This window comes from Aotus nancymaae, unplaced genomic scaffold, assembly GCF_030222135.1.
Source record: "Aotus nancymaae isolate 86718 unplaced genomic scaffold, 86718_ANA_hifiasm-v0.15.2.pri h1tg000040l, whole genome shotgun sequence".
In the NCBI taxonomy this organism is placed as follows: Eukaryota; Metazoa; Chordata; class Mammalia; order Primates; family Aotidae; genus Aotus; species Aotus nancymaae.
The window spans coordinates 87,225,672-87,337,893 of NW_026988454.1; the positions used below are offsets into that span (position 1 = coordinate 87,225,672).

The 112,222-nt window shown below is 38.4% G+C and overlaps 1 protein-coding gene, 1 long non-coding RNA gene and 1 pseudogene across 6 annotated transcripts; 2 read left to right on the forward strand and 1 right to left on the reverse strand.

Annotated features, from left to right (window-relative positions):
* The first annotated feature begins 7,566 nt into the window (after positions 1-7,566).
* On the forward strand, positions 7,567-7,684 carry LOC135268482 (5S ribosomal RNA; annotated as a pseudogene).
* A 26,872-nt stretch (positions 7,685-34,556) lies between these two features.
* On the reverse strand, positions 34,557-43,494 carry LOC105730528 (uncharacterized). Its single transcript, XR_001110499.3, has 3 exons — positions 43,409-43,494; positions 41,500-41,609; positions 34,557-34,913 (listed from the first exon to the last, which is right to left on the reverse strand). It is a non-coding gene; the product is annotated as an uncharacterized LOC105730528 (long non-coding RNA).
* Positions 43,495-43,742: 248 nt separating this feature from the next.
* HMGN3 (high mobility group nucleosomal binding domain 3) lies at positions 43,743-72,550 on the forward strand. 5 transcript variants are annotated; one of them, XM_012471794.2, is made up of 7 exons: positions 43,753-43,889; positions 58,829-58,879; positions 65,163-65,192; positions 70,158-70,208; positions 71,404-71,517; positions 71,638-71,737; positions 72,069-72,550. In XM_012471794.2, the coding sequence occupies exons 1-7, from the start codon at positions 43,875-43,877 to the stop codon at positions 72,080-72,082; spliced, it is 375 nt and encodes a 124-aa protein (XP_012327217.1). In that variant the 5' UTR covers positions 43,753-43,874; the 3' UTR covers positions 72,083-72,550. The 5 variants fall into 5 exon arrangements, with proteins under 5 accessions (XP_012327221.1, XP_012327219.1, XP_012327217.1 ...); XM_012471795.3 differs by having other exon boundaries at positions 71,638-71,680; XM_012471798.2 differs by having other exon boundaries at positions 43,743-43,889; positions 71,638-72,550.
* The last annotated feature ends 39,672 nt before the right edge of the window (positions 72,551-112,222 follow it).

The window sequence follows — 112,222 nt, forward strand, 5'->3', positions numbered from 1 at the left end:
CCTCTCACCTGAATCTAGTCTGGCTGACTGCCTTTAACAAGTGTTTTGAATTTTTTTAATGTAACAGTCTAAATTCTATTCACTTGTTCTCAAATTTGGCAGCACATCGGAATCACCTGGAGAGTTTTAAAACAGTAAATGATGCATAGGTCCCACCCCTACAGAGATACTGATTTAATTTGCACTAGTGCAAATTAAAGAGAGTGACTAGTGCAGAAAGAGTAAAAATTCCCTAGGTGATTATATTGTATAGTTAAGTCCGAGAACCACTGTTCTGGATACTATGCTTCAATTACTCCAAATTCATCTTATCTCTTTTTGGCAACCACTTCATGCTGTTGACTCATATTAAGTTAATTATCAACAAATTCCTTTAAGTTTTTCTTTCTACAGTCAATGCCTAAGTCACATTACCTCCAACCTGTACTTGTGCCACTGAAAATTTCATCTTTTAAAACTTTTAATAGACAGAGTCTATGGCTCTAGCCAGTTAAGATCTAGCAAGTCAAGACCTCATCATATCTAATTCTTTTATCTAGTGTATTTTCGAATCCTCTCAGCTTCACTTCATCCAAGCTTTTAAAGAGCCTTTTACCTATGGCATTGATTGAAATGGCAGATACAATAAAGGTTCTTTCTTCTCTCCTGTAGGGTCCTCCATGCAGGATGACACTAGGCATTTAGATATGCTTACTCAACTAGCTCCAATTTATCTAATTACCCTTTAATCCAGACCATATTTATTTATTTTTTCATAAGCAATTTATGGGGAATGAGCCCTCTTCCTGACAGTTCCTTCTTCGTCTCCTTAGTAGTTTACTCCTCCTCTGCTCGTTGCTGGAAAATTTTGGTCTCTTGATGGTTCCACTTGGATCCGTGCTTTTTTATTTATTTTAACCACTACTTGTATACTGTTGGCTCTTGGGTCCCATTTTCCCCCTAAGTTTCAGGATCATGTATGACTTCTTACTAGAAATCTCCAGATAGATAACCTACAGGTTCCACATATCACCATGTTCTGAACTGCATTCTTCATCTTTACCATGCCTAAACCTGGTTCTCCTTCTGCCTTTCCCATATCAGCAATTAATGACATCACTTCTCTAGGCCAGAAATCTGTGGGTTACTCTGGATTTATTATATTATTGCATCACTAAATCTAATCAGTTACTAAATTATGCCTATCTTACATCCTATATTTCTCAAATGTGCTCCTCTTCTCAACCCATACCATCATTGCCCCAGTCCAGGCACTAACTTCTTTTTGATTGGATTCTATCAGTAACCCCTGAGCCAGGCTCCCTGTTTCATTTTTTGTCACACACCATTGCCACATCTGCTCATTTAATTTGTAAATCTGACAGTTTTACTCTAGCAATTAAAATGCTTCAGTGGTTCTCCTTTGCTTCTATAATAAAGTTCAAATTCATCAGCATGACAAAAACATTCCTTCTTTGAATCCAGCCTCAACCTGCAGCACCTGCCATTTTTAACTTTGCACTTTATAATAATATTACACTGAATCTTATTCTCCCACTAAACATACCACCTTGTGCCATGAGCCACTGCTGAAGTGGATCTCTCTGCTTGGAATCTTGCTTCATCTCAGATCTAATTCTTCCTTATTCTTTAGTCTTTAGTGCTCAACTTGCACCTTGTCTTCTTCATTTTCAACCCCATCAAGTTAGTTTGGCCAGAAACCCGCTGGCCATCTATCCTTGATGTTTCCTCTTCATAATTTTCTACCCACTGCTTCCACCATGTTCCTTCGCTATAAATCCCAGATTTGGTAAACTGCCCCCTCAGAGCTCTCGCACCATTCTGCACACATTCATCTCATAACAAGTACTATTTTATTTGGAGTTATCCCCTTATGTATGTGGCTCCTGTTCCACACAATTTTTCATCTTTATATTCCCAGTGCTTGTTATATAGTAAATACTCAAGAAATTGTGGTTTTTAGTGATGACCAGATGCTCAGTATGAATAACATTTCCCTGTTCTGTCTGGAAAGTCTGACCAAAAAGAAATTCTTGTTTCATTGGACATAACTGTTCCTAGCAAACTCAAGTCCTAGTGCCCAGTGCTTTTTCTACCTAGGATCAGAGTTTCCTATAAAGCAATACATAATAAGTAAATATTTAGAATTTTGTAGGCCATATGATCATCTTCTCAACTCTGCTGTTGTAGCACAAAAGGAGACATAGACAATGCATAAATAAATTGACATGGCTTCCTTGGAATATAACTTCATTTACAAGGATAAGCATTGGGCTGCATTTAGCCTGTGGGCCATAGTTTGCCCACTCCTAATCTAGAAGTTTCCAAACAAACTTTAAAAAAATCCAGTAGTTCTCTCCCATAGGAAGTCTACATGCTACTGCCATATCTCTCATAATCTCTGATATATTCCAGCAATTTTTGCAGGTACAGTCAGTACTCTCTGACTGTAGAGAGTAACCACGGCTCCACATCTGAGGATTCAACCAATCTTACATTTAAAATGCTTGAAAAAAATGGATGGTTGTGTCTACTGAACATGCACAGACAGTTTTTTCTTGTCATTATTCCCTAAATAATAAGAGTATAACATATTTGCATAGCATTTATTTTGTATTAGGTATTATAAGTATCAGGAGATGATTTAAAGTATATAAGAAGATGTGCATAGCTTATATGCAAATATTACACCATTTTATATAAGGGACTTGAGCATCCAAGGATTTTGGTATCTGTTGGGAGTTCTCAAACCAATACACTGTGCATACCAAGAGACAACTACACTCAACACCAACATCATCTCAGACCCACTTCTAAAAATTGGGTTTAGCCATCAATGGATGGCAGAAAATAGCCTTGTCATCAGTACCATTAAGAGTGTGAGGTGAAAACTCCCCCAAAAATGCTGGGATTACAGGCATGATCCTCCCACCTCACTCTGCTGAGTAGCTGGGACTACAAGTGTGTGCCATCATGCTTGCCTGAAAATGTCATCTCAGACCCACTTCTAAAAATTGGATTTGGTCATCAATGGATAGCAGAAAATAGCCTTGTCATCACTACCATTAAGAGTATGAGGTGAAAATATGCTCATGTGGTGTTAGGGAAAATAGAGATTGACCTCATCAAGAGGTTAGAGGTTTCACTGAGCATGAAGTAATATGTGTGATCACCATCTTGCCAAACCCAGGACAGTAAAAGATCCCAGATTGGTTCTTAAACAGACAGAAGGATGTGAAGGATGGCAGTTACAGTTGAGTCCTGTCCAAAGGCCTGGACAACAATCTCTGTGAAGATCTGCAGCAATTGAAGATTCTTGGCCACCAGAGGCCATGCCTGCCCCTCCCTCCCTCCCTCCCTCTCTCTCTCTCTCTCTTTCTTCTTCTTTCTTTTTTTTTTTTTTGAGACATAGGATCTCACTATTGTCCAGGCTATACTGCAGTGGTACGATCATAGCTTTGCTACAGCCTAGATCTCCTAGGACTCAAATGATCCTCCCACCTCACCGTGCTGAGTAGCTGAGACTACAAGTGTGTGCCATCATGCCTGGCTAATTTTTAAATTTTTTTGAGAAACAGGTTTTTACTGTGTGCCCAGGCTGCTCTTGAACTCCTGGGTTCAAATGATCCTCCCGCCTTAGCCCCCCAAAATGCTGGTATTACAGGCATGAGTGACTGCCCCCACCCAAGATCTGCTAATTAGATTTCATGTCCAAGACTAAGCATACTGAGGTCACTGGCCTCCATGGCCAAAACATGTTTGTGTCCCAGAAGAAATAAATCTATAAGTCTTGTCTATCAATAAATAGTTTATATACCTTTAAATATCCAACATCTAGTCACTGATGTTTATTATGCAAAATCTCCCACTTCTTGAAAATGGGAACATTCCTGGCACTTCTACCACCCTTTACAGTTCTACATGCTTTCCAGATTAGATCAGCAATGCAATTTGAACATCTTCCACAGAACATTGGGATGCAGGTTACCAGAGTTGGGAAACTACTTTGAATATAATTATATTCTCCCACTTTGGGCTTCTCTTTCTCTTGCTAAGGAGTCTCTCCTTCCCTCTGACTCCTCTCCCTACTCTCCTTGGTAAAAAGACAGAAGTAAAACTGAGGTTGAAGAGCTTGGTTTTTCCTAAGTAATCTTTCAGTAATAGATTACTGCTGACTTAACTACACCCAGTAGCCTGCTGCAACCTTGTTTCTCATTGTTAAATACAGTTTAAAAGTTGTATTTATTGTTTCTTGGATTTTTGCAAACCTGAACACATTTCTGTCTCTAAGTTTATGCCACTCCTGTGTACTTGCTCTTGGTCCTGTTTCCTTTCTTCATGTAACACTCTTTTTCCCATAAGAGGAGAGTTTCTTTCACTGCAGTGGGACCAGAGACTGTAGAGAATTAGGACCTGGAAATAGACTGTTCGGTTATAGGGAAAACTATCCAGCTGTGGCTGATGAGGAAGCAGTTCACCAGGCTTCACTATCTATTAGAATGTGAAGCTTCATGAAGGCAAGAGTGTTTTTTGTTGTTATTGCTGTTGCTTTTGTCTATTTTATTCACTGTTATATTTCTGGGTCTCAGAACAATGCCTGACATGTAATAAATATTTGTTGAATGAATGAAAAATGGTTATCATTAGGCAGAGCAACATCCAGGTGAAAGGTGAGCCAAAAAAGAGTATTCACCACTACATGACCAAGTAGGCAGAGCCCAAGATGTGCTATGTCAACTTTCATGTCTAAGACTAAACATACTAAGAACACGCTACAAACAGACAGCACTAGGAAAGTCTGCCAACAGGTAGTAAGGCTTCAGTATTGCCGACATGTTTGGAAAAATGATAAAGACTGAGGTTAAAAAGTGTCCAGGCCCAGAGGCCATGGCCAAACCCAATTTTTAGATGTGGGTCTTATTCCTGAGGATAGCAGCAAGGCTGTCTTGATGCTGATTTCCAGGTAGGCAAAAGCCTCCTAAATTATTCCTGTCTAACCAGTCTTCTGATTTTAACCTAAAGATTTGAAATACTATTTCCCAAAAATCTATTAGTCATAGTTTTTCTTTAGAATCAAAAGAAGAACTAAAGGCTTTTTGAGAAATTTCCCTGTAATCCTTCCTTTGTGTCCAAGCAGAGCCCCCGCACAGTAAGGCACTAAACTGGATTCAAAGATTTAGCTAGCAGCCATGGTAACTCGGGTCCCTGTAGAGTGACCCATGGGTAGTGATGTTTCAGAGGCCTGGGGAGCAGACCAAGTAGGACCTTGTTATTTTTTAGAATGAAATTCTAATTGTCCTATACTTTCTAAGTTTTGCATTTGCTAAGTAAGTTTTTAGAGGATGTGGGTATGTAGAATATAAATATTAAAAACAGAGAATAAAAGAGTTTTTACAGGTAAAGTAACTAGTCAGGTGTCACATTTTCTTGCAACTGACAAATACCATTTCTTGCTTTGAAGACTGCATCTCTAGTTCCTAACTCAATGCCTCATAGGAGACAATAAAATTTATTGAATGGGTGAATAAACAAATGAAATAGCTAGTCAATTAAGTTAATTTCACCATGTTTTGTTTATTCCAATTTTTTGTGTCAGAATTGATAATCTGAATGTAACTCAGAGTCTTGAGAGGTGCCTCATTGCTCATTTGACTCAAGGGATCACTCAATTGTAGGGTCCTTGCTTAAGGAACAATAGAATGCGGCTAAAAGATCAGGTGCAAATATGATGTTCCGTTGACTTACAAAGTCATTTTTCTCTACTATATATTTTTAAAGGCTTTGAGTAAAATTCTTGAAAGAGCTCTGAAAAAAGACTGTATCATGTACCAATTATATGACAGTTGAGGTACTTTCAGTATAAAAAAATAGTGAAAAAAAGATTTAAAAATCTATAAATTATATAATACTTTTACATCTATAACTTCTAAATCAAAACACAGAAACATTTTTTAAAAAGTAATACCCATACGTAAGAGACACATTCATGTCATGACTAAGACTGTAGACTTGAGATTAAATGACCTGGATCAGTTTATCCATTTCCTAGTCTCATGATCTTCACCATTTGCTTAACCTCTCTGAGACTGAGTTGCCTTACCTGTAAAATGGGGTCACAATTACACTTACCTCATAGCATTTTTTGAGGATTAAATGAGATAATGTCTGCAAAGGGCTTGGTATGGTACAGAATATATAGTATAGTAATTATTAATACTTATTCAGCTTATTAACATACATACTTTATGTAAACATTGATTTACTGGTTCTTGCAGTAATTCAGTGACTTCTCAGGCATTTGAAACACATAGCTTGAAAAGCTGGGACATGGGGTATCTTTAGAAAGAGTAACAGAGAGCTGTCTTGTCGCTGAAGGAGATGGAGCTTGGCTTTGGAAGACTGGCAGAGCTGCTTTTCCTTAGGAGCTCTAGCTGCTACTGCAGCAGCTCCAGGAAGGCTCTGTCACTAGGAACAAGAGCTACCACTAACTGAATTAGTCCCCAGGAGCCTGGCACTGCTGCTGACAAGTACTGCCAAGATGTTCAGCAGTGGTATGCCCCTGGGACCCTGTTGACTACACACAACAATGGAGGCTTACAAAGAGGGAACTAAGAAAATCCAAAGATTTGGAAGTGTCTGACCCTTTCTTCCCTTTATGGCTTCATTTGCAAAGAAGAGTTTCAGGCCAAATCTCCATGCAATATCCAGGAGGGGACAAAAAACTGTGCTCTATCAATACACTCCCATTGAGGAGGGCCAATAATCATTTCTCACCAAGAAAGTAGGAGGTCAGAAAATGGATGAGGAATCAAGCCAGTTTAGAGGATGGATCTAGAATCTGTTCTTCAGGCTTCTAGGGAATTATCTGAATCTTTTATCTGAAACAAATGCAAGAGTTTTCTTTCCAAATGCTTGGTAAAAATAGTGATGATGATGTTCATTTGTATGCATTTACATGCAACCGAAGCATCGCTTTTATTATAATACCTTCGCAATAACTAATGAGAACATGTTAGGTGATGCTAAATAAAATAAATTTTCCCCAAGACTGGGAACAGAATTTCTGGTTCAAATCTCAGGTATATCACCAAGTAGCTTTTCTCTGAGGCTCAATTTTGTTTTCTAAAATTAAAGCGGTAGAAGCAGAGGTTCTCAAGGTCACTCCCAGCTCTAGCATTATCTGACTAGACCACCCAACAATAAGGTCACAGATAAGAAAGCCAAGGTTTTCTCTCTTTGTTATTCCTTTTATGCCTTTGGAATCTTTGCTTATTTCCCCTGGGTATATTTCCTCCATGACAACCTTCAACTAACAGTGTCCAACACTAAGGCTTCCCCTGCTCTCAATTTTGGCAACTTACTAAGGTTTTTAAATTCTGGCACAAAGTTCCATTCCAAAACTATTACAGAGGCCATATTCTCTGAGAGGTTGAAACCCATCAGGCTTCACTTAGCCCAACTACTTTCCAGACTAAAACTAGATACATACACTTTCACAATTCAGTCCTTGAAATAATTGTCAGTTTTCCTATAAAACTATTGGCCTGTCTACAGCCATACCACCCTGAAGATGACCATACCACCTGAAGACGCCTGATCTCGACTGATCTCAGAAGCTAAGCAAGGTCAGGCCTGGTTAGTACTTGGATGGGAGACCGCCTGGGAATACCGGGTGCTGTAGGCTTTAAAATAAATAAATAAATACACAAAATGAAATAAAATAAAAACTATTGGCCCATACACAACTATTTCCTTCTTCTGATGGAGAAGGTTTGTCTTATTTCCAAAAAGTGACCGTTTCCCCAGCCAGTCATACATTCCTTTTTGTAGTTCATTTTTTTCTGACTTTCTTAATAAAAAAATTTACTTAAAACCTCTACTCGGAATTTTTTGCAGACATTTCAATCCTTTCATTTCTTTCTATAATCAATACCAATGTGTAGAAAAATGAGAATGGTAAGATATTCCTTGTTCCCCACCTCACCCCAAAATAGCCCTACATATCAAAATCACAATAAAGCTAACCTTAGGATGATATATAAGTTTCCCTTAAAAAATAAAAAGAATTGTCAGTTAGAAGTGAATTAAATATGTTTATAAGGGAGTCAAAGGTTATGGTTAAGACAAACGGATTGAAGGTAAAGTCAGATTTTTTAAGTATAAGGAATATTTACGTTAATTATTATACCTTTTCATTATACCTGAGGAGCTGTTTTATAGGCTCTTTGAGCATAAAGAGATTGAATTTGAATTCAATGACCTTCCAAACTGAGGTTTTTTTAATGCTACTCCAGAATCATTTAAAAGTGGTGTTAGCTTTCTGTTCGTGTTTGGTGAACTTTTTAAATCCAATAGCTTGATTTTAGAGTGTAACATAGAATACGCTTTCTGCTCTAAGAGTCTAAGCCTCTAGGAAATAAGATAGTATTTAAATGAACTTTTAAACCAAATAAAAAGTAGGCATTTAGGCTATGTGATTTAATCTTAATATTATATGTCAACATGAATACACAGCTTGTGATATTTAAAGTAAATATGGTTTTGTTCACATGTTGCCTGAGAAATTGAAATGAGTTGAGGTTTAGCCCAGATGTGATTTTGTATAAGGTACATTGTTCAGCAACACACAGACCTGATTAAACTGCCTGGAGCTGTCCACATGTAGGCTAAGAGGATCAGTTCTTGAGAGTTTCTTATTTCAAAAACAATGCTATAAAAGCTCAGATTCTCAGCAATGTGCCCTTAAAATGACAGATTGTTTTAAAAAGTTTGTTCAGTTAATCTATACCACTTTGGGTCCTGTTTATAAAAGTAATACATCCCCTAGACGGCGCGTGCCTGTAATCTCAGCTACTCAGGAGGCTGAGGCAGGAGAATTGCCTGAACCCAGGAGGCGGAGGTTGCGGTGAGCCGAGATCGCGCCATTGCACTCCAGCCTGGGTAACAAGAGCGAGACTCCATCTCAAAAAAAAAAAAAAAAAAAAATAGTACACTGACCTTACTAATATATAAATCATATAAATTTAAAGATATAACTAAAATACACAAAAACTACATAAACATTAAATCAAAGAAAAGCATCAAGTCCATATTCCCATCACATCCTCCATGAAGCTGATGTTAGGCTGCTATTAAAAAGTGTCATAGAATGGATGGCCTATAAACAACAGAAACTTATTTTTCACAGTTATGGAGGCTGGAGGTCTGAGAGCAGGATGCCAGCATGGTCAGGCCTTGGTGCAGGACCTTGTCCAAGATGCAGACTGCGTTTCTTGTTTTATGCTCACATAGTAAAAACAGAGAGGGGAGCCAGGCTCTCTCATGACCCTGATAAGGGTACTATCTCTTTCATGGGGTCCCTACCCTTGTAACCTCATCTAATCCTAATTACCTCCCAAAGGCCCCAATTCCTAATACCATCATATCTGGGAAGCAGGGTGTTAACATATGAATTTTGGGGGAACACAAATATCCAGTGCGTAATAAAGATCAACCAGTCACCCAAAGCCTTCATGGAATTGCTAGCACTCAATTTTTCTGAAATTGGTGAACTTTTAAAATCCAATAGCTTGATTTTAGAGTATAACATAGAATAGTCTTTCTGATTTAAGAGTCTAAGCCTCCAGGAAACAAGATAGTATCTAAATGAACTTTTAAAAGTCACCCAAAGCCTTCATGGAATTGCTCTCAATTTTTCTGAAATTTGTAAATAACAGTTTGTATGAAATAGGAATATGAGTGGCAGGTGAATAATTTAAATTAGTTGCTGAGAGTACATTTTTCCAGTTGGAAGAAAATCATCATAGGATTGGATATAGGTTTTAGATAGACCTGACGTGATCTTTTCTGTTTATGACCAAAAGAAAAAAAAAAAGATACTCAAGTTTGAAGATCCCCTAAGAGTTGCAGAAGGGGGATCAGCTAAGTGATGAGCCAGGAGTGCCCACACAGGTAGCTCTGATGCGGGTGATGCTCCTGTGACGCAACTGGCAAGAGAAAGTGGGAGTGAGCCTAAAAGAAGTATTCTGGTAGGTCATAGATAGCCAATGGCCCAAGGCTTTTCAAAACCTGGAAAACTCATAAGCAAAATAAATGAAAGGTCTTCCTGCGGCTTTAAAATCAAAACAAAGCGGTAACAGTTGAGGTTACTAGGCAATGCTACTAACTTATACCTCACTTTTATAATTCCTTTGAATCTTAAACTAAAACATGATAACTTCTTTAAATGGTTTTGTGGGTATTAAATGAAATCATGTATGTAAAAGACCTGGACCTGATGACTACTCAAGTGCCAGTTCACTTCATAGTCTCTTTCCTGCCTTCTCAGGGCTTGAAAGTAGATCTCATTTAAATGATGAAAAGGTGTTTAAAGAATTAAAATAGAGCCTACTAGACTAGCTGCCTGAAGCTTGTGTCAAAGTGTGCTATTCAAATGGAAAACTTGCTGGATTTTCCTTTACAATACCACGAACGTATTTACATTTGCTCTCTCTACTTCCTTGATTTTCGTGTCTTCCTCCTAGAAGTGCTCTAAGCTGGCTAACGAATGTCACCAGTGATCTCCTCCTTTCCAAATTCAACATATATTTTGGAGTGCTGTGCAGCATTGGACACTTGGTGCTCCCTCCTGCTTCCATTTCTGTTGTTTTCAGGTTTGCTTCTACCTCCTTCCATCTTCCTCTTCTTGGTTTCTCCTTTAAATGTCAATGCTCCCCAGAGCTCTGCAGTCATTTTCTTATACCCTCATGACTCTCTCCAAACCCTCAACTTCAACTACAATCTATCCTTTTTTTTTTTGAGATGGAGTCTCACTCTGTCGCCCAGCCTGGAATGCAGTGGCACAATCTTGGCTCACGGCAACCTCTGCCTTTAGGGTTCAAGTGATTCTCCTGCCTCAGCCTCCCAAGTAGCTGGGATTACAGGCATGCACCAACCATGCCTGGCTAATTTTTTTGTATTTTTAGTGGAGATGGGGTTTCACCATGTTGATCAGGCTGGTCTCGAACTTCTGACCTCAAATGATCTGCCCACCTCGGCCTCCCAAAGTGCTGGGGTTACAGGAGTGAGCCACTGTACCTGGCCTACAATCTACAGATATTCTTATCATATATCACCATTCATACTGTCTGTTCCAAGCTATAGCTTATAAATCCAACTGCCGAATGAAGTCTGAGATCAGGTCAGTTGCAACTGAATGTCCCAAACACATCTCAAAGTAAACATATCCCCAAACATCCCAAATCTCCTTTTCTCCCATAGTACATTGCTGATGCCTCATCCTAACATTTGTCACACTGTACTGCTGGGGTTATTTCATTGAAGACACGGACTATTTCTTATTCAATTTAAAATTCCTAGCCCCTGGCAAAGCACTGCCACACAGTAGGCATCTGCTAAACATGAGTGAGGAAGTAAAAGTCTTGTGACACTGTTGGACTGAACCTGACACAGAGCATATCTGCTCTGCCTGGAGTGTTTTCTTCTTTCCTTGGCTCTATAGTTTGTCTGGGTTATGTTTTGGTTGCTGGGTTGCTGTGTTTTTAACTTTCTGATTGTTGCTAGGTAATTCCCTTGGGACTCTCCTGGTTGCTATGCTTTACATGCTGTGAGATTTCCATTTGTAACTAAATGGTCACAGTTTTTTTATCAGCCTCTGGCATGGAAGAGGGCCTCAGAGAAGCTCAAGTGCAACCACACACATATTTGTGGACAGTAACAAGCAGGAAGGGAGTTTGGCAGGAGTTCCCTTATCTCTGCCCAGAGCTATCCCTCGTGTCTCATTTCACCGTCTGCTTCCTCAAAAAAGATCTCACTTTCTCACAATTCAACACACCCGTGTGAATGTTTATTCTACTAGTAATGGATCTATAAACTTATAAAATAAGGTTTATTAACCTCAAAATAAAAATGAGAGGGTTGAAGCTTTTTTCTCTAGCTTTTGTGGGATAAAGTCTTTTGGTAATTTTTCTGTTAACTTTAAAACATTTTATAGCTAAAACATTTTATAGCTAAAATATTTTAACTATAAAAAATTTTTATAGCTGACCTTTTCTAAAAAAATTGAAGATTTCTATTGAAATCAGATTTGGAAGGAGATGTCTAGTTTATTTGCCTTTTATAAACATGTTACAGTAAACTTCCTTTATCTAGAAGTGTTGGGAACTGAAGTATTCAGATTAATCAAATACCCTAATTAATCCAAGAACATTTCCTAAGTATTTCTCAACACTATCCTGGACATTGAGATGAAATTAGAAGAAGAATTTTACAATACTGTTGGGAGTGAGGCGAAATCTAAGACATGTGTAGTAATTTGTGGACAACTTAAGACAATAGTAGCAAATCAAATAAATCCTTAAATGAGCCCTTGAGGCTGACAAAAATATGACGATGTTCCTCTAGGCAACTTGATCTCCTGTTCTCCAAAATGATGACTCAAGCCTTCTTCACTCTCCTCAAGCTGCTGATTCTCTACTGTGGTGTCACTGCCACAGCCACTGACTTCACCTACTTTTCTACCCCCTCACCCACTCTCAGAGGGTGACCTTAACTCCTACTTCACATGAAAGAATAAAACACAGAAGCCCTCAGAAATGTCCTCAACTTCTTAAAACCAAATATATCAGCTTACACCCATCCCTTTCGATCCATTCAGATATAATAAAGGAACTGTCCCTTTCCTGTGTAAGGCCAATCCTTCCAGTGTTGTAGATCCTCCTTCTCCTTTCCTTCTCAGAATTCTTAAACAGGACTAAATATTCTTTCTCACTTTTATAGACTCATCCCCCTCTATCAGAACTTCCCACAGTTTTTAAACATCTTCAAGACTTTCACTGAAAAACTACTCAACTCAACTCTCATTCTCCTGCTGATATGATGCTATCTTTATTTCCCTCTTCAAAGATATGTTTTCTGGAAAACTTCTGTCTACACTTGCATCTCCACTTTGTCAACCCTGATTCACTCATCAACCCAATCTGGCTTCTTCCCCATCACTCCACCAAAAAAGCTCTTGCAAATGTGACTGATGTGTTCTATGTTACCAACAGGCGTTTCTCAGACAGCTTCAATTATAACCTACATGATAATTCACAGATCTATTTATTTGTGAGAAGTGACCCAACTCTGAAGCCAGATTCCCCACATTTGAGTCATAGCTCTACCTACTACTTAATACCTGTATGTCTCAAGGAAGGAAGTTATTGAACCCCTCTATGCCTTGATAATAAAAATGTAAATAATAAGTAATAACCTCAAATGCCTGTAGATATCCAGTGGATTAATTCTCTCATACATATATATAAATATATTGAAATAGCACCTAGAAATTGCTATTATATATCTAGCTGAAATCTCTCTTATGAACCTCAGACTCACATATGAAATTTCATACTGGACATTTCCACTTAGACATGTCAAAGGTACTATATTAGTTTTCTACTGCTGCTAAAACAAATTACCACAAACTTGAGGTTTAGAACAACCTCAAGTTATTATCTTATAGTTCTGTAGGTTAAAAGTTTGACAAAGGTCTCACTGGACTAAAATCAAGGTCCAAGGTGCTAGTAGAGCTGTTTTCCTTTCTGGAGGCTCAAAGGGAAAATCTGTTTTCTTGCTTTTGCCAGCTTCTACAGGTCACCTGCATGCCTTGAGTTATGGTCCCCTTTGTCCATCTTCCATGGCATCTCTTTTTCTGACTCCCTTCTTCTGTCTCCCTCTTTGCTTAAAAATTGAGGTATAACTCACATACCATAAAATTCATCATTTTAAAATTTAAAGTTCAGTGGTTGTTAGTATATTTACAAAGTTGTACAAGCATCACCACTATCTAATTCCAGAACATTTTTATCATCCCCAAAGGGCACCCCATGCTCCTTAGCAGTAACTCCCCATTCCTGTCTCCTCCGGCCCCTGGCAACTAGGAATCTATGTTCTGTCACTATGGATTTTCTCATTTGGGACCTTTTATAGATATGAAATAATAAGTGGTCTTTTGTGACTGGCTTTTTTGACTTAGCATAATGTTTTCAAGGTTCATCCATGTGGTAGTATTTATTAATACTACATTCTTTTTTATGGCTGAATTATATTTTATTGTGTAGATACACTATTTTTTATTTATCTGCTCATCAGTTGATGAACTTAAGGACTGTTTCCACTTTTTGGTTATTATGAATAATGCTACTATTAACATTCAGGTACAGGTTTTTGTGTGAATATATTTTTTCAGTTCTCGTGGGTATGGGTCTAGGGTAGAATCACAAATAACTATGTTTAGTTCTCTTCAGGAACTGTCAAATTATTTGTCAAAGTGGTTATATCATTTTACATTCCCACCAGCAGTGTATGAGGATTCCATTTTCTCCACATCCTCACCAACATTTGTTATTTTCTTTCTTTCTTCCTTTAAAAACTCTATATAACCATCCTAATAGCTGTGAAGTGTTATTATCTCATTGTTTTGATTTGCATTTTCCTGATAACTGATGATGTTGAACATATTTTCAGTTGCTTATTGGCCATTTATGTATCTTTTTTGGAGAAACATATATTCAAATCCTTTGCTCATTTTTTAGTTTCTTGTCTTTTTTAATGTTGATTTGTAAAAGTTATTTTTATATTCTGGACAGTTAACTCTTCTCAGATATTTAATGGGCAAATATTTTCTCCCATAGTGTGGGTAGTCTATTCACTTTTTTTGAGAGTGTCTTTTAACACAAAAACTTTTTTTAAATTTTGGTAAAGCCCAATTTATTTATTTTTTCTTTGGTTGTTTGTGCTTTTGGTGTCATCTAAGAAGCCATTGCCTTGATCAAAGATCATAAAGATTCACACCCATGTTTTCTTCTAAAAATCTTAGAGTTTTGCTCTTATATTTAAGTCTTTGATCCATTTTGAGTTAATTTTTGCATATGGCATGAGAAAGGCAGTCCAAGTTCATTATTTTGCATGTGGATATCAAGTTGTCCCAGAACCCTTTGTTGAAAAGGCCATTTCTTTCTCATTGAATGGTCTTACCACCCTTGTCAAAAATTAGGTGACCATACATGTATGAACTTATTTGCCTAACTTTATATCAATATGATACTGTTTGGAGTACTATTTCTTTGAAGTAGGGTTTGAAATCAGAAAGTATGCATCTTTCAACTTTGTTCTTATTTTTGAAGATTATTTTTATTATTCTGGGTTCCTTGTAATTCCACATAAATTTTAGGATCAGCTTGTCTATTTCTGAAAAAAAAAGGAAAGTTGAAATTTTGTTAGAGATTGCATTATATCTGTAATTAATTTGGGGGATCTTGACAATATTAAACTTCCAGTGCAACAATACCAGATGTCTTTCCATTTATTTGGGTCTTCTTTAATTTCTTTCAGCAATATCTGGTAGCTTTAAGTGTAAATGTCTTATGCCTCTTTGGTTAAATTTACTCTTAAGTATTTTATTCTTATTTATGCTATTGTTAAGTGGAATTGTTTTCTTGATTTTATTTTTTGGTTACTCGTTGCTGATATATGTGATTGCTCATTGCTGGTAAGTATAATTATACCTCACTTTTGTATATTGATCTTGTATCCTGTGAACTTGCTGAGCTTGTTAGCTCTAATAGCTTTTTGGTGGATTCATTATGGTTTTCCACATATAAGATCATGCCGTCTGCAAATGGAGATACATTTACATCTTCCTTTCCAATCTGGATGCCTTTTTATTCTCTTGAATGTAAGTGGTAAGATCAGGCATCCTTGGCTTTCCTGATCTTAGCTTTCATCATTTACCATAAGTATGATGTTCATTGTGGGATTTTTCAAAGATGCCTTTTACTAGTTTGAGGAAGCTTCCACCCCTAGTTTGTTGAGCATTTTTCTTATGAAAGGGTACTGCATATAGTCAAATGCTTCTTCTTCATCTAGTGAAATGATCATTTGGAGTTTCTTCCTTTATTCTATAATATGCTATATTACATTGATTCAGTTTTGCGTGTTGAACCAATCTGGAATTGCTGGAATAAATTTCATTTGGCCATGGTATATACTGCTTTCTGTATGTTACTGGATTATGTTTACTACCACGTTGTTGAAGATTCATAAGGGATATTGGCCTATAGTTTTCTTTTCCTATGATGCTTTTGTCTGGCTTTTGTATCAGGGTAATGGTGGCCTCATAGAATGAGTTAGGAAATGTTCCCTTCTCTTCTAGTTATTAGAAGAGTTTGTGAAGGATTGGTGCTAATTCTTTTTTGGGTGTTTGGTAGAACTCACCAGTGAAACCATCTGGTCCTAGGCTTTTCTTTAATGAAAAGTTTTTGATAACTGATTTCAATCTCCTTACTTGTCATAGGTAAATTCAGATTTAATATTTCTTCTTGTGTCAGTGTTGGTAGTTTGTGTTTTCCAAGGATTTGTCATTTTATCTTGGTAATCTAATTTATCAGCATACCATTATTTACCATATTTCATTAAAATCCTTTTTACTAAGGAGAACATTGCTACCAGTGTCCCCACTTTCTTTCCTGAGTTTAGTAATTTCAGTCTTCTCTCTCTCTCTCTCTCTCTCTTTTCACGTAGTTATCAGTCTAATTAAATGTTAATAATTTTGTTGATATCCTTTTTTTTTTTTTTTTTTTTTGAGACGGAGTTTCGCTCTTGATACCCAGGCTGGAGCGCAATGGCGCGATCTCGGCTCACCGCAATCTCCACCTCCTGGGTTCAGGCAATTCTCCTGCCTCAGCCTCCTGAGTAGCTGGGATTACAGGCACGCGCCACCGTGCCCAGCTAATTTTTTGTATTAGTAGAGACGGGGTTTCACCATGTTGACCAGGATGGTCTCGATCTCTTGACCTCGTGATCCACCCGCCTCGGCCTCCCAAAGTGCTGGGTTGATATCCTTAAAGAAACAACATTTAGTTTCATTGATGTTCTGTATGATTTTTCTATTCTCTGTTGTTTATTTTAGCTCTAATATTTATTATTTCCTTCTTTCTCCTTGCTTTTGATTCAGTTTTCTCTTCTTTTTCTTTTTTCTTAATGTGAAAATGTAGGTTATTTCTTCTTTTTAAAGTGCAGGTGTCTACAGTTAGAAATTCTCTCTGGTCACTGCTTTCATTGTATCCCATTAGTTTTGGTTTGCTGTGTTTCACTTACATTCATCTAGAAGTATTTTCTAATTTCCCCAGTGGCTTCTCCTTTGAATAACTGGTCCTTTAGATGTATGTTATTTAATTTCCACATGTGAATTTTGAAAATTTTCTTCTGTTTTTGATTTCAGTTTCATTTTACTGTGGGCAAAAGACACACTGTGTATGATTTCAATCATTCCAAATTTACAGAATTTGTTTAATGGCCTAACATATGGTCTATTTTGGTGAATATTCCATGAGCTCTTGAGAAGAGTATGTATCCTACTGTTACTGGGTGGAGTATCCTGTAGATGTCTGTTAGGTCTAATTGATTGGTAGTGTTGCTCAAGTTTACTTCCTTACTGATCTATCTACTTGTCTATTGATTATGGCAAGTGGGGTACTGAAGTCTCCAATTATTGTTGAATTGTCTATCTTTGCTCAATTTGTCAGCTTTTGCTTCATATATATTGAGTCTCTGTTAAGTATATATACATCTATATTTATTGTATTTTCCTGGTGGATTGATCTTTTATCATTATAAAATGTCCATCTTTGACTCAAGAGATAATTTTTGTCTTAAAGTACATTTTGTCTAATATTAATATAGCCACTAGAGCTTTCTTTTGGTTACTTTTGCAGGTATCTATTTCCTATCCTTTTACTTTCAACCTATTTGTACCTTTGTATCTAGAGTGAGTCTCTTGTAAGTAGCATATAATTGGATCATATTTTAGAATCCATCTGCCAATCTGTTAACTGGAGAATTTAATCTGTTTACACATTTAATGTATTTATTGTTAAAATGGAATTACATCTGTTACTTTGCTATTTGGTTTTTATTTGTTATGTCTTTTTTATTCCTGAATTCCTCCATTACTGCCATCTTTTCTGTTAAATAGATATTTCTAGTGTACCATTTTAATTCCTTTGTATAGTTATCTTTTACTATATATTTCTGAATTACTTTCCTGGTGGCTTTCCTGGTGATTACCATTAATATCTTAAGGTCAAGTGATTAAAACCTTAATTCTATCTGTAATCTTAATTCCTCTTTGCAATGTAAAATAATTTATTCACAGCTTCCAGGAATTAGGTTGTGAACATTTTGAGAGGGCTATTCTTCTGCCTGCTACAGACACCTAAAAGCTAATACACCAAAGATCCTTTCCTTTCATTAAATATGTGCACACAAATACACAATTGTGCACACACTAACAGACTTCACAAAATAAACCATCAAATGACAAATAAACTCTTGGTAATCTTCTAATACTTTCTTATTTCATGGCTGATAGAATAATCTATGGTGTTGCTTAAGCCAGACCTAGGAGTCATATTTGACATCTTCCTCTCTGTCACCCTTCAAATCAGATTCATTACTGAGTCCTAATCATTTACCTCCAAAAAAATTCTTTGTAATTGACCCATTGTTCTGCAGTCCTACTTCCATTGCTCTCATCTAAACCAGTGTTTATCAACCTTTTGTTTCTTGTTACTTTGTATTGGTTTCCTATTTGTACCCACGAATTGTTAATACCATGAGTATGCTGTACAGCTGTGATTGATACATAAAATAATAAGCATGGCTGGTCTGCTATGGAGTAGTCATTATTTTATTCCTTTACTTTCTTAATAAACTTGCTTTCACTTTATTATATGGACTTGTTCTGAATTCCTTTTTGTGTGAGATCCAAGAACCCTTTCTTGGGGTCTGGATTTGGACCCTTGTCCAGTAACATCTTGCTGGCAAAGCACAAAGGGAAAATATTGAAGAGTCCCCTGACCCAAAGGAGATAGACTGCAGCACCAATTGGCTGAATTGGGTAAATGCTAGGATTCAGGTAAAAAGGATGGGATTGGGTTAGATGTCTAACTTAGGAGGGCTGAAGTCCCTCCTAAGACAGAGTGGGTTAAAGGCCCCTCTTAATAAAAGGCAAGGATGTTTGAATCAACTTGGGTTCAAGGCCCAACTTATGAAGGTTTAGAGTCCTTCCTAAGATTTAGGGATTAGAGTTCCCTCACCTCAGTAGAGTCCTGCTTGGTTAAAATGGATTTGGTACTATGGGATGTTAGTCACTGTTCTCTTTGGATTAATCTGCCTTGCACTCTTTGCTGATGGCTATGGGTGACAGGATTAGGCATGTGCAGGATCATGGAAGATGATCTGTTTTTTCCCCAAAGGGGCACACTTGAGAGCTGATGGGACTGCTGGAAAAGATTCCTTCACTACTGACAAGCCTGAACTTTTGATTCAGTGTTGCTGCAATGGGTGGGTCTTTCTCTAGCCTCCCTGAGCTCTTTGCCTTCTCTGCCACACTGCAGGCAATGCTTTTCTCGCTCTCTTTCTCTCCTTTTTTTTTTTCTATCTTTTCTGTTACTCAAGGCGACCATCTTGCCCAGAGATCGTATGTTGAAACTCCTTTAATCCACTTTGGGTGGATTAAAGATGACAAGTCCCATCCAGGGGAAACTTTGAGCCTTGCTAGTTCAATATTGGATGCTAAGCAGAGTGGCTAATATCTATGTTTTGTCACATGTATTTTGCACCGGCCAGAATGGAAATGTTAATTTGGGTCCCCCATGCAGTTGGTTGGGTGGCATCTTACAAAATTGAGAGGCTTTACCTGTGGTTCCATGAAACAGGGAAGAAGAAAAAAAGATTTTCTTTTGTGTTAGAGCTTGACCCCCAGCGTTACGGTGTGTCAAGAAGGGTTGCTAGGTCCCCTGGGAACCCAGAAGCCTGGTACGCCGGCAAAATGTTAGGAATTTCTTACTAGTCAGGCTTCTGGTTTCTCTCACTCGTGCACACTGATTGAATGAATGGTGAAAATCACTGTTTATCTCCACTATAACGTTTTGATTAATGGGAAAAAAGATTTGGGAGGCTAGCCTGAAGCTGCAGTGAATTTGCTGTACTTTGTGCTATGAATTTGTCTGTCTGTGTCACTCTGTCATAAAGAGGAGTAGTACCTTAGGATAGAACATGGGCTTAGGACCACATAAACCTGCTGTTCAACCCAGTCCAACGATCTAGTTAGTTATGTCCTTGTGGGCTTGACCTTGTAGTCACATGGCAGTACTTTCTCTTAATCTCTGCCTTCCAGAAATTTTGTAATTTATGTCATAGTTAGCTCTAAACTTTATCTTGGGCAGCTAAAAGCCTTTGAAAGCTCAAAATTGACCGCTGTAGGCTCCTCTGGGAAGGGCAATGGAAACCACCAAATGCTGTAGCTCAGCAGCTAAGGTTTTGCCATTTTACGGTGGTGGCTTGGGTTCATGTTCAATTCCTGGCTTAGGGAGTGCGCCCTTTCTGGTTTGATATCTGTGTGATCTTTTCTGTTTGTTGATTCTCTTCCCCTACATGAGCCATCTTGAATTTTCCTTTCTCTGAGCACCTAGGAGACTACCTTTGATAAAGTTTAAAAGCTAGAAATATTGGCCATTTGATGTGGCTAAAGTCAAGTAATAAGAGAGTTAAAAGGATTTTTTTTAAGAATGCTATGGTTAAAAATCAGCTTAATTAAAAGTAGCTATTCAAGCTCTAACAACCTGGGATTCCTTGGGGAAAAGGGAGGTGCCACAGACTCTGTTTTCCTCATGAACTCTCAGGAATCCAAAGTGGATGGACCCCTCTCAAAATATAAGCTCTGTTCTGTTTTACATGGCATTATCTGACATTTTTTACTTTGGGGGGTATAAGAAATTACTTCATGTTATGTGAGAGTTTTGGTATGTAATAACTAGGTAGGAAATATACTTTTGGGGATGGCTAATGTCATTTATGGAGAGATACTAAGTTCCTTGCACTTTTGAATTTAAAAAGCATGTTCTTGGTCTCCTGGTGGAAGGTATGGCAAGATCCCCACCTTTCTGTTGAGAAATAAGACTTCCATGGGAAATGGACTGATTCCCTCTTTTTGAAATCCAGAATCTGGTATAAAAATAGGACCTGTAGGGCCAAGATGGCCGACTAGAAGCAGCAGTGTTTGGAGGCTCCCATTGAAAAAAATTGTAAGTGTGAATCCTTTGCCAGAAACCAAAGCATCCAGGTTCTCTCATCAAAATTGACTAGAAGTCTGGTGTAACTCACGGAGAGAAGGAAGAACAGTGTGCTGTGACAGCCCACCTGAGAGTCGTAGGGGCAGGGGAATCCTCTCCCCTCAACCAAGGGAGGCAGTGAGTAAGCATGCTACTTAGCCGGCGAAATTGTGCTATTTCCAAGGAACTGTGCAACCCATGGATCAGAAAATCCCACTCAGGAAACCATGCCACCAAGGCCTAGCATCCCAAACCCGGAATGTGCAGATTCTTACAGCCTCTCAGCTGGAATCTGCTTAAGCCTACCGAACTCCTGGGGAAAAGGCTAGGGCTGCCTGCTGTCTAAGCCATTTGAGCGCCTTGGGGGAGAGGCAGCAACCAGCACTGGGACTCACAACTGCCTAACACACTAAGCTCCCTGGGCAGGGGAAGGGTGGCATCCATTTTTATAGCTCCAGACTGTGCTTTTCTCCTGCTGAGGGCATGGAGGCTGGACGGTTTGGTCCCAAGACTTGTCCCCACAGCCCAACACACTGGCTGTGGCAGTCTGCAGCCAGAGTGCCTCTTCAGGCATAACCCTGACCATCCTTCCTCACTGGATGTCATTTATGGAGAGATACTAAGTTCCTTGCACTTTTGAATTTAAAAAGCATGTTCTTGGTCTCCTGGTGGAAGGTATGGCAAGATCCCCACCTTTCTGTTGAGAAATAAGACTTCCATGGGAAATGGACTGTGACAGCCCACCTGAGAGTCGTAGGGGCAGGGGAATCCTCTCCCCTCAACCAAGGGAGGCAGTGAGTAAGCATGCTACTTAGCCGGCGAAATTGTGCTATTTCCAAGGAACTGTGCAACCCATGGATCAGAAAATCCCACTCAGGAAACCATGCCACCAAGGCCTAGCATCCCAAACCCGGAATGTGCAGATTCTTACAGCCTCTCAGCTGGAATCTGCTTAAGCCTACCGAACTCCTGGGGAAAAGGCTAGGGCTGCCTGCTGTCTAAGCCATTTGAGCGCCTTGGGGGAGAGGCAGCAACCAGCACTGGGACTCACAACTGCCTAACACACTAAGCTCCCTGGGCAGGGGAAGGGTGGCATCCATTTTTATAGCTCCAGACTGTGCTTTTCCTTCCCTGCAGGAACTCCAATAACTCCAGCCAGAGGCTCAGGGACAGAATTCAAATCTCTCTGTGAACCAGCAGACTTAGCCTCTCCTCCTGGTAGTTCTGAGGAATCTGGACAGCCTAGACGAATGGGTTTCCCCCCAGCGAAACACACCCCCTCCACCAAGGGAAAAAGTGCTTCATTAAATGGGCCCTGCTCCTTGTACCACCTAACTAGCTGAGACCCTCCAACAGGGGTTGTCAGACATCCTATACAGGAGCAATCCTACTGGCATCAGGTGGGTGCCACTTGAGGTCAGAGGTCCCAGAAGAAGGAGCAGGCACCATCTTTGCTGTTCTCCAGCCTCCTTGAGTGACATCTTCAAGCACAGGAGTGAATCAGATGAATACGGCCAGAAGTAAACCTCCAGCAAATTTCAGCAGCCCTACAGAAAAGGACCTGACTATTGAAAGAAAAACAAACAAGCAGAAAGTGACAACAGCATCATCAACAACAATAAAAAGGATCCCACAAAAACTCCATCCAAGGATCAGCAGCCTGAAAGATAGAAACTAGACAAACTCATGAAGATGAAAAAGAAAGAAAAAAATGCTAAAAACCCAAAAGGCCACAGTACCTCTTCTCCAAATGATCTCAATGTCTCTCCACTAAGGGCACAGAACTGGACAGAAGATGAGATGGGTGAATTGACAGAGGTAGGCTTCAGAAGGTGGGTAATAAAAAACTATGCTGAGCTAAAGGAGGATGCTCTAACCCAATGCAAAGAAGTTAAGAACCTTGATAAAAGGTTAGAGGAATTGCTAACTAGGATAACCAGTTTAGAGAGAAACATAAATGATCTGATGGAGCTGAAAAACACAGCGCAAGAACTTCATGAAGCATACACAAGTATCAACAGTTGAATCAACCAAGCAGAAGAAACAATATCTGAGTTGAAGACCACCTTACTGAAATAAGACATGCAGACAAGAATAGACAAAAATGAAAAGGAATGAATAAAGCCTCCAAGAAATACAGGACTTCATAAAGAGACTGAACCTACAATTGATTGGAGTACCAGAAGAAGGCAGGGAGAATGGAAACAAGCTGGAAAACACACTTCATGATATTATCCAGGAGAACTTCCCCAACCTAGCAAGGCAGGCCAATATTGAAATTCAGGAAACACAGAGAATGACATTAAGATACTCCACAAGAAGATCAACCTCAAGACACATAATCATCAGATTCTCCAAGGTCGAAATGAAGGAAAAGCTATTAAGGGCAGCCAGAGAGAAAGGCCAGGTAACCTACAGAGGGAAGCCCATCAGACTAACAGTGGACCTCTCAGCAGAAACTCTACAAGCCAGAAGAGATTGGGAGCCAATATTCAACATTCTTAAAGAAAAGAATTTTCAACCCAGAATTTCACATCCAGCCAAACTAAGCTTCATAAGTGAAGGAGAAATAAAATCCTTTCCAGACAAGCAAATGCTGAGGGATTTTGTTACCAGCAGGCCTGCTCTGCAAGAGCGCCTGAAAGAAGCAGTAAATATGGAAAGGAAAAACTGGTACCAGCCAATGCAAAAACACAGCAATATATAAAGACCAATCATACTATAAAAAAAACTGCATAAACTAGTGTGCAAAATTACCAAATAGCATCATAATAACAGGATCAAATTCACACATAACAAAACTAACCTTAAATGTAAATGGGCTAAATGCCCTAATTAAAAGACACAGACTGGCAAATTGGATAAGGAGTCAAGACTCACTGCTGTGCTGTATTTAGGAGACACATCTTATGTGCAAAGATACACTCAAGCTCAAAATAAAGGAATGGAGCAAATGGGAAGCAAATAAAAACAAGGGTTTCAATCCTAGTCTCTGACAAAACAGACTTTAAACCAGCAAAGGTAAAAAAACACAAAGTGGCAAAGGATATGAAAGATCCAGAGATGGATCTTTGCCCCTCTATAACCCTTAGGATTAAGAGTTCTTTTATAAAAGGGAAGGGAAAAATATGTCAGAGGCATTCAAACCAGAGCTACTCTGTCTTGACTAGGGGCTGGATAAAATAAGGCTGAGACTTATTGGGCTGCATTGCCAAGAGGTTAAGTCATTTTTAGTCACAGGATGAGACAGGAGGTCAGTACAAGATAAAGGTTACAAAGACCTTGCTGATAAAACAGCATATGGTAAAGAAGCCAGCCAAATCCCACCAAAACAAAGATGGCAATGAAAGTGACCTCTGGTCATCCTCCTCACTGTTCATTACATGCTAATTATAATGTATTAGCATGCTAAAAGACATGCCCACCAGTGCCATGACAGTTTGCAAATGCCATGGCAATGTCAGGAAGTTACACTATATGATCTACAAAGATGAGGAACCCTCAGTTCTGGGAATTGCCCTCCCCTTTCCTGGAAAACTCAGAAATAATCTGCCCCTTGCTTAGCATATAATCAAGAAATAACCATAAAAATGAGCAGCCGAGCAGCCCACACCCATGCTCTGCCTATGGAGTAGCAATTCTTTTATTCCTTTACTTTCTTAATAAACATACTTTCACTTTAAAAAAAAATAGACATCCAAATCATGAGTGAACTCCCATTCACAACTGCTACAAAGAGAATAAAATACCTAGGAATACAACTTACAAGGAATGTGAAGGACCTCTTCAAGGAGAACTGTAAGCCACTGCTCAAGGAAATAAGAGAGAACACAAGCAGATGGAAAAACATTCCATGCTCATGATAAGGAAGAATCAATATCATGAAAACGGCCATACTGCCCAAAGTAGTTCACAGATTCAATGCTATCCCCATTAAGCTACCATTGACTTTTTTCAAAGAATTAGAAAAAACTACTTTAAATTTCATATGGAACCAAAAAAGAGCCCATATAGCCAAGACAATCCTAAGCAAAAAATAACAAAGCTGGAGGCATCATGCTACCTGACTTCAAACTATACTACAAGACTACAGCAACCAAAACAGCATAGCACTGGTAGCAAAACAGATATATAGACCAATGGACAAGAACAGAGACCTCAGAAATAACACCACACATCTACAACCATCTGATCTTTGACAAACCTGACAAAAACAAGCAATGGGGAAAGGATTCCCTCTTTAATAAATGGTGTTGGGAAAACTCGCTTGCCATATGCAGAAAACTGAAACTGGACCTCTTCCTTATACCTTATACAAAAATTAACTTAAGATGGATTAAAGACGTAAATGTAAGACCTAAAACCATAAAACTCTAGAAGAAAACCTGGAATGGTATGTCCTAATACCATTCAGGACATAGCCATGGGCAAAAAAAACTTCATGACTAAAACACCAAAAGCAATGGCAACAAAAGCCAAAATTGACAAATGGGATCTAATTAAACTAAAGAGCTTTGCACAGCAAAAGAAACTATCATCAGAGTGAACAGGCAACTTACAGAATAGGAGAACAGAATTTTTGCAATCTATTCATCTGACAAAGGGCTAATATCCAGAATCTACAAAGAACTTAAACAAATTTACAAGAAAAAAACAACCTCATCAAAAAGTGGGCAAAGGATATGAACACACACCTCTCAAAAGAAGACATTTATGCGACCAGCAAACATATGAAAAAAAGCTCATCATCACTGGTCATTAGAGAAATGCAAATCAAAACTACAATGAGATACCATCTCACACCAGTTAGAATGGCAATCATTAAAAAGTCAGGAAACAACAGATGCTGGAGAGGATGTGGAGAAGTAGGAACACTTTTACACTGTTGATGGGACTATAAATTAATTAAACAATTGTGGAAGACGTGTGGAGATTCCTTGAGGATCTAGAACCAGCAATGCCATTTGACCCAGCAATCACATTATTGGGTATATACCCAAAGGATTATAAAACATCTTACTATAAAGACACATGCACATATATGTTTACTGCAGCATTATTCACAATAGCAAAGACCTGGACCAACCCAAACGCCATCAGTGATAGACTGGATAAAGAAAATGTGGCACGTATATACCATGGAATACTATGCAGCCATAAAAAAGAGATGAGTTCATGTCCTTTGTAGGGACATGGATGAAGCTGGAAACCATCATTCAGAGCAAGCTAACACAGGAACAGAAAACCAAACACTGCATGTTCTCACTCATAAGTGGGAGTTGAGCAATGAGGACACATGGACACAGGGAGGGGAACATCACACACTGGGCCCTGTTGGGGGATGCGGGGCTAGGAGAGAGATAGCATTAGGAGAAATACCTAATGTAGATGATGGGTTGATAGGTGCAGCAAACCACCATGGCACGTGTATAACTATTTAACAAACCTGCACGTTCTGCACATGTATCTCATAATTAAAAGCATAATAAAAAAGTAAGCTTTTTGTATATAATGAAGAATGAAGAATAAGTAAAGTTTTCAAGTTCAAGTAAATTAAACATTTTAAAGGTATTAACATTTAACTTTAAAACTGAATATGCTGAGTAACTTCAAATATAATTTACATGCTTAAATAAATTATAATACATCAAACTACAGATGCAAATGATTAATATATAAAATTATACAATAATAATAGCAATAGAATCAATTTCTTTCAAAAAAATTCAAATCATATTTTCCAGCAGAAGTAAAACTTAACATTAATTTCTTAAAAATTATTTTTAGTAAACTTTTGACTTTTGCTTAATATGAGAACATCTTTTTGCTTATTTAGCTGCTAGATATCCATTCTGATATTGTTGGCATTATTTCTTTTTAACATTGGACAAAATGAATGATTAGTTGTTTAACTTTTGTCAAATTAAATAATGCAATGTGAACAATTTTAGTTTAATTCTGAAAGCCTAGTGCACACACAAAAGCATGAGGATCAAATATAAACAACATTCACAAGGTGGCCAATAGCAGCCCATAGCCATGCTTCGGCCATCTCTTGCAATATGACTTTAAGGTGGAATAATCGTGCCTCAGAAAGTCCTTGAATCACAGCCATCTATTCCACATAGTTTTGTAACACTGATCTATCCTCCACACATTTTGCATATTTTCCATTAATTCAATTTCTGTTCTCCTAATGTGATACCCCAAAATAACAGCAAAACCCAGTAATAGAAATTAACTACTAAGGATTATGATTTTATTAGGGTTGAACTTTATAGGGCTACAAATCATTGTAATAGCTAAGATTTTTTTCCCCCTCCATTAACCAATTTTAGCCCTGTTGGTGTGATATCACCCCTGTTGAGAGGGCATGGTCTAAGTAAGTATCATTTGTCACTCCTGTTTCTAAAATAATCTCCTAATAGGCCTTAATACATCCTTTCTTCTTCTCTGCTCTGTTCTGCACAATAATGTCACATGATTTCTCAAAACATAAATCTAATCACCCCACCTCCTTCAACGATTTCAGTGCTTTCAGAATGTAGCCACAATGCCCAGCACTGCCTACAAATCATGCATAACTTGGTCCTAACTCTGGTTTCATCTCATACAACATTCTCCAACCCTCTCTGCACTCCAGCAGCACTAGCCTTCATTTCATTGAACCAACTCATGCCACAGGGACTTCATACATGCTGTTCTGCCTGGAAGTCCCTTCTCTGCCTTTTTTGTTTACTTAAAGGCTACTTCTTCAGAGTGTTGCTTAATCATTCCTTCCTCAAGGAATCCTTTATTATTATCTTCAATTTCATCAAATCTGCCTTTAATAAACATACCTTCCTTTCAGTAGTACTTATCACAGTTATTTTCTTTTTATTGTGCTATACATGTTATAGTTGCTATACTTTATAGTTTTTTTTTCCCATCAGTATCTCCCCAGTATCTAGCACAAGTCTGGTACATGGCAGATGCACAATGAATTTATCAAATAAATACACAATTGATGAATTGATTGTGTTTTAATGGAGTTGAATAATTCAAAAAGATAAAAAGTGAATGAGCTTCATACCGTAATAGTTAGCAAAGGCTTGATGAGGCAAAAGTAAAACTATTACAACAAGTATAAACTAAAATAAGTAATATGACTCTATACCTTGAGTCTTCTACTAAATTATATTCCAGGAATCTTCTTTTAAAGTCCAATTAAATAAATTGTGTGGCTTGCCATATTGTAACCTTAGAATGCCATCATGTGTAGTGAATGCTAAAACTATTCTAAATATAACTACTTTTTGATACTTCAGATCACATCCTAAAAACTTGTAGTGCCTTAGGGACATGATTGTGAACCACAATTATCATAGCACAACTCAGCAGTCACAGACAACACAGGCTTGCTTTCAGGATCTGTAAAAAATGCTGCACCAGCATTTTGCATCCCTGCCTTCTGCTGTGCTCTGGGCTGAAGACAGTACCCTGGCATACACCAAGCAGGCAAAATTAGCTCTCATAAGCCTTATCCATGGGAAATGGATAAGGCAACCACTAACCTGTATCTGTAGAAAATGGCCTTCATGCCATTTACGTACAAGTGTTTAGTGTTGTTGATGCTGAGGATAGCAACGTATAACAGGTTTTACTCAGAAATTTGGTACTTAATCCTGCCTCTATTATTAACCAGTTGCGTGGTCTTAGAAAATGCATTTGAGCTCTTTATACCTCAGTAGAAAGTTAGAATAAATCAGTAGTTGAAACATTTTCACTACTAAGCTCTCTTGTTAATAACTTTTAATCATCAACTTTCTGCTTCAAAAATATATTTAGAAAAATTCACTTACTAAGCAGTAATTTTTTGTTTTGTTAAATATTCTGACAAATATCTAAGGGGGTTAGGCATGGTGGTAAACAAAAAAGGGGAGCTGTGGGAGGCAGAAGGCAGGGTACATGAATGGGCTGCAAGGAGATGTCAGGGAATTGGTGTCCTGTTTTTATAGAATAAAGACCTATCTGACTGAACATATTAGAGAAACAAACTCCAGGCAGAGTATATTTTGTCTAGGCATTTTGAAACATTAAAAATAGCTTACAATGGCCAGGCACAGTGGCTCATGCCTGTAATCCCAGCACTTTGGGAGGCTCAGGTGGGTGGATCACGAGGTCAGGAGTTCAAGACCAGCCTGGCCAACATGGTGAAACCCAATCTCTACTAAAAATACAAAAAATAGATGGACATGGTGGTGTGTGCCTATAATCCAAGCTACTTGGGAGACTGAGGCAGGAGAATTGCTTGAACCAGGACCTGGGAGGCGGAGGTAGAAGTAAGCCAAGATTGCGCCACTGCACTGTAGCCTGGGATACAGAACAAGATTCCATCTCAAAAAAAAAAAAAAAGCTTTCAACACCCATTATTACATTTGTAATTATCCAAATATCTGGGGCTGGACACTATAGCACAAGATGATCCCTGAGGTGCCTAGGAAAAGTGTGCTTCAAAATGAATTTCTATCAAATGAGCTTTGAGTCTCCGACTTCTGTAAGCAAATTAGCGAAATTTTGAGGGGCAGGCTGAGGGAGTTATCTCTTGTAAATATAAGTTACATGTTTAAAAAACAAAAAAGGTTATACAATTCAAGGGAAAATATTTCTGTCCTGCAAATACATATTCAAAATATTAATTGTATAAATATGTCCTATCACTGGTTTAAATTCATTTACATTATGCATTTTCAGTGAGTACACTATTGTACTCAATTGGGCAAAAATTATTTCTTGGGGAATGTTCAAAAAAATCTTAATATTGCAATGGTATATGGGCCTCCAAGACTCAACCCTACCTGATAAAATCTCATTTCACAATATTATTTAATTCCTCTCATTGGGTTTTGGATTTGAGAGGGGCATCACATGAGCAGCATGGACACTGAATTCACCGAAGGTACACAAAATACATGCTAAATCAATGCTATAAAACTATACACATAGACAACTGTGAATCAAGGACTTTCTCTTACTCGATGGTTCAATCTCAGACTATTTCTAGAAGTGGTCTGCTGATGGCTATGCATTGCTGTTAGTCTGTGGATGTTGTTTATATTTGTCCCTCATGGTTTTTTGTGTGAGAATTAAACAAAAATAGTTTACATTTTATTATTTATGCTGAAAAATTATGTGAGCCACTATTAGTTATGTCAAGTGCTTAAAAAAATCAGTATCTGAATAAAATCTAGCAACTAAATTAAGTTATATTCTCCTATCAAGAAAAAGCATAAAGTTAAGCTTATTAAGAATAGGTTTTAAGAAATTAATTTAATATTTTTATTTTGTCTGGAAAAATAATCCTTTGGAGTGATTTTTCAAAAATTTGATTACATTTCTATCATTTTTATGTGTTTATATAAATTTCTAGGATTTGATCCCTCTTTTCAATTTAGTTCCTTTAGAATATTTTGTATTCAATAGCTGTCATTTTAAAAATGATTTTCTCAGTTTATCCAAGTTTTTTTTTTCAGTTAAAGGTGAGAGTAACTGTCATAACTTTCTACATTTTAACTGGAGCAGAATACTACTCATTTTAATTTTGCCATATTGATAGAGGGGAAAATTAACAGGATACAGGGATTCTATATATTTGAGAAAGAAGAAGGGGTATATCAGTATCTGCGGTGAAGATTATTTCTCCAGGCTAAAGACAATGACACACTAGGCACTTTATTCTGAAGGGAGTCTATGTAGGGGAAAGCAGCAAATGGATTTCTTACAAATGGGCCCAAACACTGGGGATGATGCTGATTCTCAAATTGTGGGGCTTAAGCTCTTTAAACTCTTCTTATGTAAAGTCAGTTGATCCATGCCTTTGAACTAAAATTTCTTATAGTTTCATTTTAGGATCAAAAGCAGATGTGAAACCTCATCAAGACTTTTTTCTTTGGTCCAGAAAAAGATGTTAGTCAACTTAGGGTAAAATTCTAGATGAGATCAAAGATCTAGGAAGAAGCTCTAGTTTCTATTGTCCACGTATAGTGACCCTGTGTGGGGCACAGGTTGCAAAGGCCTGAAGTTAGGCAGAGTTTGTATCTTTCTGAAGTTGCGTGTTCTGATAAGTAATGATTTTCCGTAACTAATCATCTTGAAGAGGAAAACCTGTCATCAAGGCCGCTAAATGAGCCAGTCAAGGAACTTTGTGCTAGAGAATGAATTTTTGGCTGGGCACAGTGGCTCATGCCTGTAATGCCAACATTTTGGGAGACCCAGGTGAAAGAATCACTTGAGCCTGGAAGTTCAAGAACAGCCTGGGCAACATAGCAAGACCCTGTCTCTATCTTAAAAAAAAAATTGCAGAAAACAGAGAGAATGAATCTTTCTACCCCACTGCAGTATATTAGGTATTGGGGAGCAGATAATTTAGCTACATCCAGACCTGATAGAAAGGACTGAATATTTCCTGGAGGTGTTAAACTTTGAGCTGGACACCATAACTGAAAGACATGGATGGGTTTCTTCTTTGGACAGAAGATGAGTATAGTCTATGTGTGAAAAAAAGAGTGTGCAGCTATTTGGGTGGCCCAAGTGGAAGGCACTGTGGCTGAAGCTGCTAATGTATTTTTTTTTTATTGCTGTTATAACAAATTGTCATAAACTTAGTGACTTAAACCAGTGGTTCCCAACCTTTTAGGCATCAGGGACCAGTTCTGTGGAAGACAGTTTTTCCACAGACTCAGAGGTGGGGTGGGAGATGGCTTCAAGATGAAACTGTTCCAACTCGGATTATCAGGCATTAGATTCTCATAAGGAATATGCAACTAGATCCCTCACATATGCAGTTCACAATAGGGCTCATGCTCCTGTGAGAACCTATTGCCACCACACATCTGACAGGAGGTGGAGCTCAGGCAGTAATGCTCACTTGCCACTTGTCTCCTGTTCTGTGGCCCACTTCCTAACAGATAACAGATGAATGAACAGATAACAGTCCACAGACCCATGGCCAGAGGATTGGGGACTCCTGGCTTAAACAACAAATATTTATTATGTTTCAATTTTATAGACTAGAATTTTGCCACTTATTATCTTGAAATAATTGAAAGATAATAAAAATTTATTATCTTTCAATTTTATAGCCTGGACCTCACTGGGCTAAGATTAGGTGTTAGCTGGTCTGAGTTCCTTTCTGGAGAGCCTAGGAGAAAATCTATATCCTTGCATTTTCCTGTTTCTAAAGGCCACCTACATTCCTTGGCTAATGGTTCCCTTTCTTCATCTTCAAAGCCAGCAATGGTGGGTCAAGTCCTTTTCACATGGAATCTCTGACCCTCATTTGAGCTCCCTTCTGACCATAGCTTGGAAAAATTATCTGCTTTTAAGAATCTATGTGATTAGATTGGGCCTACCTGGATAATCTGCCTGTCGAAAAGTTCTTACCTTAATCACATATGCAAAATCCTTTTTCCCATGAAAGATAATGTATTTACAGAAGCATTCTAGTATTAGGATGTAGACCTCTTTGGGGGACAATTATTCTACCTACCATAGCTAATTATACTTCAATATCAATGTTCTTTCTTCATCACAAGTATTTACTAAAAACTGGGAATATCACTATAAATATTCATGTCATTTGCTAAAGACCTGGAATATCATTGCACAGAATGAAGACCATGTTTCTCCACTTCCTTTGATGTGACTAAATTCTATGATGGGATGTAAATGAAAGTGATATATGCAGCTTCTGGAAGTTGCCTTAAAGAGGAAGGGCCTTTCTTTATCTTTTATCCTTCCTGCTGGCCAAAATGCACATATGAGGAATGAAGGTGGATTAGACATCTTTAACCAAGATACAAGTGCATAATGAAGGTGAAAGAGTAATGAGACAGAAGAGTGTGTCCCAGTTAGTTGTGGAACCACTACGTCAACCCTGTGTTTTTAATGTGAGGGAAAATATTAACTCTATTTTCCTAGCCATTGTTACTTGGGAGTTTTGATACTCACAACCAAAGCTAATCCTACCAAATACAGAGTGCAATGAAGTTGCCAATTTAGAGTACAGAAAAAGAGATAAATGGATGAGGAACAAGAAAACAGGATTTGTGATTTCTCCAGACTTTGGCCAGTTAAAGAAGGAGAAGCTATGGATATGGCCATCCATCCTACCCTCCCACCCCCACAAACTCAAGAAGAAGGTGTAACTACAGGAGACAAGAGAATTACAGGGCTCAAATACATCCACTTTCTCCATTATGGGAGACTCTGATCAAAGTTCTTCTCTGCAAACTTTGGAAGAGTCAAGTTTTAATTTTAAAACCTTATCAGTTTTCACTAGGAAAAGAAAAAAGATTCCCAAATCTCTGTGGCTTCAAAATGGCAAAGTCTTGTTTCTCATTCACTCTACACGTCCATCTTGGGTCAGCTGGGAGCTCTGCTCATTTTGATAATCCAAAAGCCCAGGTGGAGAGAAGCCTATCTTTGCATATGATTCCTTGCTCATGGCAGCAAAAGACAGGCGCAGTCATCGATGATAGACTGGACAGGGAAAACGTGGCATATATACACCATGGAATACTATGCAGCCATAAAAAAACAATGAGTTCGTGTCCTTTGTAGGGACATGGATGAACCTGGAAACCATCATTCTCAGCAAACTGACACAAGAACAGAAAATCAAACACTGCATGTTCTCACTCATAGGTGGGTGTTGAACAATGAGAACACATGGACACAGGGAGGGGAGCATCACACACTGGGGTCTGTCGGGGAAATAGGGGAGGGACAGCAGGGGTTGGGAAGTTGGGGAGAGACAGCATTGGGAGAAATGCCAGATATAGGTGATGGTGAGGAAGGCAGCAAATCACACTGCCATGTGTGTACCTATGCAACAATCTTGCATGTTCTTCACATGTACCCCAATACCTAAAATGCAATAAATAAATAAATAAATAAATAAAAGATGGGGGCAGTCTAGTGAATCACCCACTGGCTCTTGATGATGCTGCTCAGCATAGCAACACTATTCACAGTAGCCAAGAGGTAGAAGCAACCCAAATGTCCACTGATGGATGAACACATAAATAAAATGTGGTATATTCATATAATAGAATATTACCTAGCCTCCAAAAATGGAGGAAATTCTGTTACATACTACAACATGAATGGACTTTGAGGACATTACACTAAGTGAAAAAAGCAACTCAAAATAAGACCAATACTGTATGATCTAACTTACATGAGGGACATACAGAAAGAAGAATGGTGGTTACCAGGGGCTGGAGGAGGTGGAAAAGGGAAGTTGTTTGATGGGTATAGAGTTTTAAGTTTTGCAAGATGAAAAGATTTTGGAGATGAACTTCACAACAATGGGAATATACTTAACACTACTGAACTACATACTATAAATGGCTAAGATGATCAATTTTATGTCTTTTTTGCCACAGTAAAAAAAAAAAAAAAAAATGATGCTCAGAAAAGACACACATCACTTCTCTTCACATTTAATTAGCCAAAGCAAGTTACCTTATTATACCTACCTTTTAAAGATGGGGAAGGGAAGTATAATACTGTCATGAAGGAGTAAAGCAGAAATATATGGTGAATAGTAGTAATGACTATTGCAGTCTTCATTTCAGGGCATGAAATACTTCCTTCATCTTCCTTCCCACATATAAAATGCATTCTTTACTTTCCTCCGAGGGAAGATAACTCAAAAGTCTCATTGATGGCATCAACTTCAAAACCCAGATCCCTGGATGATGCGTGGTAGTCTTTCTGTGATGGGATAATATGAAGGAGTCTGTAAAATAGGTCTGTGTGTATCTTCTTTTGCTCCAGAGACCTGGCCCTCTCACCTCCCACTCACACATTATCCAGTGGTAGAACAGAGTCAAGATGCCTTCAATAAATACTCACATTATAAAGTGGAAGAATGGGAAACGTATGGCAGTCATTGGCCTGTAACAATTTCTAGACTTGGCAGATGTTTTAAACTCCCTACTGGAAAAGTTCCTTGAATAGGCTGGATTTCCTAAAAGGAGCTCCCCTGTCCACTGAGCTCCGTGACTCTTGGATTCTCCTTTTAGGCTTGTTTGAATAGGCACTGAAGATATGTCTGTTTTAGAAATTGACCAGCTTTCTCAGCCTGCTTCCTGCCTATCATTGGTGGAGACTACAACAGCTATGTTAAGTCTCAAATTGCAACAATCACATTTAATCCAGGTTAGAGCCTTTGTTTAGCAGTAAAACTATCTTACAAAATTAACCTTGGTTGTCTTCTGACTTACTCCCATGTTTCCTTTCTAGACATATTTCTTTGCTATACTTCTGTGTTTTCTTGCCCCAGCACTTCTGTTTTCCCTCCCTCCTCCCTCTTCTCCCTCTGTCTCCTCTCCCCCAGTTATAGGTTTCTTGTGCCTAGCAGTGACAGCTACACCTTTTCCCATGAACCAATTTAAGTCATTCTGGGCCATTTTGTCTAATTGAGGGAATTACTGGGCACCACACCCTAATTCACAATCAGTGATCTGATCCTTGCCAATAAAGCAGAGTTTCAATGTGCTTTTGTTGCTCAAAGGATCAATTTTACCTTTCATTATTTAGACTGAGAAGGAGGTGCCTTTTCCAACCTTGTAAGTTTTTGACTTTGTAGATTCTCTAAGTCTGTTTCATCTGTTCTTACAAACTGACCAAGTCTTCTCTGAGCATATATTTTTTTATAATATCTAATTAACTACAGTTGATAAGCAATAAACAGTAATGATAATCTGTTTTCAACCTCTTCCCTAAGGTTAGATATGCCTTTTGCCTTCAAATTACTGTAGGCAATAGTCTTACCAAATTTTTCCCCACTAGAGAAATGAATTTCCATTCTTCTAGGATTCAGTAATAGTTTGCTTGATTCCTCTGACCAGCTATTAAGCCAATGCCACGTATTTTAGGGTTTGTTTTATTATTAAAGCAGCACCTTTCTCTTAGGTTCTAAGTTCTATCATTTCAGGACAAGATAGATAATCCTGTGGAAACAAATTTCCCTCAAATCTCAGCAGCTTAAATAAAAGGTTCACTTCCAGCTTTGATAGCTCTATGTCCATTGTAGGGGGTGATCTTCAAAGGGTTCTGTTCACTGTGATCACTGAAAGACACACATGGGCAATCTCTGTATCAACATCTGTTTCCATAATCAGCTCCAGTGAGAGGAGAATGTGTAGCTTTTGTTGTTGTTCTGTAGAGTTTTTTGTTTTGTTTTTGAGACAGGGTTGGGCTCTGTCACCCAAGCTGAAGTGCAGTGACATGATCTCATCTCACTGCAACCTCCACAACCTCCCTGGCTCAAGCGATTCTCCCACCTAAGCCTCCTGAGTAGCTGGGACTACAGGCACATGCCACCATGCCCAGCTGATATTTGTGGGGTTTTTCTTGGTAGAGATGGCGTTTCACCATGTTGCCAGGTTGGTCTCAAATTCCTGGGCTCAAGCAATCTACCCACCTTGGCCTCCCAAAGTGCTAGGATTACAAGCACGAGCCATTGAGCCCAGCCAAGCATGTCTCTGAAAGCTGGAAAGATTTGTTAAGCAACACTAAAGGAAGCTCTGTAGTTCTGGATTCAGTTGTAGAGAACAGAACCCACTCTATCTAATTTAAGGAAAAAATGTTTCAAAGATTCAATAGCTTATGGGATAGCTCAGAGGACTAAAGAGCCAGACTGTGGGCTGAACTTTCAGAAGTCTCCCAGAGTCACACTCAGAACAAGATCGTCAAAGGAGCGATGTCTCTTTTGCAAGCAGGAATCCACTAGTATCAGGACTGTATAAGAATAAAAATACTTTCCCAGTCATGAAGCCCCTATCTCTGCCAATTTCAGACCACACCTCACTTGCTACAGAGTGAGCACAAGGAGACGTGCCTCTCCAAACCCACAGTGCTAGTGCCTGGGATCTTTGCTGACGTCGTTTTAGGAAAAATAGAAGCAGCAGACACAGCAGATGTAGCAAAAGTGTGGCCTTTTCCTAACCTCCACTGTCTATACCTCATGCTAATGCATCTAATTAGCCAAATGCAAGTTCCATCCAGAACCCTAGCTGCAGTGGGAACTCCAGCATCTGGAGGGTAGGGAGGCACATGAGCAACAATCCAGCATTTACATCAGTACAACATAGCAATAGGCCATATTATGTAGCACCACGTTCTATGGCAACAATAAAATACTTCTTTTAATCATTTTTATCCCTACCTACTTCAAAGTAATTTTAAGAGGTTTATGCTAACTGTTCATAATCAGGCCCTTAGGGATTCAGGAAAAGTTAAATATTTTCTGTGCTCTCTTTTATCATTTTAGGGGGAGTGTAATATAATTGCTTCAAACAAAATATGTTAAGCCTCATCCTTCAGGAATGTGCACATTCCTGTAGTTTGGTGGTTTATCATCTTCAATTTTCACACCAGTTCCATGAAGCATGTATCAGTTAGGGATAGTATTCAGCTGCACATCACAGACATCCACCTAAAGTGGCTTGATCAAACATGGTGTTTATTTTCCAAACATTAAAAGTAGACTAAAGCTGGGCAATCTGGGGCCACTGCAGAGACCTGGAGGCCTGCCTTTGTGCTCTTTCATCCTTAACTGTGACCCTTCTCTTTTTGGACATAGACGGCTGTTCTACTTCCGGACACTGTTAGCAACGTCCAGGATCAAAGGAGAGAAAGAACAAAGGCACAAGTCAGCTAGCTGCCTGGCTAGGTTTGCCCTGTTATTTGGTGGTGTTTACACAACCACCTTGTGACTTCCACATACATTTCATTAGTCCCAAAGGTGTCACATAGCAACCTCTATCTACCAGGGAGCTGGAGGAACTGAAGATTATTTTGTTTTGTTTTGACCAGTCTTATTTCCAAAATCAGAATTCTGTTAGTAGGAAGAAAGCTAGCGTGACTATTGGGCAGGTAACTAGCAATATCTACCTTGACTAGACATTATTTTTTTCATTTTACAATAAGGAAACCAGGATTCAAAGAGGTTGAGTAATGTGGTGGTAGCTCAATAGCTTGAGATTTGAATTCATGCCTATAACTGCAAATTCCAAACTTTTTGATAAGCATTTATTTTTAAAATGGTTAAAACTTAAAAATTTTTTTTGACATGTTAAAAAGTAAATTGGATTATTTAGTCATAGGGGGAGAAAAAGAATCCATTTGCTTACGATTCCAGAGAGCAGAAGTGGGAGTGGGAATGAGAAGGTGGAAAAGGATGAGAAATTTTTTGTAGGAGTAGCACAATCCTATGTTTTAAAAACAACAAAAACCCTATGCAGATAAGCAGCCTTGAAGATTATGGCACATTTCCAGGCTAGTTTTCCACTCCTGGACAAAAATTTATTGGCTGGTGGCTAGAATTCATTCTGACCTGGCCAAACTCATTTTATTGCCTAATGCTTTCTTAGTGCTTGAAAATTGTAAGAGTTATTAACCAAACTAACCTGAAAATCATCTCCAGTTGCCATATGGTATTTTTCAGAATGATTCATTTGATTCTCATTTCCCCAAATCAGCATATTCTTGCTTTCGTTGAGAAAAGGAAAATGGTATGGTATCTCTGAAAGGCAAGACCCTTGGGAGTAGTGATAAGGATATTCTTTATAAGCCCCCAGGGATTCTGAGATCTGAAGGAAATGTAGAAGACACCAAAAACGAGTAGTCAAAATTGCTAGCTTAGAGAAGAGGGTGTGGTTGTATTCGAGAGTGTACTGGCACTGAGAATGTGCAATTCAGTTGGAGAGCTCTGCAACAACCACTAATTGGTTTTTGGCACCTTGCAGCTTGTGGCTTTTTACCGAACGGGATGGGATGGAGTCCTTACTTTGCTGTGTCCTCACTATGAACTTTGGGGATTTCCTTCCCTTAACCTTCTCACCTCCTTGAGCCTAGATGGCTGTTGGTACCAGCCATGCTAACAATCTGACAGAAAGGAATGGCTAAACCAATGTAGTCCAATCCCTGGTTCTAGCCACTGATCATATCTAATTCATCCCCAAATTTGGGAGCTACAAAGAGCAAGTTAATCACACTCCTGTGAGCTTAAGCAGCAGGAGCAAGAAGGAGAGGTAAATAGCACAGAGATTGAACCTGAAAAGTACCAGGGGTGGGAAAACTGTAAAACATACCTGGGGTAAAGAATCTGCACAAATATTAAATTTGATCAAAGGCTGGGAAAACAAAGAGTGAGTTCCTTGGAAGGTCACAGAATACCCTGACTCCTCTTGCTATTAATATGGTTGAGATATGCTTATGCAATCACTAACATTTAGCCTCGAAAGGGTGTGGCTTGTGGGGCTTTGGCCAAAGTAAGTTCCCTTTGAGGATTCCGGGTCAGGAATTTTCATCTCATGGGGGCCAAAGGAGCTGCCTAGAGGGCTGCCTGGGAAGAAGAAAATACTTTTCTAGGTATCCGGATGTGTGCAGTTTTTAAGTATTATTTAGGTTTCTTGCAACTAGAGAAGAGGAAGAATGTGAAATAAGCAGGCTGTGCCCAGCAAAACTGAGATGGAGCAAAAGCACAAGGTGAGGTCTGTGGGGCAAGTTTCACTTACAGAATTATGCTCCTGCACTGAAAGTGTGTTAAGAAGTCCACAGGCTTTTATAGATATCTATCATCAGAATCTAAGTAGCGGCATTCAGCAAGTATTTGTTGAGAGCAAGGGCCTAGTCTAGAATTCCCAAATTATAGTGTAAGCAACACATCAAAAGCTCATTTGAAAAATGCAGATTCCCAAGCCTAGCCATTCAATACCATGGGGTTGAGGCCTGGAGATCTGCACTATTATCAGGCTGCTCATTGGATTTGGGACCATTGGCTCTTGGACTCTCCTTGTTGCTTTGTAAAAACTATCCTTGGTCTCTTCAAAAGTTAGCACCAATCAAAGTAGAGACTTGACTAGTAAATACAAAGAAAATATTCTTTTGCCACCTCTTATTTGTTGTTTTTTATGTTGTTTTGTTACACACCTGAATTCTTCACTGTGTAATTTTTTGGCCTATTTATGGAAGAATAGTAACTTAATCTGGAATTACAAACTATTAGAAGCAACACACTATCATTTTCGCTTTTCCCCTTTCTTCCTTTCTCCCTCTGTCTCTCCTTGTGTGTGTGTGTGTATGTGTGTGTGTGTATGTGTCTATGTTTCTGTCTCTTTTCCTTAATGAGAGTCATGACTATCATTTTTTTTGCCCTGCTGTCTGAAAAATGCAAAGTAGGTGTACAGTTGCAACTATCAGAAGCAACAATATGTAGATTCTAGATCTGACCTCTCTAGTAATTTGTCATTACTTACAGCAAAAGCCTAAGGGACCCTGTCTGTGTCTGCCTAAAGGAGGAAAAGAGAATCAGTTCAAAAGGGAGGTGATTTGCAAATTATTCTGTCCTTTGAAAACTTCCTCTCAAACCTGGTGTGTTGGCTTAGACCTATATAGCTACTCAGGAGGCTGAGGCAGAAGGATCTCTTTAGCCCAGCAGTCTGAGGTGTGGTGCACTATGACTGTGCCACTGCATGCCAGCCTGGGGCAGCAGACTGAGATCCTACCTCTAAAACAATTTTAATATTAAGCATTTTTTGGAATGCCAAAGATCCACAAGATTGATTGGCAGTGGCATTCAATTTTTTTGATCAACACCATACTAAAAATATATTTCATGTCACAATCCAAAACACACACATACATGTATGTGTTCTTCATGTGTTTATATGAGCACATATGGAAAATAGAAACAATTATCTTATAAAACATTATTTACCTCTGCCATGTGAAATACACTCTGATATTTTCTATGCTTGGCCCTTTCTTTGCTTTTCTTATCCTTCCCTTCTCTCTTTCTTTCGCTCCCTCTCTCTCTCATTCTCTCTCACTCTGTGTATGTGTGTGTGTCTGTGTCTGTCAATGTCTCTGTCTCTTTCTTTTCCTTAATGATAGTCATGACACTATAAATGCTTTTGACCTGCTGTTTGAAAAATGTGGAGTAGGTGTACAGTTCCAACAGTTTTGAGTAGGTAAAAAGAGGAGAGGAGTTGGAATTGGAAAACAAGTTTGTTCACTATTTTTTTCTTCTTTCTTTCTCAGTCAGTAACTCTGTTAATTAATCCATGTCTATCTTAGCTATAGTATATGCATCCTACTTTTACTGTCTTAGTGGCTGATATTCCAAAGTAGTAGAAATGCTCAATGGAATACATAAATGAGTCTGTACTTCTTACCAGCTTGACCTCCTCACTGTCTTGTATGTGACATGTTCATTTCTGCCCAGATGTCTTTATCTCTTAGCCTAGAATTATAACTACCCGCCAAATCATTCTCTGCCTACTCCTCTTACCTCCAAGGCCACCAGTAGAGGTTTGTGTTGACTTTCCCAGATCCTGAAGGCTACTCAAGGTACAAGGGAGAACACTTCATTTCCTAGAGTAGTGCTCAGACAGGTGCAATCTACATCAAAGGAAAGATAAGCGATGCTGTTGTTTTTCAACCAAAACTGTTATTTTCATAACTTGTAAATGAACTAAAGGTTCCAAGGACTTAAAGTCCCCACAGTCAACTTTCTTTATCCAACAAGCAAGCTTCAATTTCATTGAATAATTTTTATTATGTGCAGCAAAAACATTTACAGTTTTGTTTGCTGTTGTTGATCGGACTGTTTGGTTTTGAAAAAAATTAACAAAGAAGCCACTACCTTTGATGTGGCACTTTTCCATCTCCATAAAAAACATAGCCACCCAGATTGCAAATGCTACTCAGTATCCTTCTCACACATATCTTATTAAAAATATTTTCACTTTTTTAACTATCAAGCGCTTGGCAGATTAATCTCTTGCAAGACATCTTCATTATAAATATTATTTTAATGGTAAAATTATTAACCTGTAAACTTTTATCTAGCTCTAAGCAACTGGTTTTTATCTTAGTTTGTTTGAGTATACTATTGTCATTCGCTGAATGTCTGAGAACAGGGAATCTATCAAAAATAGTTGGGATCCTATCAAAGGGACACAGGCACTAATTTGAAGAGGCATGCATTGGCTAAAGATGTGGTAACATGAGCATTAAAAAGGTAATAATAATGATAGCAATACACTGATGCACACCAAATATATAAAAATCCATGCTTTCATAAAGATGTTCCAAAAAAGAAAGTCATTAACTACCTCTGGAGTATGCTAGATCAATTAATTTATTCTGAAAATTACTAAAGAAAAAGTGAAATATTAAACTTCATTCTTTGAAGATATTTTTAATACATATTTGCAGGCTCTGTGTTACCAAGGTGGATTTGGCCATATTTTTAAAAGGCTTCAACAGATGTGAGATTTGCCTGCTGATTCTGAAACTAACTTTGCCCAATTTTGCTTTTTCTATAATTTCATATGAATGAGGTCATTCATTTTGATCTTTTGTAGTTGACATCTTTCATGCAGAATTTTGTTTCTGATATTCATCCATGTAGGAAAATTTATTCCTTTTTATTGCTGAGTAGTATTCCACTGTATGTGTTCATCACAATTAGCTTACCCATTCAAGTAACACTTTTCCTGCATCTGCTAAAAGGATTGTTTTCCCCCTTTAATTCTATTAATTCTGCAAATTATATTGATTGATTCTTAGATATTAAAAAAGTAACCTTGCATTTCCAAGATAAGCCCCATGGGTCATGATGTATTGTCCCTTTAAATGTTGTTGAGTTTCATTTACTAAAATTTTGTTCATGACTCTTGTGTCTATTTTATAAGAGATATTGGTCTGTAACTTTCTTTTCTTTTGAAGTCTTTCACTGGTTTTGATAGCAGAGTAAATCTGGTCTCATAAAATGAATTCAGAAGTATTTTTGCAATGCTCATTTTATGCCTTGCAGAACGTTAAGAAACATTATGCATAAGGTGTAACATGACAGGTGTGATTCAAATATATGTTTCAAATATAAAATAATCAGTTTTTACCTTGTTCTTTCTTTTCCTAATTTCCATAATAAACATGTCCTATTCCTCTTCACATCTAGTTTGAAGTTGGCTGAATTAGTGAGTGATTTATAATCACAGATTTTAGAAAATTAGAGCTATTTTAGCGACTGTTGTCACTGTATATCTAGAGGAGGAAACTGAGACGTTTAGAGGTTGCCACGCTTTTCCAGAACAGAGTACCTTCCCACTCTTTACAGGTCCCCATCATGTAACACTCATTAAAAGTCTTTATGGATAGGAAATGTATAAAGTACCTGCTGTGTATATACTTACATTATAAAGTTTACGTGTTCAGTGTTACTCTTTGTCCTTCCTATGAAGGCACACACTGTTCTTACTCTTGCGAGCTCCAAGAGAGAGCAGTGAAACAATGAAACTTCAGGATTGTGTGGCCTGGGGGCTACTAGTTGAACTGGGCATGCTCAGTCGCCAGGCAGATTTTTCGGTGAAGTGGAAACGACAACAGCGCGTACCGCGCGCGGAGGTGGGCGTGCCCTCGTGGAATTTAGAACGTTGCCTCAGCCAATGGGGCCTCGCAGCCGGCTGGCGGGGCTCCTCATTGGAGCAGCAGGGAGGCGAGCAGAGGGCCCCCGGAGGGAGCCGCGGAGGTGCAGGTCGAAGAGGCCGGGCTACGCCGTGCCCTGCGCGTGAGCAGCTGCAGCAGCAGAGGCAGCATCCAGCGGCAGCGCCAGCAGTTCCAGCCGGTTGCTTTACTTTTTACTTCACCGATATAGTCATTATGCCGAAAAGAAAGGTAAGTCTTACCAAAAAAGATTTAAAAGGCCTTAAAATTGTGCTTATAGTGAATCCTGGCATTGCAATGGCTTGCGCAAAGAACGCGCGCGGTAGTAACCTAGGGATTGGGAATCTCTGCTCCTCCACACTTGTTTTTAGATGCCTGTTGCAGACATTCCTCTCTCCCTCTCCCCCTCCCTCTGTCCTCATCGATCTCTGAATGTTACTTTCTCTCCAGTGACGCGGTTTCTCCTCTTTTTGAACTCATTCTTGCTGGAATGGTTTCTCCCGACAACAAGAAGCAAAAGCGGCTTTCCATTCCGAAGGGGAGTTTCCTCTTTGCAAACTGCCAGGTTGCGAATTAGTGTAAAGGAAAAACAGAGAGGGGAGAAAAACACGTCCAAACATAGGGAGAGGGAAGAAAATAAATCGGGCAGATGTTGGGATTATTCCCATGCGGCTGTGCCCGCGGCTGGGTGGCTCCGAAGCTAAGGGAGACAGAAAGCCATGTTTAAAATAGCGCTCACCCTCCTGCTCGCCTCCGCGGCAGACCCGTATGTACCAACTCCAGTGTCAATCAGGGCTGGGGCCGGCGAGGCGGGGCCTGGCGGTCTGGACCTACCCGCAGTTCACGGTGAGAGCAGCGGAGTTGGCAGCGTGGAAGGCGGGACAGCGCCCGGGTATCCAATATGGCTCGTCCAAGGTCAGGGGGCCAACAGGTCCTCCCCAGTAACTGGAACCCACACTCAGTTGGGGAAGGCGGAGTCCGTGTGCTGTCCGCCCCTCTGCGTGTAAAGCGAACTGGAGTCATTTTTGTCCCATCTTCCGCCCCTTGCGGACTGTCCCCTTCTGCGCAGGCCCTGGACACCGACTACCACGTTCGGAGACACAAATCTGCCTCGGGGTGGGGCTGAGACTTTCCCAGGGAAGGAAGGGAAGGCTTTCCTCCTCCCTGAGAAACCAGTGTGTGATGGCTGGTTCCTGGGCAAGTGCTTTGCATCCTTCCACCGCCAGCCTCAGTGTTTCCAATGGGGTCAACGAGTGTGGGTATTCAGTTTGAAGCAAAATTATACTTAATATCCTGTTTTATCAAAGACCATGGACTAATTTGTGTGTGTGAGTGACTGCATTACTTTAAAATACTGAAGTTTAAAAAATTCAGCTTTTCCCTCATATGTTATTACTGAGAATTGGGTGGAAAGTTGCCTCCTACTCCATTTTTTAAACATAATGGTAATTGAAAGTGTTTAAAACTCTTAGTTTGTTGTGCACATACTGTGTGCCTCACGCTATGCAGAATTTGACTTGCATTATCTCATTTAATTCTCAGAACACCTTAAGCAGTGTTATCCCCATTCAACTGAGACTTAAAGAAATAAATTGTCCTGCATCTCACCAACCAATAACTGCTAGTAAAGATTTGATCAGATACTATAGATGCCAAAGTCTTATTCTCACCCATTATGTACTCATTTAGGAAAAGGTGGGTCAAGAGCAGTTTAGGAAATCCAAAGGTACTCCCAGTTTAAGAAGACAGATGGCATATTAAGAAGACTAATACTTGAGATTTATTATTTAAACTTACATTTTATGAAAATATTTCCTAGCCCTGTTTTACTAGAATTAGAATATTAAATGATGTCACCATTGTCATCATTTTAACTGAGGGTTAATGATGGGTTGGGAATGCTAGTAGAGGCATTCCTATAGAGGAACTAATCAAGATATGGGTTACAGAGTAAGTGAGCTGGGGGCCATCTTTTTTCCTGGGAATTATTAACAAATGTTTACATAAACAGTAGGTTAGGTGTGCACACTTTATGTATAATGGACCCTGATGATGGAACACTTTCTAGCTGTTTATTCAAGGGCCGGAGTTGCTGAAACCATTATTCTTACAGGGGAACTGTCTACCTCTTTCAAGGGGATGGAGGGGAGAAGAAAAGAACAGTAAAATAACAATTATGGTTTTATTTCTTTGGAAGGCAGGGAACCCCCATGCATAAGCTAGCCAGTAGTCCTGAGACTAAGGGCTAAACTCTGTACAGGCACCTATGTGTCATCCTTCAGGACATCAGAGTGTTCTCCAGTGATGGAAAACTTCTTGATTAATAGGAAGGCTTTCCGTTTATACCTAAAGCCTAACAACCTCAGTTGGCACCTGAGCAAAAACAACCTCAGATTAAACACAGTGATCATTGCCAGCCCATCTATCAGTCAAATATTAGAGCAGCCTCATGGAATCCTGAAGTTCGGTGGAACTTATGTGAGAAACCACTGTCATTAGGTAAAGCCTGCTTAGATACAAAAAAGAATTGGAGGCAATCCATGCATAGCTCTTCAACATCTTTAAAGCTGGGGTAATTGCCAAAGCATTTACATACTACACAATATTTTTCTTGACTAAAGAACTGTCTGCTCTACGATATAAGAAACTTTTAAAATGTCCCCGTAGTATTTTTTTTTTTTTTTTTTTTTTTTTGCCTTCGTAGCCCCCTGGATCAACTTTTCCTAGAAATCAAGAAATGTTATTTAATGAGCATTTGAGTAAGTTCTGCAGAGTAAGAAGTGGGACAGATAAAGTCAATGAAAGCATCTGGAATCCTAGCCCTGTTTTAATGCTACAGGAACATACTGTTTTTGCCCTCTTGGAGCTTGTGTTTAGTAAGGTGATAAGACTAGCAGGCACAAAACAGTTGAATAACATAAGACTGTGTATATGTTTCAGAATGTGTAGTTATAGATTTCACAAGCAGTAGGAAAGATAAGGAAAGAAAGTTAACTTTGGGCTGGCCTTAAACATGTGGGTACAACTCAAATATACAAAGAAGAAGTCAGAGTCATTTTTGGTTACTAGGTATTCAGATGTGTCTCCTGATTGTATCTTAACATGACCAGCCTTCAGTTATGCAACTTCAGGGCTGTAATATCATCTGCATTAATATTAAAATGTTCTCATGACATTTCTTTGTAAGTTTTATGTGTGTCTTTGTGTGTGATGGTCATAGCTACATTAAGTCAAATGGTTTCTTATAAATACTATAGTATTTTGTGAAGTAATACAACACTTAGTGAAGAGTTCTTCAGTGCATATTAATCTCTAAGTTTGTGAGAGATAAATAAAGGTGAGTTTCCTGTATCAGGTAATGGGTGGTGGGTGAGTGAAATTACAAAGGAAATGATAACATTCATGGACTCAGGTGGTAGAGAGACAATGAGTGATTGAGTTCTAGACTGTTCTGGTCAGACATCCACAAATGCCGACAGTGGTCATGTTATGTGATGATTTGATGTTCTACAAAGAGACATCAGACAGCGAGGCCTAGAATCACAGTCCTGGCATGATTAGCAACAGGAAATACATTTTTACATCTTTCTTTTAATCAATAGTTTCTAGTTCCTTATCACTAGAACTATGTTAAATGTCTAATGTATCACATCAGAAATTCTCTAATGAGGCAATTTTCCATGAATTTGGCATGTAAACAGTCATGTCTCTTGACACTTAAAATAAAGGTTTAAGGAAGGAAAGCCCATCTGCCTCAGCTTTGAAATTCGAAATTAGGTTTTTATCTGTTTCCTTGAAATGGAAGGCCCAGTAGCAGTGGCATTGGACTTAATAGCACAGGGGATGCTTAACTAACAGTGATCAAGGTTTGTGATAGTTAATTTTGAAAAGAATATTACTTGTCATAACACCAAAAACAGAAACTGTAAATGAAAACACAGATAAATTTGGCTACATGAAAATGAATATTTCAAGATGGCAAAAAAAAAAAACTGTTAACAAAAATTTTAAATTTATGAAAAACTGGGAAGAAATATTTGTACCACATATACTGAAAAAGGTTTACTATTTTAAAAAGATAGCATCCCACATTTCCTTATGGAAAATATGTATATCTTTATGGGAAAATAACGAAGACTGTGTAGACACAAATGTTTAGTTTTACTAGAAATCAAAGATATATACATTATTAAGAATAATGAGATGTAATTTTTTTAAAATAACCAATCTGGTTTAAAAAAAGATTAAAAGTACGTACTGGCTAGTGCTGAGGGATATAGCCACTCAGCACTCTCAATTAAAACATTTATTGAAGTATTATTTACTTATTATAAAGTCCATTCATCCATTCAATTTATACAATTCAGGGATTTTTAGTAAAGTATAGAGTTGTGCAACCATTATCATAATCCAGTTTTGAAACATTTCCATCATTCTACAAACGTACCTCATGGAGTTTATAGCCAATCCCCACTCCCAGCCTAGTCCCAGGCACTAATCTACTTTTGCTGTCTCTAGATTAAACGTTTCTGGAAATTTTATATAAAAGAAATGATACGATGTGTAGTCTTTTATGACTGATTTTTTTTACTCAGCATAATGTCTTTGAGATCACTATGTGTTGTAGCATGTATCATTACATCTTTCTTTTTTTATAGTCCAATAGTATTCCATTGTATGGATATTCTACTCTTTGTTTATCCTTTCACAAGTTGATGAACATTTGGATTGTTCCAGGTTAGAGTTATAAATAATGCTGCTGTGAATATTTGTACGTAAGTTATTGCATGAACATATATTTTCATTTCTCTTGAGAAGATTTCTAAGAGTAGAACTGGTGGGTGGTATGAAAGTCAACGTTTAACATTTTAAGGAACCTCCAAACTGTTTTCCAGAGTGCATGAGTTCCAGTTCCAACATACTTGTTCATACTTGGTATTGTTCATTTTTTGCTTATAGACATCCTAGTGAATCTTCATTTATATTTCTATAATAACTACTAACAATAAGCATCTTTTCGTGTGTTTACTAGCATAATGTATATCATATGTGAAATATCTATTCAGATATTTTGCCTATTTTTAATTGGGTTGTCTTATTATTGATTTGTAAGAGTTTTTTATATGTCTGAGATAGAAGTCCCTTATCATAAATATGATTGGTAGTTATATTCTCCCAGTTTGTGACTTAAAAATTTTTTTTTCTTAATGGTGTCTTTTGAAGAACAAGTTTTAAATTTTGATGAAATCCATTTAGTGTTATATCTAATAAATCTTTGCCTAATTCAAGGTTACGGATATTTTCTCCTAGAGGTTTTATACTTTTAACTCTTATATTTAGGTATGTGATCCATTTTGAGTTAATTTTTTGTATGGTATGAGATTAGGGTTTAAATTTATTTTTTTACTGTAGAAATCCAATTATCTCAGCACCATTTGTTGAAAAGACCATCCTTTCTCCACTGAATTGCCTAGGCACCTTTGTTGAAACTCTGTCATAAATGTAAAATTTTATTTCTGGACACTCAATTATGATCTATGATCTGTATGTCTGTTCTTACACCAGTACTACATTATCTTGGGTAGTCGCAGTGGCTCACACCTGTAATCCCAACATTTTGAGAGGCTGAGACAGGAGGATCACTTGAGGTCAGGAGTTTGAGACCAGCTTGGGCAACATAGCAAGACCTCATCTCTACAAAAAATTTAAAAATTAGCTGGGCATGATGGGGTGCACATGTAGTGGCAGCTGCTCAGGAAGCTGAGGCTGGAGGATCTCTTTAACCCTGGGTGTTGAAGCTGCTGTGAGCCAAGATTGCGCCACTACACTCCAGCCTGGGCAACAGAGTAAGACCCTGTCTCAAAAGGACAGAAAAACTACACTATCTTGATATCTTGATTACTATGGTTTTATATTAAGATTTAAAATCAGGTAATGTCAATTTTTCACTTTTTGTTACTTTTTTCCCAAAATTGTTTCTGGCTATTTGGTCTTATATGTTTTCATGTAAATTTTAGAATCACCTTATATATTGCTACAAAAAAAAAAAAAGCCTGCCATTATTTTGATAGAGATTGAATTGAATCTATAAATCAGTTTGGAAAGAATTGCCTTCTTAGCAATATTGAGTTTCCCTGTCTGAATATGAAAGGGCCTGACATCCGTAAATGCTTGCTGCATTTAATTGAGTTAAATATTGATATAGAATTTGTATTTGAGTAAAGGCTCCGAAATGGTAGGGCTGTACATTTAATTATTCATTCACTTCATGTTAAACATTCATTGGGCATCATCTTTATGCAAGATATCATCACCTTGGGAAATTAAATGAAAAATTACTGTTTTTTCCAACTCAAATGAGTAAGTGCCGTTGTTTTTAAGAATTTTTCAGTCTATTGGGATAGGTAGAACACATACACAAGTATTTATAATTCATAGAAGAAAGGGATAATGAGCCACAAGAGAAGATACGAACAGTGAACATTCAAAGGTTTAGCCAGGCTGAATGTCCAAAGAAGAAACACTGTGAAAGAGTGTTGTTTGGTTAAAAGGGTCAGCGGTTACAGCTTTTAACCACCCTGTTGTGTTTCAGAAGTTGTCTGGCACCGTGTTTCTATATCAGCACAAGTTACTTGATTGATTGCCTATTTTTGAATTAATTTTGTTTTGTAATCCTAATTTGACTTTACCGTGAAGTCATTCATGGCTCTGATCTTCCCTTCATCCCCCATAGCACCTAGCACAGGTAGTGTAAATATTTGTAGAACAAATGGATGAATAAATTGTTTTCAAAGGAAGGAAGTAATAAGTTTAATCATTTCATTGTAAATAGGCTTAATTATTTCATACAGTGGGGACAACTCCAGTATGGTTCTGGCATTTGCTGTTTATTAGCTATATGATCTATGGTAGATTCCTTAACTTTTCCCTAAGTTGCTAAGTTCCTAATTCTCTAAGACTCAGTTTTCTCATCTGTAAAATGGGAGTAATGATATGTTCTATTTCATTGCACTATTATGAGAATTAATTGAGACGGTGAATGCAAATAACTTGGCCCAGTGCCTGGTATGTATAAAACAATCAATGGATATTTGATGTTGTGATGATGAGCTTTTTAATTATTATGAGAACCACAGTGAAACAACAAGCTTCTAACAGCAGCAGGCCTCCACTTTGTGGGATGACAAATAGTGTACACAATGAGTAGTAGGGAGCAAGTAGATCCTACCCTGATGTCGAATTCACTGCAATTATAGGAATACATGTTCAACCACCAAATAACAAATGGAGTGTTTTTGAAAGAGTATAAGCTTTAATCTTGTGCATTTTTACATGGTTGATTTTTCTCACGGAAAAAAATATGTTTAAAAATATCTTCATATAACATTAAAATTCCCTTGGAAGATCAGTTACCAAGTGGTCCTCTTTTCCTATATTTTTCTCCTAAAATGTTGCTTTTGTTTACACCAGAGTTAAATATATTCCAGTTTCCTGCAGGGCACAATTTGGATATGGTGACTGAAATAAACATCATTTAAGCTGTCTGCTTTCACAGCACCTAGAGTGTTGAAATATGATGTTAGTCTCCTGAGTAATTTAAAAATCACTGTCGAAGTTAACAAACAAAATCAAAATGTTGAATTCCTTTTCACTGGTTACTTATTTATTGTACATTTCACTGTCTTCTTAGAAGAATTCAGTCAAATCATGTTGGGATTCTTGGTCAAGGTATTTATTGAATCCATTATTATTCTACCTTGTGGGCATGTCTAGAAACAGGGCTATTTAGATATGCCCAAGGCAAATACGTATTCAGTCACACAGAAAGTAAATTATATACACATTCAGAGGTAGGAAGATGGAAAAGTGGTTTTAAATTTCAAAATTAGCTCCAAAATGTAATATTTTAAGAGAAATGTATGTCAGTAATTAGCACAAATATACTTACTACTATTAAAATTGAATTAATTTAAAAATTGAGCTATTTATTGAATGCCTGGATGTACCGGACCTGAGATAAGTGTTTTATATTCATAGTGTGCCTTAGTTTAAATAAAAATATGTGAAATTATTAGATACAAATATATGAGAAGTATTATATTATAATTTCATTTTATTCTCACAACAGTTCAGTGAGGCAATTTCATCTCACAGCTAAGAGAGAGGTCTTTTTGTATGAGTCAGGCTGTTCTTAGCACTTTACATTAATAATGTTAATTCTTCCAACCACCCAGTAACTTGTGTCCTCTTCCGTTCTCATTTTACATATGAGAAAATTGAAGCACCAAGTGGTTAACAGACTTCCTCAAAGCACCTGTGATAAGGAATGGCTGAGTTGGGATTTCACTTCCGAAATCTGGCTCTAGAGCCTGTGATCTTAATCAGTGAGCCCTGCAGCTTTCTCAAACACAGGGGAAAATATTGGGATTTAGTGAGATTAAGAAATTTCCTGTGGGTCACACAGCTAGGAAGTGATAGAACCAGCATTCTGACCAAGCTGTTTTACTCAGAAATTTTGCTGTTAACCATCACACCATAATACTTCATGTATATGTTTATTTCTAATAATTGCATGTATTTTTAAGTATAGTACCTAATGAATGAAACGAGGAGGAATCAAGAGTTATGTAAACATGAGTGTTCACTTGTTTAAAATGTCTTTATTACAATATAGGCTGGTGCCATGGTTTCTAGGTGCCAGTCATAGAAAGTTACCCAACAAGGCATTATTATTTGTGATCTTGCCCTAAGGCTGGCCTCAGGGTCGAGTCCTGTTCTTGGTAAGAGAGGAGCATTATTACCATGAAGTCTTCTAGGTGTTTCAGTAACTTTATTTTGTTCTTTACTTTCCTGCTTTTTATTGATAAATGTGCTTTATTCCACCGAAGTTTATAGATCTTATTTCTGTTTTTAAAATTTTTAAATAACTTTAAATTTATTTTAACAAAGTCTAAAATTACTCTCTATCTGTATCATCCTCCAGAACAAAACCAGGAACGTAGTATCCTTTAACTTCTTATCTACTGACCCCACTTCTATCTTTCATGGTTGTTGTTGTCTAAAGCTGTGCTGTGTAGTGTGGTAGCCATTAGCTGCATGAGTTTATTAAGCACTTAAGAAGAATGAGGAGCTGAATTTTTAATTTTATTTAAAAACTGATATTAGAATCCGCTATTGGAAAATTGTAAATGTTTGGAACAACCTAGGTGAAACTACTATAAATTTTATGAATTTTAAATGCATATTTAGATGTTCCTGATAAAATTTAGCATTTGAGTAAAGATGTGCTCTAAGTATAAAATGAACACTGGATTTTAAAGATTTAGTATAAAAAAAGTCTATGAAATATTTTTTTGGCATTAGTTACCAGGTGAAATAATAAAGTTTTAGATACATTCAGTTAAATATTAAAATAAAATTCATCTGTTTTTATGCTTTTTTAATGTGGCAATTAGAAAATCTAAAATTATATGTTATATTTCTGTAGGGCAGAACTTCTCTAGAATTACTATTGAAACTTAAAAACACACACAATAGGTAATGTTATTTACAGTTAGTAATTAGATTTATTAGTATATTTTTAACATTTTTTTCTTATATACTTTCCTTCCTTCTAGATTCATTTTTCTTATTGCTAAATTTGATCCTTTAGTAATAGATTCTTGTTGAAAGAAAGACTTTTTTGAAAGTGAACTCTCTTTATATTTGTATTCTGAAATGGCTTTATTTTGCCATCAGTCTTGAATGATAGCTAGGTATAGAATTCTACGTTGACAGTTTTCCTCAATTTCTTGAATAGTGCTCTATATTTTCATACATTTGTCTTTGTTGCTGGAGAAGTAATTCTTTATAAGTAATCTGCCTTAACTCTGATAACTTTAAGGATTTTTCTCATTTTCCTTGATGTTTTGTAATTTTATTGCAATATGCCTTATTGTATTATTTTGTTTGTTTTGTTTTGTTTTGTCTTCTGTTTGTTCCTTGGTGTGCATGTTCAATGTGGAGAGTCAAGACTTTACTTTGGGAAAATACTCCGTCATTATATCTTTACCTTCCTATTGGTATCACTTTCTCTGTTTCTGAAATGCCTATTAAATAGTTGTGGAGCTTCTCAGTTAACCGCATCTCCTAACCTATCTTGTTCATCCTTTTGTTGTTCTTTGTTGCTTTCTGGGTCAATTCCTCAGCAGTCTATGGCAATTCCTACTGTGAGTTTATCTGTGTTTTGAGTTTTTTTATTTCAATGAACCTGCTTTTTTTTTTTCAAAACTTCTATTTTCTGTGAATGAAAGACATTTTAATATAAAACATACAGAACGTAGTATCTACATATACATGATTTACATAATAATAAAATAAACTACCATCTAGCTTAAGAAATGTAACTCTTACCATTGACTTTGTCTTTCCCAAATTACCCTCCCTTTCCTCAGCAAAGGGTAACCTCTGTCATGATTTTGTAGTTATCATTTGTTATGCTCTTCTTTATAGATTTTCTACATATTTGCATTTTTAAACTTTATTTACAATCATGCTGTGACTTCCCTTTTTTGCCCAATGTTACGTTTGTGAGATTCATCCTATGTTGGATGTGCATACTCACAGTTCATTTGTGTTCATTGCTACTTATTATTTTATTATATACCACCGTGTATATATCCTCCTGATGACACACATTTAGGTTATTTCTACTTTTTAATTAAGTTTAACTAAGTATATATATATTTTTACCATTCTTTTATTTTCATGCTTTCTATATCCTTGAGTTTTTGGTGTCTCTTTTAAGTATCATATTGTTGTATAAGTGTTAGTTACCTATATTGTTTATTATTTTTAAATCTTAAAATCTGATTGAGCAAGCATTCCTTTCCTCTCCACTCCTCATTGTTTTCCTTTTTGGGATGTGCCAGAGGGGATAGGAAACAAAGCCTAGGGCTAGTACAGGGGGAGAGAGCAAACAGCAGTATCCTCAAGTTTGCAGCTTCCTTAAAAGGCATGAGGAACTAACAACAAAAAGGTAAAACATCTCTTGCAGAGAACGGGTTAAGGGATCTTGCCCATGTCAGCCTTAACACTGGGTGTGATGAAAAAAGACTTCCTGTTTTGAGCCTGATGTGTGTTCACACTCCATACCACTTATGGGTCCTGCAAAACTGTAAGTCTGGCTTCTAATAGTGAAGGAAAAAGTTATCCTGATACATCTTGACACATCAGCCATCAAGGATGCCGCAATACTTCAGCTAAGGGAGAAACCTCTCCCATTTAGTTGAAGACACTAGACTCTACTATGACAATTATTCTTTAGACCTCTTAGGGCCTAGAACAAATCGTATAAGCCTCCATCTGAAATGGACACAAATTCTTCCAGAGTATATCAACCTACTTTGCTCTAGTACCCATTAGATTCAAGGTGAGCATTCTTTTTTTTTGAGACGGAGTTTCGCTCTTGTTACCCAGGCTGGAGTGCAATGGCGCGATCTTGGCTCACCGCAACCTCCGCCTCCTGGGTTCAGGCAATTCTCCTGCCTCAGCCTCCTGAGTAGCTGGGATTACAGGCACGCGCCACCATGCCCAGCTAATTTTTTGTATTAGTAGAGACGGGGTTTCACCATGTTGAAAGCACTGTTTCGATCTCCTGACCTCGTGATCCACCCGCCTCGGCCTCCCAAAGTGCTGGGATTACAGGCTTGAGCCACCGCGCCCGGCCTCAAGGTGAGCATTCTACCAACACTCCAGAGACAGCACCCAAAGCCCTGGTTTATATTTGATGATTTGTTTCTGTTTTCAACTTATCCTCTAGAGGGTGACAGCTGTTCAGCTCCATTCACACAGTATGTAGCTGCCTAAAGTTACCGCCCTTTTGAGATTACTCTGGTTCAGCCTCATTCACTTAGAATAATCATTCTGTGCCAACATTCAGGTTCTCCTGGCTGATTATCTATCCTGACCTAGTCTCCAGGTGTTCAGTGATCTACCTGCCTGCTGACTTGCCCTTAGATCAGCTCTCACTGGTGCCCAGAATCCCCGCTGTGGCCTCCATCTGGCCACCCTGCTCTGTATCCCCCACCTCCTTGCTGGCTCTCAACTCAGTATGCAGGCCACTTGGGAACTGAAGGAACCTTGGATATGTGCATTAGACCTTTTTATTTAACCATGGTTTGGGCCCTCTTGACTATTCTTGGTTCAAACCGGTTTAGTAGAAGCCTGCTGTGTCCTATAGAGTGGGGCAAGAGCCCCCTTTGCCTTGGCAGTCCCTGCATCCCATCTAACTCTCCTCATCTTTCATATCCACCTGCTGGGCAGTTCATATCCACCTGCTAGACAGTAGACAGTTGAAGTACATCTGAGATTCCCCTATATACACCCCCAACCCTTTGTTTCCCCCTTTTCTTTGTTTTTATTCCTCACAATCCCTTGGTGCAAAAAGCTTTGGGTTTCTGTTTTAATCCCTTAAAACCGTCTTCCTTCCTGTCCCCGGCCTATGGCTTAGCGTTAATTGTTGGAGAGGGTTATGTGATAAGACAGCTTATAATTGTAGGTCTTTCCAAAATAGTCTACCTGTTACTCTGTGCAGCAAAAACAGATAACCAGTTTTCTGGGAATCTGGATGTAAGGAAATGTGCTTAACTTTAAGGTTCTGCTGAATATAGTTTCATACTGTATAATAATTCAGAAGTCATCTTAAGATCTTTTTTATTGCATAGCCTTGGTGTATCAATTTACAGTTTGTGAAATGTTTTCTGCAGTATCTCACTTGATCATAAGCTTGACCCTTTGAGTTAGCTGTCATTATAATCTATCATTCATGGATGAGGAGACTGAGCCACTGTGATCAAGTCACTGTCCCAGGTCATACAGCTTCTAGGTAGAGAGCTGAGATTCAAGCCAGGTGTCTTGAGCTCACATCCTGCTTTCATACCATTGTATCACACTGATCTGCGATAAAGATTGATTGTTCCTGACTGTAGATGTATTAAATGCTTGTTAATGGAAAGCCGTTGTGGGGAGATTGCCGGAGAAACCAGCTTTGCTAGCTCTTCACATCCAGAGCCTTATGTTCATTCATCTGAAGGCATTCACATTTTTAGTGTACCTGCTTTTTTTATGCAGTGCCTTTACAAGTTTCTCTTTTTGAATAATTTGTATCCCATATAAACATTATTAGGTCAATGTTGAGAGATTGAACTCTATCATATTGCCTGTCACTAATCCACTGCATAGAAAAATATGAAAATAATCTCATTAACATCAGTTTTTATTATAATAGCTATGTGCTGCTGCTTTAACTGCCTATCAATTATAGGTAGAGAGTACCCTAGACTGAAATCTGCTGAGTGACCTGACAGGTCTAATGAAAGCCCAGCACTCCTAGACAACCAAGGGTGTGTTGTGTGGCCAGAAGGGTTGAGTTTGTAGCCATGGAAGTGTGCAAAGCCCAGTGGCCCACCTAGGAATTATCTTCATATACTCAGACTAAGATTTTACCATCTCTACCACAACTGACTGACACAAGATCTATGAACCAAATATTCCTGTGCAAGAGAGTGGGGAACAAAAAAAAGAAAGCTGTTTCTTCATGATAGAGAAGTTTCCATGGAGGAGGGGAGATGGTTGATTTGGAAACGAGAGAAATCCATGACATGGGAGGTTCTGGAAAGAGGACATATGATGGGCTACGGGTAATAGGCAGCTCCAGGGAATAGACAAAGGTCACTGGGTCCTTTGCCTTGAAGAAAAGCTTTTTTCTTTCCTAAAGACTTTTATATATACTTAGGACTTTTGTTTTGCATACTTTTTTATGACCTAAGTTTTTGAATTTAGCATTCTTTTATGTGGACTTTTTATGTATTCAGATTGCCTAACTTTTTAATTCTGTTCATTCATAGTTACATAAATATGTAAATAATAGTTTACTTAAACATTTCTCTATTATTTACTGATACGTGAGTTGCTTCCACTTATTCCATGTTAGAAATAGTACAAATAAAACCCATTATTTACAAAGAGTTTCTTTTTTTGAGTCCAGGTTCCAAAATTGAAATTACTAGGTCATAATATTAGTCCTCTGTGTGTTTTTCATATTGCCAAGTTGTTCTTTGAAATTATTATATTTACGGTGTCACCAGCCTCAAGCACTGGGTTTTATGATTTCTTGAATTTTGTTCTCCTTTTATCAGATGAGGCATTACCACATAGCTGTTTTATTTTGCTGAGCCAAACATCATGTCAAATGTCAGTTTGCTATTTGTATTTTTTTCTAATGAGAGTTCTATTCAGATCGGCAGCCTATTTGTGCCTTAGAGACTGAGTATTCACTTTCCAACCGTAAAATAGTTTTAAAATATGTTAAATAGTCTAGTTTTCTAATTAGTTTGTTTAAATATTATTTATTAATTCTTAGCCAATAAAAAATACTGGGACATGTGGAGTATCCAATAAATCCAAAGTATATTTTACTTTAAAATATAAAGAAAACATAAAGTATGTTTTCCCCATAGCATACACATCCTGTAAAGGAGTCAGGTTTCAGCTGTCACAAGAGAAGGCAGGTGCCGCCCCAGGGGATGAATCAAAACCTGGAAATAAATCAGGGGTGGCATGTAGCTTGGCTGTCATGCCAAGGCTGGGAGTTTAGTAGAGATGCTGGAGTTGATAATGGTAAAATAGTAATCTATGATAAATTTGTCAGGTCATACCAAGAAATGGGCTAGAAATCAAGGCTAGGCAAGGATGGGATGAAAATGTGCTTTCATGGTTGGCCTGGGCTTTACCAGCAGCCTGCCCTGATCTTAAAGGAACGGAGTGACTAGAAAAGCAATTGGAACTAGAGGGTGGCTCCCAGGCATTCCTGCCACTGACTGCTGGCCACTGTTCTTTAACTGGAATCATCTAAGATAAATGAAAGTCGCTTAGGGTGCATGCACATTGAGAACAAGGGATGGCGTCCTTCTTTCACTCTTTTAAAAGTAGAGCAGTTATGCAGCTATCTACTGTGTGTGCATGCTTGCACATAACTGTGTAAAAGACACACCCTGTTATAACTTATTTTTTCTCTGCAAAAAAAATCTGTTGGCTTATTTGGTTCTGGGAATGAAATAACTTTTTAAAAACATTTTTCTAATGTGTGTTTTCCAATTTAAATACAATTCACTGAAATATTGTCTTTCTAGTCTCCAGAGAATGCAGAGGGCAAAGATGGATCCAAAGTAACTAAACAGGAGGTAAGTGTATCTTTAACATTTTATATTTAATTATTTACATTGAAATGTTTAATATCGTTAAGATTGTCTGCATCTGAATGAAATGCAGACAGTCTTATGAACAAGGTTGAATATGAATGAACAAGGTTGTTAAGACTACATAAAACAGAGATAAGTGTCTGTATGTAGTCTCTCTTGGCCTAGGTATATTTCGGTTGGGTATATTGATGAGGCATTTTTCCATTTACTGTGTTGTTTATGTTTCTACTTGTCGGCCCTGCTTTCTGTTAAAGCAGATACTGAGAATTCCTTCTGGGCAAAGAGTAAGATAATAGGCAAATTCATCAAGGAGAACAAAGTCTGCCTTTCACACCAAGAAAATGAAAGACTGTTGATATCGTAAATTCTGTGCTCCAATGAGTGGATTATAAATCACTTTTTAGGTGCTGAATATTTTGACTGAGAAAGGACATCTTTAAAGTAAAAAACTATAGAAGGATACACAATATGTCAAAATATTAAAGCTTTTTTTTAAAAATTGGGAGCAGTCTTAGGATATTGGGATAATTAATTAGGCAATGACTCAACGATGTTTTGTATTAAAATTCAGAAACCTCCAAAAGTCTAGAAACTTGGAAGAGTTTCTGGGATGTGACCCTCCACATTTATTATTATGAACCTCTAAAAAAAGATGGGCTAAACAGTAGGAAATGAGATGTAATTTTGAAGACAGCCATTCCCTTTTCACAGAGCTTTAGAATAGATGGAAAACTGCAGCTGTTATCCTTGAACTTACCAACTAAAAGGGGTCATGAGTGAGACAAAAACAGTATCTAGTTACAGATTCTTTGATCGGATGATTCATTTTGTGTTAATAATTCAGAGGAGTTTATCATAATACCAAAACCCCTATACAAGATTTGTGCAAGGAAATTCATTCTGCCAAGTGGAAAATCTTAAACAGAATCTATAAAGAAATAACCTAAAAACAAAACAAACAAAACAGTTTGTCTCCACTATCTATGTACTTAGCATTCATGGTTTGACAGAGTTTGGAATAATCATAATTTTTTTATCCAAAGCAGAGTCACCAAACAAATGTGAGAACCAACCAAAAAATGATAAGAACCAACCAAAAAGTGACAAATGCTTGAATTTTCTTGGAAAATGGCAAAATGTGATTTTTTTTTTTTTTTGAGATGGGGTCTTGCTCTGTCGCCCAGACTGGAGTGCAGTGGCACGATCTCAGCTCATTGCAACCTCCACCTCCTGGGTTCAAGCGATTGTCCTGTTGCAGCCTCGTGAATAGCTGGGACTACAAGCACGTCCACCATGTCCAGCTAATTTTTTGTATTTTTAGTAGAGATGGGGTTTCACCATGTTAACCAGGATGATCTCAATCTCCTGACCTTGTGATCCATCCACCTCGACCTCCCCAAGTGCTGGAATTACAGGCGTGAGCCACCGTGCCCAGCCATGATTTTTAGAACAGTTGGCTAAGTGTAACTAACCTTATTGTTTTTAAGATTTGGACACTAAAACAAAAGCATTTGGGTTTTTCTTTAGGGACTGGCATTTAAATTGATTTGTCAGTCAGAAAAACTAGGAACACCATGGCACACGGTAAGCTTTGATAGTCTTTCCAATTCTACTATACTAAAAGCAAATCAAGCTTGTGAGAATATATATAAATGATACGTGTGTGGTTTTGCTTGTACAGCTGTCTTACACATATTATTTTATTTTTTGAGACAACATCTCACTCTGTCATCCAGGCTGGAGTGGGTGAGGTGGCGAGATCATAAATCACTTCAGCCTCCATCTCCTTGGCTCAAGTGATTCTCCCACCTCAGCCTCCAAGTAAGTAGCTGGGATTCTAGGTGCATGCTACCATACCCGGCTAATTTTTTTGTTATGTTTTTGTTTGTTATTTTTATATTTTATTTTATTTTCTACATATTTTACGAAATTTTGTTGTTGTTACTAAAAGTATTTTCTAGGAAAGATTACCTGTCATTTAACACAGTTATTTAAAAAATGAAAAGGTCAGTTAGTTTGCTGGTGGTTTCAGGTAAAAACCGTCAGTGCATTAATTGATTTTTTTTTTTCTTTCCCACTGAATTGACTGAATTTCCCAGATATGTCATTGAGTATGGCACTATCTTGACGACAGTGAATGGATAACAGCTACTAAGGGGGATTCTATTTGAAAATCCTCTTCCACTGTCATGTTAGAATGCATTGTACAAAGGATAGTACTTCAGGGGAGTTGGATGGTAAATAACCAAAATAATATAGTCATTACAGTCAACAGTTACAAACCCTTTTACAAATCCATTATTTTGTCTGGTCTATATAGTATCTCTGAAAGGAAGGCAGATTATTCCTTAGCAAAAATGTATGAGCACCTATAATGTGCCAAGCACTGTTCTAGGCTCTCCAGATCCCACATTGTACAAAAGAAGCAAACATTCCTGCTTTCATGGAGCTTCCAGTTAGTGGGAGAGAGAGTAAAATAAAATGATTGAATATTAGCTATGAAGAAAAACAAAGCAAGGAAGGGGAATAGTTAATGTCAGAGAAGTGCTATTTTTGAGAACAGACTGGCAGATGTTATCCCTATTTTAACTAGAGCAAAGTTCTTAGACAAACATGATTTTCCCTGGGTGTTACAACTTGTCGATAGCAGAACCAGGAAAGAGATCTGAATCTCCTGCTCCAAAATCCTCTATCCCTATGGCCTTTTTGTGGCAGTGCTAAAAATCTGGTCATCCAGTATCCATTTTTCTGTCTTGTCTATTCCCAGCCAAGGATCTGAGGTACAGACTTTCCTACTTCCCAGTTTTGAAAAGAAGATAATTTCTTTTTAGGCTTTTTTTTTTTTTTAGAATCAAAAACAACTTGACTTTTGGGTTTTGCTTGGAGATACATGGTCAGGCTCAGGAGTAAAAAAATCTCAAAAATAAAAATACTCCCATATTTCTAATTGAGCAAAGTCCAGTGATTCCATTGAATCTAGCTATCACTGTCTAATTTGTCATTGGGAGATTAGACTTCTGCGTTGCTTCTGCAACCAGGACATTAAAGTAGATTTCATGTCTTTCAGAATAGGCTTCACCAGAATTTTTTCCAACCTAAAGGATGATCAGTTAATAAATGTTTATGGAATAATTCCATCGTGACCATCACCTGAATACCATAGTAACAAAGCATCACATTTGTCATATCTGTTTGTCATATTTATCAAGGATGGCTTTTCATTCTAAAAGCCCTCCCTCTCAGAGCTAGTAAAATAATTGGATATTGGCAATGAAGAAAAAGCAAGGAAGGGTAATAGAGAATGTCAAAGAAGTACTAACAAGTAGTCTCTGGACCACTTTTCCCAAGGATTCACAATTAAAAAAAAAAAAAATCAAGAGAAATTCTTAGTATCTTTTTTTTCTTTAGTAGTTCCACCCAGCAATCTGAGTCTCAAATGAATACTTCAGATGTTAGTGTTTTAAAAAGGAAAAAATAGCAGTCGAATCTATTTCATATCCAATAAAAATACTCTAATAGTTTATAGATTTTAAGGCTCTGAAAGCTGATGGAACTTTCCAGGAAGGTGTCCTTACTTGCATGCATAATCAGTACTGCTGAGTGAAAGGTTTGTCTCAGCCTCCCCTGTTTGCAGTGAAAGCGAAAAATGGTGGCTACTGGAAAAGAAAATGTAAGAAAGGTCTTTTTTTAATGGCATAGAAAAAAGAGCTGGTAAATTTTAGGTAGAAAGTCACGAAATGATTTTATAATAGAAGATAGGATTTTTAGGGACTTGCTGGTTTAGATAGCTTAGGCATTTTTTTATTTTTGGCATTAATTTCCTAGGCTTTTTATTTTGGAATTCCTGTACTGTACCTGAGTTTTTAAAAGGTATTCAGTCCTTTGGATCAGAACAGCTGTTAGGCCCTGCAAAGTAGTGCTTAGATAGGAATGTCTCTGGAAATCCCAAAGAGCTCTCTGACATTACTTGGTCTATTCAGTATGTTCAGGTGTTCACATGGAGAGGAACAACAGTGTCACAGTTGAGGAACTTGTCACATGATATTGCCTCACTTCATGGAGATTTTATTGAAGACTTCTAGATGGCAAATGGGGAGGCAGTTTTGAGTAATGGCTAACATGTTTGTGCCCCTTTCAGGCCTCAAACTAAAGAGTAACTGAGTAGTGGCTCCAGGACCTCTTCCCCTCCCCACAAGCTCACAGTTGCTGTATGTTTCTGGTGCTTACCCCTTCTGTTCATCTCAACACCTATTGAGGGTCCCCGTTGCATTTCGGAGCCATAGAAATGTAAGAGAAAGTGGTCCTGTGCAAGAAGGGATGGAGACCTGAGTCAGATAAAGTGAATATGAGGCAAGACCAACACGATGCACATGAGTTAACATCAAGTCATAAGGGAGTCAGATTAGGTTCATTCACCTCTCTTTAGCATGGAGAATGCCACTTTTGTCTTGGAAGATATTGTTCTGCCTGCTGTAGTTTATGAGACATTAGTAGTTCTTGAGGCCACACTGAAGCTTCAAAGCTGAGCTCTGTTGGGTAATTGGCAGGTGCTCTTTTCTCCTCTCTGCTCAGAAAGCACATTAAAAAAACACATGATACCCTTTTATTGCCCAGTTTACTTGATAATGTTGCCCTTTCTTCAGTATACTCGATACAGTTAACCGTCCTGTAAAAAGTATTATGAAAGTTGGATTCTGGTTCCCAGGGACTCATGGGTGCACTGTCAGGAATGCACCCTTGATAACCATAGCAGGCACTATGGTTCCTGTGGAGAATCTGACACGCACTTCTCCTATACTGATTCACAGGACTATGCGCTTAGCTGTACGTGCTTTTACTCTGTGCAGTGAGTGTATCCCACCTAACCACTTAACCTGCACAGTCTCCCATTCTCAGCACATTCTTCTCGCTGGCCTTAAGTCCAGTTCTGATCTTTCCTCAAGACCCCAGGGTTAAAAGTATTCATGGAGGCTGTGGCCCTTCATTTCCTTCTGTAGTTTAAAGAAAGATGAGTTTAGCTTCTCTGGCTATTTTCAGCAAGAAAGTTCTTAGATGTGGAGATGGCAAGAAATATTTCTTCCAGTTTGGCCTGACTGGCTGACCTTGACTGACCTTAGCCCCACTTCAAGAATTCCATGATTCCTCATAATTACAGCATGGATTCCTACTGACCATTTTTGCTGTCCCCCTTAGGAAAAATTATTTGAAAAATTTAAGCTATTGTAATGAGACATAAGTCTGCATGAGGCAGTGAATATTAGGAAAAGGATTGAATTCATTTATTCAGCAAATATTCTGAGTTTGTACTGTATATTGGGCAGTACACTACTGTACTGGAAATAGAGCAGTGAATTAAGCAGATAAAAAGTATGGGATATTTATTTCTGGAGCACTTTTTTTAAAAGGCAGTTATACTTTTAGAATGTGAAAGCCTTTGGGGAGCCACCTTAGGCTGGATGGTAAGTAGAATATCAATTTTGTGTGTTAATGCTGAAGTGCCTAGGACAGTTCTGTTATTGCTGAAGTGCCTAGGACAGTTTGCAGTGTCATTTGCTGTTAACTTGTAATATCCTTGAAGAAGAGAAGATTTTCCCCAAAAGATCAATCTCCACACAATTTCTCTGTAAATTTTCTAAAGTTTGAAGTTAAAAGAAAAAATATATACACTTTTAATTCTAGTTAAATCTTTGAACATATAGATAAATGTGTTTGTTTTGTTATAGGTCAAAAGAAGCCATTCTTGTTAACTGCCAAGATTTGTAGTCATTTTCGTTTCTAACATAGAAGCCTGAGGAACATGGGGAACTCCTGCTATTTTAGTTTCTACCCAATTGCATAAGTCTCTTCTTGTATTAACTTAAAAGCTTTAGTTCCATTTTTAAGGAGCTGGAGTCAGACTGAAGACTAGCTCTTAAGTAGCACCTCAATGTTCTTGCTGTTGATTTTGTCATAAAAGTAGACGTTTTAATTCGGGACAAAGCCTAAATTCATCTTCATTTCCTTTACTTATTCACCACACCCTTGGTTGGGAGTGGCCATTTATTTGAACAGTGTACCTACCCCTTTTTAGAAATACTTCCTCTTGAGTATCATGATGCCTAGGAAACTTGGAATATGTTTCACTGTGCTTACCTGGAGAAGGTGATGGGATTCATACATTATAGTCATTCAACAAAGTAAGGTATATTAAGAATAGATTTTTAAAAATCAACTTCGTTTTTTATAATCACCAAAAAATATGTATATGTTTCCATTCCCTTTGTAGCCCACAAGACGGTCTGCCAGATTGTCAGCGGTAAGTACCTTAGAATCTTCGGTGTTAGTTCATGTGAGTACATGATCCCTTTGTCCAAAGTGAAGCAGCAAAAGGAAGATTAAGATGGTTTCCCGTGAGTTTATTTTCTTTTTGAAAACTACCTAGGGTCCTCATGTCTAGCAAATTTGACCAGTGTTTGCCAAGCAATTCATTTGATCAAATGTGTCAAAAAAACAGTGGCTAGACCCATTACGAAGAATATAAAACAGGATGTTATTTGACATTGCTAGATCTCTGAAACAAAAGTAGTACATTAAGCAAAGTTCCAATCTTCAGATTCTACCTATGATGTACTGAAGTAGACAGAATTCTGATTCTCTGTTCACAACTCATACTTTAGAATGTTTATATGAGAATGTTCTGAAAGTTGTCTGAGTCCATATACTGTAGCCTCATTTCAGACCTAAAGAATCTTTGTAACAGTAATAATTCTGCTTTGCTATTTGGAGTCTCCTTCTGTGGGCCAGGAGATTCTTGCGGGGTAAGGATACAAGCTGAGATGGGCAGATATGGCTGAGCCTCTGAGGTGGACATCCTACAGCTTTTCCGTACCAGTATGTGCTCCTTACTAGCTCTTATGCTCTTCTCTTTTGCTGCCCTCCTAAGAGATTAGCTGGACTCTAGTGGAGGATTTTGGTTAAAGTTCCTGCAGCCCAGGCTTCCCACTGAGAAGGTAACGGGAAAGGCATTGACATTTTGGCTGATGCTGTATTAATATATCCCCATGCTAGTTATTACAAAAGTTTCATGCTACTTTGGCCTTCAGGAAAGCATGGATTTCATTCTCAACCCAAACCTGTGCCTGATACAATGTAGGGAATCAAAGCAAAAATGGATTTTAGGACCACTCACAAGTTCAGAAGTACAGCTGTTTGGTTCGGCTGAGCCAGTGTTTCACGAGTCTCTTAAGGAAGTTTATTAGTTCATTTTCACACTGCTGATAAATACATACCCAAGACCGAGGAATTTATAAAAGAAAGAAATTTAATTGGACCTAAAGTTCCATGTGGCTGGGAAAACCTCACAATCATGGCAGAAGATAAGGAACAAGTCACATCTTACGTGGATGGCAGCAGGCAGAGAGAGAGCGCTTATGCAGGGAAACTCCCATTTTTAAAACCATCAAATCTCATGGGACTCATTCACTGTCATGAGAACAGTGCAGGAAAGACCCACCCCCATAATTCAGTCACCTCCCACCGGGTTCCTCCCATGACACACAGGAATTGTGGGAGTTAAAATTCAAGATATGATTTGGGTGGGGACACAGCCAAAGCGTATCATTCCACCCCCAGCCCCTCCCAAATCTCATTTCCTCACATTTTAAAACCAATCGTGCCTTCCCAACACTCCCTCAAATCTTAATTCATTTCAGCATTAACTCAAAAGTCCAAGTCTCATTCAAGACAAGGCAAGTCCCTTCTGCCTATGGGCCTGTAAAATCAAAAGCAAGTTAGTTACTTCTTAGGTAAAATAGGGGTAGGGGTATGTTACCGGGTAAATACAGCTGTTCCAAATGGGAGAAATTAGCCAAAACAAAAGGGCTACAGGCCCCATGCAAGTCCAGAATCCTGCAGGGCAGTAACCTCTTAAAGCTCCAAAATGATCTCCTTTGACTCCTCCTCTTGCATCTGGTTCACACTGATACAAGAGGTGGGTTTCCATGGTCTTGAGTAACTCTACCCCATGGCTTTGCAGGGTACGGCCTCCCTCCCAGCTGCTTTCACAGGTTGGCATTGAGTGGCTGCAGGTTTTCCAGGTGCACAGTGCAAACTGTCAGTGGATCTACCATTTTGATGTCTGGAGGACAGTGGCCCTATTCTCACAGCTCCAGTAGGCAGTTTCCCAGTGGGGACTCTGTGTGAGGACTTCAACCCCACATTTCCCTTCTGCACTTCTGATAATGATAATGTCTTCAGGACATCAACACAGTTATTTAAAAGTGAAAAGGTCAGTTAGTTTGCTGGTGGTTTCAGGTAAAAACTGTCACACACTGTATTAATTGATTTTTTTCTTTCCCACTTTAACTGAGTTTCTCCATGTGGGCCCCGCCCCTACAACATCTGCCTGGGCAACCAGTCGATTCCATACATCTTCTGAAATCTAGGTAGAGGTTCCCAAACCTCAGTTCTTAGCTTCTGTGCTCCTACAGCCTCAACATCACACACAAGCTGCCAAGGCTTGGGGCTTCCACCCACTGAACAATAGCCTGAGCTGTACCATATCCACTTTTAGTCACAGCTAGAGTGGCTGGGACACAGGGTACCAAGTCCCTAGACTGCACACAGCAGAGGGACCCTGGGTCTGGCCCATGAAACCATTTTTTCCTTCTAATCTTCTAGGCCTATGATGGGAGGGGCTGCTGCAAAGGTCTCTCATATGCCCTGGAGACATTTTTCCCATTGTCTTGGTGATTAACATTTGGCTCCTCATTACTTATGCAAATTTCAGCAGCCAGCTTGAATTTCTCCTCAGAAAATGGGATTTTCTTTTCTATCTCATTGTCAGGCTGCAAATTTTCCAAACTTTTATGCTCTGTTTTCTGTTTAAAACTGAATGCCTTTAACAGCACCCAAGTCACATCTTGAATGCTTTGCTGCTTTGAAATTTCTTCCACCAGAGACCCTAAACCATCTCTCTCAAGTTCAAAGTTCCAGAAATCTGTAGAGCAAAGGCAAAATGTTGCCAGTCTCTTTGCTAAAACATACCTTTGCTCCACTTCCTAACAAATTCCTCATGTCCATCTGAGACCACTTCTGCCTGGATTTCATTGTCTATATCATTATAAGCATTTTGGTCAAAGCCATTCAACAAGTCTCTAGGGAGTTCCAAACTTTCCCACATTTTCCTGTCTTCTTCTGAGCCCTCCAAACTGTTCCAACCCAGTTCTAAAGTCGCTTCCACATTTTCAGTTATCTTTCAGCAGTGATCTGCTCTTCTATTAGTAATTTACTGTATTAGTCCATTTTCATGCTGCTGATAAAGACATACCTAAAACTGGACAATTTACAAAAGAAGTTTAATTGGACTCACAGTTCCATGTGGCTGGGGAAGGCTCATAATCATGGAGAAAGGCAAAAAGGAGCAAGTTATGTCTTATGTGAATGCTGGCAGGCAGAGAGAGAGAGCTTGTTCAGGGAAACTCCTGTTATTAAATTCATCAGATCTCTTGAGACTCATTCACTATCACAAGAAAAGCACAGGAAAGACCCACCCCCATAATTCAATCACTTCCCACTAGGTTCCTTGCACGGCACATGGGAATTGTAGGAGTTACAACTCAAGATGAGATTCGAGTGGGGACACAGCCAAACCACTATCTTCCTGATAACAGGAAGAGATTTCAGTCACTAGGAGGATTTAAGAGCTAGGGGTGTTGTTGTGAATCTCTAGGCAGGTAAAGAAATAGATCTTGTAAGTCAAATGAAAACCAAAATCTAAAACAAAGCTTTTCCTGAGCACCAGAAACTGGCAATATAAGCACCTTCCACTGAGATCATTCCTTGTGCTACTGAAACAGAGCCTCCTCAGAGGCCAGCAGGATTACAGACTACAAAACCTCATTTCCTGGTCCTATCAAAACGCTTGAATGCTGGGTCAGAGGGAAAGGTCTATCCTACAGAAAATAATATAAAAGTAAATTGTTTACTGTAAATGGAGAAAACATGTATATTAATACAATATATCAAAGCTTAGGGTGACAAAATTTTTCAAATTCTGAAAATATAAGAGCCATGAAAGCTGCTGTATTTGGGCTGCAGATTTAGGGTGATAAGAAGATTAATAAAAACATTTCTTACTTTTCAAGCTCAATTTTCTTTTTTTTATTTGAAAGGTCATTTCTAACAGCCAGTCTTCTGGAATGGAACTGTCTATAATTTCACTTTATGCCCTTGATGAAAAGGGCCAGATTCTGTACAAACCTGAATTACCTAGAGGCACTAGAGAGGAACATGTATTTTTCTCCATGGGGGAGACCCTGGCCAGTGTTTTCTATTTTAAAACCATTCTTCTATTGCCAGGAGATATGTATACTTTTTTCTAGTTCTATGAGAGAAATATTTGCCCTAAAATATCTACAGAAAACTCCTGGTTTGAACTGGTTATCTTTCCCAAGTGCCCCCATGTGCCACCTGGTCTCAGGCCCCTGGAAGCTGGCCAGGGCTGAAGCATTGTGTGGAGGAGGGACCATGGTCACACGCTGTGCACGTGCTGCTCATGGGGACTGCAGGACCACATGAGGCAGGAGAAAAATAGTTTCCTACAGGACTCTTTGGCTAATAATATCTGTGAAAATTTTTAAACTTTGGGAACTAACAGTAGACATTTTAGCATTATAATTATGTTCTCAATAAAAACCTCTAGAGACAAATGAGCCCAGCATCCGGTTAGGCAAGAGATTCTCACCTTGAGCTGGCAATGGAGAGAATAAAAGTAGGAAGAAGACTGGCCACAGAACTCGAAATCTACATCAGAAGTGGAAGGATTTGAAAGTGATTTTGAAATACTTCACAGGCAGCAGTCTTCATTACCAGTTGGACTTTGCTAGTGATTGTGCTATGATTTCTAGACTGTTAGGAAGGCCAGTGCAACTGAATTCATTGAGTCCTTTGGCCATAGGCCTGAGTCATTCCTCTTGCTGCTGCACTGTGATAAAAGGAGGAACAGACACATTGGAGATAGAAGCTTAGACCTGTTCCCGGAGAGCTCGTCTGGACTGGGGAATAAGGAGTCGGCTTTTCGGTCTCACCTGCGGTTCGCTTGTGAACCCAGGGTGAAAATAGTTATGAAGTGCAGAGATCTTTATAAGCTGTTACCTGCTGCTGAAAATAGGATGAAATACTTTTTAATGACCAAAGTCATGTCAAAATGGATAGTTGTCTTTGTTTGTTTGTGTTTCTTTTGGTGCCGACAGTATTTGTGTAATTAATATTATCTTTGCAGAAACCTGCTCCACCAAAACCTGAACCCAAACCAAGAAAAACATCTGCTAAGGTAAGAAATGCTGTTTCCCACTTTTGGCTTTTTAAACAATGAATAAATTATAATTCCCTACCTCAGAATCATTCAAGGAAAGGCCATATTTAATGATCCAAGCTAAAATGTACTGACCAGAAAACCGTTATCGCTGTTATGGGCTTTCTTAAAAGGCATAAAGCACAGTTTCTATGTTAATAGGAGTGTGTTTTTCATTTGGTCAGTGAGGCACAGGAAGTCAGAGATGTTGCTCTGAGAAGCCTCACGTCTGAAGGGGGTTTGGCAGCAGCCTCGTGAACATGCGGTTCACGTGGCATGCAGTGGGGGTGAGTTTCGGCCCTGGCAGCACTGCCCCACTGTGGGAGGAGTTCAGGAAGGGGCTTCTGACTTCATCTAACTGGATTTCACAGGCCAGTCTGAGGTCTAATAATAATAATAAAATAATGCCAGCAAGTAATACTAGCATTTATAAGGCCTTTATACTATGGCAGATATGGTTGCTTACTTTGCTCATATGACCCTCACATCAGCTCTATTGAAGTAGATACAAATATCCTGTTTTGCAGATGAGGAAACTGAAGTACAGATTTATTAGGGATCTTACCCTAAATGGCTTTTCTGCACTCTGCCCTTTGGTATTGTCTCATGTGAATTGTTTAAAAGTTATGTATGTAGTGGCATGAATAGGTGATTCCAGAAACATAATTCATTTTTGTTGTTAGGTCTTAAAATTAGGAACTTTTCTTCATCTGGGCTTCATTTCCTGACACCTTCCCAGCTTTCTAGTCATGCAAGCCATGTGAGGGGTTTCCTTGGAAAGCAGCAGCAGAGCCGCCCCCTGGCTGGGTTCTTCCCCACCTCTGCCTTTTCTTTCCCCAAGTCCTGCTGCTATTCTCTCCATGGCAGAACCACTTCTCCCCTTACTGGAGGGAGATCCACTGAACAAATCCAAAGCTAGGAGAGGAATCACAGATTGTGTTTTCCACAGAAGAGAAAGCACAGTGCAACCTGTTACTACATTTTCACAGAGATTCATATCTGTGCTGTGTAACTTAGTTGAAACCCAGCAAAACTGGGTTCCCATATCTCCATAAAGGCCACCACAGTGGTGACAGTTGTGCTTCACCTTGTGTTTGGACAGAGGCTGATTGATTTTAGCCAACATCACACTGTTTCTAACATTCTCTTTCCCTGTGTTTTGATCCTCTGTTAGAAAGAACCTGGAGCAAAGATTAGCAGAGGTGCTAAAGGGAAGAAGGAGGAAAAGCAGGAAGCTGGAAAGGAAGGTACTGCACCATCTGAAAATGGTGAAACTAAAGCTGAAGAGGTACTTTCCATAAATACCTCCCACTGATTGAATCAGTGCCTTTAAAGAAATTTCTCAATCCTTCAGCCGGTGATAGCACGTTCTTAATGTCTCTTTTTATTGCCTGTAATGTTATTGCAGATCCACATCTCTCGCTCAACTGTTAATGTCTCAACCTCCAGAGGTACCCCACCCAGCACACTGTCAGTAAAGGGGCAGATTGAAACAGTGAGAGTTAAGGGTACAGTAGAAAATTCTGCATGTTTGCAGTGACTAGAATCAGATAGTAGTGATGTGGTCTTTTTTTTTCTTAATTATTATGATGAAGAGTGGGAGCTTAACAGGTAAGGCTTCTGTGGTTGTTTGAAAAGCAGAAAGCAATGAACGCAACGAAGTGTTTGTGTAATATGTTCCTACCTTGCCTCTTTTTCACCCAGAGTTGAAATAGGTTTTGCAGTAAAGCTGGGGGGGGAAAAAAGAAAACAAATGTTCAAAACTGTGTGTGTTGGTGGGTGGAATTTCCTTTTCTTGTAGTAGTTTTAGTAGTAACTATTTTCCTTTCTTTTTCACAGGCACAGAAAACTGAATCTGTAGATAACGAGGGAGAATGAATTGTCATGAAAAATTGGGGTTGATTTTATGTATCTCTTGGGACAACTTTTAAAAGCTATTTTTACCAAGTATTTTGTAAATGCTAATTTTTTAGGACTCTACTAGTTGGCATACAAAAGTATATAAGGATGGACATTTTACCCTCTCATAGTCATGCTTTTTGGAAATTTACATCATCCTCAAGTAAAATAAATACCAGTTTAATATTGGAAGCTGTGTGTAAGATCGATTCAGCAGTCCATGCACTTGCTTTAAAATTTAGTCCTGTGCATACTGTGGTGTTTTTACTGTGCATATTTGAAATTTTCATGCAGTTTTTCTAGAGCAATAATCAGTGGTGCTTTTGTACCTAGGTTTTATGTGATTTTAATGAAACATGGATAGTTGTGGCCACCTGCTGACTATTTGTGGTTTAAAATAAAAGGTTTTCTTGTCTGCAAAATACCTGACTCTTAGTATCTTTACTGCATTTTGGGAGTGTTTCATTTTACTATTGGAGAAGATAAAAAGAATTGTGATAGACCTTGCCATAGCGATATCTCCAATACGTCAAATAAGATTGTTTCTTAATTTTCTGGCCTTTAACATTGTTACTATTTTAATTAAATCATCTATGAATGCTAATGTAGAAGAATTACATCTAATTCACTTTATCCAGAAGTGGCCAGCAATGATTACTGTGTAATAAAACTTCATAAAGCATTAATTTTTATAAGTCCTTATAAACAGGATATAGTTCTGCTAAATCAAAGCTAGTAAAAAAAAAAACAACATAAACCAGGGCTCTACTTTCAAAATAATAAATACTAAGTCACATTTGTACAAAATACTTTGCTATTCAGTTGAGGACTTCACAGCTTTGAAAGTGTTTTACCCAACATGAGCATGTTTCAGCCTTGCATCAGTTTGAGAATGGAGTTGGCACACGTATTATTAGAGCTCCTTTCTAGAATAAAAAATAGGGATGTGGAGTGTATTTGACTTACTGGAAGGAGAAAATCCAGGCTGGAGTCCTTTGAATTTTAAATAGTGTCTTTATGTCTATGAAAGGACATAGCAGCACCAGGAACAGAGGAGTTATTTTATACATGTAAGTTTTTGTTGTTTGCCACCTGAGAAGTTTGGTAACTGCATGAGCACCCCAGGAAAGCTGAATTCTGGGCATTTGGCTTAAATGAAAACTTTGATCTTTTAAGATGGCAAGTCGTGCCTGTGCTGCTCAGGGACTCCTGAAAAGAAGCTGTTGTTCCTTTGGGCCGTAGATGCTTTTATGTTGTGCTTATCAACAAAGACAAAATTCCTCCTCCAGATTATATTTTGGGGCTAAGAACTTAAACTCATCTCGTTGTCCCAAGTCTGTCATTAGTTGACTGCATATATCTACTATATTATATACAGAATAATCTTGTTCGTAGTTTACTTGGCTTCTGAGCATGAAACGTACCTTAATTTATGAGTTTTAGACATGCTAAAAACTACTTTACCTCAAAGAAAAGTATCTAGTATCCAGTGAATACTTTACACAAATATTTTCAGTATACAGTTAGTACTCAGTTGAAGTATATTGCTGACTGGTTTCCTGTCCAGAAGTGAACCATAAATTCAGTAGGTTTGCTTTTTAAAAAATTATATAAGTGATACCAGTAAATTTTTTATTTTAAAAAAGACCAGATACTACAGCAATACATAAAGCAAAAAGTCAAAATCTTTTTTACTCCCATTTCTACATCCCAGAGGTAATCACTACACACAGTTTTATCTTTCTTGTGTGTATGTGTGTGTGTGTGTGTGTATGTGTGTTATGGTTGGGATTATGTATACACCCATACGTAAGTATATATAATTTTTAGAAGAAGGAATCACTATCCTACTTTGAATTTATTCAATAATCTGTAGTTGGAGAAATAGATCATTTGTAATATTACAGTGCTGCCAATGATACTGCAATAAACATGCTTGTATGCAAAGCTTTGCCTACATATGTATTTCTTCTGCTCAACCAAATAATTTCCCAGAGGCAGAATATCTGAGTCAAAGGAAATTTGACATTTTGACTGCCACCCAAAAAGGTATACCAATTTCCAGTTCTATCAACACCATATGAACGCCATCTCTTCTTACCTTGGCCAGCACTCATTTTGGTCAGTCTAATAAATGAAAATGTGCCTCACCTTTAATTTTGAATTTGTTTTGTTACTAGTAAAATTGAACTTTTTCTGTTTAATGGTCATTTGAATTTCTTCTGTGAATTCTGATTTTGTCTGTTTTGCTAATGGGGAGTCAGTGTGGTTTTTTTGGTTTTTATTGTACTTTAGGTTCTGGGGTACATCTGTAGATCATGCAGATTGTTGCATAGGTACACACATGGCAGTGTGATTTGCTGCCTCCGTCACTCTGTCACCCACATCTGGCATTTCTCCCCATGTTATCCCTCCCTGACCTCCCCACCCTCCTACTATCCCTCCCTTGGCCCCCTGCAACAGACCCCAGTGTGTGATGCTCCCCTCCCTGTGTCCATGTGTTCTCATTGTTCAACACTCACCTATGAGTGAGAACATGCGGTGTTTGATTTTCTGTTCTTGTGTCAGTTTGTTGAGAATGATGGCTTCCAGAGTCATCCATGTCCCTACAAAGAACACGAACTCATCATTTTTTATGGCTGCATAGTATTTCATGGTGTATATGTGCCACGTTTTCCTTGTCCAGTTTATCGTCGATGGGCATTTGGGTTGGTTCCAGGTCTTTGCTATCGTAAACAGTGCTGCTGTGAACATACATGTTGTTGTGTCTTTATAATAGAATGATTTATAATCCTTTGGGTATATAACCAGTAATAGGATTGCTGGGTCAAATGGGGTTTCTATTTCTAGGTCCTTAAGGAAGTACCACACTGTCTTCCACAATGGTTGAACTAGTTTACACTCCCACCAACAGTGTAAAAGTGTTCCTATTTCTCCACATCCTCTCTAGCATCTGTTGTCTCCAGATTTTTTAATGATCACCATTCTAACTGGCATGAGATGGTATCTCAATGTGGTTTTGATTTGCATTTCTCTAATAATCAGTGGTGATGAGCATTTTTTCGTATGTTTGTTGGCCTCATATATGTCTTCTTTTCAAAAGTGTTGATATCCTTCACCTACTTTTGGATGGGTTTGTTTTTTTCTTGTAAATCTGTTTTAGTTCTTTGTAGATTCTGGATATCAGCCCTTTGTCAGATGGGTAGATTGCAAAAATTTTTTCCCATTCTGTTGGTAGCCAGTTCACTCTAATGGTTGTTTCTTTTGCTGTACAGAAGCTCTGGAGTTTAATTAAGTCCCATTTGTCTATTTTGGCTTCTGTTGCCAATGCTTTTGGTGTTTTAGTCATGAAGTCCTTGCCTATGCCTGAATGGTTTTTAGGTTTTCTTCTAATGTTTTTATGGTGTTAGGTCTTATGTTTAAGTCTTTAATCCATCTGGAGTGAATTTTAGTGTAAGGTGTCAGGAAGGGGTCCAGTTTCTGCTTTCTGCCCACTGCTAAACCAGTTTTCCCAACACCATTTATTAAACAGGGAATCCTTTCCTCATTGCTTGTTTCTGTCAGGTTTGTCAAAAATCAGATGGTTGTAGATGTGTGGCATTGCCTCCAAGACCTCTGCTCTGTTCCATTGGTCTGTATCTCTGTTTTGGTACCAGTACCATACTGTTTTGATTACTGTAGCGTTGTGGTACACTTTGAAATCAGGTACCGTGATGCCTCTGGTTTTGTTCTTTTTGCTTAGGATTGTCATGGCTATGTGGGCTCAATTTTGGTTCCATATGAAGTTTAAGGTGGTTTTTTCCAGTTCTGTGAAGAAGGTCATTAATAGCTTGATGGGGATAGCATTGATAAATTAATTTGGGCAGTATGGCCTTTTCATGATACTGATTCTTCCTAACCATGAGCATGGAATGTTTCTCCATCTGTTTGTGTCCTCTTTTATTTCCTTGAGCAGTGGTTTGCAGTTCTCCTTGAAGAGGTCCTTTACATCCTTTGTTAGTTGTATTCCTAGGTATTTTATTCTCTTTGTAGCAATTGTGAATGAGAGTTTGCTCATAATTTGGCTCTCTGTTAGTCTGTTATTGATGTATAGAAATGCTTGTGATTTCTGCACATTGATTTTATATCCTGAGACTTTGCTGAAGTTGCTTATCAGTTTAAGGAGATTTTGGGCTGAGAAGATAGGGTCTTCTAAATATATAATCATGTCATCTACAAATAGAGACAATTTGACTTCTCCTTTCCTAATTGAATGCCCTTTGTTTTTTTTTTCCTTGCCTGAATGCTCTGGCTAGAACTTCCAATACTATATTGAATAGGAGTGGTGAGAGAGGGCATCCTTCTCTAGTGCCAGATTTCAAAGGGAATGCTTCCAGATTTTGCCCATTCAGTATGATATTGGCCGTAGTTTTGTCGTAAATAGCTTTTATTATTTTGAGATATGTTCCTTCAATACCTAGTTTATTGAGAGTTTTTAGCATAAAGGGCTGTTGAATTTTGTTGAAGGCTTTCTCTGCATCTATTGAGATAATCATGTAGTTTTTGTCTTTGGTTCTGTTTATGTGGTAGATTACATTTATAGACTTGCGTATGTTGAATCAGCCTTGTATGCCCAGAATGAAGCCTACTTGATCGTGATGGATAAGCTTTTTGATGTGCTGTTGCAATCCATTTGCCAGTATGTTATTGAAGATTTTTGCATCTATGTTCATCATGGATGTTAGCCTGAAGTTTTCTCTTTTTTTTGAGTCTCTGCCGAGTTTTGGTATCAGGATGATGTTGGTCTCATAAAATGATTTGGGAAGATTCCCTCTTTTTGGATTGTTTGGAATACTTTGAGAAGGAATGGTACCAGCTCCTCTTTGTACGTCTAATAGAATTCAGCAGTGAACCCATCTGGATCTGGGCTTTTTTTCGTTGGTAGGCTATTGCTGCCTCAACTTCAGCCCTTTTTATTGGTCTGTTCAGGGTTTCAATTTCTTCCTGGTTTAGGCTTGAGAGGGTGCAAGTGTCCAGGAATTTATCCATTTCTTCCAGGTTTACTGGTTTATGTGCATAGAGTTGTTTGTAGTAATCTCTGATGGTAGTTTGTATGTCTGTGGTGATATCCTCTTTTTCATTTTTTATTGCATCTATTTGATTCTTCTCCCTTTTCTTTTCTATTAATCTGGCTAGTGGTCTGTCTAGTTTGGTGATCTTTTCAAAAAAACAGCTCCTGGATGTATTGATTTTTCTGAAGAGTTTTTTTGTGTCTCTATCTCCTTCAGTTATTCTCTGATCTTAGTAATTTCTTGTCTTCTGCTAGCTTTCAAGTTTTTTTTTTATCTTTCTCCTCTAGCTCTTTCAATTTTGATGATAGAGTGTCGATTTTAGATCTTTCCTTGCTTCTCATGTGGGCATTTATTGCTATAAATTTCCCTCTAGACACTGCTTTAAATGTGTCCTGGGGATTCTGGTACGTTGTGTCTTCGTTCTCATTGCTTTCAAATAACATCTTTATTTCTGCCTTCATTTAATTGTTTATCTAGTCGACATTCAAGAGCCAGTTGTTCAGTTTCCATGAAGTTGTGCAGTTCTGAGTTAATTTCTGAACTGCGAGTTCTAATTTGATTGCCCTGTGGTCTGAGAGACTGTTATGATTTCTGTTCTTTTGCATTTGCTGAAGAGTGATTTACTTCCAATTATGTGGTCAAATTTAGAGTAGGTGCAATGCGGTGCTGAGAAGAATGTATATTCTGTGGATTTGGTGTGGAGATTTCTGTAGATATCTATTAGGTCCGCTTGGTCCAGATCTGAGTTCAAGTCCTGGATAGCCTTGTTAAGATCTCATTGATCTGTCTAATGTTGACAATGGAGTGTTAAAGTCTCCCACTATTATTGTTGGGAGTCTAAGTCTCTTTGTAGATCATTAAGAACTTGCTTTATGTACCTGGCTGCTCCTGTATTGGGTGCATGTATATTTAGGATCCTTAGTTCTTCCTGATGCATTGATCCTTTTACCATTATGTAATGCCCTTCTTTGTCTCTTTTGATCTTTGTTGCTTTAAAGTCCATTTTATCAGAGACTAGGATTGCAACTCCTACTCTTTTTGCTCTCCATTTGCTTGATAAATCTTTCTCCATCCCTTTATTTTAGCCTATGTGTGTCCTTGCACGTGAGATGGGTTTCCTGAATACAGCACCCTGATGGGTCTTGACTTGTTATCCAATTTACCAGTCTGTGTCTTTTGATTGGGGTATTTAGTCCATTTACATTTAAAGTTAATACTGTTATGTGTGAATTTGATCCTGCCATTTTGATGCTAACTGGATGTTTTACCTGTTAGATGACACATTTTCTTCATTGTGTTGATGGTCTTTACCATTTGGTGCATTTTTGGAATGGCTGGTACTGATTGTTCCTTTCCTTGTTTAGTACTTCTTTCAGGAGCTCTTGTAAGGCAGGCCTGGTGGTGATGAAATCTCTCAGAAATTGCATGTTTGTAAAGGATTTTGTTTCTCCTTCACTTAAGAAGCTTATTTTGGCTGGATATGAAATTCTAGGTTGACAAGTCTTTTCTTTAAGGATGTTGAATATTGGACCCCACTCTCTTCTGGCTTGTAGGGTTTCTGCTGGGAGATCCACTGTGAGTCTGATGGGCTTCCCTTTGTGGGTAACGTGATCTTTCTCTCTGGCTGCGCTTAGCATTTTTTCCTTCATTTCCACCCTGGTGAATCTGACCATTATATGCCTTGGGGTTGCTCTTCTTGAGGAATATCTTTTGTGGTGTTCTCTGTATTTCCTGGACTTGTATGGTTGTCTGCCTTGCTAGTTGGGGAAGTTCTGGATAATATCCTGAAGAGTGTTTTTCAGCTTGGATTCATTCTCTCTGTCACATTCAGGTACACCTATCAAATGTAGATTAGGTCTTTTCACATAATCCCATATTTCTTGGAGGCTTTGTTCATTTCTTTTCACTCTTTTTTCTCTATTCTTGCCTTCTCATTTTATTTCATTGAATTGATCTTCAATCTCTGATATCCTTTCTTCTACTTGGTCGATTCAGCTATTGAAACTTGTGTATGCTTCATGAAGTTCTTGTGCTGTGTTTTTCAGCTCCATCGAGTCATTTATATTCGTCTCTAAGCTGTTTATTCTAGTTAGCATCTCATCTAACCTTTTTTCTAGGTTCTTAGTTTCTTTGCATTGTGTTAGCACATATTCTTTTAGCTCTGAGAAGTTTGTTATTACCCACCTTCTGAAGCCTGTTTCTGTCAATTCATCAGATTCATTCTCCATCCATCTTTGATCCCTTGCTGGTGAGGAGCTGTGATCCCTTGGAGGAGGAGAGGCGTTCTGGTTTTTGGTGTTTTCATCCTTTTTGCACTGGTTTCTTCCCATCTTAGTGGCTTTATCTACCTGTGGTCTTTGTAGTTGGTGACTTTCAGATGGGGTCTCTGAGTGGACATCCTTTTTGTTGATGTTGAAGCTATTTCTTTCTGTTTCTTAGTTTTCCTTCTTACAGGCCCCTCCACTGCAGGACCACTGGAGGTCCACTCCAGAGCCTGATCACCTGGGGATCACCCACAGGGGCTGCAGAATAGTAAGGGTTGCTGCCAGTTTCTTCCTCTGCTATCCTTGTCCCAGAAGGGTACCTGCCAGATGTCAGCCTGAGCTCTCCTTTATGAGGTGTCTTTTTGTGTATACGGGGGTCGGGGAGCTGCTTGAGGAGACAGTCTGTCCCTTATAGGAGCTCAAGTGCTGTGCTGGGAGCTCCGTTGCTTTGTGCATAGCTGCTGGGCAGGTACCTTTGAGTCTGCTGCAGTTGAACTCATAACCGCCTCTTTTCCCAGGTGCTCTGACCTAGGAAGGTTGGCTTTATTTATAAGTTCCTGTCATGCTGCTGCCTTTTTTCATAGATGCCCTGTCCCGCACGGAGTAGTCTAGTCACAGTCTTCCAGCAGAGGTGTTGTTGAGCTGCCTCAGGCTCTCCCCAGCTGCTGTGTGAACTGCCTCGCTAGCGGCGGACTGCCTCATTAGTTGGGGATGTCCTTCCCCCAACTAAGCCAGACCATCCTGGGTCCAGCTGCGCTTGCTGTGAAACTCTCAATCAAGAGCATTTCAGATTGCTTGTTTCGTGGGGGTGGTACCCGCCAAGCCAGATCTCCTGGCTCCCTGTCTCAGCCCCCTCCCTTTCAGTTGAATGGGTGGCTCTGTCTCCCAGGCATTCCAGGAGCCTGTCTAAAATGGCTGACCAGGCTTGTGTGAGTTTCCATGTGCCTACCCGGCACCGGCTGAAACCACCATGCTGAAAACTCGTGGTGCTTTTCAGCCCAGGAATCTCCTGGTCTGTGACCAGTGAAAACTTGTTTGTAAATGTGGTGAGCACTCACCCTCTGCACTGTTCTCGCTGGGAACTGCACTCTGGAGCTGTTCCTATTTGGCCATCTGGGGTCCTCCCCACAAAAGCTCAAGTCAGTGTGTTTTAAATCACTGTTACTCATAATGACCGTTGATGCTATTACTATTATTACTATTGGTAATAGCATCAAACACACAAAGATCAGGGGTTCTGTAGACTATTGCTGTCTACTTAAGTACAATATATGGATAGTATCATTGCCACATTGACAAAATAAATGGATACCATAGAGCCCACAGCTACCCAAAATAACCCAGAATCCCCAAATTGTCCCCTAGAACTTGAAGACTTGATGAGTATACTGCCAAATATAAGGACACACTACCTTCAACTACATGGAAGTTGTGGGAATCTCTATGCACTGCCCCACTGCTACCCCTTTGGTGAATTTATAGAAAATTAGAAAAAGGTTCTCCTTCTCCAACACACTTGTCTGCTAACTTGCTGGAGAATCATAAAGGCCCTATAAATCTACAGTCACTGAGTCAAATGGTGCCCCATGTAATTGAGTTGCACTATTTGTACACTTAAAATTTACTACAGACTTAAAATTCTCTGGAGGCTACCCCATGAATTCTGGTGCAGTAAGTGTGGGCATATGGCCACTGAAGGGCATGTGGCCCTAGAATATCCAATTACAAGTTCTGTGAAAAGTTAATCTGAACCAAAAGTCATGACACAATGGTTTAACAAAAGGTGAACCATCCCATAAAATCTTAAATGTATGTTTACATAATTAAGAAGTTTGAAACAGGTATGAAATGAAGGTTTCTATCCCCATATTTTAGGGGACATAACTGTTGGTTAGAGGTACAAATGCTTTCCCTTAGGTTGCCAAAAATAGCGGGCTGTCTCAAATCAGCTATCACATGCTAACATATCTCTTCTTTGAATGCTTTTCCCTTAGTCATGAGTGCCAAAATTGTATTATTTTCTATTTACATTTTATCCAGAATATTGATTTAAAATCTTTAGGATGGTTATAATGATTAGGATAATAATAGCCAGCGTGTGTTTAACATCCTATAACAAACACTTTACACAAATAATTTTAATTTGGGAGAAAATTATTTAATTAATTGTAATGTTCCTATCCCCTAGTAAAAATAAGCCCAACTTTACAACACCAAATACAGACTTAGGCTCACTTAAAGCCATAAAGGGAACTTTGTGATTATGCATCTCTTCCCTCATGGCAGAAGAGAAAGTCTTTGAAAGCTCAGTTTTAAAATGATATTTACGTGTATATCTTCATGACTTTAAATTATGCAATGATTTCTTAGGTATGATATCAAAAGCAAAAGAAGCCAAATGAAAAATAAGTAATTTAGGCTGGGATTACAGGTGGCTCACGCCTGTAATCCCAGCATTGTGGGAGGCCAAGGGCAGATCACCTGAAGTCAGGAGTTTGAGATCACCCTGGCCCACATAATGAAACCCTGATTCTACTAAAAATACAAAATTAACCAGGTGTGGTAGCACATGACTGTCGTTTCAGCTACTGGGAGGCTGAGTCAGGAGAATGGCTTGAGCCAAGGAGGTGGAGGTTGCAGTAATCTGAGATCAGGCCATTGCACCCCAGCCTTGGCGACAGGAGCAAAACTCCATCTTGAAGGAAAAAAAGGCAAAAGATTTCAATAGCCATCACTCCAAAATTGGATATGAATGGCCAATAAGCACATGAAATATGAGAGGATAGTCAACATCGGTAGTAGGGAAATGAAACTGAAAATCATAATGAGGAATCACTTTATACCTACTGGGATGGCTATTATAATAATTTTAGAGGAAAAATAGTACTGGAGAAGATATAGAGAGATTTGAGCCTTTGTTCACTGCTGGTGGGGCTGTAAAATGGGAAGCCTCTTTAGAATACAGTTTGGGCCGGGCGCGGTGGCTCAAGCCTGTAATCCCAGCACTTTGGGAGGCCAAGGCGGGTGGATCACGAGGTCAAGAGATCGAGACCATCTGGTCAACATGGTGAAACCCCGTCTCTACTAATACAAAAAATTAGCTGGGCACGGTGGCGCGTGTCTGTAATCCCAGCTACTCAGGAGACTGAGGCAGGAGAATTGCCTGAACCCAGGAGGCGGAGGTTGCGGTGAGCCGAGATCGCGCCATTGCACTCCAGCCTGGGTATCAAGAGCGAAACTCCGTCTCAAAAAAAAAAAAAAAAAAAAAAGAATACAGTTTGGCAGCTCCTCAAAAGTTAGACAGTTACCATGTGATCCAGCAATTCCACTCCTAGGTACATACCCAAGAGAACTGAAAGCATATGTTCACACAAAAACTTGCACATGAATGTTCATAGTAGCATTCATAATAACCAAAAAATGGGAACCAGTCCAGATGTTCATCAGCTGATGAGTGCATAAACAAATATAGTATGTCTGTAAAGTGGAATAGCCAAAAACAGGAATGAAATATTGATACATGTTGCCACACAGATAAACCTTGGAAACAAAATGCTAAGAAGCCAGACATAAAAGGCCACATATATGAAATGTCCAGAATAGGCAAATCCATAGAGACACAAACTAGATTAGTGGTTGCCAGGGGATGGGGGAGGGAAGAAAGGAAAGTGGTTGCTAAAGGGTGCAGCGTGTCTTTTGTAATGTCCTGGAATTAAATAGTGGTGATGCTGCACAACTTCATAAATATACTAACAACTACTGACTTATATTCATTTAAAAAATAACCTTATAAGGCCTTAGAATCAGGAGGCCTGAGCTTAAATCCCAGCACTATTTCTCAATAATTGTGTGAACACAGACAGGTCATTTAAGTTCTAGCTCTCAGTTTTCTCTGTAAAATAAAGATAGTATCTGTTTGACAAAGCTGTTAGGATTGAATGAGATAGTCACTGTGAAATCAGATGCCACAGTATCCAAAATACCGTAGGTTTTCCACAAATATCAGTTGAACAAGAATTGGATGAATACAAACAGGCTACGTAGCCATCCTCTAACAAGGATATAACATGTATGTTTGTCAGAGGCAGTGAGTATCCCTTGAACAATGCCAAGGAATTGTCCTTCTCTTAGAAGGCAATATATTATCATGGTTAAGCTTGTGAACCCTGAAGCCAGAATCGGTTCAATCTTGTCTTGGTTACTCACTAGCCGTATGACCACAAGAGTTTAGTTTGTTCTTTATATTTTAGTATTTTTATATATAAATGGGATTTAAAACAACTCTTACTTTATAAGGCATTTAGAAGTGTTAAATGGCACAATTAAGTATTCAGGAGTCATATGATTTGGCTGTGTCCCCACCCAAATCTCATCTTGAATTGTAGTTCCTATAATTCCCAAGTGTCATGGAAGGACCAGGGGGAGATAATTGAATCATGGGAGCACTTCCCCCATCCTGTTCTCATGATGGTGAGTTAGTTCTCATGAGATCTGATAGTTTTATAAGGTGCTTTCCCCCTCTTCACTTCTGGCTTCTCTTGCCTGCCACCATGTAAAATGTGACTTTGCTTCTCTTTTGGCTTCCACTGTGATTGTGAGGCCTTCCCAGCCTCGTGAAACTGTGAGACCTTTAAACCTCTTTTCTTTGTAAATTACCCTGCCTCATGCATGTCTTTATTAGCAGTGTGAGAATGGACTAATTCACGGAGTATTAATATTTCTAGCAAAAACATGAAGCACATTAGTTCCTTGAGGAATGGTTGCATTGCCTCATTCTCCCTTGAGCCTCTAGGACATAACAAGTTAAATAGACCAGCAAATAGTTGGTGAACTGAATTCAGTCTTTTACGGACAGGAAAGGACCAAGCTCACGGTTGTTACCACTGCTATTTTCATCTCTAACTGAAGCTAATTGGAAGCTATGTGTTTGGTGTAGCCCAAACATATAAACCATGATTCTGGAAAGTATTCTTTGGAATTAATGCAAAAATTAAACAATCTTTGTCTAATTTAGTTTGGATTTAAAGCCTCTTTGAAACACTAATACCATAAATTTAAGAAAATCTTTCTCTTGGTTGTGGTGCTATTCTTGTGATAATACTTGTTCAGCTTGTGTACTCACATTTATTTTTAATCTAGAATCAAGTCCAATTTTGGTAGAAAAATTATACCATGATCTGTAATACCTTTCTTTTTAGATCATAAAATACTTAACAGTTGAATACAGAATATCCCCTTAGAGATAAATACACCTGGACCTACATTAATGGGTCTTACTGGGTTCCTTGAAGCCAAGTCATAAACTCTGAAGCTGAAAAGAGCCCCTGAGGTCATCCAGTCTTTCCCTGATGTGGCTTAGATTTCTCTTTACAATAGAATCAAACAAAAAGTTACTCAGGCTGATTAAATACCTCAGGTTTGAAGAAGTGTCACAGCTCTGAAAGTTAGAAAGTTCATCCTTATTGCTGAATTAAGAACTGTCTCCTTGTAGCTTTCAAATACTGATTCCAGTTAAACTAGGATCAGGCACATAGAAACTAACTTGATCCTTCCCCTAACAATTGTTCAAATGTCTAAAGATGTCTCTCACATCCCATCTAAAATAACTCTGTCACCCTTCCAGATTATGGTCATAGGACATAGATGTCTTTTACAAGTGTGGTGCATTTAAATGAGTCTTATAAATTCAGATGACTGAGAAATGGAACAAATATTCAAAACTATCATGTTAGGTTGAACCAAAAGAAATGCTCCTCTTCTCTTCTCATTTGGACCTGCAAAAACAGCATTTTCCTATGGCTCAACCTATACTTTCCCTAGCTGCTCCCCTCTCTGCAAATTTGATAAGTGTATCTTCTCTGAGTTCTTCCTGATCTCTAACAAGCAAGTTTTACTGGGCAAAGAGTAATCCAGGATTGCACCGAAGTCTGTCTTCCAAATTCATCAATTTATCAAAAATATATTGGACACTTAGATATCAGACATTTTGCAAGGCACTGGGGAAACAGTAGTGAAAAGGTTAGTTCCCTGCTCTTATGGTGCTTAGAGTCTAGTGGGTGGGAAAGCCAATATTAATTACGTAACAACACAAACATACATTTATAAGAGCCATTATGGAATCCTAACCTCGTCATGGTACACCTTTAATGTAGTTTCTCTAATGGATTTCATTTTGAGAACTGTATCTCCATGACTTTAACAGATGTTAGCCATAAACAAACCCACAAGAAATTAAATAAGTTAACTTAATGAATAACATCTTAAGAGTATTATTCATCTGGTTGCCACAGAGTGCCTGCCAAAAATGACAATTTGGGTTTGGCGTAATTAATGTTTAGTTGTACTTCCAGGAAATAATTTGTCCTGAGTATTTCTTGTGGCTCTTCCACTAATAAATTTTTTTACTAGAAACCCTAGAATGTCACATAAATGACCTATGGAATTTGAATTTGAGGTTAAAATAGACTTTTGGGAGAATAAATGATAGGAGGAAGGTAGCGTCAGAGTTGGGAATCATAGACCTGGGCTTGACCTTAATAATTATCTGATGTAATTTTATTCTTGGAGCTGAGTCTTCTTTAATTCCATAAGAATTGCTTTTTTCCTGAGAAATTTTTGAAATCTCCTAAAGGTAGGATCGAATCAGAATAAGGTGATCTCAAAATATGCTTTTGCTCTTTAATGGAATTTAGTGTGAGAAATTCATAATGAATGGTACTCCTAAAAACTGGTTTACTCAGTATGTACAAAGCACCACAAGCTGCTTTTAATAAGCAACTGTTAAACAGTTACTGTGTTCTGAGCCCTGTGCTGTAGGAGTAATCACAACCCCAAAATGATTTAATTTTGAACAAAGCCAAAAAGATTTAATTTTTGGCTTTGTTCTCATAAGGCAAAACAGGCCTTTGGCCGTATGCACTTCTTAGCAAAGTTGAATACTAATTTGTCAAAACTAAGATGGAGTAAAACCCCTCTGTTAATCAACAGCACTTGTCTACAGGGTGCCCCATGATGGACAGAAACAAATGGAAACTTTATTGATTGTTTCTGTTACAATGAGTTGTATTTCCTCTTACATTTTCACAGCACCTTTCTTGACCTATATTTTGTACTTACTTCATTCACACTGTAGAACATGATTTCCTTGCCTCTTTTCACAAATAGAATTTGAGCCTCTGGAAGCAGGGAATTACTCATCCTTATGTTCTTCAAAGCACCTCAACTAGTGCCTGGTACACAGTAATTATTTGGTGAATGTTTATTGAAATGTTTTGGTGGACTAAAATGTCCAAGTTGTTCTCCCAAGATCAAAGTACCATTGACCTTAAAGGGAGACAAAACTAAAACACAGAAAAAAAAGAAAAAAGATTTTCCAGAGTGCAAAATTAAATGTTAAATGTGTGCAGTTCAAACTAAAAACGCTTTACGAGAGCCAAGAAAGATACCACCTTGGGCAGCTGCGGGGAGATTTAATGGTAAAGAAAGGGTAGATGTTGCCAATCCTTTAAGGAGGTAAGAGTGGATCTGAGAGGAGCTTCAGTGGCTGTTTGGACAAGGGGACAACCTTTCCAAAGGCTAAAGGGAAGCACTGAGAGTCAAATATCCCTGCAGTAGGTTCTTCTCCCCAAACCCAAGTTTGGATGTCTAAGCAAATTGATTTACTATTCAACTATTTGGTTGAATTAGATTAATGGCTTGTAAAATCATTTTTTAAGTAGTAGAATACTAACAATTCTTTCTCAGTGGTGGCAGGGAAGCTATAGGGACTCTGTGACACACCCTCTTGTCCATCACCTCAACCTCAAGGTCACTTCTGGGGCTCATCAACGGAATCCATGGGACACAATTTGAAGATTACTAAACCAGGGGACTCTGAAGGCTGAGAAGACAGAATAACGCCTATCTATGATCACTGTGCACAGTTTTTGCAGAAAGATAGGGAGACACCATGTCTGAGCAGAAAGGGTTGATGGTGTGAGGCAGTAGGAACTGAGACTGTGAATACAAAGTAATCAGCACCATGCCTGGAACACAGTAGGCACTCAGGAAATGTTATGTAAATGTATGTGGGAACAGAGGCAACACACAAAAGACCTACAAGATCACAGAGACTTTGAAAGGTAGATACCAGTGTTTGGACTTGATCAGCAAGAAACACGAAGCCTAGATTCTTCTACAGGGGAGATACAGGATGAGCATGGTGTCTGGGGAAAAGGGAAAGGGAGTATGTCAACTAATTGGATTCCCCAATCAACTCATATTCTATCTTTAATTAGAATATAGTCTGGATATTACATGTTAGGAAACTATTGTTAGTTTTCTAAGTTATAATAGTGGTATTGTAGTTTTTCATAGGAAATATGTGCTGAAGTTTTGAGGGATAAATGGTTGTGATAGTTGCAACTTATTTTCAAATGATTTAGCAAAAATATTACCCATACATAACATGCCTATTATATATGCACACATATGTATATACATATTCATCTAGATAGATAAATAGGGCAAAATGTTAATTGTAGGATCTAATGGTGGTTATATGGGTGTTTCTTACAATGCTTTTTATGTATGTTTATACATTTTCGTAATAAAAAGTTAGAGAAGTGAAAAAAATGTTTTTCCTTGATCTTCTTAAAAGACAAAGAGGGCAATTACTATGATAATCATAAACATTAGGAGAATGCTTACTCTGCATAATAAAGAAATTAGCCTGACCCAAAGAGAGGTCTGGTCCTTGTCCCTGGTTTCTGGGGGGTAACCTTTAAACTCTTGGAATTTTCCAAGTGAAAGAAACATGTTTTTTATTCATGGTGAGCTAGACAATTCCTGATAATTTATGCTAACAAGGTTACGCACGCATGGTGGGGCCCTTGAGCCATGTGGTGTTAGGCTGACATTGGAGAGTGAGGGGAGAAACTAGAGACTGAGTTTAACTACATGGGCAAACAATCAATCATGCCTACATGATGAAGGTCTAATAAATACTCTGGACACAAGCTCAGGTGAGCATCCCAGGTTGGCAATAATCCATGTGTATTGTTGCACATTGATACCAGGAGAGTAGAACATCCTGTGGATAATGGCAGCTTTGCGTTTGGAGCCCTCCTAGATTTGGCCCTTTCTGTCTCTTCCTGTGGCTGGTGCTAATGTGTATCCTGTAATAAACTGTAATAGTTATCAGTGTAATGGCTTTCAGTAAGTTCTGTTAGCTCTTTCAGTGAATTATCAAAACAAGGGGTGGTTTTAGAGAACCCTCCCCCCAGGCTTTCAGTTAGTGTCAGAGTGAGGACAGTCTTGGAGACTATCCCGTTAGACTTTGCAGTTTACCTAATTTCAGACACAGACATTCTCCTTAGTGCTTTAGTATGAATATTTAATACTCATAACATGAGTAGTAATGGGTTGTTGTTGTTGTTGTAGGTGCTACTATTTTGCCTCTTTTACGATGAGGAAACTCAGCAACAGAGAATCAACTTGCTCAACATCATGCAATGAGTAAATGGTAGAACTAGAATTTAAACCCTAGCAAGCTGCTCCAGAGCCTATGCATCTTGTTGATTAGAAAAAAAGAAAAAAAGTGAAAAGAATTCCAAAGTAGGTAAGTCCAGGAAGCAATGAAGGTTGAGTTCTGTCCCCTCTGTTCTCTTAGGTTCTGTAGAGCAATAATGAACCTTCTGAATGAGGACCCTGAGGCATAACAATACCTTGCTCTCTAAAAGAAAGAAGCAGTGATGTTTAGTACCATATACTTTGTTTTCTAAGGCCATTAGGTGGGCCAATTAGTTTTACAGAGGAGACTAAGAGTTCTAACAGAATGGGCTTTCTCATTAACTCTTTCCTTATCCAAGTAGCCAGACATCCACATTCTCTGACCATTCCAGTTAATAGCAAGCTTCCTGTAAAATTTCAGTGGCATGGAAAAATGCTTTAAAGGGGAGAGTAGTCCCACCTCTCCCTACTAATTGATAGTTGAAAATAATCCAAATCTAAATGGCATGTGCTTCAGAACTCCAAAATAGAGGTGGTAAGAATTTCAATACCCTAAAGAATTTATATTATGGAAGATATATCTAATACATGAAGCTGCCATATACTTTTCTTTTACAAAATCCAAAATGCTCCAGTAGGACAGTTTTAATTTTAACAGACCAAAAGTCTCAAGACTTTGCTAACACTACGCTAGTTTTTAAAACCAACTAGCTGAATATGCATTAAATCAAATTGTCACAAAAGCTTGCAGATAAGTGGTACTATATAGGTGCAAGCAAAAAGTGTGAATGGCTGTAGTTGGACATTTACTCTTTCAATATGTGCATTGGTGTGTGAACAATAGCCTTACACAGGTTGTAAGGATGCTATTCTTCTCTTGCCACCTCTCAAAAGCCTAGATGTTCACTAGTGGGGGAAAAATTAGGCAATGCCAAGAGCACATAAAAACATGAGAAATTCAAGAGGTTAAAACCTCTGGTGCTGTTTTATTCTGCTAAATTAGGTCTAATGGTCAAATGAATCTCTAAAAGGTTTTAGTTTATGCCCTTCTATGGAATTCCTTAAGTAGCTCATATTTCGCTAGAACAAAAACCTCACAGCTCTAACCATCGTGTTTTGAGATTATGCTTTGCTCTAGTCATTTTATGATTTTTTTCAATCATGAAAAAAAATTCCACAAGATAATTATGCATTGTCTTAAACCTTATGTAAGAAAAAAACAAAGAAGAAAATCTACCAGCAAAGGAAAATAGACAATATGTACATGTTTCCTCATGTGTAAAATAAGAATAATAAAAGTGCCTATCTCATAGGGTTGTTATGAAGATTACATGAATTAACATTTTTAAAGTGCTTAGGACAGTGTCTGGCAGGTACAAAGCTACGTAACGTTTTTCAATAAAACTGGTGCAACTGGAATAAAGTAAGTGAACATTAGAAAACCTGCTCTGTCCTTCTTGGAAGTAATTAAGTACCATGAAGTCTTTCTGGAGGCAGAGAGAATTGAGGTACAGTGGGAGAAATGTGTTTCCAGCAAGTCTTAGCTAAGTGTGTTATCCCTTGGTTTATTTTCATTATATGAGTTTTTGATTCCTGCATACTTTGAAGTTTGCCTCAAGGGAAAAAGTTGAATTGGGACTCTTTGTGACTAGAATATTTGGCCTGGAAGGTTGGCGCCTTCAGCTATTTCTCATGCCAAGCCTTTGAGATTCTGTTCCCGTTCCAAAAGCTGACAGGAGCTTCCTTGCAAGTTCCTCTGAAAGAAATGAATGAAACTAAACTCCAACAGATTTCTGCCTTTACAGACCCTTAACCAGCCTAATTAGTTTGGTGAATTAGCAGTGTGAAGGGTAGAATGCAGAGTGTAGCAGGCCCTAGCTCTGGGGTAGAGACACATGGGGCCCCACAGATCACGAAACAGGACCAGTTCTAAAACCAGTCCTGGAAGCTCCAGAGAGGCTGCAGTGAAAGACTGCAGAAAAGCTCCTGTCATCCTGCAGCTGATTCCACAAAAAAAAAGTGTGGATTTTGAACTGTGAACTATGTAAAATTATATTTATAACCACAAAAGGCTTTGCTATGCCAAACCTGGTGGGCAATATTACATCATTGACACCTCTGGACTTAAAAAGAGAAAGAAACATTTAAGGTGGTTCTGAGTAGCTCTTTTCCATCTCCAAAGGGAGGAGGAAGGTGACTGAAAATTGAAAATGGCCCTAAACAGTCAGAGTAGGGATCCAGGTCAAATATGAAAAAGAACTTCCAGGCCTTCCTTAAATAACTATATTCAAGCCCTATCAGATTCACTGCCTTATGTGATAAATACTTGTTAAAAACTCTTTTACTATCTTGAAATAAAGTTAATAGATAATATGACCTCTCTACAGGCATAATTTCAAAATCAACACATACTACTCTAGCTGTAAAATGAATACGAATTTTTAAGTAATTAATAATAAACTGTATATTTTAATATGTAGATGTTTAGGCATGACTTCACAAGAAGACATAATGGAAGAGATAGATGCATAACATAAGAAAAATAAAACCTTTTCAGTGGATTATCAATATACTTCTTTTCTATGTGAAACTTTGAAATAGAGAATAAATATATTTCTCTATATGCTTGGATTCACTGTGATGCAACAGCCACAGTTACACTGGAGTCTCAAAATCTACAAATGGTGTTGCTATTGGTGATGTGATTTTCTGAAATGGCACACACAATATTTGTTACAGTTCTAAACTAAACATGTTTAAAACGGCAAGAAAAAAATTTCAGAAAATTCAATGTGAATATATTAGAAAACAGTTAGATTCTAGGCTTAGATACTTGTAAACAGGATGCGATTTTTTGACTACATGAACGTACAGTGGGATATGTGAAAGTCACGAGAGAGGCAGAACAATCCTATACTGTGTGGACCTGTTCACATCTTGCAAGATATCTAGCATCCCTGGTTCCTGCCCAGGAGATGCCTGTGACCCACTCCAGACTTTCCTTCACCCAGCTCACCACCCCTTGTCACTATGACAATTAATAATGACCCCTCCCCCACTCCCACCAGGAGACCAAAACTTTCCCTGAGGACACAGTACATCCCCTGTTAGGAGCTACTGCTCTTGAACTTCAGTAATCTTCCATCCTGAACTCACAGTGAGTCTGGGTATGAGGCCAGGCTTCAAGGGGCAGGGTCTGTGCTCTTCTTTGAGGGTATGACAGAACAGGGGATTCCAGGTCACAAATTTCCTTCTGTATGGCTCTCCACTCTTTTTGGTTTACTTTTACTTTTTTAAAAACCAAGTATTTTAAAAGTCAAGTGATACGTAAACACCTGCCTACTACACACTTGCCCTCCAAAGCTCACTCCCCAAAGGTAAACACTTGCAGGTATTTCACTGGTGTTTTGCTTCCAATATTCTAAATAATATGCTTTTCTCTTCTGTTATTGATTTTTAATCATAATTTTTAATAATTATACATTATATGTGTTTATATTATAAAAATAACTTTTAACCACAAACACTATCCATTGGCTTCCCAATAGGGAATATAAACTTTCATACCATATGTACAATATATATTGAAATTAAGCTATTTTCATATAATGTTTTGGAAGTGAGGGTTCACAAGTGAATTTGCACATGTATAATTTTATGTGACCCTCACAAAATTGTTGACACATATGTTGTCATATCTTTCCCATTTAAAATATAAGGAAATCAGAACACAGATAAATGTTGTGTCCAAGACCACGTGACTAGAAAATAGCGAAGATGGAACTATAGACCAGAATGTGTGCTCTTAATATACTGGCTTTTTTTTTTTCCACTTTTATTTCAACAGCTAAAGTGTCTATGGAACCATTTTGCTTAGATTCTCTTCTACTAAAAACTCTGTCAAGGCCCTGTTCCAGTGGCACCTTCTTCCTGAAACTTTCACCCCTGGGCAAGTCTTTTCTCTATGTTTTCACAGCCGTTTGTCTCTGTCATAGCCTTATCACAATGAATAATAAGTTGCCCTTTTCACAATGCTCAAAGTTAGAGTGTGAGCTCATCAAATCCCTGGACAGCTTCTAATTCCTCTTTCTGTCCCCAGAGCGCAGCAGGGCATCAGGCACCTCCTGGAAGATGCTCAGCCATCAGGGAACATGAAGAGGCATCTTTATGCAGAGTCCTGTGCTAAGTGCTGGGGGCACACAGATGACTAAAACAGCACATTTCTTGACTTCCAAACCCCCAGCTTGGTAAGTGTGTGGATGTATGAATGCTACTCTCTGAAATGGGTAGAGGAGTTACATTTCAAAAGGATAGCTGCAGAGACTAAAGTCCTCAAAGTGAAAAGATTAGCCAAGATGACAGAAAGTGGTACACATAGAGGACAAACAAGATTCATAATATAATGGAAATCCTAAGGGGGAATGCAGTTAACAACAACAAAAAAAAGGGAGTCTGGTAAAGATATGTTCTTACAAGAACAAAGATGGAAAATAATTTTTGGCAAATAAAAGTGATTTATAAGTAAGCCAACAGTAGAAGTTTACATTAATCAAGATGAGGATAGACTGATATTTTATCTGGAAGACTATTAAATAGCTTTAACAATGGAGAAAATATCTTTGGCTTTTCAGGTGGTCAAGGAGAGAAAGGGAGAACAATTTAAAAAGTTAAGCCCTTTGTGGCAATATGATAAGAGAGGAGTAGAATTTAGTAATAAATGGATCATGGATATGAAGTTGAGGGAACTTATAAAGATCAAAATTAAGTGCTATTGACAAATTGTGGAGAAAAAAAGGAAAATAAAGGAGACAATTTTTTGTGAGGAGTGAGTAATTCTTTCATTGTTCAGTTGAGTAAGAAGCAGCAGCAATGGACACCTAGTAAAATTACAGTACGTAATGTATAGGTTGTATCCATAAATGCCATCAAAAAGCATTTGAATTACCAGTATTGCATTTCTTTTCTTTTTCAACCTAAGAAGGAAAACACTCTCATTAACTGTGCTAAATAATCACAGTTATAAATATATAAAAACATATATGTAATTATAACCACACTTACAAATAAACAGATAACTCCAAAGAAGGGTCCTGTTCCTGAAATCAAGGATAGATTCCTGATTCTTGCCAGACTTGCCCGATAGACACCCTACAAGGGCTGTATGCCCAAGACCAGCATCTCCTCCCAGTATCTCCTCATAAAGTGATTAGATTTGAAATCTGTTAAAAAATTAGGGGAGAAATAAAACTGTCTTTATTCACAGACAACAGGAATTTGTATATAGAAGATCCTAAGGAACACACACAAGAAAAAAAAAAAAACTATTAGAACTACTTTTGAAAAGTATGGCAAAATTGCAGTACACAAGATCAATATACAAAAATCAATTGTATTTCCTTTTGTCTTTTTGGGTTTTTTTGAGTCATAGTCTCGCTCTGTCCCCAGGCTGGAGTGCAATGGTGCGATCTTCTGCTCACATCAACCTCCACCTCCCGTGTTCAAGCAATTCTCCTGCCTCAGCCTCCTGAGTAGCTGGGATTACGGGCACCAGCTACCAAGCCCGGCTAATTTTTGTATTTTTAGTAGAGGCGGGGTTTCATCATATTGGCCTGGCTGGTCTCTTGACCAGGCTGATCTTGAACTCCTGACCTCATGATCCACCCGCCTCGGCCTCTCAAAGTGCTGGGATTACAGGTGTAAGCCACAGTGCCCAGTCAATTGTATTTCATTATACTAGCAATGAACAATCCAAAATGTTCTAAAACTGAATTTTGGTGATAGTGGCAAATCTGGGTAAATTTACAAAAAGTAATTGAATTGTATACTTAAAATGAGTATATTTAATGGTATGTAAATTACACTTCCATAAAATATTTTTAAAATTGGGAAATGGCTCAGGCTGTAATCCTGGCACTTTGGGAGACAGAGGCAGGAAGATCATTTGAGTCCAGGTGTTCCAGATCAGCCTGGGCAACATAGTGAGACCCTATCTCTATAAAAACTAAAATTAGCTGGGCATGGTGACACATGCCTGTAGTCCTAGCTACTTGGGAGGCTAAGGTGTGAGGATCACTTGAGCCCAGGATTTTGAGGCTGCAGTGAGCTATGATGGTACATGCCACTGTACTCCAAACTGGGTGACAGAACAAGACCCTGTCTAAACAAATTAGGAGGTGTCAAAAAAGGATAAACCACAATATTTTTTCACAAAAGGAGGATTTTACTCATTATGTACACCTAATTTTTATGTTGTAATATTTGGTGTCAAATACTCTGATTTTGAGGGGTAGAACCCCAAATGTGGTATTGCCATGTCATTTTCAGGGTAGCAGTCAGATGTACCATTGTCATAAACCTCAGTGCTAACACCAGCAGGTGGAACTTTGACAATCACAATTGATTGCTATTTATCTGACAGAGCACGAAGGAGTCTGGTTACAGAACAATAGGCTAAGGTAAAGCGAAAGGTAAGTCAGATGGCCAGAGATGGCTGTAGGAAATCAGGGTCCTTATTCCCTGGGTTTGTGTGGATCGTGCCTTAGAGGGACAAGAGGCATTGGGTACTTGAAGGGAAACTCCCTCCTCAACTTTCAAAACCCAGTCAGTTCCTTGGACCAGGGCAGGGGTCCTGGCTTTGGTAACTCAAAACTAATAGAAGACTCAGAACTCTCAACAACTCTCAGCATCTTTGTACATGCAGGTGAAAACACATTCCTGGGGATCTACAAATGATCATCGTAGAAAATGTCAGTGGCATGATTCCCACCAATGGCCCTCTGCCTTTAGCTTTTTAAAGCCCTACACGCTTATAATTGAAGTCACATTTGTAAACATAAAGCATTTCCAATAACGACTATAAGAATATTTAATACTTTATGAACAGTTTGTATTTCCTGTCTAGAAATATCCTAAAAACCATCTGTGGAGTAAGTTTAGATTCTGAGCTCAGAAGCGAAGTTTTCAGATATAGCCTCCCGTGCTCTGGTGATTGAAATAAACAGGTGCTCAACTGGAAAAAAAAATTTTTTTTCCCATGCAATAATAGAATTCATGAACTGATTCTATGGCATTTAGGCCTGTAGGCATTTATATTCAAGCTTTGTTTTATTATTTTTTAACATGTGATTTTTTAGAACTATTGAGTGACTTATGAAAAATATAGTAACCTGTTGTTATCTGTCATAATTTAGGAGTTCTCTGTTAATGAAATATTCTGGTTCAAAGAGAGTTCACTAACTGTAAAGAATAGTAATAATACTCAGAATAATACTTAAAAGCATTTACTATGTCTTGAAACAAACTTATCTTAATATTCTGCAAAGAAATTTGAGTGAGAAAACTAATGCAACTTGCTTGTAATAAAAAATATCTCCACAGATTTCCAACGTGCCAAGCATTCTCTTAAGTATTTTATGTACATGTTTACCTTAGTAATCATTAAAAAAATCCAAGGAGAAACTATGATTATTATTGTTTTACAAATGAGATTTGGTAATAATTTTTGTCAAAAATTGCTATTAAAAGTTGTAGTCAGAGTCTTATCAGAGTCTACATAGTTCTAAAGTGTACTCTCAGCCCTCTTCTTTGTGGCATTCAGCAATCCTTCTTTGATGGTAGAAGATACTTATCAAGTCATACAAGGATGTAAATAGGAAAATGAAATATTTCCCAAAAAAGCCAAACAGTCTCTCTTTTGTCAAAAATATCATCATCGATAACAAACATCTGCCATCCCCAAAAACAGCCACCCAAATTACATCAATGATATTGAGTTGTTGAAAATTCCTCATGCCTGGAGAGTAATGGTCACTTTGGATTCAAAATATCAGCTCAATAGAAGGAACCACAAAAGGAAACAATTCTGCGGCTTTGATACAAAGCATGCATTGAAAAGGTAATTTATAAGAAAGGCAGACTGAATGGATTTCAGGATGAAATAATGAATGTTAAATTAGGCTTTTAAAATCTTGAATAAAGGAAGTTTCATAGTGACCAAATATAATTTTGTTTAAAATTTTCTTCTTTCATATTAGCATTTTTTAAGAATAGCCAGTTAACCATCTTTAGTTGGCTTCTGAAATTAAATGAATTGATTTTTAAAAAGAGGGTTTTAATAAGATATTTCTTGGTGCATTTTCATCTTCATCCACAATGTCCTCACAGAGTCCAAGAGCTAAAGAGTAATTTGAGGTTGTGCCCTTTTAGGACCAGGTGAAATGGCAGTTATCAATGTAATGGGGTCAGCAGAGGGCCAAACAGCTTTTTCTTAATTAGCATGTAAAAGAAAATGTGGGCAAATTAACCATGTGTAACTAAATTTCCCCTTATTTGCTGCTGGGTAGCCATATTGCTAGAGCTAGATTTATCTTTTAAAATGCAACTCTGGACAATCCTGTAACAGTTCATTTCACATTCTTGGTCATATGTGTACATAATAATAAAACTCACATGTATTTAATACTACATGCCAGGTTTTGGTGTTTTACATATACTACTGCATTCTCACAGTAACACTACGAGATACCGATTTTGTCAGGATGCATTACAGAAAAAATGAAACCACTTTGTGCAAACTGGGATTCAATACAAAAAATCAGATGTGTACAAAGTTGTTGGAAAGGCTGAAGGAATAGGTTCTGGGTTGGGCCTCCAGGAGTAATTCTCAGAGAAATACTGAACCATCCCACTAGGAAAGCTACTATTTTCAAGGTCACTGAGAGCTAGTAAATTCAAGAATGCATCCCAGAGCAGGAATCCAGATTTGAGAAGCTGCTGCAGATCCCACCACTACCCCTGCCGCTGACACCAAAGAAGCTAGAAAAAGGACACTGGACTCCTGCTGCTGATATAGCCTCACACCTCCAAGATCTAGCTTGCCAGCGGAAAATTGACCAAGTGAGGTGAGTGAATGGCCTCCTCATGTCTGCCTTCCAAATTTCAAACAAGTCAATCTAAATGACAAGACTGACCTAACTTCCAAATCCCAACGTGCAAAGGAGCTTGAGAAATGCAGATTTTAGCTTTTCAACCTCATAGGAGAGGAAGGACCCCTGGAGGGAGGTGGAATGCAGGATAAGCAAGGCAATCCACTTTATTCCAGGTAAGTACTATTATTATCATCCTTATGCCTCACTCTTCAGTTTGATAGGGAAACTGAGGCACAGAGGATTAAGTAAATGGCTCAGCCAAGCATGGTGGCTCATGTCTGTAATCCCAGCACTTTGGGAGGCCAAGGCGGGAGGATCCCTTGAAGTCAAGAGTTCAAGACCAGCCTTGGCAATATGGTAAAACACCATCTCTACTAAAAATACATAACTTGGCATACCTGTAAATCCCAGCTACTCCAGAGCTGAGGCATGAGAATCACTTGAACCCAGGAGGAGGAGGTTGCCGTGAGCTGAGATCACGCCACTGCTCTCCAGCCTGAACACCACAGCAAGACTCTGTCTCAAGCAAACAAACAGACAAACAAAAAAGTAAATGGTTCGAGGTCACATTAAAGCAGTCTTCAAAGAACCCACGCTCTTAACCACTGGGCATCTCCCCTGAGAATCAGGTTGTAATCCTGTGCACATAGGTTAAATGAAAATTCCAGTAGCTTTTTTTTTTTGCTGGAGGTGAAATCTTTTTCAGTAATAAAACATTTCAGCAATGTAAATCAGGAAAGAGCCAAAGCTCTAGTACACGACTGCACTCTTATTGACCTTTGCAACACTAAATAAAATCCACTTAGAGAGGATTCAGCAAAGCTCTTGAATTTCACTTTTTCAGAATCTCCAACTGTTGATTCAGATACTATTAATTGCTATTTGAGATAATGTTTTGAAATGGGGAAATCAGGAATATTCAACAATTCAACTCCAAATGAACCCCTACTATTCACTATATTGAAAGGCTAATTTCAGAATTTACTGTAAAATGTGACAATGAGTCCCTTCCAGAGTCACCAGAATCAGGCCTTCAGAGAAGAATAGAAATATTTCTTATCCCCTAGCCCAGAGCTAGTGTGACAGAGACACTGCCAAGTGTTTACCAAGCGCATTTACTTTCCTCCGGGGCCCTTTGCAGTTAGGCTCAGGCTATGGGAGTTCTGACTAATGGAAGACGGGTGGCAGTAAATGACTTGCAGGCCTGGCCACTCATTCTGTGACGACTAGGATATGTGTTGACAATGGTGGTGTCAAAAGAGAAGAAACCTGAACTCTTCCTGCATGACTGCCAACCACATTGGACTGTGATGTGAGGAAGCAATATATTTTTAACAAATTAAGTCACTGAGATCTGGGATTGTTTGTTACCAGAGTTAGCTGACCTGGGCCTTCTGCTACAGATCTTCCTAGCAAATGCAAAGCTGGGTCCCGGAGACCTAGCCACCGGCAGGGGTAGACCAAGTTACATTTGTAGAGGAGCGTGCAAAAGAGTGTTACTCTCTGGATAGCCTTAATCTCATGGCATTTTACCTATCTTTTCCTCATCAACATCATCTCTTTTTTTCAAAATTAATCGAAGTGTTGCCATTTCCTTTGCTTTGCTTCTGCTTCTCAGGTCAGAGCAATAAATCTGCACACTGTTGGAGATGGGAAAAAAAGAACTAAGTTGGATCCTACCTGTAATTGCTAAATGTGTAAATGCCTTAGAAGAGTTGCACCCTGGAAAAAGTAATCCCTTCCATATGCTGAAACCAGACCATCAGGATCAGCTCTCTTCTACCTGAGATGGGTGCAACCTGGGTAAAAAGACACCAGAGAGAAAGAGGACTTATGCTTGCTGTTTGGTGGAGCACTGGGAACCACTGGGACAGAACGCAATGCAATGCAGGTTTCTCTTTCTGTGTAGCCAAACATACAAACAGGCTAAACCAGATTTCTCTTCCTAAGAAAAAAACTCTAAAGCTCTTTAAAAGTACCATTTATGTACAATAGCAAATATGTTCATTGTAGATCACTTTTAGCTATTCATTAAACCAAATCCCCTGGGGACATTTTATGCCAATGCTTTGGAAATTAGTCCTTGTTACTTTATGTAATTGAAACAATAAAGCTAAGTGCCTGTTACACTCTTCTGTAATTTGAAACAGGGACTTCCAACCTCAGGTCCTATCTCCAGGCCCTTCATTGGCTTCAGAGGTAATGATGGGAAACTGTGTGTTATATTCATTATATCAGAAAACCTTGCAGAAATGGGACATTTAACTTGAAGCTGTATGAGCGCACTAAAATGCCAAGTCTCTGTTTTTTCACTGAGATGACATCAGCTTAGTACAATAATTGATTATCTAAAAAATAATGATTGATGATTGATTATCTCATGCTATCTGGGAATTTTAAATAATAGTCATTTAATGTCTTAGGTTAATATAAATGGGATAAATTAATCACCCAATAAGACTTTCAAAAAGAAGGATCTTTAAGAAATAGGCTTCCTGTAGAAAAAATTATTAACAGTTTAAAAATCTAGCCAAAAAGTGGAAATAGCCCAAATGTCTGCCTCCTGATGAATGGAAATATGAAATGTGGTATATCCATTGTCTTAGTCTGTTTTCCACTGCTATAACAGAGTACCACAGACTGGGTAATTTATAAAGAAAAGAAATGGTTCATGGTTCTGAAGCTGAGAAATCCAACACTATGGTCCAGCAACTGGTGAGGGCAATCCTTTAGCAGAAGGCAAAAGCAAAATGCAAGACAGAGAGAGGAAGTGAAGCCAAACTCATCCTTTTAATCAGCAATCCACTCCTGAGATAACTAACCTACTCCCTCCACAGCAGCATTAATCCCCTCATGAGGGTGGAACACTCATGACCTAATCCCTTCTTAAAGTTCCCACTTCTTAATACTGTTACTATGGGCAGGAAGTTTCAACATGGGTTTTGGTGGGAACATTAAACCATAGCATCCACACAATGGAATATCATTCCATTATAAGGAATGAAGACTTGATACATATTATAACATGAATGAACCTCAAAAAAATTATGCTTATTGAGAGAAACAAATTACAAAAGACTATATATTAGGATTCCATTTATATAAAAAGTCCATCCCATGAAAATCTGTAGAGACAGAAAGTAGATTAGTAATTATCTAAAGCTGGGATGCAAGAGAATAGGGAATGACTCTTTTTTTTTTTAAATTGTACTCTGGGTTCTGGGGTACATGTTCAGATCATGCAGGATGGCTGCATAGGTACACACATGGCAATGTGTTTGCTGCCTCCATCCCCCTGTCACCCACATCTGGCATTTCTCCCCATGTTATCCCTCCCCGACCTCCCCATCCCCCGCTCTCCCTCCCTTGGCCCCCTCCAACGGACCCCAGTGTGTGATGCTCCCCTCCCTGTGTCCATGTGTTCTCATTGTTCAACACCACCCACCTATGAGTGAGAACATGCAGTGTTTGATTTTCTCTTCCTGTGTCAGTTTGCTAAGCATGATGGTTTCAAGATTCATCCATGTCCCTACAAAGGACACAAACTCATCATTTTTTATGGCTGCATAGTATTCCATGATGTATATGTGCCACATTGTCCTTGTCCAGTCTATGATCAATGGGCATTTGGGTTGGTTCCAGGTCTTTGCTATTGTAAACAGTGCCACTATGAACATACATGTGTATGTGTCTTTATAGTAGAAAGATTTATAATCTTTTGGGTATATACCCGGTAATGGAATTGTTGGGTCAAATAGAATTTCTATTTCTAGGTCCTTGAGGAAGCACCACACTGTCTTCCACAATGGTTGAACTAGTTTACACTCCCACCAACAGTGTTAAAGTGTTCCTATTTCTCCACATCCTCTCCAGCATCTGTTGTCTCCAGATTTTTTAATGATTGCCATTCTAACTGGTGTGAGATGGTATCTCAATGTAGTTTTGATTTGCATATCTCCAATAATCAGTGATGAGCATTTTTTCATATGTTTGTTGGCCTCATATATGTCTTCTTTTGAAAAGTGTCTGTTCATATCCTTGGCCCACTTTTGGATGGGTTTGTTTGTTTTTTTCTTGTAAATTTGTTTTAGTTCTTTACAGATTCTGGATATTAGCCCCTTGTCAGATGGGTAGATTGCAAAAATTTTTTCCCATTCTTTTGGTTGCCAGTTCACTCTAATGATGGATTTTTTTTTTTTTTTTCGCTGTACAGAAGCTCTGGAGTTTAATTAGGTCCCATTTGTCTATTTTGGCTTTTCTTGCCAATGCTTTTGGTGTTTTAGTCATGAAGTCCTTGCCTATGCCCATGTCCTGAATGGTTTTGCCTAGGTTTTCTTCTAATGTTTCTTTGCTGTTAGGTCTTATGTTTAAATCTTTAATCCATCTGGAGTTAATTTTAGTATAAGGTGTCAGGAAGGGGTCCAGTTTCTGCTTTCTGCATAGTGCTAGCCAGTTTTCCCAACACCATTTATTAAACAGGGAATCCTTTCCCCATTGCTTTTGTCAGGTTTGTCAAAGATCAGATGGTTGCAGATGTGTAGCATTGCCTCCGAGGCCTCTGTTCTGTTCCATTGGTCTATATCTCTGTTTTGGTACCAGTACCATGCTGTTTTGATTACTGTAGCCTTGTAGTATAGTTTGAAATCAAGTAGCATGATGCCTCCAGCTTTATTCTTTTTGCTTAGGATTGTCTTGGCTATGCAGGCTCTCTTTTGGTTCCATATGAAGTTTAAGGTGGTTTTTTCCAGTTCTGTGAAGAGGGTTATAGGTAGCTTGACGGGGATAGCATTGAATCTATAAATTAATTTGGGCAGTATGGCCATTTTCACGATATTGATTCTTCCTAACCATGAGCATGGAATGTTTCTCCTCTATCTGTTTGTGTCCTCTCTTATTTTGTTGAGTAGTGGTTTGTAGTTCTCCTTGAAGAGGTCCTTTATGTCCTTTGTTAGTTGTATTCCTAGGTATTTTATTCTCTTTGTAGCAATTGTGAACGGGAGTTCACTCATGATTTGGCTCTCTGTTACTCTGCTATTGATGTATAGAAATGCTTGTGATTTCTGCACATTGATTTTGTATCCTGAGATTTTGCTGAAGTTGCTTATCAGTTTAAGGAGATTTTGGGCTGAGAAGATAGGGTCTTCTAAATATATAATCATGTAGTCTGCAAATAGAGACAATTTGCCTTCCTTCTTTTCTAATTGAATACCATTTATTTTTTTTTCTTGCCTAATTGCTCTGGCTAGAACTTCCAATACTATATTGAATAGGAGGGGTAAGAGAGGGCATCCTTGTCTAGTGCCAGATTTCAAAGGGAATGCTTCCAGTTTTTGTCCATTCAGTATGATATTGGCCGTAGGTTTGTTGTAAATAGCTTTTATTATTTTGAGATATGTTCCTTCAATACCTAGTTTATTGAGAGTTTTTAGCATAAAGGGCTGTTGAATTTTGTTGAAGGCCTTCTCTGCATCTATTGAGATAATCATGTGGTTTTTGTCTTTGGTTCTGATTATGTGATGAATTACATTTATAGGCTTGTGTATGTTGAACCAGCCTTGCATCCCTGGGATGAAACCTACTTGATCATGATGGATAAGCTTTTTGATGTGCTGTTGCAATCCGTTTGCCAGTATTTTATTGAAGATTTTTGCATCTATGTTCATCATGGATATTGGCCTGAAGTTTTCTCTTTTTTTTGAGTCTTTGCCGGGTTTTGGTATCAGGATGATGTTGGTCTCATAAAATGATTTGGGAAGGATTCCCTCTTTTTGGATTGTTTGGAATACTTTGAGTAGGAATGGTACCAGCTCCTCTTCGTACATCTGGTAGAATTCAGCTGTCAACCTATCAGGACCTGGGCTTTTTTTGGTTGGTAGGCTATTAATTGCTGCCTCAACTTCAGCCCTTGTTATTGGTCTGTTCAAGGTTTCAGCTTCTTCCTTGTTTAGGCTTGGGTGGGTGCAAGTGTCCAGGAATTTATCCACTTCTTCCAGGTTTACTGGTTTATGTATATAGAGTCATTTGTAGTAATCTCCGATGGTAGTTTGTATTTCTGTGGAGTCAGTGGTGATATCCCCTTTTTCATTTTTTATTGCATCTATTTGATTCTTCTCTCCTTTCTTTTTTATTAATCTGGCTAGCAGTCTATCTATTTTATTGATCTTTTCAAAAAATGAGCTTCTGGATTTATTGATTTTCTGAAGGGTTTTTTGTGTCTCTATCTCCTTCAGTTCTGCGCTTAGTAATTTCTTGTCTTCTGCTAGCTTTCAAGTTTTTTTGATCTTGCTTCTCTAGCTCTTTCAATTCTGACGATAGGGTGTCGATTTTAGATCTTTCCTTGCTTCTCATGTGGGCATTTATTGCTATAAATTTCCCTCTAGACACTGCTTTAAATATGTCCCAGAGATTCTGGTATGTTGTGTCTTCATTCTTGGTTTCAAAGAACATCTTTATTTCTGCCTTCATTTCATTGTTTATCCAGTGGATATTCAGGAGCCAGTTGTTCAATTTCCATGAAGCTGTGAGGTTCTGAGTTAGTTTCTTAATTCTGAGTTCTAATTTGATTACCCTGTGGTCTGACAGACTGTTATGATATTCATTCTTTTGCATTTGTTGAGAAGTGATTTACTTCCAATTATGTGGTCAGTTTTAGAGTAGGTGCACTGCGGTGCTGAGAAGAATGTATATTCTGTGGATCTGGGGTGGAGATTTCCGTAGATGTCTATTAGGTCCTCTTGGTCCAGATCTGAGTTCAAGTCCTGGATATCCCTGTTAATTTTCTGTCTCATTGATCTAATATTGACAGTTTAGTGTTAAAATCTCCCACTATTATTCTTTAGGAGTTTAAATCTCTTTGTAGGTCATTAAGAACTGGCTTTATGTATCTGAGTGCTCCTGTATTGCGTGCATGTATATTTAGGATCATTAGTTCTTCTTGATGCATTGATCCTTTTACCATTATGTAATGCCCTTCTTTGTCTCTTTTGATCTTTGTTGGTTTAAATTCCATTTTTTCAGAGACTAGGATTGCAACTCCTGCCTTTTTTTGCTCTCCATTTGCTTGATGAATCTTCCTCCATCCCTTTATTTTAGCCTATGTGTGTCCTTGCACGTGAGATGGGTTTCCTGAATACAGCACCCTGATGGGTCTTGACTTGTTATCCAATTTACCAGTCTGTGTCTTTTGATTGGGGCATTTAGCCCATTTACATTTAAGGTTAATATTGTTATGTGTGAATCTGATCCTGCCATTTTGATGGTTGCTGGATGTTTTGCATGTTAGTTGACACATTTTCTTCATTATGTCAATGGTCCTTACTATTTGGTACATTTTTGGAGTGGCTGGTACTGGGTTTTCCTATCTTTGTTTAGTGCTTCTTTCAGGAGCTCTTGTAAGGCAGACCTGGTGGTAACAAAATCTCTCAGAAATTGCGTGTTTCTAAAGGATTTTATTTCTCCTTCACTTAAGAAGCTTATTTTGGCTGGATGTGAAATTCTAGGTTGAATGTTCTTTTCTTTAAGGATGTTAAAAATTGGCCCCCGCTCTCTTCTGGCTTGTAGGGTTTCTGCTGGGAGATCTGCTGTGAGTCTGATGGGCTTCCCTTTGTGGGTAACCTGATCTTTCTCTCTGGCTCCCCTTAGTATTTTTTCCTTCATTTCCACCCTGGTGAATCTGACCATTATGTGCTTGGGGTTGCTCTTCTTGAGGAATATCTTTCATGGTGTTCTCTGTATTTTCTGGACTTGTATGGTAGCCTGCCTTGCTAGTTGTGGAAGTTCTGGATAATATCCTGAAGAGTGTTTTCCAGCTTGGATTCATTCTCTCCGTCACATTCAGGTACACCTATCAAGCGTAGATTAGGTCTTTTCACATAATCCCATATTTCTTGGAGGCTTTATTCATTTCTTTTCACTCTTTTTTCTCTATTCTTGCCTTCTCATTTTATTTCATTCAGTTGATCTTCAATTTCTGATACTCTTTCTTCTGCCTGACTGATTCGGCTATACAAACTTGTGTATGCTTTGTGAAATTCTCGTGCTGTGTTTTTCAGCTCCATTAAGTCCTTTATATTCTTCTCTAAGCTGTTTATTCTAGTTAGCATCTCATCTAACCTTTTTTCTAGGTTCTTAGTTTCTTTGCATTGTGTTAGCACATGTTCTTTTAGCTCTGAGAAGTTTGTTATTACCCACCTTCTGAAGCCCGTTTCTGTCAATTCATCAGATTCATTCTCCATCCATCTTTGATCCCTTGCTGGTGAGGAGTTGTGATCCATTAGAGGAGGAGAGGCGTTCTGGTTTTTGGTGTTTTCATCCTTTTTGCACTGGTTTCTTCCCATCTTAGTGGCTTTATCTACCTGTGGTCTTTGTGGTTGGTGACTTTCAGATGGGGTCTCTGAGTGGACATCCGTTTTGTTGATGTTGAAGCTATTTCTTTCTGTTTCTTAGTTTTCCTTCTACCAGTCAGTCCCCTCTGCTGCAGGACCACTGGAGGTCTACTCCAGACCCTGCTTGCCTGGGGATCACCCACAGGGGCTGCAGAACAGCAAGGGTTGCTGCTGGTTTCTTATTCTGTTATCGTCGTCCCAGAAGGGTACCGCCAGATGTCAGCCTGAGCTCTCCTTTATGAGGTGCCTCTTTGTGTATATGGGGGTCAGGGAGCTGCTTGAGGAGACAGTCTGTCCCTTATAGGAGCTCAAGTGCTGTGCTGGGAGCTCCGTTGCTCTGTGCATAGCTGCTGAGCAGGTACCTTTAAGTCTGCTGCAGTGGAACTCATAGCTGCCTCTTTTCCCAGGTGCTCTGACCTAGGAAGGTCGGCTTTATTTATAAGTTCCTGTCCTGCTGCTGCCTTTTTCCATAGATGTCCTGCCCTGCGCGAAGTAGTCTACTCACAGTCTTCCAGCAGAGGTGTTGCCGAGCTGCCTCAGGCTCTGCTCAACTGCTGTGTGAACTGCCTCGGTAGCGGCAGACACCCTTCCCCCAACTGAGCTGGACCCTCCAGGTCCAGCTGCACTTGCTGTGAAACTAGAGAGTGTTTCAGATTGCTTGTTTTGTAGGGGTGGTACCTGCCGAGCCAGATCTCCTGGCTCCCTGTCTCAGCCCCATCCCTTTCAGTTGAATGGGTAGCTCTGTCTCCCAGGCATTCAGTTGAAATGCCCACCCAGATTTGTGCAAGTTTCTGTGTGCCAACCTGCGGCACCAGCCGTGCTGAAAACTCGTGACGCTTTTCGGCCTGGGAATCTCCTGGTCTGTGGGCAGTGAAAACTTGTTTGGAAATGCAGTGAGCACTCACCCTTTGTGTTGTTCTTGCTGGGAACTGCACTCTGGAGCTGTTCCTATTCGGCCATCTGGATCATCTGAGAATGACTCTGAATAGGTATGAGGCTTCTCTTCTGGATGATGAAAATTAGATTGTGATTATTTATATATACACAACTCTACAAATATATGAAAACAATGGAATTGTACACTTAAACAGGTAAATTTCATGGTACAGGCATACCTCAGAGATATTGCATATGTAGTTACAGACTCTACAATAAAGCAAATATTGCATTAAAGCCAGTCACAGAAATTCTGTTTCCCAGTACATATAAAAGTTATGTTTATACTATACTCTAGCTTATTAAGTGTGCAATAGCATTTTGTCTAAAAACAACAATTTACATGCTTTAATTGAAAACTACTTTATTACTTATAAATGCTAACAATCATCTGAGCCTTCAGCAAGTCTTAATCTTTTTGCTGGTGCAGGGTCTTGCCTCAATGTTGAGGGCTATTGGCTAATCATTCAGTACACTACAATTTACTTCCAGAATTTTGTTAAATTCTCCAGCAATCTTGTCATGGAGACATTATCCTCTCTGTTTACAGTTGAAGAAATGAAAATTTAGAAAGAAGTACTTGGCCGAAGCCTCCTGTGCCTGGTTGGTCATATGCCACTATTCCCACCAAGACAAAGTCAGCTTCAGCCTCACAGGTGACCTTGTGCACTCCACTAGTCTCGACCTAAAAGAAGTAAAAGTCTTATTTGCTAAAGAAGCTTTCAGTCTAATATAAGAAATAATATAGTCAAGCAATTAAATGAGTTCTCTTTACAGTTAAATCCAAATAAATATCAACCTAACCTAAATTTAGATATCCATGCAATGTTCCAAAGTGTCTTTTTCCATTTTCTTATCCCCTGAAAAAAAGCATATTTCTTTAGCTTGGTCCAGTGTATTGTCTCAACATATGCTGATTAGCTACTACAATTTATAGTATGATAGCACTTGAAAGCCTTCTTCCCCTGTTTTGGACATTTTTATCTTACTGTAAGGATAAATTTGAACTCACACCAAAAAGAGGCAAAAAGATATTCTGGCATTCTCCACATCCTGGATTATTTTTAAACCTAATTTATTTAATATTAACTTGTTGTTTTGCACTTTTTCTTTGCTTAAATTTAAGTTGTTTTAAATAGCATTAAGGTTTTATATAACTGCAATTGGTTACTTCTAAAAAAATTTTTTTTAAATAAAGCTTTCTTTACAATTCAGATGTAGGAATATCTGAAACAGAACCAGGGGATGCACATTCAGTCAGACTCATCAAAGTCATTGTAAAATAAGAGAATATCTTGCTGTTTTTCAAGGATAGCTTGTCTTACCAAGAATGGGGTTTTCTACATATGTGTTATGATGTCTCAAGGGTAATACATCTCTTATAGTCAGAAGGGTTTGTAGGTTTTTGTTTTCTGGTTTTTTTTCTTTGAGACGGAGTTTTTTTCTTGTTGCCCAGGCTGGAGTGCAATGGAGCAATCTTGGTTCACCGCAACCTCTGCCTCCTGGGTTCAAGCAATTCTCCTGCCTCAGCCTCCCCAGTAGCTGGGACTACAGGCATGTGCCACTATGCCTGGCTAATTTTTTGCATTTTTAGTAGAAATGGGGGTTTCACCATGTTGGCCAGGCTGGCCTTTTAACTCCTGACCTCAGGTGAGCCACCTGCCTGGCCTCCCAAAGTGCTGGGATTGCAGGTGTGAGCCACCGTGCCTGGCCGTAAGTTGATAGTTGAGAATCACAGCACCTTTCAGGGAAGGGATAGATTTTTTGATAATCTTGTGTGTTTAAGGAAAGAATATATTTAATAAACTCACATGCAAAAATAACATCTGTTATCACTGATTGGGGAAATTTAGTAGAAATGCAAAAATTGAAATGACATTAATTTGGCCACATCGGAGAGGCTCGGCAGAAGAGACTCATGTTTAGATACTTTAAAATGTAAATAGTGCTCATCAGGGGACATAGCCACACTTCACATAATGTGTTTTCAGATAAACAAGTGGGGGAAATTTCCACTAATTCTATAGGGGCATAATTAAAAATAATTAGGCAGAAAAAATCCCCTCACTTATTTTATTTTAAAACTTCAAGAAAAAGACAGAGATAGATTTTGCATTTTCAGAAAATGGTGAGTGTGTAGTATAGGCTTGAGATCGAAAGTCCCCAGTGATGTAAGCTTCCTTCTTCATGTATACTTGCCAATTTACTTTAAAAAAAAATGCTTACAATGGACTGTCTCCAGGGAAGAGAAGGGTATGCGCTTAATGACTCAGTCCTTGGCAACCATTAATAAGTATGCTAGTTAGAGGCAATCAAAGAGCATAATATGCATACTGCAAACCCAGGAAAATACTAGTTTGGATAGATAAATAATAGACAGAGAGATAGACGTCTTATGGTGAAATGAAAAAGTAAGCAGAATGGCAATCACCCTGGCTTTTGCTGCAGTAACAAATAATAACCAAGTCTCAGTGCAAACACATGTATTTATCGCTCACATTCTAGGAGGGCAGTGGGTTGTTTGGGCTTGTGCCAACCATGGCTAGGCTCTATGTCTTCTTAATCTGGGAACCAGGTTAAAGCAGCAACCACTATTTGGAGCATGTAATACTAAGAAGGGCAGAGCATTGAGGGGGCAGAGCCACTCCCCACAAAGGCATTGCAGTTTTCTGCTGGGACATAGCATACTTACTTCTCATCCACTCACATTCCATTGGCAAAGAAATTCCAAAGTCAGTTGGTGAGGAAATTTATTGCACCACAGGAAAACGTGACAAAGGTGGAGAGGAATAAAGAACTGTGAAAAACCAACTAAGTTTATCACACCTGAGAGATAGAAAACATTAAAATAATATGACCAAATGTACATTTTTAAGAAAATATTATGATTGTTAAACACGTAATTCAGACAGAAAACTCCTTCCGCTAATGGTAGGTGGACCCAATTTTACAGGGCCTGAAACCTATGCAATCTTTATGATCATCTTTAGAAAAATATAGTCAAATACTGCTAATAAAAATTAGAGGGTTTGAAGCTTAAATTTAATTAGCTTCAAAGTAAATTTGATTTTGCTTTCACTTTAAGTAATGTAAGAACAATCTAACTTTATTCATTAATAAAATTTTGGTAGACTATATATACTTCACTTCAAAACTTGAATTAGTACTGTTCTTTTAAAATAAGATACTATATTTTATTAAATAAATAGAGAATCAGTTATTTGTGTGGACCTAAGAACATGATAAGATAATCTTCTGGCCTCTTGAGGTCACCTAGTTGACTTAAAAACTACGAGGGAGGTAGGAATCACTGGATGTCCTTCTCTGAACAAACCTGTCTATTCAAATTTTATTTATCTAAAGAATCCAAATTGGCTGCTATTGTTAAATATATGATGACCTGCTTTGTGATAGTATTGTAATGAGTATATTTAATTTTGGAAAAAATATTTGCCACCCACCCTTGGCTCTAGAAGATGGCTGATGTGTAGATGCAAGATTTTTCCTAAGAATTAATGCTTATTTTTTCAGCTAACATAAAAAATAATTTATTTCATATATTTTCCAGACTTCTAGATATTGTTGTTGAGAATAATGGAGTAAATTATGGATGATGTGGTTTTAAAGCCAGGTGAGCTGACAGAAAACAGTAAGAGGGTTAAAATGTGGTGAGGCTCATTCCTGATAGGTACAGATCCAGTCCGTAGGATAAGACATGAGGAAACGTTGAAAGATGGAGGCCAGAAAGAGCCTGCACCCCAAGTCTCTATCATTCTACTCTTTACTTGGTATGGTAGGCAGGATAATGGTTCACAAAGAAATCCACACCCTAATCCCCAGAACCTGTGACTATGTTCCCTATGTGTCAAAGGTACTCTCTAAATGTGATTCAGGTTATGGACTTTGAGATGGGGAAATTATCCTGCAATATCCAGGTGGGTTCAATCTAATAATGCAAATCCCTGAAAACAGAGTCCCTGTCCTGACTGTGGCCAGAGAAAGAGGTGACAGAAGAGTCAGTAAGATTGGACCTGCTGAGCTGGCCTCCAGAAAAAACAGAGCCCTGCCGACACATTGATTTTTGTCTCGTAAGATTCTTGCTGAACTACTGGCCTACGGAACTGTAAGTTAATAAACCTGTGTTGCTTCGAGCTACATCTATGGTAATACACTTGGTGAAGCAGGGCAATGAATCACCCACTCTGCCATGGTCCAACAGGCATTCTTTTTTCAACCCAGTTTATCTCTTTCCGTTTCCTCAACTTGTGTTTGTGAAGTGACATTTTAGGTTCTCTTAGTCTGATTATTCTGCATGAGGTAAAGTGGCACAATACTCTTTGACAACCCTATGAGTCACATTCCCCAGTATGATCAAACTGTTTGCAGCGGATCAGGGAAATTATTTTGGAAGTACATTTATTTTCTGTTGATACAGTTTGACAATTTGGTTTGTTCATATTGCTGCAACTGAGCATATAATGTTAAGTTCTTCTGTGGTCTTTGAAATGTGGACGTATTTGAACTGTTAAACTGCATTCTGATTAAATCCACTTAAACTTTGTTATAATGCATGCCCATGTTTTTATTATTGACTGGACAGACTGCTGTGCAAAACAAGTATCTGTCTAGCTCCAAAGGGGATACTCAGGAAGAAACCGTAAGAGGAGCCCTCAATTAAAAACAAAAGCAAGTCATTTGGGGGAAGTTAGAAAAAGATATAGTCTCTGCAAAAGCAAGTGATGGACTGATTCCAAAACATTGTTTAAAATACTTTAGAAATAGTTATTAATGAGGTGAGAAAAACAGTCACTTACACTATTATGAATGGACTTTTTTGCACATAAAATAGGCTGGAAATGGATTCAAGCAGGAGTGAAAGTGTGATAAATAAATAGACTAAATCTACTGAGGAGGAACAGAAGTCCTCCTGGAGAAAGACACTGTGGAAGAATAAGACCATTTGCCAAATAATGGACCAGAATGATGAACTTCATATTAATTGACATTGTAAAGTTATTATACAATATTTAGTATACTTTAATG

Coding starts and splice junctions, on each gene's coding strand:
- HMGN3 (XM_012471798.2), top strand. Junction 65,193..70,157: donor GGTCTGCCAGATTGTCAGCG/GTAAGTACCTTA, acceptor TTATCTTTGCAG/AAACCTGCTCCACCAAAACC. Junction 70,209..71,403: donor CAAGAAAAACATCTGCTAAG/GTAAGAAATGCT, acceptor ATCCTCTGTTAG/AAAGAACCTGGAGCAAAGAT.